This window comes from Nomascus leucogenys, chromosome 22a (genome assembly GCF_006542625.1).
Source record: "Nomascus leucogenys isolate Asia chromosome 22a, Asia_NLE_v1, whole genome shotgun sequence".
Classification (NCBI taxonomy): domain Eukaryota; kingdom Metazoa; phylum Chordata; class Mammalia; order Primates; family Hylobatidae; genus Nomascus; species Nomascus leucogenys.
The window spans coordinates 87,109,897-87,254,075 of record NC_044402.1 but is presented as its reverse complement, the minus strand read 5'-3'; the positions used below and the strand labels follow the sequence as shown (position 1 = coordinate 87,254,075).

The 144,179-nt window shown below is 38.3% G+C and overlaps 1 protein-coding gene across 1 annotated transcript; it reads right to left on the bottom strand.

Annotated features, from left to right (window-relative positions):
* Positions 1-70,780: 70,780 nt before the first annotated feature.
* FAM171B (family with sequence similarity 171 member B) lies at positions 70,781-142,031 on the bottom strand. Its single transcript, XM_003253828.4, has 8 exons — positions 141,596-142,031; positions 96,084-96,317; positions 92,993-93,085; positions 89,326-89,484; positions 85,358-85,528; positions 82,645-82,761; positions 75,473-75,596; positions 70,781-75,229 (listed from the first exon to the last, which is right to left on the bottom strand). Exons 1-8 carry the CDS (start codon positions 141,831-141,833, stop codon positions 73,885-73,887), a joined length of 2,481 nt encoding a protein of 826 aa, XP_003253876.2. The 5' UTR covers positions 141,834-142,031; the 3' UTR covers positions 70,781-73,884.
* Between the last annotated feature and the right edge of the window lie 2,148 nt (positions 142,032-144,179).

Here is a 144,179-nt window from a genome sequence, read left to right as displayed (position 1 = left end):
CTGACTGTCCAACAAACCTTAAATGTTTGGCTGTCCCCCTTTTAATGCATGGCACTAGGGTGACTAACTCAAACCAGTTCACTTGGGAGAGCTCTAATTTTAAGACAAGAGTCTCACGTTCTAAGACACCCCTCAGTTCTGGGCAAATCTGGATGGCCAATTATTCAAAAAATTATCCAAGTAAATTACTTTTGTGGAAGGAGTGGGAAATGCATTTTTAAGTATATTGCTATGGTATTTCAATTTCCTTCCTGCTGGAGTCTTGGCCTCCTCAGTCAGTGGGTTCTGGGTCTGAAAACTACCTCAGGTCCAGCAACTTGGCACTAGATTATGACTCTTAACCAGTGCAGTTGCCCTTGGTCTCCTGGTCATTCATCCTTGATTTCTTCCGACAGCTCAAGCTAGAGTACCTTTATTGTAGTCCCATCTGTTTTGCCCCTAGTGACAATTTGTTTAATAAACTATTTCCATCTCTGTGGGTCAGGCCCCCTGGCTGCTAGTCTGACCCTGCCGCTTATTACAGTAATTGCATTCACTTAGATTTTGGCAGTTAATTGGTACCACCTGGCCTTTATTAGGTGTTCAACCCACTGCTGTCAGTGAACTTAATAGTAAGAGCCTCTCCCACCATCAACCCTGAGTTATAGAAGAGAGCCACCACTGAACTTTTACTGATGTCAGTGCCCCACACCAGCACATTGTTTATGCCCTTGGTAATTGGTGTATTTTATAGGCCTTCCCATAGAACATTACCATCAGGTGGGGCTCCCGGCTTTACAAAATACATTTACTCCAGCATGCCCACTTCCATGGGTTTTTAAATCCTTTTATCTACTGTCTGCAAATATTGTCTATATTGCAACTTCACATAGCATTGGTCATTGCTTTTTCTATGCTTCCAGAAGCCATCTTGTATGTACCATCACCTGGAGTCCTTACCAAACCATTAAATCCTAGGCCACAAGAATGCTCCCATATCGATAAACTCTTACTTGCCTAATTTTATTTTTGGGCCTGCTTGATTAAGTACTCTCAGGAATCAAACCCACAGGTTCCCCGCCAGTACCTGCCAATACACAATGGCTAGATCTTACAGCTTCTTTAAGGTACTAAGCCCTATTAGAACTAGCACATTTTTTGGCTGGGTTATGCGATGAGTTAACCCTAGTGTTAATGCCTAGTGGCCATAACAGGAGGCACATGTTATTTTGTGAGGGAGAGGGCTCTTCATTACCTTCAAGTAAGGTGGGTGGACAGCCCTTATGAAGAAGGGGTGGCCCACTTCTGCATTTTTGGAATTCAGAAGAGTCTGGTGTTCAAAATTTCTAGGGACATTCACAACCAGATATTCTCTTCTCAAGTGTCAGGGTCCCATTTTTCCCAGCCAGGCCTTGATATTGTCATAACTGACCTGCCTCAATGGGGCATTTAACCTTATCTGGAGCTCTACTACACCATTTACTCCTGATCCTCAGCTTCCTCTGCCTTCTTGCAGCACAAGAGTGTTTTCATAAGCTATCATAAAGGTGCATTGGATTTCATGTTTGGTGTTCAATTGCTCATAGGTTTTCATTATTTTTTTCTTGGGTTGTAATGAGCTTAGCAATAGCCATCTGTTCTTGTTATCATGGTAACTATTTCCCCAGTGCTTCTCAAAGGTCTGATACTTCACACCAGCTAGCGTGTACCCTCCCCACCCCCAATGGCATACCTTCATGACTCGCTAATCTAGAGAGTTTTAATAACAGAGCATCCACCCACCTTATGCCCAGAGATGTCTATGTTCCACTTACCAGAGAGAGGGTCCCCACTGCAGCATGCTGAAAGTGGTCTGGCTCCTGAACCCTATGTTATCAGCTACTTTCTCAGACCCTTCGCATTATCAACTTGCATAGGTTGTTTCTTCCAAAAACAGATACTTAAATAGAATTTGTTATGCAGGCTGTGTGTTAAACATTAACACATGTGCAAAGAAGGGGCCTGATCTTATCTGTATTTAAAATGTTGATATTTTGTTAATTTCTCCTCGGCCTAATCCCTTCCCTGAAGAAAGAAAACAAGATTTCACAGAGGGAGGAGAGTCGGATAACACCAGTCAAACTCTGCCACAAATCAATGATGGGGTGCAGGCCATCTCAAGAAGGGTGTGCACTTGGGCTACATAGTGCCCAAGCTGAGGCCATGCAGCTGAGACAGACCCTCAAAAAGCAGACAGCTGCAGGCTGTCTGCTGAAAGCATTTTCAGCAGCTGAGGTAAAAAGCCCTTTCTTGAAGGCTGATCTGGGCAGTGCATCTCTCATCTGCCACAAGTAGAGATAGAGAAAATTAGACATACTAAAGAAACATTTAGCAAGTGATGGTTATGGGAAAAGGGAGAAAAAGAAGTCAAATACAATTCTTTTTGTGATAGATACTACTTGTGCTCACCAATACTATCTAGTTCCTTTCTGGGTGTCTGAGAAACTATACTTCCCAGCACTGCTGGAGTTACGCAGAGCCCTGTGACTCGCTCTGACCAATGAAATGTGGGAGAAAGTGAGAACGTTACTTCCGGCCAGAGATGGTGAGAAGCTGCTGCACAATCCAGCCACTCTTCCCCAGCCATCGTAACTGGGGAGCCACATATCACAGATGGCACATCAACAAAATAATGGAGACTTTATCAGCCTGCATCCTTGAGGTAAGCAGTTATAAATATAAGTTGTGACCTCAGAAGAGAGGTTTAGGTGCAAATATAAATTTATGGGTCACAAGCATGTAGACAAAAGCTGTGTGAATTGCTGATACCAACCAAGAAGTGCATACTGAGTAAATACAAGACATTAGACAGAGCTCTGAAGACTCCAACATTTAAAACTTAGGAGAAGATGCCAGCAAAGGAGGTTGAGAAAGAGAAATGTTTTAATTTGGGAGTGAAGAATGCAGTTTCGCTTTAGCAATAGGAGGGCTTTAGTGATTGTAACTAGGAGAGTTTAAGTGGCAAAGGCCAGATTGGATTGGGTTGAAGAGAGAATGGCAGGTGAGGCAGGGTGTATACATAACTCAAGAAGGGGGATTATGAGTGAGAGGAGAGAGAAAACAATAGCTGTAAGTGGGAATGTCTGTTTCAGATATTTTTTTAAAGCTGCGATAAACATTTTTAAATGTCATTAAGACACAGCTGATATGTGTGATGATTGATATGGTAACATTCCTGAGAGAGGAAGAATCTAGGCAGAGGTACTAAGATATGTTTCTGTTGTTCCCTGAATTTCTCTTAGCCCTTCATCAGAATCACGGGGTTTAAGAGCTGAAAGCAATTTTGGAGATAATTCTGTTATCTTTATGATGAAAATGAGGTTTAAAGTGTTTTACTGTCTCATCTATGGTCACACAACAAGTGAGGAGTCAAAAATACAGAAAAAAATCGTATTTCCTTGCTCCTAGTCTTTCAGCTTTTTAATTGAGGGAATATTGTACCACTCCATTTTAAACTAATCTTTTGCTGATAATTTTGCTAGAGAATGTTTTCTGAAGCTCGTAAAAGCAAAACACTGTTCTTAGTATGAGGTATAGTTAACATTTAATCAATAATATACTTAGCAAATGCTCCATGACTAATACGATTAATTACTACATAGATAATGTTTGTTGCTTATACATATGATAAATTTTATTCAAAGAAACCATTAAATGAAATATTTAGAGGCACATATTAGTAGGAACATTTTTAAAAGCAATCAGAGGATTTAAAGCTGATGGAATTCCTTTTTTTTTAAAAAAAAGTGACTACTGTGAAACAAGTTCTACTTTTATTGTGTTCTTTGAAGAAGTTGACCAGTTTCTCTAAAATTAAAATGTCATTATTGGTGTCTTTCTTGGGTGGAGAGAGCATTTTTCAAGCTAAAAATAGGAAACATTGATTCACATAAAAGACAATTTGGCATGACACAAGTTTAAATCACTAAAGAGGCTCAATGTTTTGAAGTTTAATTTCAGTTTGTAAATAAACTTTTCTGTTTTGTGGCCATCTGTTTTATAATTAAAACACATTTCCAAGATGTATGGTTCAAACACTTAAAATACTGAGAAAGCATAGTAAGATATAACACTAAAGATCAACTTGAGCCTTGGATGCTCTAATAGTAGCTTTATGCTAGTGCATTCTTCTTATAGTATAAGGAACAAAAGGACAAGGAAAATTTAAAAGTTTTGAATAGTTCCTTTTATTTGAAAACTGTCAATAATAGACTAGAGGTATGTTTCAATGATAATTTAGTATCTGGGCCTGACACTGTGGCTCATGCCTGTAATCCAAACATTTTGGGAGGCTGAGACGGGAGGATTGCTTACAGCCAGGAGTTTAAGACCAGTCTGGGCAACATAGCAAGATCCTGTCTCCACAAACAAATAGAAAATATTATCTGGGCATGGTGGCACATGGCTGTAGTCCTAGAGACTGGGGTGGCTGAGGTGAGAGGATCCTTGAGCCCAGGAATTCAAGGCTGCAGTGAACTATGATCATACCACTGGACTCCAGCTTGGGTAACAGAGCAAGATCCTGTCTCTAAAATATATATGAACAAGATAATCAAGGTACAATGACAAAAATTCCTTCCTTACAATGAGTTATAACTTTAGGAGAAACATGTGCAAGCTAGGAATAATAGATTCCTTTTACACATTAAAAAGCCACTAAAATATAATTTCCCCAAAATTTTACATTCCCATGACACTAATTCTTTAAAATAACGACTGGATTCTTTATTATTATTATTATTATACTTTAAGTTCTGGGGTACATGTGCAGAACATACAGGTTTGTTACATCGGTATACACGTGCATAGTGGTTTGCTGCACCCATCAACTCGTCATCTACATTATGTATGTCTCAATGCTATCTCTCCCCTAGCCCCTCACCCCCCAACAGGCCCCAGTGTGTGATGTTCCCCTCCCTGTGTCTGTGTGTTCTCATTGTTCAACTCTCACTTATGAGTGAGAACATGTGGTGTTAGGATTTCTGTTCTTGTTTTAGTTTGCTGAGAATGATGGTTCCCAGATTCATCCATGTCCCTGCAAAGGACATGAACTCGTCCTTTTTTGTGGCTGCATAGTATTCCATGGTGTATATGTGCCATATTTTCTTTATCCAGTCTATCATTAATGGGCATTTGGGTTGGTTCCAAGCCTTTGCTGTTGTGAATAGTGCCTCAATAAACATAGTGTGTATGTGTCTTTATAGTAGAATGATTTATAATCCTTTGGCTATATACCCAGTAATGGGATTGCTGGGTCAAATGGTATTTCTAATTCTAGATCCCTGAGGAATCACCACACTGACTTCCACAATGGTTGAACTAATTTACACTCCCACCAACAGTGTAAAAGTGTTCCTATTTCTCTACGTCCTCTCCAGAATCTGTTGTTTCCTGACTTTTTAATGATCACCATTCTAACTGGCATGAGATGGTATCTCATTGTGGTTTTGATTTGCATTTCTCTAATGACCAGTGATGATGACCTCTTTTTCATATGTTTGTTGGCTGCATAAATGTATTTTTTTTGTTTTTTTGTTTTTTTTGGAGACCGAGTCTTGCTCTGTCACATAGCCTGTAGTGCAGTGGCACAATCTTGGCTCACTGCAACCTCTGCCTCCTGAGTTCAAGCAATTCTCCTGCCTCAGCCTCCCGAGTAGCTGGGGCTACAGGCGCACACCACCATGCCCAGCTAATTTTGGTATTTTTAGTAGAGACGAGGTTTCATCATATTGGCCACACCGGTCTGGAACTCCTGACCTCGTGATCCACCTGCCTCAGCCTCCCAAAGTGCTGGGATTACAGGCATTAGCCACTGCACCTGGCCCATAAATGTATTCTTTTGGGAAGTGCCCATTCATATCCTTTGCCCACTTTTTGATGGGTTGTTTTTCTCTTGTAAATTTGTTTAAGTTCTTTGTAGATTCTGGATATTAGCCCCTTCTCAGATGGATAGATTGCAAAAATTTTCTCCCATTCTGTTCACTCTGATGATAGTATCTTTTGCTGCACAGAAGCTCTTTAGTTTAATGAGATCCCATTTGTCAATTTTGGCTTTTATTGCCATTGCTTTTGGTGTTTTAGTCATGAAGTCTTTGCTCATGCCTATGTCCTGAATGGTATTGCCTAGGATTTCTTCTAGAGTTTGTATGGTTTTATGTCTTAAGTCTTTAATCCATATCGAGTTAGTTTTTGTATAAGGTATTAAGGAAGGGTCCAGTTTCAGTTTTCTGCATATGGCTGCCAGTTTTCCCAACACCATTTATTAAATAGGGGATCCTTTCCCCATTGCTTCTTTTTTTCAGGTTTGTCAAAGATCAGATGGTTGTAGATGTGTGGTGTTATTTCTGAGACCTCTGTTCTGTTCCATTGGTCTATATATCTGTTTTGGTACCAGTACCATACTATTTTGGTTACTGTAGCCTTGTAGTATAGTTTGAAGTCAGTGTGATGCCCCCAGCTTTGTTCTTTTTGCTTAGGATTGTCTTGGCTATGTGGGCTCTTTTTTCATTCCATATGAAATTTAAAGTAGTTTTTTCTAATTCTGTGAAGAAAGTCAATGGTAGCTTGATGGGGATGGCATTGAATCTATAAATTACTTTGGGCAGTATGGCCATTTTCACGTACTGATTCTTCCTGTCCATGAGTATGTAATGTTTTTCCATTTATTTCTGTCCTGCCTTATTTCCTTGAGCAGTGGTTTGTAGTTCTCCTTGAAGAGGTCCTTCACATCACTTGTAAATTGTGTTCCTAGGTATTACATTCTCTTTGTAGTAATTGTGAATGGGAGTTCACTCATGATTTGGCTGTTTGTCTGTTATTGGCGTATAGGAATGCTTGTGATTTTTGAACATTGATTTGGTATCCTGAGACTGCTGAAGTTGCTCATCAGCTTAAGGAGATTTTGGGCTGAGATAATGGGTTTTCTAAATATACAATTATGTCATCTGCAAACAGAGACAATTTGACTTCCTCTCTTCCTATTTGAATACCTTTTATTTCTTTCTCTTGCCTGATTGCCCTGGCCAGAACTTCTAATACTGTGTTGAATAGGAGTGGTGGGAGAGGGCATCCTTGTCTTGTGCCAGTTTTCAAAGGGAATGCTTCCAGTTTTTGTCCATTCAGTATGATATTGGCTGTGGGTTTGTCATAAATAGCTCTTATTATTTTGAGATACATTCCATCAATACCTAGTTTATTGAGAGTTTTTAGCATAAAGGGCTGTTGAATTTTATCAAGGGCCTTTTCTGCATCTATTGAGATAAGCATATGGTTTTTGTCATTGGTTCTGTTTATGTGATGGATTGTGTTTACTGATTTGCATATATTGAACTAGCCTTGCATCCCAGGGATGAAACCATCTTGATCATGGTAGATAAGCTTTTTGATGTGCTGCTAGATTCAATTTGCCAGTATTTTATTGAGTATTATTGCGTCAATGTTCATCAGGGATATTGGCCTGAAATTTTCTTTTTTTGTTTTGTCTCTGCCAGGTTTTGTTATCAGGAGGATGCTGGCCTCATAAAATGAGTTAGGGAGGATTCCCTCTTTTTCTATTGATTGGAATAGTTTCAGAAGGAATGGTACCAGCTCCTCTTTGTACTTCTGGTAGAATTCGGCTGTGAATATGTCTGGTCCTGGACTTTTTTTGGTTGGTAGGCTATTACTGCCTCAATTTCAGAACTTGTCTTCCTGGTTTAGACTTGGGAGGGTGTATGTCTCCAAGAATTTATCAATTTCTTCTAGATTTTCTAGTTTATTTGCATAGAGGTGTTTATAGTATTCTCTGATGGTAATTTGTATTTCTGTGGGGTCAGTGATGATATCCCCTTTAACATTTTTTATTGCATGTATTTGATTCTTCTCTCTTTTCTTCTTTATTAGTCTGGCTAGCGGCCTATGTATTTTGGTGATCTTTAAAAAAAAAAACAGCCCTGGATTCATTGATTTTTAGAAGGGTTTTTCATGTCTCTGTCTCCTTCAGTTCTGCTCTGATCTTAGTTATTTCTTATCTTCTCCTAGCTTTTGAATTTGTTTGCTCTTGCTTCTCTAGTTCTTTTAATTGTGATGTTAGGGTATTGATTTTAGATCTTTTCTGCTTTCTCTTGTGGGCATTTAGTGATATAAATTTCCTCCTAACACTGCTTTAGCTGTGCCCCAGAGATTCTAGTATGTTGTGTCTTTGTTCTCATTGGTTTCAAAGAACTTATTTATTTCTGCCTTATTTTCGTTATTTACTCAGTAAATAACGGAGCAGGTGCAGGTTGTTCAGTTTCCATGTAGTTGTGCGGTTTGGGGTGAGTTTCTTAATTCTGAGTTCTAATTTGATTGCACTGTGGTCTGAGAGACTATTTGTTATGATTACTGCTCTTTTGCATTTGCTCAGGAGTGTTTTACTTCCAATGATGTGGTCAATTTTAGAATGAGTGTGATGTGGTTCTGAGAAGAATGTATATTCCATTGATTTGGGGTGGAGAGTTCTGTAGATGTCTGTCAGGACCACTTGGTCCAGAGCTGAGTTCAATTCCTGAATATCCTTGTTAATTTTCTGTCTCATTGTTCTAATATTGACAGTTGGGTGTTAAAGTCTCCCACTATTATTGTGTGGAAGTCTAAGTCTCTTTGTAGGTCTCTAATAACTTGCATTATGAATTTCAGTGCTCCTGTATTGGGTGCATATATATTTAGGATAATTAGCTCTTCTTGTTGCATTGATCCATTTACCATTATGTAATGCCCTTCTTTGTCTTTTTTGATCTTTGTTGGTTTAAATTCTGTTTTAGCAGAGACTAGGATTGCAACTCCTGCTTTTTTTGCTTTCTATTTGCTTGGTAAATATTCCTGCATCCCTTTATTTTGAGCCTATGTGTGTCTTTGCACATGAGATAGGTCTTTTGAATACAACACACCAATGGGTCTTGACTATCCAATTTGCCTGTCTGTGTCTTTTAATTGGGGCATTTAACCTGTTTACATTTAAAGTTAATATTGTTATGTGTGAATTTCATCCTGACATGATGCTAGCTGGTTATTTTGTCCATTAGTTGATGCAGTTTCTTCATTGTGTCAATGGTCTTCACAATTTGGTATGTTTCTGCAGTGGCTGGTACCAGTTGTTCCTTCCCATGTTTAGTGCTTCCTTCAGGAGCTCTTGTAAGGCAGGTCTGGTAGTGACCAAATCTCTCAGCATTTGCTTATCTGTAAAGGATTTTATTTCTCCTTCACTTTTGAAGCTTAGTTTGGCTGGATATGAAACTCTGAGTTGAAAATTCTTTAAGAATGTACAATATTGGCCCCCACTCTCTTCTGGCTTGTAGGGTTTCTGCAGAGGGTTCTGCTGTTAGTCTGATGGGCTTCCCTTTGTGCATAACCCGACCTTTCTCTCTGGCTGCCCTTAACATTTTTTCCTTCATTTCAACCTTGGTGAATCTGACAATTATGTGTCTTTGGGTTGCTCTTCTCACAGAGTATCTTTGTGGTGTTTTCTGTATTTCCTGAATTTGAATGTTCCCTGTCTTGCTATGTTGGGGAAGTTCTCCTGGATAATATCCTGAAGAGTGTTTTCCAACTTGGTTCCATTCTCCCTGTCACTTTCAGGTACACCAATAAAAGGTAGGTTTGGTCTTTCCACATAGTCCTGTATTTCTTGGAGTCTTTGTTCATTCCTTTTCATTCTTTTTTCTCTAATCTTGTCTTCACACCTTATTTCATTAAGTTGATCTTCAATCTCTGATATCCTTTCTTCTGCTTGATCAATTCAGCTATTGATACTTCTGTATCCTTCACGAAGTTCTCATGCTGTGTTTTTCAGCTCCATCAGGTCATTTATGTTCTTCTCCAAACTTGTTATTCTAGTTAGCAATTCGTCTAACCTTTTTTCAATGTTCTTAGCTTCCTTGCACTAGGTTAGAACATGTTCCTTTAGCTCAGAAGAGTTTGTTATTACCCACCATCTGAAGCCTACTTCTGTCAATTCGTCTAACTCATTCTCTGTCTAGTTTTGTTCCCTTGCTGGTGAGGAGTTGTGATCCTTTGGAGGAGAAAGAGGCATTCTGGTTTTTGGAATTTTCAGCCTTTTTGTGCTGGTTTCTCCCCATCTTCATGGATTTATCTACCTTTGGTCTTTGATGTTGGTGACCTTCAGATGGGGTTCTGTGTGGACGTCCTTTTTGTTGATGTTCATGCTATGGCTATCTGTTTGTTAGTTCTCCTTCTAATAGGTCCCTCTGCTGCAGGTCTGCTGGAGTTTGCCGGAGGTCCACTCCAGACCCTGTTTGCCTGGGTGTCACCAAGGGAGGCTGCAGAACAGCAAAGATTGCTGCCTATTCCTTCCTCTGGAAGTTTTGTCCCAGAGGGGCACCCAACAGATGCCACCCGGAGCTCTCCTGAGTTTTATCTATAAGCCCCTGACCGGTGCTAGTGCCTTTTCTTTTCAGAGATTCCCTGCCCAGCGAGGAGGAACCTAGAGAGGCAGTCTGGCTACAGTGGCTTTGCTAAGTTGTGGAGGGCTCTGCCCAGTTGAGTGGCTTTGTTTTCACTGTGAGGGTAAAACCGCCTACTCAAGCCTCAGTAATGGCAGACGTCCCTCCCCTAACCAAGCTCCAGCATCCCAGGTCAACTTCAGACTGCTGTGCTGGTAGCAAGAATTTCAAGCCAGTGGATATTAGCTTGCTGGGCTCTGTGGGCGTGGGGTCTGCTGAGCTAGACCACTTGGCTCCCTGGCTTTAGACCCCTTTCCAGAGGAGTGAACAGTTCTGTCTCGCTGGCATTCCAGGCACTACTGGGATATGAAAAAAAAAACTGCAGCTAGCTCAGTGTTTGCCCAAATGGCTGCCCAGTTTTGTGCTTGAAACCCAGGGCCCTGGTGGTGTAGGCACCCTAGGGAATCTCCTGGTTTGTGGGTTGTGAAGACCTTGGGAAAAGCGTACCATCTGGGCCTGGGTGCACCGTTCCTCACGGCACTGTCCCTCACGGCTTCCCTTGGCTGGGGGAGGGAGTTTCCCGACCCCTTGCACTTCCCTGGTGAGGCAATGCAACTGTCCTGCTTCAGTTCACCCTCCATGGGCTGCATCCACCGTCTAACCAGTCCCAATGAGATGAACCGGGTACCTCATTTGGAAATGCAGGAATCACCTGCTTTCTGCATTGATCTTTCTGGGAGCTGCAGACCGGAGCTGTTCCTATTTGGACGTCTTCACAGCTTGATTCTTATGAGTTTTTTCTCAATATATGGATAACAAAACTAATGACTTAGAAGATGCTAAAATTTTAAAGGTCCATTACAGAAGAAATAGAATAAGAATCTAACGGTCATGGTTCTCAAATGTGAAATTTCATAAAACTTATTTTTTAAAAATTGTAAATTATTAAAATAGTACTCAAAATGTATTGAAATAATCTGGATCAAGGTAATTATGTAGTTTCTTTCAAATAAAATAATAAAACTATTGTAAATGTGGCATCAATTTTGAAAATATGACACCAACACTGATTTATAATAATTTTTTGCAAGAAAACTCCTTTCAAAATCATAATTAAAAATATTCTACTTCCTGATTTAATTGTAGACTGTAGGGTGCTAAGGAATTGTGAGCAAAAAATATAAGGTGTGTGAATATGATAGTGATAATTCTCAACTGTAATATTTTTTTATCTTCAATTGATTATTTTGACAATAGGAAAATTTAAATTATATTACTTATGTTATAAACAGTGTAAAATTCACCCAAATTTCTTCTGGATAAGTGGTCTTTTATCTGATGTTTAACATGTTTTAAAATTAAATCTGGGCCGGGTATGGTAACTCACGCCTCTAATCCCAATACTTTGGGAAGCTGAAGCAGGTAGATCCTTTGAAGCCAGGAGTTTGAGACCATCCTAGGAAACACAGCAAGATCACATCTCTACAAATTAAAATGTGTGTGTGTATGTGTGTGTATGTATGTGTGTATATGTGTGTGTTTCTACATAGGTGTATATACGAATATGTGTGTATATATGTATGTGTGTATATGTGTATATAAAATCTGAAATTCATCATATCTACATTTATTCTCTAGCTATCCAAATGTCTTCATCATTTTCAAGGATAATATAAAACTGACAGTACCTGATTAACCAGGAGCCAGAGAGTCCTACATTTCAATGACAATTATATAATTTAATTTTTTAAAAGTGTTTTCTGGACGAAAAGTGACCAAAGGAATATAAAGGAACATACCTCTAATGTACTGTATGGTAATTTAGCTGTATGATTCCTAGTAACTTTCCATACAATGCACTAAAGATCAACTTTCCCTTTATACAAGATTTCAAAGGATTATTTTAATTACAAAATGGGTTGTATGAAGATATTTTACTTTAAATTTTACAACATCTTTGTTGTGGATGGAGACCTATTATAAATTTCCAGAAAGTTTACATAGTAGTTCATTTCTATGAATATTATTCCATTGAAGACATGTCCTTTTTTTCTTGGAAAGGTATCTCATATAATAAGAACTATTTCTTTTCTGAAATAATTTTCACTGAGTATATCACACTGAGGTTCCATGCTTCTTACACTTTTAACTCAAGAGACTATGTGTGTATACACATATATTTTGAAACTTCTCCTTGGGCTCTCAGGAAAGTGTTAAAGAAGTAAATAAGTAACTACAGGAATAAGAAGATACAAATGTTCAGGAAACAAATTTGCTATCTACCATATGATTGAACCTCTATACCAAGGGACAGAAAGTATCCTTATCCTCAAGAACCTTACCACTGAGGAAAGGTGAAAAATAGACAAGCTAATTTCAGATAGTGAAAGAAAACAGAAAAAAATAAGGGCATAATATGTTAGGAAGTCCCTAAGGATTGAGGATCAGAAGCCAGTTTAGATGGGGTGAGAGAGGGTCTCAGGAACTCAAAGATCTAAATAACAAAGACTGGAAACAAGAGCATGGCAAGAAAGGGAAGCATACCCAAAAAAAGCAACATCTCAAGGCTAGAAAAGTCTTGGAAGTTTCAAGGAACAGAAAAAACTGTGAGCCTAGGATAATGTTCCAGTGAAGGAAACAGTGGTAGAAAGAAAGGTTTTCTTATGGGCCAAGGAGAGAAAGGACCGTGGAGCTCACGTGGAAAGGCAATCCCTTTTCTAGATAATTAATCGAGTTCCCATAGCATGTAGTTGAGATCCTAAAAGATATTGCTTAGCAGAGATGGACTGTTAGAGTTGTGCTTCTCAAACTGTACTGTGCTTACAAATCACCTAGGGGAACTTGTTAAAATGCAAACATGAATTAAATATGTCTGGCGCAGCAGTTAAGAGTCTATAATTGTAACAAGTTTCTAGGTGATACCCATAAAGCACTTTCTTCACTTACCACCTGGGAAGTGAGGGGAGGTGATAGCTTTCCTCCATCAACACCCCCTCTCCAGAGGACACATCATCTGCTTCCCAGTCCCCCTCTTACATTAATGGGGTTGGGGTGCTGTGAGTGATTAGCACCAATTCTGCTGAAAAGCCACCTCTCCGCAAACTTTTTGAGGAGGTGGCTGTCCTGATAATTGAAGGTTCTCTAGACTTTTCTTCCATGGACTTGAGTCTCCAAGATAACAGGAAAGCTCCTACTCACGTTTTGGTCCACTCTCTTACAAGTTTTTTATTACATCCGAAGTATCAGTGAAGAAATTAAGAAAAGTTTTCTGGAAACATTTTTTTTTCCTAAATAAAATTGTTAATTTTAAAACTTCCAATTTTTAAAACTTGGAGCAAAACTGCTACAGAGGCATGATTTAAGGATAACTCCAGTTCCTTTGATTTATGAGCCATTGATAACAGGGTGTAAAAACCCTCTTCTTTATGCTTCTTATACAGTTGCTGCTAAATCATTAGAAAACCATGCGGTTGTTGTTATATGACATGTAATGTGAGGGTGGGAGACAAACTATGCATGAGAGCAGCTAAGCAACACTTATCTCAATCCTGATAAATCCTCTAAATATTTTTAATAGCTCTCATTTCTGATCAAAAAGCATAACATAAGAGGCTGTGAGGAATGATCTGGCATCTGGAGCCTACACTCTGATAACTCACTGATATAGATGTTTGATATCAATAACGATAATTAGATCTTCATTGAAGATTTCCCCACTGGTTAATAATGTTGAATCATATGAGTGACTCCTTGTAACTTAATCAAGTTTAGTATTATAGAACAATCACTAATATTTATGTAGCCTATGCTTTTTTTTTTTGTACCATCTTATGTATCACATCAGCCATGTAAGGGAGGTGTTACTGTCATGACCAATGTCAAACCCATATAGCAAAGGAGGAAACTGAGGTTTACTAGAGAGATGAAGTACCACAACTTAGACTCAGATCTCCTAACTTGCTCCCCTGTTTGTCAAATATTTATTGAAGTTCTACACTGTGCTAAAGCTGTGAAAATGCAATATAGAAAAAAAATCAAAATTGAGTAACAAATAATGAGGGGAGAAATTAACATAAAAATTATTTACCACTTATTTTTAGATAAGAGTCTACTTTAAAAAATTGAACTTGAGATGTAAGGTGAAATGGTCATATTTACGAAATTTAAAAGGAGACAGTGAAGTCACTGTTTTTTTTCTTCAACTCAAATACATATCAGTTTGTAAAACTCGATACTCTTAAATAGAATTGCTATTTTAGTAATATTTTAAGTTATTAACAAATAATGATATCAACAGAAATATTTTATCACCTTACATACTCTTTACCTGTAACTTCAAGAACTGCCTGGAATTTCCCAAATTTCTATTGCCTGCATCACACATAACATCTAAACCCAAGATTGATTCAGAGATTCAGAGAAAACTTCCTAGAATCCCCACCACTACTTACAACTTGAAATATCCAAAAGAAAGTGAAAGCTCTCCCCCACAGTCAATCAGCTCCTTCCCCATTCACCCAGTTACTCCCAGGGACAAAATGGAAGTCATCTGTGACTCCTGTCTCTACTAACTTCATAAAATACATCCAGTCCTGAAAGTTGGAGCTCCCTGAAGAAATTTTAATTGATATACCTTTGCCATTGTCACTGACATTCCTTTAGGAACCTAGCGTCACTTCTTAGGTTATTTCAGGAGATTCCTAAATGGTCTTGACTTGCCTCCCTGATCCCTTCCCTCCTCAGGGGTGTTTGCTGTGAAGCAAATGATGTATAGGTTCAGGGCCCTCCATTTGCAGAAACCACTTCCAACATTGTGGAGGGCACTGTTCTGTTCGCATAGTGTAATAGATTTTAGAAAATTTGCAAAAATATTTTGAGTGTGATAAGACTACTATTTCCACTCTGACTTTCACTCATCATACTTAATCCAGTGTCACAGGCACTGGATTTGGCTGAAGGTACTTTTGGGATCCAGGTAAGTGGAGGTTGAGTTGTATTGCCAGCCACCCCAGTGCTGACTCACCCAAGTTTGTGACATCAAATTTCATATCCAGAGGTGATAGCATGGTCTGAATCTGTTGTTCTATGCCTCCTCTCAGAAGGGCCTGTTTAGAGGAAGAAACAAAAGAATTTAAACATACTAAGCCAAAAAGCTATTCTGTGGAAAATTTCCCCAATTTTGAGCCATATATGATTGTAAGCAGAGGATTCTGTCCTAAACAATGGCTAGTCAGAAGGTGTCCTCTCAGTAACATATTCAAAAATACATCACATACATTTATAAACACATTACTTTTGGGGGAGAGTGGATTAGCAGGCAGCAATAATGTTTAATAGAATGCATGTGTTGATAGAATGTAACTCAGTATCAGTAATATAAAGTGTGAGAACATGTGTTTGAAATAATGCTTTATGAATCACAATTACCACTAATAAATTTTGAGCAGTCATACTAGAAGAAACACTGGATTATCTTCCTATTCTATCTGTAGAATGTATTACAAAATTTTCATATGAAAAGCACAGCTAAAAATTAAGGAAAAGGCCGGGCGCGGTGGCTCACGCTTGTAATCCCAGCACTTTGGGAGGCCAAGGCAGGCGGATCACGAGGTCAGGAGGTCGAGACCACGGTGAAACCCCGTCTCTACTAAAAATACAAAAAAAATTAGCCAGGCGTGGTGGCGGGCGCCTGTAGTCCCAGCTACTCGGAGAGGCTGAGGCAGGAGAATGGCGTGAACCCGGGAGGCGGAGCTTGCAGTGAGCCAAGATTGCGCCACTGCACTCCAGCCTGGGCGACAGAGCGAGACTCCATCTCAAAAAAAAAAAAAAAAAAAAAAAATTAAGGAAAAAAATATAGAGTGGATTTCCTGGCCAAGATGGCTGCCTAGAAGCAGCTAGTGTGTGCTGCTTTCATGGAGAGGAGAAGGAGTGGTGAGTAAACACTAGCTCTTGAACTAGATTGTCCAGATGAACATAATGGGATTCATCAAGAAAGCAATGCAACCCATGGAGATCAGAGACAAGCAAGACAGGACAGCTGCCCACCTGGGATTGGCGTGGAGCCAGTGGAGGCTCCTCAACATGGGGAAATGATGAATGAATGAGAGCCCCCAGGGACCTACAGTTCTGCCATGGACCTTTGCAACCCTGAGCTCAGGAGATCTTGTGTGAACTCCCCTCCAACCACGACCTCCAGACTGACATGGAGAGCTATGTGGAGTCTGGGCACAACCACCACTCAGGTACACGTGAAATCCCAGGGGCCTTGGACCCCTAGGCACCAGTGACTGCAGCTCCAGTAACAGGGGAGGCCAGACTCCCTCACACATCCCCAGGATAAGGGCTGAAATGACAGGGCTGAGGAGTGGACGGACTGCAGTCTTCACCTCCATTGCATTTCAGTATGAGGCCAGCTGGCCTGCGACCCTAGCATGGCCACCCCAGCCCTACTTGAGCTCTCTAGCTGGTAGCAGTTCTGTACTTCCCTGAGATTGAGCTCCCAGTGGTAGCAGGCAGGCCCGCCATTTTGCTGCCCTGCAGCTTCTGCCCCTCCTTCCTTCAGATTCAGGAGGGAGAAAAGTGATTAAGGACTAACACAGGCCCCCAGCACAGTGCAGCTAGCTGCCCTACAGAAAAGCAGCCAGACTTTTCCACACAGTTACCTGCCCCTGTTACTCCTCATAGGGCAGGGCCTCTTGACTTGGGCCCCCAGCACAACCACTCTGCCCTTGCCTGAACACTTGAGTCCAGAGGCAGCTCTGCATTTCCCTAGGGAGGATATCTCAGAGACAACCCACAGTACCTCTCCCAGTGCAACTGCAGTGGTACCACTGTTACTGCCCTTCAGCTAGGGAAGGAACAAGGGCCTGGTTGCATTTCTGGCACCTCCAGCACACTGCAGCCACCATATAGAGAAGAGCCCAGTCTCATTTTCCTGTGAGCGCCCACCCCCTACCCTTCACCAGATAGGGCCCCTGGCTGGGGACTGCAGGCAGCTGTCCCACCTCCCACTGACCATAGCCACTGGTAGTGGCTCTGTGTTTCCCTAGGATGGAGCTCCCAGAGGCAACTGACAGCCCCTCTGCCATTGTAGTGGTTCTGTACTTGCTGTCCTTAGACTGGGGAAGGAACAAAGACCCTGAGTGCTTTATTCATACCTCTAGCACACTGCAGCCACCCCAAGGAGAAGAGATCAGTCTGTCTTCCCTGCAAACCCCCTACAAACCCCCTGCTCATCACCAGGCAGGGCCCTCCAGCCGGGGTCCACAACACAGCAGCCCCACCCTAGGCTGGTCACTCCATTTGGTAGCGGCTCAGCATTTCTCTGGGGTGGAGTTCCAAGAGACAAGTGAAAGGCCTTCTGCCATTGCCAGTGCTAAGGTCCCTGCCTCTGTGGAGGTAACAAGCCTGAGCTCACCCCAGGGATGCAGTGTGCAGTCCAAGAGTGTAACCAGCACTGAAGTGGGAGAGGAGCCCACAGTCTTGGAGCACTGAGAAGGAGCACAATTGCAAATTCTAGGAAATAGAAAAGAATCGCAGCTGAGCAAGAGCCTGCCTACCAGTGATTACACGTAAGTGCCACATACTGGATCACAGCCCAAACTTCAATACCAAAAATACTTTGCTAATATACAACCCCTTGAAACCAAGGACAAGAATTCAGCTACAAATAAAGACCCTGCACCAAGCCTTGGCTCTCTGAAAACATCCAGAAATGAGCCCAACTGACTTTACTCAAATAACACGACAGTTAAAGGAACATCAGCCCATACAAATGACAAAGAACTAGTGCAAGAATTCTGGCAACTCAAAAAGCAAGAGTGTCATCTTTCCTCCACCCCTACTAGTTCCCCAGGAATGGTTCTTAACCAGGCTGAAATGACATAGAATTCAGAATATGAATAGGAACATAGATCATTGAGATTCAAGAGAAAGTGAAAAGCCAATCCAAAGAATCTAAGCATTGCAATAAACAGTACAGGGACTGAAACACAAAATGGCCATTTTAAGAAGGAACCAAACTGATAGAGCTGAAAAGCATACTACAAGAATTTCATAATACAATCACAAACATTAACAGCAGAATAGACTCTGAGCACAATAGATTCTGAGGAAAGAAACTCAGAACTCAAAAACTGGTGCTCTAAACTAACTCAGACAAAAATAAAGAAAATCAGTAAAACAGAATGAACAAAACCTCTGAGAAACATGGGATTATGTAAAGAGACCATATCTATGACTCATTAGCATCCCTGAAAGAGGAGAGAAAACAAGAAATTTGGAAAACATATTTGAGGTTATCATCCACAAAAACTTCCCCAACCTCCTAGAGGGGTCAACATTCAAATTTAGGAAATGCAGAGAACCCCAGTGAGATACTATACAAGATGACCATGCCCAAGACATACATTCATCAGATTCTCCAAGGTCAATATGAAAGAAAAGAATATTAAAGGCAGTTGTAGAGAAGGGACAGATCACCTACAAAAGGACCCCCATCAGGCTAACACTGGACCTTTCAGCAGAAATCCTACAAACCAGAAGAGATTGGAGGTCTATACTCAGCATTCTTAAAAACCCCAAGAATCTCATATCCAGCCAAACTAAGTTTCATAAGCAAAAGAGAAATAAGATTCTTTTCAGATAAGCAAATGCTTAAGGGAATTCATTACCAACAGACCTGCCTTACAAGAGGTCCTTAAGGGAGTGCTAATTATGGAAAGGAAAAACCTTACCAGCCACTACAAAAACACACTTAAATATGTAGACTAGTGACACCATGAAGCAACTACACAACCAAGTCTGCATAATAACCAGCTAACAACATGACGATAGGATCAAATCTGCACATATCAATATTAACCTTGAATGCAAACAGACTAAATGCCCCAATTAAAAGGCAAAGAGTGCCAGGTTGGATAAAGAAGAATGACCCAACTGTATGCTGTCTTCAGGAGACCCATCTCACATGCAATAATACCAAAGAAAAATCTACCAAGCAAATAGAAGGAAAAAAAACAAAAACAAATACATGGGAACAGGTTGCTGTTCTAATTTCAGACAAGACAGACTTTAAACCAAAAAGCTCAAATAAGACAAGAATATTACATAGCGGTAAACGGTTCAGTTCAGCAAGATAACCTAACTATGCTAAATATATATGCACCAAACACAGAAGCACTGAAGTTCATAAAACAAGTTCTTAGAGACCTATGAAGAGACTTAGATAACCATATGATAATAATGGGAGATTTCCAACACCCCACTGACAATATTAGATCATCGAGGCAGAAAACAAAGATATTTGACATCTGAACTCCACATTTGCCCAAATAGACCTAACAGACATCTACAGAACTCTCTACCCATAAACAATAGAATATACATCCTTCTCATCTGCACATGGCATATACTCTAAAATTGACTATACAATCAGGCATAAAATAATTCTCAGCAAATTGAAAAAAAATCACACCAATCACACTCTCAGACCACAGTGCAATAAAATTAGAAATCAATGACAAGAAGATCACTCAAAACCGTACAACTACAAGGAAATTAACCTGCTCCTGAATGGCTTTTGGGTAAATAATGAAATTAAGGTAGAAATTTAAAAAAAATAGAACTAATGTGAACAAAGATAAAACATACCAGAATGTCTGGGACACAGCTAAAACCATATTGAGAGAAAAGTTTATAGTCGTAAGTGCTCATATCAAAAATTTAGATCTCAAATTAACAGCCTACCATCACACCTTGAGGAACTAGGACAAAACAAGAGAAAATCAACCCCAAAGCTAGAAGAAGACAATAAATAACCAGCTGGACATGGTGGCTCACTCCGGTAATCCCAGCACTTTGGGAGGCCGATGCAGGCAGATCATGAGGTCAGGAGATCAAGACCATCCTGGCTAACATGGTGGAACCCCATCTCTACTAAAATACAAAAAAATTAGCTGGGTGTGGTGGTGGGCACCTGTAGTCCCAGCTACTCAGGAGGCTGAGGCAGGAGAATGGTGTGAACCCAGGAGGTGGAGCTTGCAGTGAGCCGAGATTGTGCCACTGTACTCCAGCCTGGGCAATAGAGACTCCATCACAAAAAGAAAAAAGAAATAACCAAAATCAAAGCCAAAATGAATGAAATTAAGACATGAAAAAAACATAAAAAAGATGAATAAAACCAGAATTTTTTTAAAGAATAAGATATCACTAGCTAGACTAATAAAAAAAGAGAAGATCCAAGTAAACATCAGAAATGAAAAAGGGTACATTACTACCAATGCACATAAATACAAAAAACCCTCAGAGACTATGATGAACACCTCTATGCACACAAACTAGAAAACCTACAAAAAAATGGACACATTTCTGGAAACATACAACCTCCCAAGACTGAAACAGGGAGAAATTTATACCCCAAACATACCAGTAATGAGTTCTGAAATTGAATCAGTAATAAAAAGCCTGCCAACCAGAAAAAAGCCCAGAAGCAGACAGATTCACAGTCAAATTTTACCAGGCATATAAAGAAGAGCTGGTACAATTCCTACTGAAACTATTCCAAAAAATGAAGAAGGAGGAATTCCTTGCTATTTCGTTTTATGAGGCCAGCATCATTCTGATACCAAAACTGGGTAAAGACACACACAGCAAAAACAAAGAAAACTTAAGGCCAATATCCTTGACGAATATAGATACAACAATCCTCAACAAAATACTAGCAAACATACAATAGTGCATCAAAAAGTTAATCCACCACAATCAAGCAGGCTTTATTTCTGGGATGCAATGTTGGTTCAAAGTATATAAATCAATAGATGTGATTCATCACATAAACAAAACTAAAAAAAAAACACATGATTATCTCAATAGATGCAGACCAAGTTTTCAATAAAATTCAGCATCCCTTCATGCTAAAAACCCTCAACAAACCACGAATTGAAGGGAACATACCTCAAAATAAGAGCCATCTATGACAAACCTATAACCAATATCATACTTAATAGACAAAAGCTGGAAGGATTCCTCTTGAAAACTGGCACAAGACAAGAATGCCCACTCTCACCTTTCCTATTTAACATAGTACTAGAAGTCCTAGTCAAGGCAATCAGGAAAGAGAAAGAAATGAATCCAAATAGGAAGAGAGGAAGTCAAATTATTTGTTTGCAGATGATGTGATTTCGTACCTAGAAAAACTCATAATCTCAGCCCAAATGCTCTTAGATCTGATAACTTCAGCAAAGTTTCTGTATACAACATCAGTGTATGAAAATCAGTAGCATTTCTATATACCAATAACACCCAAGCAGAGTGCCAAATAAAGAATACAATAAAATCCAAAATAGCCACACACAAAAAATAAAATACCTAGAAACACAACCAGGCAAGTGAAAGATCTCCACAACAAGAATTACAAAACACTGCTGAAAGAAAGCAGAGATGACACAATTGGAAAAACATTTCATGTTCATGGATAGGAATAACTGACATTAAAATGGCCATGCTGCCCAAAGCAACGTACAGACCCAATGTTATTTCTATCAAACTACCAATGACATTCTTCACAGAATTAGAAAAACACTATTCTAAAATTTCATATGAAACCAGTAAAAGAGCCCAAACAGCCAAAGTAATCCTAAGCAAAAAGAACAAAGCTGGAGGCATTACATTACCTGACTTAACACTATACTACAAGGATGCAGTAACCAAACGGCATGGTACTGGCACAAAAATAGACACATAGACAAATGGAAGAGAATGGAGAGCCCAGAAATAAAGCTACACACCTACAACTTTGTGACTTTTGACAAAGTAGACAAAAACAAACAAACAATTGGGAAAGGACTCCCTATTCAACAAATGGTGCTGGGATAACTGGCTAGCCATATGTACAAGATTGAAACTGGACCCATTCCTTATACCATATACAAAAATCAACTCAAGATGAATTAAAGACTTAAATGTAAAACCTAAAACTATAAAAATCCTTGAAGAAAGCCTAGGAAATATTATTCTAGACATAGGCCCTGGCAAAGATTTTGTCGCAAAAACTCCAAAAGCAATTGCTACAAAAAAAAGTCGACAAATGGAACCTAATTAAGCTAAAGAGCTTCAGCACTGCAAAAGAAACTATCAACAGACTAAACAGACAATCCACAGAATTAGAGAAAATATTTGCAAACCATGCATCTGACAAAAGTCTAACATCCAGAATCTATAAGGAACTTAAGCAAAAATAATTATTAAAATGGGGGCAAAGTATATGAACAGACACTTTTCAAAGAAGACATACATGTGACCTAAAAGCATATGAAAAAAATGTTTATCATCACTAATCATTAGAGAAATGCAAATCAAAACCACAATGACATATCATCTCACACCAGGCAAAATGGCTACTATTAAAAGTCACAAAAAAGAAACCAGATACTGGCAAGTCTACAGATAAAAGGGAATCCTTATACATTGCTGGTGGAAATGTAAATTCGTTCAGCCACTACAGAACACAGTTTAGTGATTTAGCAAAAAACTTAAAACACACCTAACATTAGACTCAGGATTCCCATCATTGGGTATATATTCAAAGGAATCTTAATTGTTCCACTGTGAAGACACATGCATACATATGTTTATTGCAGCACCATTGACATAATAAAGACATGAAATCAACCTAAATGCCCATCAACAGTAGAATGGAGAAAGAAAATGTGGTACATATACACTATGGAATACTATGCATCCATAAAAAGGAATGAGATAATGTTTTTTGCAGCAACATGGATGGAGCTAGAGACCACTCACTTAAGAAAACTAATGCAGAAACAGAAGAACAAGCACCACATGTTCACTTTTAAGTGAGAGGTAAACACTGAGTACACATATGCACAAAGAAGGAAACAATAGACACCAGGGCTTACTTGAGGGTGGAGGATGGGAAAAGGGTGAAGATTGAAAAACTACCTATTGAATACTATGTAATTACCTGAGTGATGAAATAATATGTACACCAAACCCCCATGACACGCAATTTATTGTAGAAAAACTTGTGCATGTACCCTGAAACTAACAGTTAATAAATAAAATAAATTTAATTAGCACTTCTTCCACTTGTCTGTCCCACTGTGAGGGATCTATGTGGCTGCTGGTATATGAAAACACTAGCTGGCTTTTCCTACCTCACTTACTGGAACTTCTAACAAGCAATAAATTAATACATTGCTCTTGCTAACCTGGAGCATACACAGAGAGTTAAACTGGTTAGTACAGTTAGTCACAAAATCCTTACTAAAGCTTTTGTGAAGATTGCCATTATCATCAAGGCCCACCTCTGGGCCCCATTGTACTGAAATCAAGTTTGGTGAGAATCAAGCCAACTGTATTTGTTTTTGTTTGTTTGTTTGCTTGTCTTTTGTTTTTTGTTTTTGTTTTTTTCCTGCCCGGCTCAGGGCCCAGGTTCTCACTGGTGGTGGAACCTGCTCCCAGCCTGTCCTACCTCATTTAGGCAGCTGCTGTGGTTACTTCCTTCCGGGCTAGCTGATGTGTCCCTAGACTCACAATCTGGCCTGACACAGTTCCATTCTCAGACTTAAAGTGTATATATACTTTAAGTTCTGGGGTATATGGGCAGAATGTGCAGGTTTGTTACATAGGTATATATGTGCTATTGTGGCTTGCTGCAACTATCAAACTGTCATTTATGTTAGGTATTTCTCCTAATGCTATCCTTCCCTTAGCCCCCTGCCCCCTGAAAGGCCTTGGTGTGTGATGTTTCCCTCCCTGTGTCCACGTATTCTCACTCTTCAACTGTCATCCATGAGTGAGAACATACAGTGTTTGGTTTTCTGTTATTGTGTTAGTTTGCTGAGAATGATGGTTTCCAGCCCCATCCACATCCCTGAAAAGGACGTGAAATTATCCTTTTTTATGGCTGCATAGTATTCCATGTGCCACATTTTCTTTATCTAGTCTATCATTGATGGGCATTTGCGTTGGTTCCAAGTCTTTGCTATTGTGAATAGTGCCACAGTAAACGTGTGTATGTGTCTTTATAGTAGAATGATTTATAATACTTTGTGTATATACCTCGTAATGGGATAGCTGGTTCAAATGGTATATCTGGTTCTAGATCTTTGAGGAATTGCCACACAGTCTTCCACAATGGTTGAATTAATTTACACTCCCACCAACAGTGTAAAAGCTTTCCTGTCTCCACATCCTCTCCAGCATCTGTTGTTTCCTGACTTTTTAATGATCACCATTCTAACTGGTGTGAGATGGTAAATTTGATTAAGTTCTTTGTAGATTCTGGATATTAGCCCTTTGTCAGATGGATAGATTGCAAAAATTTTCTCCCATTCTGTAGGTTGCCTGTTCACTCTGTTGGTGGTATCTTTTGCTGTGCAGAAGCTCTTTAGTTTAATTAGATTCCATTTGTCAATTTTGGCTTTTGTTGCCATTGCTTTGGTGTTTTAGTCATAAAGTCTTTGCTCATGCCTATGTCCTGAATGGTGTTGCCTAGGTTTTCTTCTAGGGTTTTTATGGTTTTAGGTCTTATGTTTAAGTCTTTAATCCATATTGAGTTAATTTTTGTATAAGGTGTAAGGAAGGGTACAGTTTCAGTTTTCTGCATATGGCTGGCCAGTTTTCCCAACACTATTTATTAAATAGGGGATCCTTTCCACATTGCTTGTTTTTGTCAGATTTATCAAAGATCAGATGGTTGTAGATGTGTGGTTATATTTCTGAGACCTCTGTTCTGTTCCATTGGTCTATATATCTGTTTTGGTACCAGTACCATGCTGTTTTGGTTACTGTAGCCTTGTAGTATAGTTTGAAGTCAGATAGCATGATGCCTCCAACTTTGTTCTTTTTTTGTAGGATTTTCTTGGCTATGTGGGCTCTTTTTTCATTCCATATGAAGTTTAAATTAGTTTTTTCTAATTCTGTGAAGAAAGTCAATGGTAGCTTGATGGGGATATCATTGAATCCGTAAATTACTTTGTGCAGTATGGCCGTTTTCATGTACTGATTCTTCCTGTCCATGAGCATGTAATGTTTTTCCATTTATTTGTGACCTCTCTTATTTCTTTGAGCAGTGGTTTGTAGTTCTGCTTGAAGAGGTCCTTCATATTGCTTGTAAGTTATATTCCTACATATTTAATTCTCTTTGTAGCAGTTGTGAATGGGAGTTCACTCATGATTTGGAGCTCTGTCTGTTATTGGTGTATAGGAATGCTTGTGATTTTTGCACATTGATTTTGTATCCTGAGACTTCACTGAAGTTGCTTATCAGCTTAAGGAGATTTCGGGCTGAGATGATGGGGTTTTCTAAGTAGACAATCATGTCATCCGCAAACAGAGACAATTTGACTTCCTCTCTTCCTATTTAAATACCTTTTATTTCTTTCTCTTGCCTGATTGCCCTGGCCAGAACTTCTAATACTATGTTGAATAGGAGTGGTGAGTGAGGGCATCCTTGTCTTGTGCGGGTTTTCAAAGGGAATGCTTCCAGTTTTTGCCCATTCAGTATAATATTGGCTGTGGGTTTGTCATAAATAACTCTGATTATTTTGAGATACATTCCATCAATACCTAGTTTATTGAGAGTTTTTAGCATGAAGGGCTGTTGAATTTTGTTGGAGGCCTTTTCTGCATCTATTGAGATAATCATGTGGTTTTTGTCATTGGTTCTGTTTATGTGATGGATTACATTTATTGATTAGTATGTGTTGAACCAGCCTTGTATCCCAGGGATGAAGTTGACTTGATGGGGTGGATAAGCTTTGTGATGTGTGGCTGGATTCCGTTTGCCAGTATTTTATTGAGAATTTTTTTTCATTTTTTTTATTTTATTATTATACTTTAGGTTTTAGGGTACATGTGCACAATGTGCAGGTTTGTTACATATGTATCCATGTGCCATGTTGGTTTGCTGTACCCATTAACTCATTATTTAGCATTAGGTATATCTCCTAATGCTGTCCCTCCCCTCTCTCCCCACCCCACAACAGTCCCTGGAGTGTGATGTTCCCCTTCCTGTGTCCATGAGTTCTCATTGTTCAATTCCCACCTATGAGTGAGAACATGAGGTGTTTGGTTCTTTGTCCTTGCGATAGTTTGCTGAGAATGATGTTTTCTAGTTTCATCCATGTCCCTACAAAGGACACAAACTCATCATTTTTTTTGGCTGCATAGTATTCCATGGTATATATGTGCCACATTTTCTTAATCCAGTCTATCGTTGTTGGACATTTGGGTTGGTTCCAACTTTTTGCTATTGTGAATAGTGCCACAATAAACATGTGTGTGCGTGTGTCTTTATAGCAGCATGATTTATAGTCCTTTGGGTATATACTCAGTAATGGGATGGCTGGGTCAAATGGTATTTCTAGTTCTAGATCCCTGAGGAATTGCCACACTGACTTCCACAATGGTTGAACTAGTTTACAGTCCCACCAACAGTGTAAAAGTGTTCCTATTTCTCCACATCCTCTCCAGCACCTGTTGTTTCCTGACTTTTTAATGATGGCCATTCTAACTGGTGTGAGATGGTATCTCACTGTGGTTTTGATTTGCATTTCTCTGATGGCCAGTGATGAGCATTTTTGCATATGTTTTTTGGCTGCATAAATGTCTTCTTTTGAGAAGTGTCTGTTCATGTCCTTCACCCACTTTTTGATGGGGTTGTTTATTTTTTTCTTGTAAATTTGTTTGAGTTCATTGTAGATTCTGGATATTAGCCCTTTGTCAGATGAGTAGGTTGCAAAAATTTTCTCCCATTCTGTAGGTTGCCTGTTCACTCTGATGGTAGTTTCTTTTGCTGTGCACAAGCTCTTTAGTTTAATGAGATCCCATTTGTCAATTTGGGCTTTTGTTGCCATTGCTTTTGGTGTTTTAGACATGAAGTCCTTGCCCATGCCTATGTCCTGAATGGTATTGCCTAGGTTTTCTTCTAGGGTTTTTATGGTTTTAGGTCTAACATGTAAGTCTTTAATCCATCTTGAATTAATTTTTGTATAAGGTGTAAGGAAGGGATCCAGTTTCAGCTTTCTACATATGGCTAGCCAGTTTTCCCAGCACCATTTATTAAATAGGGAATCCTTTCCCCATTTCTTGTTTTTGTCAGGTTTGTCAAAGATCAGATAGTTGTAGATATGAAGCATTATTTCTGAGGGCTCTGTTCTGTTCCATTGGTCTATATCTCTGTTGTGGTACCAGTACCATGCTGTTTTGGTTACTGTAGCCTTGTAGTACAGTTTGAAGTCAGGTAGCGTGATGCCTCCAGCTCTGTTCTTTTGGCTTAGGATTGACTTGGCGATGCGGGCTCTTTTTTGGTTCCATATGAACTTTAAAGTAGTTTTTTCCAATTCTGTGAAGAAAGTCATTGGTAACTTGATGGGGATGGCATTGAATCTATAAATTACCTTGGGCAGTATGGACATTTTCACGATATTGATTATTCCAACCCATGAGCATGGAATGTTCTTCCATTTGTTTGTATCCTCTTTGATTTCATTGAGCAGTGATTTGTAGTTCTCCTTGAAGAGGTCCTTCACATCCCTTGTAAGTTGGATTCCTAGGTATTTTATTCTCTTTGAAACCATTGTGAATGGGAGTTCACTCATGATTTGGCTCTCTGTTTGTCTGTGATTGGTGTACAAGAATGCTTGTGATTTTTGTACATTGATTTTGTATCCTGAGACTTTGCTGAAGTTGCTAATCAGCTTAAGGAGATTTTGGGCTGAGACGATGGGGTTTTCTAGATATACAATCATGTCATCTGCAAACAGGGACAATTTGACTTCCTCTTTTCCTAATTGAATACCCTTTATTTCCTTCTCCTGCCTGATTGCCCTGGCAAGAACTTCCAGCACTATGTTGAATAGGAATGGTGAGAGAGGGCATCCCTGTCTTGTGCCAGTTTTCAAAGGGAATGCTTCCAGTTTTTGCCCATTCAGTATGATATTGGCTGTGGGTTTGTCATAGATAGCTCTTATTATTTTGAGATACGTCCCATCAATACCTATTTTTTTGAGAGTTTTTAGCATGAAGGTTGTTGAATTTTGTCAAAGGCCTTTTCTGCATCTATTGAGATAATCATGTGGTTTTTGTCTTTGGTTCTGTTTATATGCTGGATTACATTTATTGATTTGCATATGTTGAACCAGCCTTGCATCCCAGGGATGAAGCCCACTTGATCACAGTGTATAAGCTTTTTGATGTGCTGCTGGATTCGGTTTGCCAGTATTTTATTGAGGATTTTTGCATCTATGTTCATCAAGGATATTGGTCTGAAATTCTCTTTTTTGGTTTTGTCTCTGCTAGGCTTTGGTGTCAGGATGATGCTGGCCTCATAAAATGTGTTAGGGAGGATTCCCTCTTTTTCTATCGATTGGAATAGTTTCAGAAGGAATGGTACCAGTTCCTCCTTGTACCTCTGGTAGAATTCGGCTGTGAATCCATCAGGTCCTGGACTCTTTTTGGTTGGTAAGCTATTGATTATTGCCACAATTTCAGAGCCTGTTATTGGTCTATTCAGAGATTCAACTTCTTCCTGGTTTAGTCTTGGGAGGGTGTATTTGTCGAGGATTTATCCATTTCTTCTAGATTTTCTAGTTTATTTGTGTAGAGATGTTTGTAGTATTCTCTGATGGTAGATTGTATTTCTGTGGGATTGGTGGTGATATCCCCTTTTTCATTTTTTACTGCATCTATTTGATTCTTCTCTCCTTTCTTCTTTATTAGTCTTGCTAGTGGTCTATCAATTTTGTTGATCTTTTCAAAAACCCAGCTCCTGGACTCATTAATTTTTTGAAGGGTTTTTTGTGTCTCTATTTCCTTCAGTTCTGCTCTGATTTTAGTTAATTCTGGCCTTCTGCTAGCTTTTGAATATGTTTATTCTTGCTTTTCTAGTTCTTTTAATTGTGATGTTAGGGTGTCAACTTTGGATCCTTCCTGCTTTCTCTTGTGGGCATTTAGTGCTATAAATTTCCCTCTACACACTGCTTTGAATGTGTCCCAGAGATTCTGATATGTTGTGTCTTTGTTCTCATTGGTTTCAAAGAACATCTTTATTTCTGCCTTGATTTCATTATGTACCCAGTAGTCATTCAAGAGCAGGTTGTTCAGTTTCCATGTAGTTGAGCGGTTTTGAGGGAGTTTCTTAATCCTGAGTTCTAGTTTGATTGCACTGTGGTCTGAGAGACAGTTTGTTATAATTTCTGTTCTTTTACATTTTCTGAGGAGAGCTTTACTTCCAACTATGTGGTCAATTTTGGAATAGGTGTGGTGTGGTGTGGTGCTGAAAGAAATGTATATTCTGTTGATTTGGGGTGGACAGTTCTGTAGATGTCTATTAGGTCCCCTTTGTGCAGAGCTGAGTTCAATTCCTGGATATCCTTGTTAACTTTCTGTCTCATTGATCTGTCTAATGTTGACAGTGGGGTGTTAAAATGTCCCATTATTATTGTGTGGGAGTTTAAGTCCCTTTGTAGGTCACTCAGGACTTGCTTTACGAATCTGGGTGCTCCTGTGTTGGGTGCATATATATTTAGGATAGTTAGCTCTTCTTGTTGAATTGATCCCTTTACCATTATGTAATGGCCTTCTTTGTCTCTTTTGATCTTTGTTGGTTTAAAGTCTATTTTATCAGAGACTAGGATTGCAACCCCTGCCTTTTTTTGTTTTCCATTTGCTTGATAGATCTTCCTCCATCCCTTTATTTTGAGTCTATGTGTCTCTGCATGTGAGATGGGTTTCCTGAATACAGTACACTGATGGGTCTTGACTCCTTATCCAGTTTGCCAGTCTGTGTCTTTTAATTGGAGCATTTAGCCCATTTACATCTAAAGTTAATATTGTTATGTGTGAATTTGATCCTGTCATTATGATGTTAGTTGGTTATTTTGCTTGTTAGTTGATGCAGTTTCCTCCTAGCCTCGATGGTCTTTACAATTTGGCATATTTTTGCAGTGGCTGGTACTGGTTGTTCCTTTCCATGTTTAGTGCTTCCTTCAGGAGCTCTTTTAGGGCAGGCCTGGTGGTGACAAAATCACTCAGCATTTGCTTGTGTGTAAAGTATTTTATTTCTCCTTCACTTATGAAGCTTAGTTTGGCTTGATATGAAATTCTGGGTTGAAAATTCTTTTCTTTAAGGATGTTGAATAGCGGCCCCCACTCTATTCTGGCCTGTAGAGTTTCTGCCGAGAGATCAGCTCTTAGTCTGATGGGCTTCCCTTTGTGGGTAACCCGACCTTTCTCTCTGGCTGCCCTTAACATTTTTTCCTTCATTTCAACTTTGGTGAATCTGAAAATTATGTGTCTTGGAGTTGCTCTTCTCGAGGAGTATCTTTGTGGCATTCTCTGTGTTTCCTGAATCTGAATGTTGGCCTGCCTTGCTAGATTGGGGAAGTTCTCCTGGATAATATCTTGCAGAGTGTTTTCCAACTTGGTTCCATTCTCCTCATCATTTTCAGGTACACCAATCAGACGTAGGTTTGGTCTTTTCACATAGTCCCAAATTTCTTGGAGGCTTTGTTCGTTTCTTTTTATTCTTTTTTCTCTAAACTTCCCTTCTCGCTTCATTTCATTCATTTCATCTTCCATCACTGATACCCTTTCTTCCAGTTGATGGCATCGGCTACCGAGGCTTCTGCAATCTTCGCGTAGTTCTTGAAACTTGGCTTTCAGCTCCATCAGCTCCTTTAAGCCCTTCTCTTCATTGGTTATTCTAGTTATCCATTTGTCTAAATTTTTTTCAAAGTTTTTAACTTCTTTTTTTTTTTTTTTTTTTTTTTTTTTTTTTTTTTTTTTTTTATTATACTTTAGGGTTTTAGGGTACATGTGCACAATGTGCAGGTTTGTTACATATGTATCATGTGCATGTTGATTTCCTGCACCCATTAACTCGTCATTTAGCATTAGGTGTATCTCCTAATGCTGTCCCTCCCCCTCCCCCCCCCAACAGTCCCCGGAGTGTGATCTTTGCTATTGTTTTGAATTTCCTCCTGTAGCTCAGAGTAATTTGATCGTCTGAAGCCTTCTTCTCTCAACTTGTCAAAGTCATTGTCCGCCCAGCTTTGTTCTGTTGCTGGTGAGGAACTGCGTTCCTTTGGAGGAGAGGTGCTCTCCTTTTTAGAGTTTCCAGTTTTTCTGCTCTGTTTTTTCCCCATCTTTGTGGTTTTATCTACTTTTGGTCTTTGATGATGGTGATGTACGGATGGGTTTTTGGTGTGGATGTCCTTTCTGTTTGTTAGTTTTCCTTCTACCAGACAGGACCCTCAGCTGCCGGTCTGTTGGAGTTTGCTAGAGGTCCACTCCAGACCCTGTTTGGCTGGGTGTCAGCAGCGGTGGCTCAAACAGAAATGCAGAAATCACCCGTCTTCTATGTCGCTCATGCTGGGAGCTGTAGACTGGAGCTGTTCCTATTCGGCCATCTGGGCTCCACCCCCTTTATTGAGAATTTTTGCACCAATGTTCATAGGGATATTGGCCTGAAATTTTCTTCTTGTGTTGAGTCTCTGCCAGGTTTTGTTATCAGGATGATGCTGACCTCATAAAATCAGTTAGAGAGGATTCCCTCTTTTTCTATCGTTTGGAATAATTTCAGAAGGAATGGTACCAGCTTCTCTTTATACCTCTGGTAGAATTTGGCTGTGAATCTGTCTGGTCCTGGACTTTTTTTTGGTTGGTAGACTATTAATTACTGCCTCAATTTCAGAACTTGTTATTGGTCTATTCAGGGATTCGACTTCTTCCTGGTTTAGACTTTGGAGGATGTATGTGTCCAGGAATTTATCCATTTCTTCTAGATTTTGTAGTTTATTTGTGTAGAGGTGTTTATAGTATTCTCTGATGGTAATTTGTATTTCTGTGGGATCAGTGGTAGGATTCCCTTTATCTTTTTTTATTGTGTCTATTTGATTCTTCTCTCTTTTCTTCTTTATTAGTCTAGCTAGTGGTGTATCTATTTTGTTGATCTTTTCAAAAAACCAGCTCCTGTATTCAATAAGTTTTAAAAGGGTTTTTCATGTCTCTATCTCCTTCAGTTCTCCTCTGATCTTAATTATTCCTTGTCTTGTGCTAGGTTTTTAATTTGTTTGCTCTTGCTTCTCTAGTTATTTTAATTGTGATGTTAGGATGTTGATTTTTGATCTTTTCTGCTTTCTCTTATGGGCATTTAGTGGTATAAATTTCCCTCTAAACTCTGCTTCCCAGAGACATTGTGGTATGTTGTGTCTTTGTTCTCATTGGTTTCAAAGAATATCTTTGCTTCTGCTTTAATTTTGTTATTTACCCAGTAGTCATTCAGGAGCAGGTTGTTCAGTTTCCATGTAGTTGTGTGGTTTTGAGTGAGTTTCTTAATTCTGAGTTCTAATTTGATTGCACTGTGGTCTGAGAGGCTGTTTGTTATGATTTCCATTCTTTTGCATTTCCTGAGGAGTGTTTTACTTCCAATTATGTGGTCCATTTTAGAATAAGTGTGATGTGGTGCTGAGAAGAATGAATAGTCTGTTGATTTGGGGTGGAGAGTTCTGTACATTTCTATTAGGTGCACTAGGTCCAGAGCTGAGTTCAAGTCCTGAATATCCTTGTCAATTTTCTCTCTCGTTAATCTGTCTAATATTGACAGTGGAGTGTTAAAGTCTCCCGCTATTGTGTGGGAGTCTAAGTCTCTTTCTAACTCGTAAGAACTTGCTTTATGAATCTGAGTGCTCCTATATTGGGTGCATATATATTTAGGATAATTAGTTCTTGTTTCATTGATCCCTTTACCATTATGTGATTCCCTTGTCTTTTTTGTTCTTTGTTGGTTTAAATTTTGTTTTATCAGAGACTAGAATTGCAACCCCTGCTTTTTTTGCCTTCCATTTCCTTGGTAGATCTTCCTCCATCCCTTTATTTTGAGCCTATGTGTGTCTTTGCACGTGAGATGAGTCTCCTGAATACAGCACACTGATGGGTCTTGACCCTTTATCTAATTTTCCAGTCTGTGTCTTTTTATTGGGGCATTTAGCCTGTTGAAATTTAAGGTTAATATTGTTATGTGTGAATTTGATCCTGTCATTAAGATGCTAGCTGGTTATTTTGCCTGTTACTTGATGCAGTTTCTTCATAGTGTCGATGGCCTTTACAATTTGGTATGTTTTTGCAGTGGGTAGTGCTAGTTATTCCTTTCCATGTTTAGTGCTTTCTTTAGGAGTTCTTGTAAGGCAGGCCTGGTGGTGACAAAATCTCTCCACATTTGCTTATATCTAAAGGATTGTATTTCTCCTTCACTTATGAAGTTTAGTATGGCTGGATATGAAATTCTGGCTTGAAAATTCTTTCCTTTAAGAATGTTGAATATTGGCCCCCACTCTCTTCTGGCATGTAGGTTTCTGCAGAGAGATCTGCTGTTAGTCTGATGGGCTTCTCTTTGTGCGTAACCCAACTTTTCTCTCTGGCTGCCTTTAACATTTGTTTCTTCATTCAAGCCTTGGTGAATCTGATAATTATGTGTCTTGAGGTTGCTCTTCTCAAGGATTATCTTTGTGGTGGTCTCTGTATTTCCCAAATTTGAATGTTGGCCTGTCTTGGTAAGTTGGGGAAGTTATCCTGGATAATCTCCTAAAGAATGTTTTCCAACTTAGTTCTATTCTCCCCATCTCTTTCAGATACACCAATCAAATGTAGATTTGGTGTTTTCACATAGTCTTATATTTCTTAGAGGCTTTGTTCATTCCTTTTTATTTTTTTCTCTAATCTTGTCTTCTTGCTTTATTTAATTAAGTTGACCTTCAATCTCTGATATCCTTTCTTCTGCTTGATCGATTTGGTTATTGATACTTGTGTATCCTTCATGAAGTTCTCATGCTGTGTTTTTCAGCTCCATCTGGTCATTTATGTTCTTTTCTAAACTGGTTAATCTAGTTAGCAATTCATCTCACTTTTTTTCAACGTTCTTAGCTTCCTCGCATTTGGTTAGAACATGCTCCTTTAGCTCGGAGGAGTTTGTTATTACCCACCTTCTGAAGCCTACTTCTGTCAATTCATCAAACTCATTCCCCATGCAGTTTTGTTCCCTTGTTCGTGAGGAGTTGTGATCCTTCGGAGAAGAGGTGTTCTGGTTTTTGGAATTTTGAGCATTTTTGAGCTGGTTTCTCCCCATTTCGTGGATTTTTCTTGGATCTACCTTTGGTGTTTGATGTTGGTGAACTTTGGATAAGGTCTCTGAGTGGATGTCCTTTTTATTGATGTTGATGCTATTCCTTTCTGTTTGTTAGTTTTCCTTCTAACAGTCAGGTCCCCTCTGCTGCAGATCTGCTGGAGTTTGCTGGAGGTCCACACTAGACCCTGTTTCCCTGGATATTACCAGCAGAGGCAGTAGAATAGCAAAAATTGTTGCCTGTTTCTTCCTCTGGAAGTTTCATCCCAGAGGGGCACCTGCCAGATGCCAGCCAAAGCTCTCCTCTATGAGGTGTCCGTCAGCCCCTACTGGGAGGTGTCTCCCAGTCAGGAGACATGGGAGTCAGGGACCCACTTGAGGTAGTCTGACCCTTAGCAGAGCTCAAACACTGTCCTGAGAGATCCGCTGCTCTCTTCATAGCTATCAGGCAGGGACATTTAATTCTCCTGAAGCTGTGCCCACAGCCGTCCCTTCCCCTAGGTGCTCTTTCTCAGGGAGATGGGGGTTTTAGCTATAAGCTCCTGACTGGAGCTGCTGCCTTTTTTTCAGAGATGCCCTGCCCAGAGAGGAGGAATCTAGAGAGGCAGTCTGGCCACAGCAGCTTTGCTGAGCTGTGGTGGGCTCCACCCAGTTCAAACTTCCCAGAGGTTTGTGTACACCGTGAGAGTAAAACCACCTATTCAAGCCTCAGCAATGGCAGATGCTCCTTCCCCCATCAAGCTCAAGTGTCCCAGGTCAACTTCAGACTGCTGTGCTGGCAGCAAGAATTTCAAGCCAGTGGATCTTAGCTTGCTGGGCTCCATGGGGGTGGGACCCACCGAGCCAGACCACTTGGCTTCCTGGCTTCAGCCCCCTTTCCAGGGGACTGAACAGTTCTGTCTCACTGGTGTTCGAGGTGCCACTGAGGTATGAAAAACTCCTGCAGCTAGCTCAGTGTCTGCCCAAATGGCTGCCCAGTTTTTTGGTTGAAACCCAGGGCTCTGGTGGCATAGGCACTGGAGGGAATCTTCTAGTCTGCAGGTTGTGAAGACCATGGGGACAGTACACTATCTGGGCTGGAGTGCAGCATTCACAGTCCCTCACAGCTTCCTTTGGCTAGGGCAGGGAATTCCCTGACCCTTTGCACTTCCCAGGTGAGGCAACACCCCACCCTGCTTCGGCTCACCCTCCATGGGCTGCACCCACTGTCCAGCTAGTCTGTATGAGATGAACTGGGTCCCTCAGTTGGAAATGCAGAAATCACCTGCCTTCTGTGTTGATCTTGCTGAGAGCTGCAGACCAGAGCTCTTCCTATTTGGCCATCTTGCCAGCAATGCATCTTTATTTGTTTTTTATTTGGTTGTCTGCTTTTTTTTTCAGTGGGGGCAATAGAGTAGTTTTTGTGGTTATTGTTGTTCAGCAGTACAGTTTTTAAAACATAAAACACTTGATTATATTTATAGGGAGACCAGCTGGCCCAGTAGGCCATGCTCTGGAGCAGCAATGTGCACTATAAATGTCACTTGCCACCAATGGTTGTTGACCATTTGAAATGTGACCAAGTCAAATTGAGATGAACTATAAGTGTAAAATTCACATCAAGGGTTGAAAACATAGTACACAAGAAAAAAGAATGTAAAATAACTCATAATTGTTATATTGATTGTATGCTGAAGTGGTAATATTTTGAGTCTGTTGGCATAAGTAAAACATTACTACATTTTTTTTAGATGGAATCTCACTCTGTCACCCAGGCTGGAGTGCAGTGGTGCAATCTTGGCTCACTGCAACCTCCACCTCCTGGGTTCAAGCAGTTCTCCTGCCTCAGCCTTCCAAGTAGCTGGGATTGCAGGCATGCGCCACCATGCCTGGCTAATTTTTGTAGTTTTAGTAGAGATGGGGTTTCACCATGTTGGTCAGGCTGGTTTCGAACTCCTGACCTCAGGTAGTCTGCCTGCCTCAGCCTCCCAAAGTGCTGGGATTACAGGCATGAGCCACTGTGCATGGCTTCCTTTTTTTTTTCTTTTTCTTTCTTTTTTTTTTTTTTGAGACGGAGTCTTGCTCTGTCACCAGATTGAGGTGCAGTGGTGTGATCTCGGCTCACTGCAATCTCTGCCTCCCGGGTTCAAGTGATTCTCTTGCCTCAGCCTCCCAAGTAGCTGGGATTACAAGCACGTGCCACCACACCCAGCTAATTTTTGTATTTTTAGTAGAGATGGGGTTTCACCATGTTAGCCAGGATGGTCTGGATCTCCTGACCTTGTGATCCACCCACCTCAGCCTCCCAAAGTGCTGGGATTATAGGCCTGAGCCACCACACCCAGCAATGTTTTAAAAATAGACATGAAAAACATACTTGAAAATTTCTGAAAAAAACAAAACGAAACAAACACAAAAAAAACACTTGCGTGGTGTGGCCAAGGGAAAAAATATAGAGGGATAGAGAGTCTATGTGGTCAGGAATTTAATATTGTTTTTCTGGAACTTGTGATGTTTGTGTTATGTGTTAGATTTTAAATTTTGTAATATATTGTGATTTCCTTTCTCATTCTTTTTTTTTTTCTTCTTCAACATTTGAGTTCCAGGATACAAGTGCAGGATGTGCAGGTTTGTTACATAGGTAAACTTGTGCCATGGTGGTTTGCTGCACAGATCAACCCATCACTTTGATAGTAAGCCCAGCATCCATTAGTTATTCTTCCTGATGCTTTCCCTTCCCCCACTCCTCCCCCTGACAGGTCCCAGCATGTGTTGTTTCCCACCAGGCATTCATGTGTTCTCATCATTCAGCTCCCACTTATAAATGAGAGCATGCAGTGTTTGGTTTTCTGTTCCTGTGTTAGTTTGCTAAGGATAATGCCTTCCAGCTCCATCCACATCCCTGCAAAGGACATGACCCTGCTCCTTTTTATGGCTGCATAATATTCCTTGGTATATATGTGCCATATTTTCTTTATCCAGTCTATCATTGATGGGTGTTTGGGTTGATTCTATGTGTTTGCCATTGTGAACAGTGTTATAATGAACATTTCCATGCATGTATATTTATAATGGAATAATTTATATTCCTTTGCATATATACCCAGTAATGGAATTGCTAGGTCAAATGGTATTTCTGCCTCTAGATACCTGAGGAATCACCACACTATCTTCCCCAATAGTTGAACTAATTTACACTCCCACCAACAGCATAAAAGTGTTAGTTTTTCTCCACAACATCACCAGCATCTATTGTTTCTAGACTTTTTAATAATCACCATTCTGACTGGCATGTGATGGTATCTCATTGTGGTTTTGATTTGCATTTTTTTAATGATCAGTGATGTTTAGCTTTTTTTCATCTGTTTATTGGCCACACGAATGTCTTCTTTTCAGAAGGGTCTGTTTATTCCTTTGCCCACTTTTTAATGGGATTGTTTTTTCTTATAAATTTAAATTTCTTGTAAAACCTGGATATTAGACCTTTGTCAGATGAACAGATTGCAAAATTTTTCTCCCATTCTGTAGAGTTTTTTGTTCGCTCTAATGATAGTTTATTTTGTTGTGCAGTAGCTCTTTAGTTTAACTACAACTTATTTGTCAATTTTGATTTTTGTCACAGTTACTATTGGCATTTTCGTCATAAAATCTTTTCCCATGCCTATGTTCTGAAAGGTACTGCCAGATTTTCTTTTAGGGTTTTTATAGTTTGGGGTTTTACATTTAAGTGTTTAATTCCTCTTCAGTTAATTTTTTTATAAGGCGTAAGGAAGGGGTCCAGTTTCAATTTTCTGCATTTGGCTAGCCAGTTCTCCTAGCACCATTTATTAAATAGAGAATCCTTTTCCCATTGCTATTTTTTGTCAGGTTTATTGAAGATCAGATGGTTGTAGGTGTGTGATCTTATTTCTGAGTTCTCTATTCTGTTCCAATGTCTGTGTGTCTGTTTCTGTACCAGTACCATGCTGTTTTGATAACTGTAGCCTTGTAGTATAGATTGAAGTCAGGTAGTGTAACGCCTTCAGGTTTGTTCTTTTTGCTTAGGATTACCTTAGCTATTTGGGCTCTTTTTTTGTTCCATATGAATTTTAAAATAGCTTTTTCTAATTCTGTGAAGAATTTCAGTGTAGTTTAATCGGAATAGTATTGAATCTATAAATTACTTTGGGCAGTATGGCCATTTTTACAATATTGATTATTTCTATCCATGAGTATATAATGTTTTTTCATTTGTGTCCTCTCTGATTTCCTTGAGCAGTGATTTGTAGTTCTCTTTGAAGAGGTTCTTCACTTCCCTTATTAGCTGTATTCCTAGATGTTTTATTCTTTTTATAGCAATTATAAATGGGAGGTTATTCACAATTTGGCTCTCTGCTTGCCTATTGTTTGCGTATAGGAATGCTAGTGATTTTTGCACATTTAATTTTTTATCCTGAGACTTTGCTGAAGTTGCTTATCAGCTTAAGAAGTTTTTGGGCTGAGATGGTGGGATTTTTTTCTAGATATAGGACCATGCCATCTGCAAACAAAGATAATTTGAATTCCTTTCTCCCTATTTAAATACCCTATAATTCTTTCTTTTGCCTAATTGCCCTGGCCAGAACTTCCAATACTATGTTAAATAGGAGTGGTAGGAGAGTACATCTTTGTCTTGTGCTGGTTTTCAAGGGGAATGCTTCCAGCTTTTGTCTTTAGTATAATATTGGCTATGGGTTTGCCATATATGACTTTATTATTTTGAGGTATGTTCCTTCAATACCTAGTTATTGAGAGTTTTTAACATGAAGGCCTTTTCTGCATCTATTGAGATAATCATGTGGCTTTTGTCTTTAATTCTGTTTATATGATGAATCACATTTATTGATTTGCATATGTTGAACCAACCTTGTGTCCCAGGGATGAAGCCAACTTGATCGTAGTGGATAAGCTTTTTGATGTGCTGCTGGATTTCATTTGCCAGTATGTTATTGAGGTTTTTTGCATAATATTCATCAGGGATATTGGCCTGAAGTTTTTTTGTTGTAACTGTGCCAGGTTTTGATCTTAGGATGATGCTGGCCTCATGAAATGAGTTAGGAAGGAGTCCCTCCTTTTCAATTGTTTGGAATAATTTCAGCAAAAATGGTACTATCACATTCTGCCCTTGTATCCCAGAACTTAAAGTAAAATTTAAAAAAAACAAAAAGAAAGAAATGGTACCACGTCTTCTTTGTACCTGTGGTGGAATTCAGCTGTAAATCCATCTGGTCCTGGACTTTTTTTGGTTGGTAGGCTATTTGTTACTGCCTTAATTTCAGAAATCATTATTGGTCTATTCAGGAATTCAATTTCTTCCTGGTTCAGTCATGGGAGGGTGTATGTGTCCAGGAATTTATCCATTTCTTCTAGATTTTTCAGTTTATGTGCATAGAGGTGTTTTTAGTATTCTTTGATGGTTGGTTGTACCTCTCTGAGGTCAGTGGTGATATCCTCCTTATCATTTCTGATTGTATCTATTTGATTTTTCTCTCTTTATTAATGTAGCTAGTAGTCTATTAATTGATTTTTTTAACCCATCTCCTGGATTCATTGATTTTTTTTAAGCATTTTTGTGTTTCTATCTCCTTCACTTTTGCTCTGATCTTTGTTATTTCTTGCCTTCTAGCTTTGGGGTTTGTTTGATCTTGTTCTCTAGTTCTTTTAGTTGTGATGTTAGGTTGTTAATTTGATATCTTTCCAGCTTTTTGATGTGGGAATTTACTGCCATAAATTTCCCTCTTAACATTACTTTAGCCATATCCAAGAGATTCTGGTTCATTGTTCCTTTGTTCTTGTTAGTTCCAAAGAACTTCTTGATTTCTGCCTTAATTTCATTATTTACCCAGGAGTCATTCAGGAGCAGGTTGTTCAATTTCCATGTAGTTTTGTGGTTTTCAGTGAATTTCATAGTCTTGAGTTCCAGTTTGATTGCACTGTGGTCTGCGAGACTGTTTGTTATGATTTCATTTCCTTTGCATTTGCTGAGGTGTGTTTTATTTTCAATTATGTGATCAAATTTACAGTAAGTGCCATGTGGTGATAAGAATGTATATTCTGTTGCTTTGGTGTGGGGAGTTCTGTAGATATCTGTCAGATCTACTTGATCCAGAGTTGAGTTCACGTCCTGAATATCTTTGTTAATTTTCTGTCTCAATGATCTAATATTGTCAGTGGGTTGTTAAACTCTCCCACTATTATTGTGTGGGAGTCTAAGTCTCTTTGCTTGTCTCTAAGAACTTGCTTTATAAATCTGGGTGCTCCTGTATTGGGTGCATATATTTAGTATAGTTAGGTCTTCTTGTTGAATTAAACCCTTTACTATTATGTATGCTCTTCTTTGTCTTTTTGATCTTTGTTGGTTTAAAGTCTGTTTTGTCAGAAACTAGGCTTGTGACCCCTCTTCTTTTTGTTTTCCATTTGCTTGGTAAGTGTTCCTCCATCCCTTTATTTTGAGCTTGTGTGTCTTTGTGCATGAGATGGGTCTCTTGAAGACAGCATACTGATGAGTCTAGACTCTCCAGCTTGCCATTCGTGTCTTTTAGTTGGGGCATTTAGCTCATTTACATTTAAGGTTAGTATTGATATGTGTGGATTTGGTCCTGTCATCATGATACTAGCTGGTTATTTTGCAGACTTGTTTATGTGCTTGCTTCATGGTGTCACTGGTCTGTGTACTTCAGTGTGCTTTTGTAGTGGCTTGTAAGGTTTCTTTTCATATTTAGTGCTTCCTTCAGGACCTCTTGCAAAGCAGGCCTGGTAGTGATGAATTCTCTCAGCATTTGCTTGTCTGAAAAAGATCTTCTTTCTCCTTCATTTATGAAGCTTAGTTTGGCTAGATATGAAATTTTGGATTAGAAATTATTTTCTTTAAGAATCTTGAATATTCACCATCAGTCTCTTCTGGCTTGCAGGATTTCCACAGAGAGATCCACTGTTAGTCTTATGGGTTTCCCTTTGTAGGTAACTTGGTCTTTCTCTCTGGCTGCCCTAAACATTTTGTCTTTCATTTCAACCTTAGAGAATCTAATGATTATGTGTCTTGGGGTTGAATTTCTTATGGAGTATCTTACTGAGGTTCTCTGGATTTCCTGAATTTGAATGTTGGCCTGTCTTGCTAGGTTGGGGAAATTCTTCTTGATGATATCCTGAAGTATGTTTTTCAACTTGGTTCCATTCTCCCTATCTATTTTAGGTACCCCAATCAGTTGTAGATTCAGACTTTATACATAGTCTCATATTTCTCAGAGACTTTGTTCATTTCTTTTCATTCTTTTTTCTCTATTTTTGTTGGTCTTATTTCAGAAAGATAGTCTTCAAGCTCTGAGATTCTTCCCTCCTGTCAGTCTGTTTTGCTATTGATACTTGTGATTGCATTGTGAAGTTCTTGTATTGTGTTTTACACCTCCATCAGGTTACTTATATTCCTCTTTAAACTGGCTATTCTGGTTATCAGCTCCTGTAATGTTTTACCATGATTCTTAGCTTCTTTGCATTGGGTTAGAACATGCTCCTTTGGCTCAGTGAAGTTCATTATTACCCACTTTCTGAAGCCTACCTCTGTCAATTCAGCCATCTCAGCCTCAGCCAAGTTCTGTGTCCTTGCTGGAGAGGTGTTGTGGTCATTTAGAGGAGAAGAAGCACTCTGGCTTTTTGAGTTTTCAGCATTTTTGCATTGATTCTTTCTCATATTTGTGGGCTTATTTACATTCGATTTTTGAGGTTGCTAACCTTTGAGGGTTTTGTGGGGTCTTTTTTTGTTGATGTTATTGTTGTTGTTGCTTTCTGTTTGTTTTTCTTTTAACAGTCAGGCCCCATTTCTGTAGGGCTGCTGTGATTTGCTGGCAGGTGGATTCAAACCCTACTTGCCTTGGTTTTTCCCTTACTTGGAGGTATCACCAGTGAAGGCTGCAAAACAGCAAAGATGGCAGCCTGCTCCTTTGGGAGCTCCATCCCAGGTGGAGTACTGACCTGTTGCTGGCCCAGATGCTCCTGTGGGAGTTGTCTGGAGACCTCTGTTAGGAATTCTCACCCAGTCAGGAAGAATGGGATCAAAGACCTGCTTAAAGAAGCAGTCTGGCTGTTTTTTGGTAGAGCAGGTGTGCTGCATTGGGAGAACCCTTCCTCATCTGGACCATCTAAATCTTCAGAGCCAGCAAACTGGAAAGGCTGAGTTGACTAAACCATAGAGACATCAGCTGGCCCTCTCCCTGCAGGCTTCATCCAAGGGAGAGAGCAGAGTTCTGTCTATATAACCCTAACTGGAGTTCTAAAATTCCCACAGGGAGGCCCTGCCCAGTGAGGAGAAATCAAATGGGGTCCCACTTAAAAAAAGCAGTCTGGCCACAATCTGGCACAGCAGCTGTGCTGCACTATGGGGGATCCCTTCTCATCCACTGCCTGGACTCCCCAGAGCCAGCAAGCTAGAATGGCTGAGTTGACCTAACCTTAGAAACGACGGCCATCCTTCCCCCGAGAACTCATCCATCTCATGCAGTTTCCATCCTGTTGCACTGGCTGTCTGGAATTCCAGGCCAGTGGGTCATAACTCATGAGGTGCCATGGAAGTGAGGCACACAGAACGTTGCTGCTTGGCTTCTGGATTAAGCCCTCTTCCTAGGGGAGTATATGAATAGATCTCCCACCTTGCCAGGATTCTTGGGGCCAGAGTGTGTAAAACTCCTGGTTTTCTGTATGAGCTTGAGTGGCTGTTCTGCCACAACTCTATACAGCTCTGTGTATCAGACCCAAGGCCCTGGTGGTGTGGGCTCATGAGGGAATCTCCTGATTCATGGGTTGAAAAGATCCATGGGAGAAGCGTGGTTTCTCAGGTGGGGCCACACAATTACTCACCACTTTTCTTGGCTGGCGGTGGGGGTTCCTCCTTGCTGCTCCCAGGTGGGCCATCACTCCACCTTGCTTCTTGCCTGTCTCCATGGGTTGAGCCATCTGCCTCGTCAGTCCCAATGTGAGAACCTGGAAATTTCGGTTGTGGGTGCGGAATTCACTCACTGTTTTCATTTTTCCTCATGAGAGCTGCAGACTGCAGATGCTCCTAGTTGGCCATCTTCTGTCATTCTATATTTTATATCTGCATTGGAATGTTGTTTATTTAAAAAGAATCCCTAAAATTGTATAAGTTGGTTCTCTGCTGGACAAAATCTGGATCTTCCATTCCCTCCCATGCATTCTTGACACTACTTTCAGAGTGATCTAAGTACATTTTATCACCTTAATTATTTTCTTCTTCTTCTTCTTCTTTTTTTTTTTTTTTTTTTTGAGATGGAGTCTTGCTCTGTCACCCAGGCTGGAGTGCAGTGGCGCGATCTTGGCTGACTGCAAGCTCTGCCTCCCAGGTTCACACCATTCTCCTGCCTCAGCCTCCTGAGTAACTGGGACTAGGAGGCACCTGGCTAATTTTTATTTTTATTTTTTGTATTTTTAGTAGAGACGGGGTTTCATTGTGTTAGCCAGGATGGTCTCCATCTCCTGACCTTGTGATCCACCTGCCTTGGTCTTCCAAAGTGCTGGGATTACGGGCGTGATCCACCACACCTGGCCTTTTTCTTCTTTTAATTGACAAATAAAAATTGTATGTATTGTATAAAAAGTGCTTGATGTATGTACCACATTGTATAATATTTGAATCAAATTAACATATCACCTCATATATTTATCAGATTTTTTGTGGTGAGAACATTTAAAGTTAGTCTCTTAGCAATTTTAAAGTATACAATATTATAGCCACCATGCTATTCAATTCATCTCAGGAATTTATTTCTTCTATTAACTGAAACTTCTTATCCTTTTTAATTTTTTACATTTTTAATTGGCACATAATATACATATTTATGGGGTACATAGTGATGTTCTTGAGACATATAATGCATAGTAATCAGGTTAGGGTAATTAACATTCATCATCTCAAACATTTGTTATGTCTTTGTGTTAAGGACATTCAATATCCTAGCCATTTGAAACTATATATGTTATATATATGTTATATTAACTATATATGTTATACATATATGTTATTAACTATAGTCATCTTATAGTGCTATAAAACACTAGAACTTATTCCTCCTATCTAGCTGTAATTTTGCATCTTTTAACAATTCTCTCCCTATTCCCTCCTTCGCCCCATGCTTCCCAGCCTCTAGGGTCCTTTGTTCTATTTTTACTTCTATGAGAACAACCTTTCAGCTTCCATATGTGCATGAGAACATGCCGTGTTTAACTTTCTGTTCCTGGTGTATTTCACTTAACATAATCTCCTCCAGTTCAATCCACGTTGCCATAAATGACAAAATTTCATTCTTTTTTATGGCTACAGACTATTCCATTGTGTTCATAAACCACATATTCTTCATCCATTCATCTGTTATTGAGCACCTAGGCTTATTTCATACTTTGGCTAATGTAAATAGTGCTGCAATAAATCTGAGGGTGCAGATATATTCCTTTCCTTCAATATATTCCTTTCCTTTGGATAAATGTGCAGGAACAAGATTGCTAGATCATAAGGTTTTTCTGTTTGTAGTTTTTGGAGGAACTTCCATGCTCTTCTGTGTAATGCCTGTACTAGTTTACATTCCAACAAACAGTGTATAGAATACCCCTTTCCCTGCATACTCACCAGCATCTGTTATTGTTTGTCTTTCTAATAGCCCTCCTAACTGGGGTGAGATGATACCTCGTGCTTTTGAATTGCATTTTGTGATGATTAGTGATGAACATTTTTTCATATACTTGTTGGCCATGTATGTCATTTTTTGAGAAATATCTGCTCAGATTATTTGCAAGTTTTAATTGAAATTTTTGTTGTTGAGGTGTTTGAGTTACTTCTATATTCTAAATATTAATCTTCTGTTGGATGAATAGTTTGCATATATTTTCTCCCATCATATAGGTTGCCTCTTCACTCTGTTGATTGTTTTTGTTGTTGTTTTGTAGAAGCTATTTAGTGTGATATAATCCCATTTGTTTATTTTTGCTTTAGTTGTCTGTGCTTTTGAAGATCTTACACAAAAAATCTTTGCCCAGACCAATGTCCTGAATTATTTCTGCTATGTTTTCTTCTAGTAGTTTTAAAATTTATAGTTTTACTTCAATCTGTTTTGAGTTGATTTTTGTATAGCATGAGAGATGGGGCTCTAATTTCATTATTTGGATATAAATATCATTTTCCCAGTATCATTTATTGAAGAGACTGTCCTTTCTTTAATGAGTATTCTTAGCACCTTTGTCAAAAATCAGTTGGCTATAAATGTGTGTGTTAATTTCTGGGTTCTCTGTTCTGTTACATTGGTCTGTGTGTCTGTTTTATGCCAGCACCATGCTGTTTTGGTTACTTTAGCTTTGCAGTATATTTTGAAATCAGGTAGTGTGATGTTTCCAGCTTTGTTATTTTTGCTCTTTGGAGTCTTCTGTGGTTCCACACAAACTTTAAGATTATTTTTCTATTTCTGTGAATAACATCTTCGTATTTGATAGGGATTACATTGAATCTGTAGATTGCTTTGAGTAGTATAGTCATCTTAACAATATTCTTCTTATCCATGAGTTTGAGATGCCTTTTCATTTGCTTATGTCTTCTTCAATTTCTTTTATCAATGTTTCATAGTTTTCATTGTATAGATCTTTCACCTCTTTGGTTAAATTTATTTCTAGGTATTTTAGGGGTTTTTTGGTAACTATTGTAAATGGGATTACCTTTTTTATTTCTTTTTCAACTAGTTCATTATTCATGTATTGAAACACTACTGATTTTTGTATGTTGATTTTGTAGCCTGTAACTTCACTGTATTTATTAATTAATTTGAAGACTTTTTTGATAGAGCCTTTAGGTTTTTCTATATATAAGACCATACTATCTTCAAACAGGAACAATCTGACTTCTGTCTTCCCCAGTTTAGATATATTTAGGTTTCTTTCTCCTGCCTAGTTGCTCTGACTAGGACTTCCAGTACTATCTTGAATAAGAGTGGTATGAGTGGGCATCCTTGTGTTCTAGTTTTTAGAGAAAGAGCTTTCAGCATTCCTCCATTCAGTATGCTGTTAGCTGTAGGGTTTTCATATATGGCCTTTATTGTATATCTGGTTTATTGACATTGTATATCTAATTTCCTTGTATATCTAATTTATTGACAACTTATATCATAAATGATATTTGGGTTTTATAAAATGCTTATTCTATTGAGATGATCATATGATTTTTATTCTTCATTCTGCTTATGTAATGAGGACGTTCATTGATTTCTGTATGTTGAACCATCCTTGCATTCCTGAGATAAATCCCACTTTATCATGGTGTATCTTTTTGATATGTTGTTGTATTTAGTTTGCTATATTGTCTTAGGATTTTTGTCTATGTTCATCAGGAATATCAACCTGGGCTGGGCGTGGTGGCTCACGCTTGTAATCCCAGCACTTTGGGAGGCCGAGGCGGGCGGATCATGAGGTCAGGAGATCGAGACCACGGTGAAACCCCGTCTCTACTAAAAATACAAAAAATTAGCTGGGCATGGTGGCGGGCGCCTGTAGTCCCAGCTACTCAGAGAGGCTGAGGCAGGAGAATGGCGTGAACCCGGGAGGCAGAGCTTGCAGTGAGCTGAGATCATGCCACTGCACTCCAGCCTGGGTGCCTGGGTGACAGAGCGAGACTCCGTCTCAAAAAAAAAAAAAAAAAAGAAATATCAACCTGTAGTTTTCTTTTTTGTTGTGTCCTTATCTGTTTTGGTATCAGAGTTATGCTGGCCTCATAGAATGAATTAGAAAGCATTCCCTTTACTTCAATTTTTGGAATAGTTTGAGAAGAATTGGTATTAATTCTTCTTTAAAAGTTTGGTAGAATTCAGTGGTGAAGCCATCTGGTCCTGAACTTTTTATTGTTGGAAGACTTTTAATCACTGATTCAACCTCATTACTCGTTATTCGTCTATTCAACTTTTCTATTTCTTCTTGGTTTAATCTTGGTAGATTGAGTGTGTCAAAGATTTATTCATTTCCTCTAGGCTTTCAAACTTATTGGCATATAGTTTATAATAATCTCTAATGGTCCTTTGTATTTCTGTGGTATCAATTGTGAAATCTGCTTATTCATTTCTAACTTTCTTTATTTGGATCTTCTCTCTGTTTTTTTTTTTTAGTCTAGCTAATGGTTTGTCAATTTTGTTTATCTTTTTCAAAAACTAACTTTTTGTTTCATTGATCATTTGTATTTTTGTATCAATTTTGTTAATTTTTTCTCTGGTCTTAATTTCTTTTATTAATATTTGTCAAATATGTTGATATTTTTTGCTTTTTTAGCTCCTTGAGATGCATTATTAAGTTGTTTATTTGAAATCTTTTTATTTTTCTGATATAGGCATTTATTGCTATAGATTTACCTTTTTTTTGTTGTTTTTTTTGAGTCGGAGTCTTGCTCTGTCACCCAGGCTGGAGTGCAGTGACACAATCTTGGCTCACTGCAAGCTCTGCCTCCCGGCTTCACACCATTCTCCTCCTTCAGCCTCCCAAGTAGCTGGGACTACAGGCGCCTGCCACCATGCCAGGCAAATTTTTTGTATTTTTAGTAGAGACAGGGTTTCACCATGTTAGCCAGGATGGTCTCGATCTCCTGACCTCGTGATCTGCCCACCTCGGCCTCCCAAAGTGCTGGGATTACAGGTGTGAGCCACCACGCCTGGCCTAGACTTACCTCTTAATACTGCTTTTGCTGTATCCCATAGGATTCGGTATGTTGTGTTCTATTTTCATTTCTTTCAAGGAATTTTAAAATTTATTTCTTAATTTCTTCTTACTCATGGATTGTTCAGGAGTGTGTTGTTTAATTTCCATGTATTTGTATGATTTCAAATGTCCCTTTTGGTATTGATTTGTAGTTTTATTCCACTGTGGTCAGATAAGATTTTTGATATGATTTCAGTTTTTTAAAATTTTTTGAGACTTGTTTTGTGTACTCACATGTGGTCAATTCTCTCCTGCTAGGGAATTCAAGATGATGGGGAAGCTGGTTGTCTACCTCAATCTCACTTTTTCCAGTTTAGAAACAATAAGTTGGGGATAATTTTTCTGCATACTTGGATAAAGTGAGAATTAGGTGGATAACCAGCAAAATTGGTGAAGGGGCATGATGGATGTGGAAATCTAATTCTCTTATGAGGTGCCCCATTTTTTCACTTTGCTGTGGTCCAGAAACTGTTTCATCTTCATATCAGTACACCAAACATTTATCTTTGACTTTTTTTTTTTTTTTTTTGAGACGGAGTCTTGCTCTGCTGCCAGGCTGGAGTGCAGTGGCATGATCTCAGCTCACTGAAATCTCCACCTCCCGGGTTCAAGCGATTTTCCTGCATCGGCCTCCCGAGTAGCTGGGACTATAGGCGCATGCCACCACGCCCAGCTAATTTTTGTATTTTTAGTAGAGACAGGGTTTCACCATGTTGGCCAGGATGGTCTCAATCTCTTGCCCTCATGATCTGCTTGCCTCGGCCTCCCACAGTGCTGGGATTACAGGCGTGAGCTACCATGCCCAGCCTATCTTTGACTTTTGACCAGGAGTATTCAGTCTTTTGGCTTCCCTGGCCACATTGGAAGAAGAATTATCTTGGGCCACACATAAAATACACAAACACTAACGATAGCTGATGAGCTTTAAAAAAAAAAAAAATCACAAAAAACAAACTCATCTTGTTAGGGTCAATTACTGGTTCCTTACTTTGTTAATTTGGAACGGTCGTGCTTCCCTGTTTGCTTTTGTTTCTTATGCTTGTATGTCTATGTCTTCACATTGAATGATGCATTATTTATTCCAGTCATCTCTAGTTTGTTTTCATTTTTATTTGATATATTTACTTAGACGTACTTTACCACTAGGTCCCTAACTCCTTTTTGGCTCTAGGTGGCATCTTAGGCTAAGGTTTGCCTCAGGTGGAGCTTTGCCCCTCCTGAATAAAGGAGGTCCCTGATATCCTAGCAGTATGGGAAGGTTGGCTAGGGGTTTGTGCCCAGGGAAGCTGTGGGATGAACTTTCATAGTGCTGCTGAACAGCCACTCTGATTTGACAGCTCCTTTGGCTGAGTTATAGGGCAGAGTTTCCAAGGCTGGGGATGATATTCCTGCCTTCCCCCTTTGTCTCTGTCCTGAGGGGTATTTCTCCCTTGATGCTTCCTGTGAGTTAAGACAAGGCAGGTCTCCTGCCAGGAAACCCAAAATGATGGGGAAGCTGGTTGTCTACCTCAATCTTACTTTTTCCAATTTAGAAACCACAGCTGGGAAAAAATTTTCTGCATACTTGGAAAAACTGAGAATCAGGCAGACAACCAGCAAAATTGCGGGAGGGGCATGATAGATGTGGAAATTCAATTCTCTTAATGAGTTGCTCAGTTTTTTCACTTCATTGTGGTTCCAGAAACTGTCTCATCTTCATATTTGAGTTCCGGGATATTTCTGGTGATAATCTCGGTGCTGTATATATGTATTTTTTGTTTTCTGTTGGTTGGGAGAGAGAGGGGGTAGGCAGTGCTTCAGCTAGCACAGCAATTTGGAACTCAAATTCTCTCTAATTTATTACTTTATTAAATATGTTTTCTTTACCTTTTCCCTTCTCTTCTCCTTCTGGAATGACCACAATGTGAATATTCGTTTGTTTAATGGTGTCCTATACATAAATTTGTAGGCTTTCATCATTCTTTTTTCTTTATCTCTTTTTCTTTGGTCTCTCTGTTATTTCAAAATAACTGTCTTCTAGTTCAGAGACTGTTTTCTTCATTTGATCTAGTCTGTTTTTGAAGCTCTCGATCATATTTTTTATCTCATTGAGTTCTTCAGTTGTGGAATTCATATTTGTATATTTTTTTCCAATATCTACTTTGTTGTTGAATTTCTCATTCAATTCATGAATTGTTTTTCTGATTTTATTGAATTGTCTATCTGTATTATTTTGTATCTTCACTAAATTTCCTTAAGATTATTATTCTGAATTTTTTGTGACATTTTGCATATTTCCTTATGATTGGGGTCTGTTACTGGAGAATTATTGTGGTCCCTCAAAGGTGTCATGTTTCCTTACTTTTTCATGTTTGATATGTCCTTCCACTGATTTCTATGCATCTGGCAGAAGGGTCACCTTTTCCAGTTTTATGAAGTAGATGTAGAAAAGATTTATTCATTTAGATGGTTATTGGGCTGTTGGTTTGGTGAGGTGTGTTGGCTTTGGTTCTAGGTGGACACAGTAGTGTAGGCTGTATATAGTTTCTTCAGCTATAATCTATATTAGTAATGTTTGCAAGTGTGTCTGTGGCTTAAGCTGAGAAACATAGTGGTAGCAGTGCAGCTTTGCCAGAAATAGGCTTGCCGGGCTGTTTCTCAGGTCGGGGCACAGGATGGGTCAGCCAAGGGGTCTGGCTTACTGGGGTTGAGGGTCTGTTACTCTGGCTGGGGCATAAGCATGCAGTTGCTTAACCAGCCTGGGGACATGTCTGTCAGGTGTAGCCTATGTGTTTGTTTCTCAAGCCTGGGACATGACCACCCAGCTGCTTAGCTGGCCTGAAAGGTGTGTGTTTTAGGGGTGGCCCTCAGGACTGTTTCTCAAGCCCAGGATATCAGTGCACAGCTACTCAACTGGCTTGAGTGCATGTCTGTCAGAGGTGGCATGTGGAGCTGTTTTTCAGGCCCAGAACACAGGTGCATAACTCACTGGTCAACTTGAGGACATTTCTGCCAGTGGCTGTTCCTCAGGTGTGAATTGCAGGCAGAGTTTTTGGATAAGCCAGGGCAGGGGCACTTCTATGGGGGTTAGGCATGCCATAGGGCTGTGTCTCAGGCACTGGGCATGAACATGTAGCCACTCTGCCAGCCTAGGGCTATGGCACCTGCTCAGTGGGGGACCTTTGGGGGTATGAGGAGTGAGGCACACAGCAATCTGCTGGCTCAAGAGTAAGTTCACCCTGATTGGGTTTGCAAGACTTTTTTCCAACTGGAAGTGTAGGTGGTGGTGGTTGGTTTGTTTCCCTGCTTTGCAGGACCAGAGTCACATCTGATCCTGGGCCCAAGCTCTACATAGCTGGGTTTGTGGTGGTCAGTGCCCCCCACCCACCACCTCCACCTGGTGTGGGCTTGATGCAATGAAAATGGAGCCCCAGTGCATCAGAAGTGCAGTGGTTACTTGCCCCCAGAGGAAGGCATACTCCAGAGGTGGCCCTGGTCTCAAGATGGCACTGTGCTGCAGCAGCTTGACTGGGTGTAGGGTGGGGAGTATACATCTTGTGCTCCTAATCTGGGGCAATGCACCTATGTGAAGCCCTAACAGCTCTTTCAATTGGGCACAGGGAGAGAACTGTGTGATACTCCTGTACTAAGGACTTCAGGTATTTACGGTGGCAGTAGGGGCTGATGGGATTTTTCTGCTTACCTTCCTCCCTCACCTCCTCTGCCCCTACAAGGGGAAGTCCCTTTTGTCTGGACCAATCTGATCTGGGTGGGGTAGACAGGACTTCGGAGGCCAGCTGCCTCCACACTGCCTTCCTGAGCTTCAATCACCATAGATACATCTCCATTCCCCTGCTGCACTCCAGTGTTCTCCCTTCAACACCCAAGTCAATTTTTAGCTGTATTTCCATTGTCTTGATCTTTTCTTGCAGGGGGAATGAGCACCAAGCATCTCTAGTCAGCCATCTTGCTGATGTCACTCCCATTTTGTACCTTGACCAACATGTCCCAATCCCCACTCCCACTCTCCAGCCCTTAATAACCACCATCTACTCTTTATTTCTATGAGTTTCATTTTAGAGTCCATGTATAAGTGAGGTCTCACAGTATTTGTCTTTCTGTGCCAGACTTTTTTCACTTAGCAAAATGTCCTCCAGATTCATCTATGTTGTCACAAATGGCAGGATTTCCTTCTTTTTTAAGGATGAATAGTGTTTATTTTGTATATATACCATATTTTTTAATCCATTCATCCACGGATGAACACTTAGGATGACTTTATAATTTGGCTACTGTGCATAATGCTGCAATGAACATGGGAGTGCAGATATCTCTTCAATGTACTCATTTCTTTTGATTATAAATTCAGAAGAATACTTGGTGGATTATATGATAGTTCTATTATTAATTTGAGGAACCTCCATACTGGTTTACATAATAGCTTACCAATTTATGTTCCTTCCAACAATGTGCAAGGCATCCTCTCTAACATTTATCTTTCATCTTTCATCTTTCATCTTTTTGATAACAGCCATTCTAACAGGTGTGAGGTAATATCTCAATGTAGTTTTAATTTGCATTTCTCTGATGATTATTTACGTTGAATATTTTTATATACCTTTTGGCAATTGTATGTCTTCTTGAGAAAAACTTCTCTTCAGGTCATTTGCCCAGTTTTCAAATCTGGTTATTTGTTTACTCACTGTTGAGTTCTTTGTATCCCTTATGTATTTAGATATTAACCCCTTGTAAGATGTGTGGTTTGCAAATATTTTCCCCATTCCATAAGTTATTTTTTTTACTGTGTTGATTGCTTACTGTTAGAAGCCTTTTAGTTTGATGTAATCCCATTTGTCTATTTTTGCTATTGATGCCTGTGCTTTTGGAGTCATCCAAAAAATCATTGCCAAGACCAATGTCATAGAGTTTTTCTCCTATGTTTTCTTCTAGTAATTTTACAGTTGCAGATCTTACATTTGTCTTTAATTAATTTTGAGTTAATTTTTTTCTGATATAAAATAGCATCTAATTTTATTCTTCTGCAAGTTTCTATCCAGTAGTCCCAACACAGCTTACTGAAGAAACTGTCTTTCCTCACTGTTTATTCTTGGTGCCTTTGTAAAAAATTAGTTGACTATAAATATTGGATTTATCTCTGAACTCTTTATTTTTTTTCCATTTGTCTGTGTATTTATGTTGGCACCATGCTCTATTGATTACTATAGCTTTGCAGTATATTTTGAAGTTGGGTAGTATGGTGGCTTCAGCTTTGTTTTTGCTCAGAATTGCTTTGGCTATTCGAGGTCTTTTGTGCTTCCTTACAAATTTTAGAATTTTTAAAATTTTGGTAAAAAATGTTATTGGAATTTTGATAAGGATTGTATTGAATTTGTAGATTTCTTTGGGTGATGTAGACATTATAACAATATTTTCCGAATCCCTGTACATAGATATCTTTCCATTCGTGTCTTCTTTTTTCATTATCTTACATAGTTTTCAGTGTACAGATCTTTTACCTCCTTGGTTAAATTTAATTCTAAGCATTTTATTTTCTTTGTAGCTATTGTAATTGGGATTGTTTTCTTGATTTCTTTTTCAGATAATTTATTGTTAGTGTTTAGAAAGGCAACCCATTTTTGTACATTGATTTTGTATCCTGCAACTTTATTGAATTCATTTATTAGTTCTAAAAGTTCTTTGAAGCCTTTAAAGCTTCTAATATATAAGATTATGTCATCTGCAGAGACAATTTACTTCCTTTGTGATTTTAATATTTTTTTTCTCTTGCGTAATTGCTCTAGTTAGGGCTTCCAGTACTACTTGAATAGAAGTTGTGAGAGCGAATATTGTTCCAGATCTTAAAGGAAACACTTTAAACCTTTCATCATTGAGTATGATGTAAGCTGTGGGCTTGTCACATATGGCTTTTATGATGTTGAGGTGCATTCCTTCTGTAACTAATTTATTGGTAGTTTTTATCACGAAAGGATGTTGAATTTTGTTAATTTTTCTTGATGCATTGATAATACAATTTTTGTCCTATATTCTGTTAATGTGGCATATCAATTTATTGATTTGCATATATTGAACCATGCTTCCATCCCATTAATAAATTCCACTTTATCACAGTGAATAATCATTTTAATGTGCTGTTAAGTTTGGTTCACTAGTGTTTTGATAAGGATTTTTGAATCTGTGTTCATCAGAGATATTGGATGGTAATTTTCTTGTAATGGAATTGTCTGGCTTTGGTATCAGGGCATCATATAATTCACTTGAAAGTTATTTCTTTTTCTTTGACTTTTAGAGGACTTTCAGAAGGATTGGTATTAGTTCTTCTTTAAATGTTTCATAGAATTCAGCAGTGAAGACATCGGATCCTGGGCTTTTTTTGGTGGTGATTTTTTTAAATTATTAATTCAATCTCCTTGCTTGTTATTGATCTGCTCAGATTTTCTACTTCATAATTCAGTCTTAGTAGGTTATGTGTATCTAGAAATTTATCCATTCCTTCTAGGTTATCCAATTTGTTGGTGTATAATTGGTAATAGTCTTTTTATTAACCTTTTTATTTCTGTGTGTTTAGTTGTAATAGCTCCCCTTTTATTTCTGATTTTGAGTCTTCTGGTTTTTTTTAGTGAAAGGTATATCAACTTATCTTTTAAAATATAACAACTCTTAGGTTTATTAATCTCTTCCATTGTTTTCCTAATTTCTATTTTTTCCTGGCCTGATCTTTATTATCTTCCTTATACAAACCTTTTCTTGGTTCTTCTTTTTTCAGACCCTTTTGGTGTAATGTTAGTTTGCATATTTGGATTTTTTTCCTTTATAATGTAGGCATTTACTGCTTTTGCTGCATTCCACAAGCTTTCATATGTTTTGTTTCCATTTTCTTTTATATTAATATATTTTTTAATTTCTATTTTAATTTCTTTTTTTCTTTCTTTCTTTCTTTTTTTTTTTTTTTTGAGATGGAGTCTTGCTCTGTCACCCAGGCTGGAGTGCAGTGGTGCGATCTCGGCTCACTGCAAGCTCCGCCTTCCAGGTTAATGTCATTCTCCTGTCTCAGCCTCCGAAGTAGCTGGGACTACAGGTGCCTGCCACCACGCCCAACTAACTCTTTGTATTTTTAGTAGAGATGGAGTTTCCCCATGTTAGCCAGGATGGTCTCGATCTCTTGATCTCGTGATCCACCCCCCTCAGCCTCCCAAAGTTCTGGGATTACAGGCATGAGCCACTGCACCCACTCTTAATTTCCTTTTTGATCCATTAGTTGATCAGAAACCTATTGCTTAATTTCCACATATTTATGAATTTTTCAATCTTCCTATCATTGCTTTTTAGTTTCATATTATTGTGGTCAGAAGAGATATTTGAGATGATTTCAATCTTCTTAAATTTTTTTTTTTATGGCACAACATATGATCAATCCTGGAGAATGTTTCATGTGTATTTGAGAAGGATATGTATTCTGCTGCTGTTAGATGGAATGCTCTCTCTAGTTGTCTGCTAGGTTCCTTTGGTTTATCATTCAAGTCCACTTCATCCTTATTGACTTTTTTCCTTTTTGGTATGGATAATATATCCATTGTTGGAAGTGGAATATTAAAGTCCACCACTGTTACATTGCTGTGTATTTCTCCTTTGTGTTAATATCTGTCTGTTATATTCAGATGATCTGATGGTAGGTGCCTATATATTTACAATTGTAATAACCTCTTGATAAATTGATATCTTTATTATATATGAACAGTTTTGTCTAATGCAGGCATTTACTACTATATTAGAATTTTACATTTTCACGGTTTTTAACTTAGTCTGTTTTTTTCTTTTATAAGTATAGGCACCCCTGCTCTCTTTGGTTATAATTTGCATAGAATATCTCTTTTCATTCATTTACTTTCTATGTGTCCTCAAGCCTAAAGTGAGTATTTTGTACATAGAATATTATTGGATCATATTTTTTGACATTAATTTTTTTATTTCAATAGGTTTTTGGAGAGCAAGTGGTGTTTGGTTACATGAATAACTTCTTTAGTGATGATTTCAGAGATTTTGGTACACCAAAACATCCAAGCAATGTACACTGTACCAATGTGTAGTCTTTTACCCCTCTCCCTGCTCCCATCGTTTCCTTAGGTCCCGAAAGTCCTACTTCCACACCTTTGCATCCTCACAGCTTAGTTCCCACTTACGATTGAGAACATAAAATGTTTCCTTTTCCATTCCTGAGTTACTTCACTTAGAATAATGGTCTCCAGTTCCATCTAGATTTCTGCAAATGCCATTATTTCATTCGTTTTTATGGCTGAGTAGCATTCCATGGTATATATTGATATGATTTGGCTGTGTCTCCACCCAAATTTTATCTTGAATTCCCACATGTTGTGGGAGGGACCTGGTGGGAGGTAACTGAATCATAGAAAATAGGTCTTTCCCATGCCATTCTTGTGATAGTGAATAAGTTTCACAAGATCAGATGATTTTAAAAAATGAGAGGTTTCCTGCACAAGCTCTCTTTCTTTGCCTGCTGCCATCCATGTAAGATATGACTTGCTCCTCTTTGCCTTCCACCATGATTGTGAGGCCTCCCAAGCCACGTGGAACTGTAAGTCCATTAAATCTCTTTCTTTTGTAAATTGTCCCGTCTCGGTGTGTCTTTATCAGCAGTGTGAAAAGGGACTAATGCATATATACACCACAATTTGCCCACTCATTGATGAGCATTTAGGCTGGTTTCATATTTTTGCAATTGTGAATTGTGCTGCTATACACATGCATGTGCAAGTATATGTTTTGTATAATACCTTCTTTTCCTCTGGGTAGACACCCAGGAGTGGGATTGCTGGATCAAATGGTAGTTCTACTTCTAGTTCTTTAAGCAATCTCCACACTCTTTTCCATAGTGGAATGATTGTTCCCTCAAATATGTTTACCAAACTTTTAGATTTCTCTTCCTCAAGGACATCAATTATTCTTAGGTTTGGTCTTTTAACATAATCCCAAACTTCCTGAAGGTTTTGCTCCTGTTTTAATTTTTTTCTTTGTCTTTATTGGGTTGGGTTAATTCAAAAGCCTTGTCTTCAAGCTCTGATGTTCTTTTTTCTGCTTGTTCAATTCTATTGCTGAGACTTTCTAGTGGATTTTGCACTTCTCTAAGTATGTCCTTCATTTCCAGAAGTTGTGATTATTTTTTATTTATGCCGTTTATCTATTTTTCTATTCATATCCTGTGACATTTTTTAAATTTCTTTAAGTTTGTATTCACCTTTCTCTGGTGCCTTCTTGAGTAGCTTAAAAATCAACCTTCTGAATTCTTCTTCTGGCAATTCAGAGATTTCTTTTCAGTTTGAATCCATTGCTGCTGAGTTATTGTGATTTTTTGGGGGATGTTAAATAACCTTGTTTTTTCATATTACCAGAATTTTTTCTGGTTTCTTCTCATTTGGGTAGACTTTGTCAGAAGGAAGATACGGTGCTCAAGAGCTACTGTTTGGATTCTTTTGTCTTATGGGGATGTGGTGCTCTCCCCATTCCCCTGGGGATGGGGCTTTCTGAGAGTTCAACTATAGTAATTGTTGTTTCTCTTCTGGATCCAGCCACATAGCAGAGCTAGTGGGCTCTGGGCTAGTTCTGTGGAGTGTCTGCAAAGAGTCCTGTGATGTGATCCATCTTCAGGTCTCTCAGTCATGGATACCAGAACCTGTTCCAGTGCATGTAGCAGGGGAGTAAAGTGGACTCTGTGAGAGTCCTTGGTTGTATTTTTGCTTAGTGTGCTGGTTTTGTGTTGGTTGGCCTCTGGCCAGGAGGTAGTGCTTTCAAGAGAGTATCAGCTGCAGTATTACAGGGAGTATACAAGCTTGCCCTAAGGTCACCTGGATAAGTATTTGGGTGTTTCAGGTGGTAAGTGGGGCCACAGAGCTTCCAAGAAATTATGTCATTTGTCTTCAGCTACCAGAGCGAGTAGAGAAAGACCATCAGGTGGGGGCAGGGTCTGGTGTGTCTGAGCTCAGACTCTCCTTGGGCAGGGCATGCTTAGGCCATTGTGGGGGATGGGAGTGCGGTTCTCAGGCTGATGAAGTTACATTCCCAGGGAGATTATGGCTGCCTCTGTCGCATCATACAGGTCACCAGAGAAGTGGGGGAAAGCCAGCAGTGACAGGCCTCACCCAGGTCCCATGCAGCTGGAAAGGCTGGTCTCACTCCCACTGTGTCCCCCAACCACTCTGAGTTTATTTCCAGGCAGCCAGTGAGCAGGACTGAGAACTTGCCCCAGGCTACAAGCCTCCCTGCTGAGAAAGTAAACAGGGCTTTCAGGTTTCATGCCTCCCCACCTTCTGCAGCTTCTATGTTCATATCTGTACTCCAGGTCACTCCCTCCCACAGTTTCTGTCCAGGAAACTTCACCTTGAGTTGAAATTGTTACAAAGTTCAGCTGAATGTTTCCTTTCCCCCTCATCTTTCCCCAATTCCACTGCCAGCCCTCCCCAAGGACCCCTATGAGATAAAGTCAGAAATGGCTTCCCTGGGGACTGAGAGTGCCCACAGGACTCTTCCCTGTGCTTCCCCTACCCCCACATTTTTCTCAGCTCTCTAAATTTGTCTCAGCTCCAGGTAGGGTCAAATCCTTCTCCTGTGATCTGAACCTTCAGGTTTCCCAGTAAGGATGTGTGTTCGGGGGTGGATGTTCCCTCTTTTACACTTTGAATACGCACATTCTTTTGGCTGTCTCACAGAACCTGCAACAGCAAGCCGCTTCCTTCAAAGGGCTTGTGGAGTCTCTGGCTTTCTTGGTATGTCACTGCACTAATCCTTGGAGCAATAGTTCACAGTGTGAGCCTCCACACACTGCTCTGAGTGGGAGCTGGAAGTTAGTCCTGTCTCCTGTCTGCCGTTTTTTTCCAACTGAGATCATATTTTTTAATCCATTTAAACAGTGTGTCTTTTGATTGGAAAATATATTCATTTGCATGTAAAGTAATAATCGATATGTAAGAACTTTTGCCATTTTGTTGTTTACTAATTGTTTCATCATTCCTTTTTTCCATTCTTTTCTTCCTCCTTTGTAATTTGTTAGATATTTGGAGTGCATGCTTCGATTTTTTTGTTGTTGTTATCTTTGTGTATTCACTAGAGGTTTATTTTTTCTCTGTGTTCACCACAGGACTTATATGAAACATCTTATTGTTATAACATTCTGTTTTCAACTAAAAGCTTAAGTTCAATAGCATACAAAACCCACACTTCTACTTCTCTCCTCACCACATTTTAGGCTATTGATGTTACATTTTACATCTTTCTATTTTGCTTATTTATCAGCAAATTGTAACTATAGTTATTTTTAATACTTTGATCTTTTAACTTTTGTACTAGAGTTAAAAGTCATTTACACACCATTATTACAGTATTAGAATATACTGGATTTGACTAAATATTTACCTTTACCAGTGAATTTTGTACAGATGGTCCCCAACGTACATTGGTTTGACTTATAATTTTGTGACTTTATGATGGGTTTATCAGGATGTTTCCCCATTATAAGTTGAGAAACTTTTGTACTTTCATATGTTTTCATTTTGCTATTTAGCATCCTTTTGTTTCAACTCTAAGAACTTCGTTATTTCTTGTAAGGCAGGTCTACTGGTGATGATGTCTCTCAGGTTTTCTTTGTCAGGGAATGTCTCTCTGTCCTTCATATTGGAAGGACAGCTTTGCCAGGTATAATATTACTTATTGACAGTTTTTTTCTTTTTGCACTTTGAATATGTTATCTTACTTCCTCCTGGCTTGCAAGGGTTTTGATGAAAAGTCTGCTGATAGTCTTATGAAGTTTCCCTTGTGTGTCATAAGGCACTTTTCTCTTGGTGCTGTCAAGATTCTGTCTTAGATTTTTGACAATTTGATCATAATATGTCTCAGAATATTCTTCTTTGGGTCTGATAGAGTTTGGATATTTGTCCCTGCCTAAATCTCATGTCGAATTGTAATTCTTAGCCTGATGGGAGGTGAATCCCTTTTGGCTTGGTGCTGTTTTCATGAGAGTGAGTGAGTTCTCACAAGGTCTAGTCACTTAAAAGTATGTGGCACCCGTGCCCGCACCCTCCCCCCCACCGCCTCCACTTTCTCTTTCTTTCCTTCTCCTACTTTCACCATGTGACAGGCCTGTTTCCCCTTCACCTTCTGGCATGATTGAAAGTTCCTTGAGGAGCTTCACCAGAAGCTGAGCAGATGCCAGCACGATGCTTCCTGTAAAGCCTGCAAAACCATTAGCCAATTAAGTCTCTTTTCTTTATAAATTACACAGTATCAAGTATTCATAGCAATGTATGAATAGCCTAATACAGGGTCAATCTTGCTTAGGGTTTTCTGAGCTCCATGAATCTGGACCGTCTCAATATTTGGGAAGTTTATAGCTACTATTTCTTTATTTTTTTTTATTATACTTTAGGTTTTAGGGTACATGTGCACAATGTGCAGGTTTGTTACATATGTATCCATGTGCCATGTTGTTTTGCTGCACCCATTAACTCGTCATTTAGCATTAGATATATCTCCTAATGCTGTCCCTCCCGCCTACCCCACCCCACAACAGTCCCCAGAGTGTGATGTTCCCCTTCCTGTGTCCATGAGTTCTCATTGTTCAATTCCCACCTATGAGTGAGAACATGCAGTGTTTGGTTTTTTGTCCTTGCCATAGTTTACTGAGAATGAGGTTTTCCAGTTTCATCCATGTCCCTACAAAGGACATGAACTCATCATTTTTTATGGCTGCATAGTATTCCATGGTGTATATGTGCCACATTTTCTTAATCCAGTCTATCGTTGTTGGACATTCGGGTTGGGTCCAAGTCTTTGCTATTGTGAATAGTGCCGCAATAAACATATGTGTGCATGTGTTTTTATAGCAGCATGATTTATAGTCCTTTGGGTATATACCCAGTAATGGGATGGCTGGGTCAAATGGTATTTCTAGTTCTAGATCCCTGAGGAATCGCCACACTGACTTCCACAGTGGTTGAACTAGTTTACCATCCCACCAACAGTGTAAAAGTGTTCCTATTTCTCCACATCCTCTCCAGCACCTGTTGTTTCCTGACTTTTTAATGATGGCCATTCTAACTGGTGTGAGATGGTATCTCACTGTGGTTTTGATTTGCATTTCTCTGATGGCCAGTGATGATGAGCATTTTTTCATGTGTTTTTTGGCTGCATAAATGTCTTCTTTTGAGAAGTGTCTGTTCATGTCCTTCACCCACTTTTTGATGGGGTTGTTTATTTTTTTCTTGTAAATTTGTTTGAATTCATTGTAGATTCTGGATATTAGCCCTTTGTCAGATGAGTAGGTTGCAAAAATATTCTCCCATTCTGTAGGTTGCCTGTTCACTCTGATGGTAGTTTCTTTTGCTGTGCAGAAGCTCTTTAGTTTAATTAGATCCCATTTGTCAATTTTGGCTTTTGTTGCCATTGCTTTTGGTGTTTTAGACATGAAGTCCTTGCCCACGCCTATGTCCTGAATGGTATTGCCTAGGTTTTCTTGTAGGATTTTAATGGTTTTAGGTCTAACATGTAAGTCTTTAATCCATCTTGAATTAATTTTTGTATAAGGTGTAAGGAAGGGATCCAGTTTCAGCTTTCTACATATGGCTAGCCAGTTTTCCCAGCACCATTTATTAAATAGGGAATCCTTTCCCCATTTCTTGTTTTTGTCAGGTTTGTCAAAGATCAGATAGTTGTAGATATGCGGCATTATTTCTGAGGGCTCTGTTCTGTTCCATTGATCTATGTCTCTGTTGTGGTACCAGTACCATGCTGTTTTGGTTACTGTAGCCTTGTAGTATAGTTTGAAGTCAGGTAGCGTGATGCCTCCAGCTTTCTTCTTTTGGCTTAAGATTGACTTGGCAATGCAGGCTCTTTTTTGGTTCCATATGAACTTTTAAGTAGTTTTTTCCAATTCTGTGAAGAAAGTCATTGGTAGCTTGATGGGGATGGCATTGAATCTATAAATTACCTTGGGCAGTATGGCCATTTTCACAATATTGATTCTTCCAACCCATGAGCATGGAATGTTCTTCCATTTGTTTGTATCCTCTTTTATTTCATTGAGCAGTGGTTTGTAGTTCTCCTTGAAGAGGTCCTTCACATCCCTTGTAAGTTGGGTTCCTAGGTATTTTATTCTCTTTAAAGCAATTGTGAATGGGAGTTCACTCATGATTTGGCTCTCTGTTTGTCTGTGATTGGTGTACAAGAATGCTTGTGATTTTTGTACATTGATTTTATATCCTGAGACTTTGCTGAAGTTGCTAATCAGCTTAAGGAGATTTTGGGCTGAGACAATGGGGTTTTCTAGATATACAATCATGTCATCTGCAAACAGGGATAATTTGACTTCCTCTTTTCCTAATTGAATACCATTTATTTCCTTCTCCTGCCTGATTGCCCTGGCCAGGACTTCCAGCACTATGTTGAATAGGAGTGGTGAGAGAGGGCATCCCTGTCTTGTGCCAGTTTTCAAAGGGAATGCTTCCAGTTTTTGCCCATTGAGTATGATATTGGCTGTGGGTTTGTCATAGATAGCCTCTTATTATTTTGAGATATGTCCCATCAATACCTAATTTATTGAGAGTTTTTAGCATGAAGGGTTGTTGAATTTTGTCATAGGCCTTTTCTGCATCTGTTGAGGTAATCATGTGGTTTTTGTCTTTGGTTCTGTTTATATGCTGGATTACCTTTATTGATTTGCATATGTTGAACCAGCCTTGCATCCCAGGGATGAAGCCCACTTGATCATGGTGTATAAGCTTTTTGATGTGCTGCTGGATTCGGTTTGTCAGTATTTTATTGAGGATTTTTGCATCAGTGTTCATCAAGGATATTGGTCTGAAATTCTCTGTTTTGGTTTTGTCTTTGCCAGGCTTTGGTATCAGGACGATGCTGGCCTCAGAAAATATGTTAGGGAGGATTCCCTCTTTTTCTATCGATTGGAATAGTTTCAGAAGCAATGGTACCAGTTCCTCCTTGTATATCTGGTAGAATTCGGCTGTGAATCCATCAGGTTCTGAACTCTTTGGTTGGTAAGCTATTGATTATTGCCACAATTTCAGAGCCTGTTATTGGTCTATTCGGAGATTCAACTTCTTCCTGGTTTAGTCTTGGGAGGGTGTATTTGTCGAGGAATTTATCCATTTCTTCTAGATTTTCTAGTTTATTTGCATAGAGGTGTTTGTAGTATTCTCTGATGGTAGATTGTATTTCTGTGGGATCGGTGGTGATATCCCCTTTTTCATTTTTTATTGCATCTATTTGATTCTTCTCTCTTTTCTTCTTTATTAGTCTTGCTAGGGGTCTATCAATTTTGTTGATTTTTTCAAAAAACCAGCTCCTGAATTCATTAATTTTTTGAAGGGTTTTTTGTGTCTCCATTTCCTTCAGTTCTGCTCTGATTTTAGTTATTTCTAGCCTTCTGCTAGCTTTTGAATATGTTTGCTCTTGCTTTGCTAGTTCTTTTAATTGTGATGTTAGGGTGTCATTTTTGGATCTTTCCTGCTTTCTCTTGTGGGCATTTAGTGCTATAAATTTCCCTCTACACACTGCTTTGAATGTGTCCCAGAGATTCTGGTATGTTGTGTCTTTGTTCTCGTTGGTTTCAAAGAACATCTTTATTTCTGCCTTCATTTCATTATGTACCCAGTAGTCATTCAGGAGCAGGTTATTCAGTTTCCATGTAGTTGAGCGGTTTTGAGGGAGTTTCTTAATCCTGAGTTCTAGTTTGATTGCACTGTGGTCTGAGAGACAGTTTGTTATAATTTCTGTTCTTTTACATTTGCTGAGGAGAGCTTTACTTCCAACTATGTGGTCAATTTTGGAATAGGTGTGGTGTGGTGCTGAAAAAAATGTATATTCTGTTGATTTGGGGTGGAGAGTTCTGTAGATGTCTATTAGGTCCACTTTGTGCAGAGCTGAGTTCAATTCCTGGATATCCTTGTTAACTTTCTGTCTCGTTGATCTTTCTAATGTTGACAGTGGGGTGTTAAAATCTCCCATTATTATTGTGTGGGAGTTTAAGTCCCTTTGTAGGTCACTCAGGACTTGCTTTACGAATCTGGGTGCTCCTGTGTTGGGTGCATATATATTTAGGATAGTTAGCTCTTCTTGTTGAATTGATCCCTTTGCCATTATGTAATGGCCTTCTTTGTCTCTTTTGATCTTTTTGGTTTAAAGTCTATTTTATCAGAGACTAGGATTGCAACCCCTGCCTTTTTTTGTTTTCCATTTGCTTGATAGATCTTCCTCCATCCCTTTATTTTGAGTCTGTGTGTGTCCCTGCATGTGAGATGGGTTTCCTGAATGCAGCACACTGATGGGTCTTGACTCCTTATCCAGTTTGCCAGTCTGTGTCTTTTAATTTGAGCATTTAGCCCATTTACATTTAAAGTTAATATTGTTATGTGTGAATTTGATCCTGTCATTATGATGTTAGTTGCTTATTTTGCTCGTTAGTTGATGCAGTTTCTTCTTAGCCTCGATGGTCTTTACAATTTGGCATGTTTTTGCAGGGGCTGGTACTGGTTATTCCTTTCCATGTTTAGTGCTTCCTTCAGGAGCTCTTTTAGGGCAGGACTGGTGGTGACAAAATCACTCAACATTTGCTTGTCTGTAAAGTATTTTATTTCTCCTTCACTTATGAAGCTTAGTTTGGCTGGATATGAAATTCTGGGTTGAAAATTCTTTCCTTTAAGAATGTTGACTATCGGCCCCCACTCTCTTCTGGCTTGTAGAGTTTCTGCTGAGAGATCAGCTCTTAGTCTGATGGGCTTCCCTTTGTGGGTAACCCGACCTTTCTCTCTGGCTGCCCTTAACATTTTTTCCTTCATTTCAACTTTGGTGAATCTGACAAGTGTCTTGGAGTTGCTCTTCTCGAGGAGTATCTTTGTGGCGTTCTCTGTATTTCCTGAATCTGAATGTTGGCCTGCCTTGCTAGATTGGGGAAGTTCTCCTGGATAATATCTTGCAGAGTGTTTTCCAACTTGGTTCCATTCTCCCCGTCATTTTCAGGTACACCAATCAGATGTAGGTTTGGTCTTTTCACATAGTCCCAAATTTCTTGGAGGCTTTGTTCATTTCTTTTTATTCTTTTTTCTCTAAACTTCCCTTGTCACTTCATTTCATTCATTTCATCTTCCATCAGCGATACCCTTTCTTCCAGTTGATTGCATAGGCTACTGAGGCTTCTGCAATCTTTGCGTAGTTCTCGATACTTGGCTTTCAGCTCCACCAGCTCCTTTAAGCCCTTCTCTCCATTGGTTATTCTAGTTATCCATTCGTCTAATTTTTTTTCAAAGTTTTTAACTTCTTTGCTATTGTTTTGAATTTCCTCCCGTAGCTCGGTGTAGTCTGATCGTCTGAAGCCTTCTTCTCTCAACTCGTCAAAGTCATTCTCCGTCCAGCTTTGTTCCATTGCTGGTGAGGAACTGCGTTCCTTTGGAGGAGGAGAAGTGCTCTGCTTTTTAGAGTTTCCAGTTTTTCTGCTCTGTTTTTTCCCCATCTTTGTGGTTTTATCTACTTTTGGTCTTTGATGATGGTGATGTACGGATGGGTTTTTGGTGTGGATGTCCTTTCTGTTTGTTAGTTTTCCTTCTACCAGACAGGACCCTCAGCTGCAGGTCTGTTGGAGTTTGCTAGAGGTCCACTCCAGACCCTGTTTGGCTGGGTGTCAGCAGTGGTGGCTGCAAAACAGCGGATTTTCGTGAGACCACAAATTCAGCTGTCTGATAGTTCCTCTGGAAGTTTTGTCTCAGAGGAGTACCCGGCTGAGTGAGGTGTCAGTCTGTCCCTACTGGGGGTGCCTCCCAGTTAGGCTGCTCGGGGGTTAGGGACCCACTTTAAGAGGCCATCTGTCCTTTCTCAGATCTCCAGCTGAGTGCTGGGAGAACCACTACTCTCTTCAAATCTGTCAGTCAGATAGGGACATTTAAGTCTGCAGAGGTTCCTGCTGAATTTTGTTTATCTGTGCCCTGCCCCCAGAGGTGGAGCCTACAGAGGCAGCCAGGCCTCCTTGAGCTGTGGTGGGCTCCACCCAGTTCGAGCTTCCTGGCTGCTTTGTTTACCTAAGCAAGCCTGGGCAATGGCGGGCGCCCATCCCCCAGCCTCGCTGCCGCCTTGCAGTTTGATCTCAGACTGCTGTGCTAGCAATCAGTGAGACTCCGTGGGCATAGGACCCTCCTGGCCAGGTGCGGGAAACAATCTCCTGGTGTGTCTTTTTCCAGGCCCGTTGGAAAAGCGCAGTATTAGGGTGGGACTGACCCGATTTTCCAGGTGCCATCTGTTACCCCTTTCTTTGACTAGGAAAGGGAATTCCCTGACCCCTTGAGCTTCCCGAGTGAGGCAATGCCTCGCCCTGCTTCGGCTCATGCACAGTGCGCTGCACCAACTGTCCTGCACCCACTGTTTGGCACTCCCTAGTGAGATGAACCCGGTACCTCAAGCGGAAATGCAGAAATCACCCATCTTCTGTGTCACTCAGGATGGGAACTGTAGACCGGAGCTGTTCCTATTTGGCCATCTTGGCTCCACACCCCACTCAGCTACTATTTCTTGAAATAAGCTTTCTTTAGCTTTTTCTCTCTTCTTTCAGAAACTCCCATAATTAATAATATATTTGTATTTGATTGTGTCCCATAAGCCCCTTATGCTTCCTTCATTCTTTTTCTTCCTATAATTGGGTAATTTCCACTTACCTGTATTCAAGTTGGCTCAGACAACTAGCCTATTACCAGGTGCACAGACTGGTGTGGCTTCCTGTGGGTTTCTGGGAAGGCTCTCCCTGGGTCACTGGGTAGTTCTCTGGACAGGCAATGTTGTCCCCAGCCCACAGATGAGAGGGACTTAAACAGTTGCAGGGCTGCTTCAGGTTCCACAGCTGAGACTAAGGTTGACAGGCCTGCCTCCAGGAACTCAGACAAGCATGTCTCCCCCTGGGGACCTCATGGGGCGGGACTGCTTGCAGTCTGCAGCTGACAGAGCTGAAGACAAGTCTCTTAGCCATTTCAGGGTCCACAGAAAGAAACAAAGTCAGCAGGCCTGTCACTCAAGGCATAAATGGTGTGACTGTACCTGGGTTCCTTGGTGGGTGATTGTGGTAGCTGGATCAAGGCCAACATGGCTGCAACTGAGTCCTCAGGATGACAGGGCCATTTCCAGGTCTGGAACTGGGACCATAGCCTGTGAGCTTTCTACATGGGCACAGTTCTACCCTCTAGAATGGCCTTACTAGGTCTTGAGCTCCAGTAGGTTTTCACAAACTCTTATCTGAATTCCAGAGCTCCCACAAAGGCACTTTTGCCTTTGTTGCTTGAGAGGATACAAGCAGGGGCGCTCCTATTTTACCATCTTGCTGATGTCACTCTCTCTCCTTCTCAAAACACTTCCAATTATTCCATTGAACAAAATCCATTATCATTCATCTAATTCATAACTCCATTAATCAATATTTATTGAGTACATACTATAACAAAGGTACTGTTAAGAATTGGAGGAATTGTAAAGCATGGTTTCTGTCCATAAGGATCTTATGTTCTAAGAAGACAAACATAAGCAAGATATCAACATAACAATTTAGTACATGCAATCAGGCAGTATTTTCTTTAGAAGTGAAATGAGCTCATCTTGGGGCAGATGGAATTTTCAAAATTTCCTGATTCAGATTAATTTCTTATGCTAATTTTAATAGTATCAAATCTCACCTTGACTTAAAAAAAGAAAAAAGGCAGGAAAGACAGGTCCCAATTTCAAGAAGAGTAAGTACAATTCTCTTCTTACTGATTCATTACTGCTTGCTCTTATGTCTCATTGTGAAAAAAGAAAATAGAACAGTGGCAAGCGTTACTTTTTGAGAAACCAGCGTTTCAGAAAACAGGTATGTGTTAAAGATTGTTAGCATGAAATTCACTTTCAAGATTCTTTTCTTGTCATTTTATTTAAACGTTAAGGAAAAAAACTTATTCAGAGAAATAATTTTTCTCTTCCTTTTATAAGTATAAGCACTCCTTAGAAATAATTGGTAAACTCCTTAATTATAGATCTCATCTACTTGTCATTAATATCCTCTTCAATGGTCAATATTCACATCAATAATGTTTTGTTAAATAATCCATGGAATAATGACAAGCAACTCTTTTAAAAATCAGAAATACTAAATTTTTAAAAGTGACAATGAGAAAATATCTGCACAAGTATATTAATAATTATCCTTTTTTGTATTTTATGGATACAAACCTTTCAGAAATTATCTAAATCAGAAATCAGGGTTTTGAAATAGTCTTTATTATAAAATTTTGGATACTGATAAGCTAATTTTTTAAGCTGAATTTTTTAAAGTATTTTTCCATGAAAAACAAAAGAATCTACATTATTGGACTGAAATATGGAAATATGTTTAAAATAAAAATTCTGAGATATTTACTCTACATTGCTTAATAGCCACTATTACCCTTTCTGTATAGTATTTAGAAAAGTTTTCTAGCTAAGCTGTTGAAGTGTAATAAGTCCAGAGACTCTTGGGAATGTAATTACCTTGTTTGTTTTGAATCAGACTGTCTGCAGTTAGTCTAGTGTTTTAATAAGGTCTACAAGGATTAGAACTAGTCAACATATGAATTATGAAACCCCCAGTCAACCTGAAGAACAGAAAAAAAATCGACTCATGGGAAAAATGTGGTACTCTTGCAAGACTGTGGAATACCATTCAGAACCGCAGCAGGGGTAGGCTTGAAAACCAGGAAATAATAGGTTTCAACTAAGAAAGGTTTGGTTACCTAGGGGGATAAAATAGCATATGCTTCTAAAGATGCGAACTTTCTTTTTTAAAAATAGTCTGTGGGTTTACATCATCATGTAAACTTTCCCAAAAGAAATAGGAAGCTATTCATCTACTATAGCTAACAAAGTGCAGGAATGTGTTATTGCAATATTTTAACAAACATCACAGGTAGTTTTAAAATGTAATCTTTAAGCTTGGCTATTTTGGAAAGAAAATAGTTATTTTTTTCTAACACACGTACCATTATATACTTGATGAAAATGTTTTTCCATAATTTGTCATTATTAGCTTTCAGCATTTAATATGGCAAATTGTGGTTGACTTCTAGACTATTTTCTTCTAGTCAAACTCTGAAGATGTTATGTTTTAAAAATCTTAATAGGCAGAAATCTACAGTCCCCAAATAAACTGAGGCTCAAAATGAAAAGACAAAGATAAGTCAAAGAAAGAAAATTTATTTTGATGGAGCAAACAAATTCAAAACTAAGAAAATAAGGCAGTTTTCCCAGAAGAAATTAGCCCTCTAGTTGATTTAGAGAGAGCTTACCGATATAAGTAAGCTGTCTCACTGTGTATCCATCTATCAAGAAATCCACCTATAAAAAGAGGTCCACAAGGTGATTTCATGGGGTCTAGGTAAACAAACACTGGGGTGTAGTTTAAATATTTTTCCAACATTTACTTCAAGGAAAGGATCCCTGATTATCTGCCAGTTATTAAGTACCAAAAGGTGAACCATTTTTGATAAACTGATTAAAATGTCTCTTAATTAGATCCAACTACTTTTCTTACAGTTCTTACATCTCAGTCTTCCCATATTAGTTTCTCTTCTGAGATGAGAATGTGATGATCAGTTCATGACCATCATGTTTGGCAGCTGTTTCTGATTTATGAGTAGTTTTGTTACAAACCAGTACCATGTGAGTTAGGGTCCCCTATGGCTCCTCCAGGGGCTATATCATTTCTGGTAAGACTAAGACTCTTTTGGATGGAGACCAGGCTCCCTAACAAAGGTAGCCATAGCTTGGCTGGCCCATGCAGGGATTCAAGTGAAAGTATTTATCATAAAGCCAGTGTTGGGAATTACAATCTCTACTGGTGAGTGGATTCAGAGTCCAATTCCCATTAGAACTGACCAAAGCTATTTTTAGTACCTTATTAATTTATAAAAGTTACAGGAAATGTCTAAAAACATGGCAGTCAAGATAATTCTACAAAGTAAAGTCCCCTAATACAAACTGCATGAACTTAAATATTGTTGAATTGATTAAGCAGAAAGGTTCTTGAAGAGCTAACTCTTTAAGTATAAACAGCCTTTGTGTTATCATTTAGGCTCAGGTTTAGAGTTCGAAGAATATTTTAAAAGGGGGTTGAGGTTTTGCTGTATCATTTTCTCACTTAGGTGTTTTGGGATTTGTAATTTAGTTTAGATTCGATCAGATTGTCTTAAGTCTCCTCAGTAGATGGAAAACAATTTGTCTACACTCAGCTCTAATAGTAAAAATGGGAACTTTGGAGACATGAAATATAAAGAAATATCAAGTTCATTATATAAACAAAAGATTTTACTGTAGGAGATGTAATAAGTAAAAAGTAATAATCGAATATTTACTAGATTAAATGGCAATGTAGGGAGGAATGTTTTCTAGTTCACCAAAAATTAAACAATGCACCAAGTACATTTTAGATTTATTTTATTATTTTTATTGAACTATGTTTAACATTTTACAAATCTTCAGGTTGTTACAGTTTTCAGCAGTAAATATAGTAGTAACAGCAATAAATACACCGAAATATGAGATTTCTCTGAAAGAATACAAAAAATAGAAACACCTGGAAACAAGAAGGCAAAATGTCAATTCTAGATCTGAAATAGAAATTAATACAGCTGAATTCCTTTACAATGCTGGTACATGGGAAAATGAGAAACTCATGCGCCTTATAAATGAATGTGTGACTTTGAGCTTCACCTTTCTGGGAAGTTTTGAGGGACATCGTTTGACCCACAGATCTCTAAAACCCTATAATACATATTGATACCAGAGGATTCAAACACATAGTGGTCTGAAAATGATTGCCAAAGCAAAGAAGTGCTTTCATTCCTCAATATTTGTGATCTTTGTGGTATACTATGTATTATAAAAGGGCATAATCCCTATACAACTGCATAAAGTCATAAAAATTGATTTATAAAGTCTCAAGATCATAATATGTATTCAAAAATACATATAGCTGTGTTTTAGTAAATGAATCCATCAGTTAGTCGAGAGAGTTTTGCCTTTAATATATATCCAAAGTATATACAAAGGATCGACAAATGTTAACAATTTGTGACCAAAATCATCTAGATTTATATTTGAAAAAACCTTGGTTTTCAATTTAAAAATTTAAGAAAGTTGTGAATATTGTTTATTATCACTTGGGTTAAGAAAAAGTAGATGGCTTCGGCTTTTTAACAGGAAATTTGTGAACTACTCACAAATGAGAAGTCACACTCTTTTGATCATTAGAAAAGATAAATTGCCTATAATTACCAATTGAGAACAGCATGTGCAGTGTAAAAAATAATAAGGTTTTATTCTGAAACCAAACAGGTAGTTCTAGAAAAGCCCTTGGGATACATCATCTCATTTCCCTTACACAAAAATGAATAAAATAAGTGGCATACCTGAATGGTATACCCTTACATCAATATGTATTTCATTACCAAGCTGAGATGAAACATTATTTAAAGGTGGGAAAAATAAACACTTAAAATATAATGTTTTGCTATCTAGTTTCTAACTTCATTCCAACATTAAACAATTTATCAATATATACTGTATTCAAAAAACAAGAAATACTACTCACATGCAATATTTATTGTTCCAACATGAAACACTAGGTCTATATTTTTAATAAAACTGCACATCTGTTTAATTTGGTTAACTGAAAGAAAATGCACACTTAAAAAAGATGTTATATCCTTCTAATAATGCAAGTCTATATCAAAGGCACTTCAGCAGAGCACTAACTTTAACCTTTTCCAAATCATTTTGAGTCATGCTGCTTTTGATGTATCTTTCTGTGTAAGACCAATAAGAAGCTTTCTCTAATTGTTATGAGCCTTATCACTAAAAAAAAAAAAAAAAAAAAGCCTAGGTATTACCCAAAACATTTATTTCTTCTATGGATTGGGGTAATATATAGCAAATATTTGCCTAGGGTCTTTATGTTCTTTGGGTTAACACAGAACAGTAGTAAGGTTATTTGACACGTCAGAAGTTGGAGGAAAAAATTATTACACATCTAGCTATAATTTTACTGAAGCTAATGTGGCTATTTTGGTTCACTGAACTTGTTAACATGGTTTGGGTCTCTATGTTGCTCCCACGTTGAATAGTAGGGAATGAAAAATAAAGCAATTTAGGATTTTTACCCCCACAAGGGAAAGGTGCTTCAGACATTTGCCTTCAGGGAAATTTTAAGAAAAATGGGATCAGTTGATTTTAATGAATAATGAGCTTTTATTTTTAGGATGTATGAATGGTAATTCAGAGTTAATTAAAAAGTTGCTCACATTGAATGCTTGCTATGATGAAAAAAATATAGATATATTACTTACAAAATTGAAAAAAGTTGCAAAGGCTGTAAGTGACTTAGGGAAAAACTTTTACTTTTCCCCTGAAATTGAAACTGTTTTCCTTAAACATCTTTTAAGAAATCAATATCTGGATATACAATTACGATCCTGAAAGTATTTTTGAGCCTCAGGAAAAGGGAATTTCTTTTTCTTCTCATCAACATTTAAGAAAAATAAATCAATGTTTATTTTATCTCCACATATTTTAGTGTTCAAAAGAAACTTTCACATCGTTGACTTTTTTTTTTTTAATTTCATAGCCTAATTTAAGTGACTGAGTTCAGGTTTTTAGAATAGAAGAAATATATTAAAACCAATTTAGCCTAAAAGTATCAGTGAGCCTTAAACCAAAGTCATAGATTGTTTTTTTCAGATTTATAAAAAGTTTTCCTTGACAGCTAAGCTTGCTTCATTGTTGAGGGGAAGAAAAAATAATTTTTAAATAAAAACTCAGTATTAGAGCATTAATTTCTCAAATTTCTAAATTACAAATGAACATCTTACTTATTTTGTAAAGTTACATCCAAAAACAACCAAAGAGCTGGTGTCTCCCTCTCTAATGACCAAGTAGCTTCTTGCCCATCTTATATAAATGTAGGATTTACGTTTGGGATGATACAATACACATGCTCTTTAAAGACCAAACAACATTTTCTTTGTGATAACTCCAGAGTAACATCAGTCCAAGTCATTTATCAAGTTATTTTTAAGTATAGGCAGAAGACGTAATAGTAACACTTAAAATAATATGATGCCTGAAGTCAGTTTTGTTTCTAAATGTTCCATGGGGTAGTCACCACGGTAGAGGCAACATTTTTGGAGGCAACTTGAGGAGTATGTATTTCACTGTTATTCTTAAGAGAGTCAAGGCCAAACTGGCTGGCTGAGCAACGTTTTCAGATAACTAACATCTTGATGCTATTTTACATTTTGAAAACTTGGATACCGTAAATTCATCACCCAAAAATAAATGAATAGGCCAGAAAAAGCATTCCTTGGTATCTTTCTCTCTGATTACTGAATTACCATTTACTCTGCTTGAGACATGTCCAAGAACCATGAGATTGCTCAGTCTCATTTTCTTAAATTCATACTGCAATTTACAACAAGAAGCAAGTATAAACAGCACGAGACAGCAGACACACAATCCCCGTTGGAGTTAATTTATGGGAATCAGTGGGCGTTCCTCTCGCTTCTTCCAGATGTTAGTCTTGCTATCTCTTTTGGCTAGTGGTGGTCTGCCCCTTCTTTTAGTGGGGGATGTATTAGCTTCAAAATCTTCAACAGTGCTTTTCCTTCCTGGGGACTCTTCTCCAGGGTGCTCCATGATCACTCCACTCCCTCCATCTAGGATGTGCCTTAAAGCTGGGTCCTCAGGGGAACAGACGGTGGTTCCACTCTCACTGCTGCTTAGGTCTAAATCTTCTAAGTAAAGGATCTTGGGCTGATGCATGCTTTTGATGAATGTTTTCTCCCTCTCGAGCTTTCTACTTGAGTGAAGCTCATTCATGTCCACCCCAGAGTCCAGACTGGTGTCATTGCTCTGGGTTCTCTTGCCCTTTTTCAGGTCTATAAAGGAGTGCCTCACTTGCGCAACTGGCTTTCCATCAAGAGACACAAACCAGGCTCTGGGATGGGGGGAGGGCTTTCCTTTGGACAGCTCCAGGAGGGTCTGTTCTGAAATTCCTTGAAGTTCTGATGAAAATGGAGTCATTACAACAGCCTCATTTAGTGTTCCAGGAACAGAGACGGATTCCAGTAAGCTGCTTGAGTATCGGCTCCAATCTGGAGCCTGGGATGGCAGGCTCTGTTGACCTTCAAGTATGATATCCTCTTCCCTGGCATCTGGGGGCTGTGCATGAGAATGAATTGGCATTTTGGGCAAGGTCTGCGTAAAGTTCTCTCGATTTACTGGTTCCATCAATTGGCCATAGACTAACTGTCCCTTTCTTGGCAAAGTAGCTGACTTAGCAGTATGTAATTGTTCCGGTGTGGAAAAAAGGTCAGATGTTTGAAGGATGGCAATGGGTTGGCTGTAAATATGCATAAGCTGTTCAGGAATATGGGAACGCCCATACACCTCCTCATTACCTGTGAGATACCTCTTTTCATCTTGAGCATCACCTAGAGATGAAGATAGATTGTTGTTAATATGTTTAGGTTGTTTGGACCCTACATTGGGCTCCAAAGACTGTGTTGGGTTTCTTGAGTAATTATTTTGATTGACTGATAGAAATGAAACATCTTCATTGTAGATTTTGAAATCGTCCCGAGTTTTTACCATGGAAACTCTTTCTTCCGTTTCTGCCTTTGATGGTTCCTTTTTCTGAGGACTATACGACGAGTTTTTGGCATTGAATAACTGCGACTTGTCCTCAGCTTTTAATGCAACTTTAACTGTACTGATATGATTTATGTGTGTTGTTGAAGTTGTCTGGTCTCTCTTGAGGACCTCAAGTTTAGTGATATTTCTTTCTCTTTTCTGTGGAGTACCACACTTATCCCTAGAGTAGAAGAGAAGGCAAAAAGTATTTAAAAGTTATGACACAAATGGTTCATTTTTAAAAAATCACTCCACAATCTACATATCATATATGCAATGCTATTGTGAGATATGTAGATTAAAAATAAAAAAGGATATATTGTAAGATTAAATTTATTTCTACAAATAAACTTTTCAATGTACAGAATATACTGAAATGATACCATAACCTGATAGTTTTCTGTGTTTATAGCCATTTTCTTACCTGCAATAACAAAGTAGTACAGCAAAAAATCCAATGACAATGACTATTGTTCCTCCTAATATGGCTGTAAGAAACACTGTGTGGTAGGCAGTTATGTCCTTGGAATCTTCATTTATACCTGAACCTACATGGTTCAATATAAACAAAGAGAAAATGTTATTTTAAATCAAATTCTCAACTATGTCACATCCTGGGTGAGGCAAATTGAGTAAGTGTACACACTTTTATTTGTTTGCTCCCCTCCTATGACAGATTTCCCTATGGGTGAAGTATACCTTCCCTACACTTTGGCTTAATTGACTGACTCGCTTTAACCAATGAAATGTGAGCATATTAAATGAGTTTGCATGGTGTGGCTCTGCCGTCTTGCTCAAGACTTCTAATATGTGAATAGCATATCCCAGAGAGTTGTTATTCCTTCAACCTGGGGTCTAGAATGAGAATATCTGTTGAACTGAACGAAGCCAAGTCCAACAGTGCAGCAGACAACCTGATACACTCATGAAATGTAAGTAGCAAATAAGTGTTTGATACTGTTAGCCACCGAGACAGCAGGGTTGTTTGTTACTGCAGCAATGGATATGACAGAAGATGCTGAGATGCAAAAGCCATAAAAAGCTTAAAACATATGACATTGGCTTCTAGGCCAGGCAGTGAGAAAACTGTTTCAAGAGGCAGTAAAACTGGTGACCCAAGTAACAAAAAAATTGTTAAAATGAACTGGGCGAAAATATTTTTAACTAATTTGAGATTTGTACAAAGAGATTTTAAGATAGAATGTTGATGATCAGCTGCATTTATTTTTTATCTAGATATTTAATCTTTAAATATTTTAAAGAAAAATTCAAAAAAAGGATTTACCAAATTAAGCAGGGTCTAAAGAAATAGAATCCAAAAATTGTAAGACTTGAAGGATTAAGAGTTGCAGCTCCTTCTACCTGGGCTATAGAGTAAACTGAGCACAACTGACCCACTATCCTCCTGCTATGAGAACATATGTATACGAATGCCATTGTGATAAGCTTTACTGCAGTAAAAGCTGACTAGGATGATTTCAACATAAAAATGAATGCTACTGGTAAAAACATACATATAGACCAATGGAACAGAACAGAGAACCTATAAATAAATTCATACATCTACAGTGAATTCATTTTCAACAAAGGTGCCAAGAACATATATTGGGGAAAGGACAGTCTCTTCAATACATAGTGCTGGGAAAACTTGATATCCTTATGCAGAAGAATGAAACTACGCTGTTATCTCTCACCATATACAAAAATCAAATCAAAATAGATTAAAGACTTAAATCTAAGACCTCAAACTATGAAATCGCCAAAAGAAAACATTGAGGAAACTCTCCAATAAATCTTGGCAAGGATTTATTGAGTAATACCCTGCAAGCACAGGCAACCAAAGCAAAAATGGGATAACATCAAAAGCTTCTGTAGAGCAAAGAAAACAATCAACAAAGAGACGAGACAACCCACAGAATGGGAGAAAATAATAACCAGAATATATAAGGAACTCAAGAGGAAAAATTCTAATAATCCCATTAAAAAATGAGCAAAAGACTTGAATAGAACATCTCTCAAAAAAAGACAAACAAATGGCAAACAGGAATATGAAAAGAGGCTCAACATATTTGATCAGATAACTGCAAATCAAAACTACTATAAGATCATCTTATCCCAGTTCACATGACTTTTATCCGAAAGACAGTCAATAATGAATGCTGGTGAGGATGTAGAGAAAAGGGAACCCTCATACACTGTTGGTGAGGATGTAAATTAATATAGTCACTATGGAGAACAATTAGGATGTTCCTCAAAAAAACAGAGCTACCATATGACCCATCAACCCCACTGCTAGATATATACTCAAAAGAAAGGAACTCAGTTGCCGAGACCACCTTGGTCGGGAAGACACTAACCCAGAAGCGCTAGAGGAATATCAAAGAGATATCTGCACGCCCATGTTCATTGCAGCACAGTTCACGATAGCCAAGATTTGAAAGTGACCGAAGTGTCTATCAATCAACAGATGAATGGATAAAGGAAATGTGGTATATATACATAATGGAGTATTATTCAACCATAAAAAAGGATGTGATCCTGTCATCTGCAACAACATGAATGGGAGTTGAGGACATTGTGTGAAATGAAATAAGCCAGGCATAGAAAAACAGACTTTGCATGTTCTCATTCCTTTGTGGGAGCTAAACATTAAAACAGCTGCAAATTGAGGGTAGAATGATGGTTTACCAGAGGCTGGGAAGGGTAGTGTGGGGTTGGGGGAGAGTAGGTATGGTTAGTTAGTTAGAATGAATAAGATCTAGTATTTTCATAGTACAACAGAGTGAACACAGACAATGTACTAATTGTACATTTAAAAATAAAGAGTATAATTAAAACGTTTATAACAAATAAATGCTTGAGGTAATACCCCATTTATGTTGATGTGATTATTATGCATTATTATGCACTGTATGCCTGTATCAAAATAGCTCATGTACCCCAGAAATATAAACACCTATCATGTACCCATAAAGATAAAAAATTTAAAAACATGATAAAAATGAATGCTATTGGGCAGCTAATCTTGAGGTAATCTGTTTCAATATCACAAAGACTTCATTGTGCTCAAAAAGGTATATAATAAGTCTACTTATCAGTATCAATTACATTCTAATATGTATTCAGGGAGATAGGGTAAGAGGAGTGAGTGGTGGCGCAACTGGTTTCTGGTCATCTTTACCATGAGAAAACATCCAGCGTGAGGCTCCCACCTGCACTGAGCACACTGAAGAAATTGAGGGACCACCACCTCTTTATCTTTCAAATTTTGCACTAATTTGATAAAAGATTTGGAGAAACAGTATTGCAGTTATGCATGTAGACTTTAGAGCCAAAGTGTCTGAATTGGAACTCTCACCTCACCATTTATTTTTATGTAGTCTTGGTAAAGTTTCATTTCTTTTGTGTCTAGTTCCCTTATCTGCAGAGCAGTAACAGTTATATCTAACCCATGTGAGCTGCTGAGGAATAAATGAGTAAATACTTGTGAAACACTGAGACCAGTGCTTGGCTCATGATAAGCACTCAGTTTTAGCTATACCACACTATTGTTGAATGAAGCTTTAAGGTTATATTAAAACGGGCACTCTAATATTGGCCATGATTTCACAGATGGTGACTGATCTATCTTATTTAATAGACAAACAAGCACAGCACTGTACAATATGAAATTTTGTCAAACAAAAAAGAAATGAGAGTAGCTTTCTGCTGTCTGTAGATTTGTATGAAGGGTTGGTTTGATTATAACTAGGCATAAATGAGTTTGCTTCCAGAATGGAGTAATGCTAACAATGTTCACTCCACAGGAATCCAACAAAACTCACATCTGGAAACAGGATGTTGACATATTGAGTTTGCCCCAAATCCTATATGTATGGCAGTAGCAAGAGAATGTATCTGTATCCGTGTGCATGTGTGTGCATGCATGTCTAGAAGGAGTTAGGTAGAAAACCATTATTTTCATTCAAGTATATTTAAAATGCACATTTAAAACACTTGTTTATTAAACTCTGTACTCAACCACCTACTCTCCTACAGCAATCTGAAAAATTAATCTCTTGCACTTAATTTTTTTCCAAGGAATTCTAGAATTCTATTTAAACTTTAAAAAACAAATTAACCATATTTATAACTAAAGCAGCTCTGCAAACTCTAGCTGATCATAAGACAATTTTGATTTTATAGTAATACATCCTAAAATGTTTAGGGACATTAGGGATTGTGTCATAATCAACATATACATATTTGGTCTCTGTCCCTAGTTACTGGCACAGAGCTTCTAAAACACTCGGAATTTCCTGAGCAACAGGGAGTCTAGGAGTGTCTTTTGTTCTATTATGTGGTCTTTGACCCTGTTTCCTAACATAGAGCTCCTAAATCCCTTGGAATTTTCTGGGTGTTGGGAGTATCTTTTGTTCTAACTTGACTCTGGGCAGGCTCATGCTTGGGGGCTGGTGACCAACAAGCCATGCTTAGAAGCTTGTAGCTTTCAGCACCACCCCTCATACTCCAGGAAGGAGAATGGCTGGAGATTAAGTTAATAATTGATCATGCCTGCACGAGGAAGCCTCCATCAACATTCCTCAAGTATAGGGTTTGTAAAGCCTCCAGGTTGATGAACACATCCCCGGGCCAGAAGGGTGATATACCTCAACTCTATGGGGGAAAAAGCTCCTGTACACAGGACCTTTACAGACCTTGCCCTATGTACCTCTTCATCTGCTCTTTATCCGTATCCTTTATTACAAGCTGGTAAGTGTAAGTAAGTGTTCCCCTGATTTCTGTGAGCCATCATAGCAAATTATCATCAAACCTGAGGAGAGAATTGTGCAAACCCCCCATTTGAAGCCAAATCAGATGGTATGGGTAAACTGAGAACCTGCTGCTTGCAATGAGCACCTGAAATGGGGGCGGTCCTATGGGATTAAACCCTTAACCTGAGGGGTCTGATGCTAACTGTAGGTAGATAATGTCAGGATTGAATTGAATTATAGGATATAATCAACGTCCACTGAAAATTGGAGAATTGGTTGGTGTGTGGAAAGGCCATGTGGAGACATCTTGAGAAAGTGGCCATCTAGAAGCCAGGAAGAGGCCTCACCAACCCTGACAGCACCTTGACCTTGGACAGTACCCTCCAGACTGTGAAAACATAAATTTCTGTTAATAGCCAGTTACTACTCTGCAGTTATTTTGTTATGGCCACCTGAGAAGACTAACACAATATCCAACTCTCCCAATTTAAAAACAAGAAAACTAATGCTCAGTAAGTACCTATTTCAAGCTCACTCAGCTAATTACAAAGTAAGGGCTATCATCAAGTTATCCATACTTCTAATGTAGTATTCCTTTGACTGATAGGCTTGCAGAATAAATTCTTCAAAAGCATCACTAGAAGGTCTCTAATTCAAACTAAACAAGAATCCCATACTTTTTAGTACTCATCCAAACAACATCTTTTCCAACAAATAATCTGGAACAGAACTTCCATGTGGTTTTAGAAAATAATTTTGGCTTTTGTAATTCATAATGCTATCTTATATAATTCAGTTATTTTAGAATATTTTTAGTGTAAGTACATTTCTCTATAAAACTGAAATGCTCGTTATTTTTATTAAAAATGAAATGAGTTGTATGAAATTAAATATTGTTTTTCATCAATATTTCATTATAGTTGCAAATATAGAATGGGATAAGGCCAGACAGCTGGCAAGATTGTATGATATTGTGCATCATGAAAAGCAAAAGTAACCACCCTCTGGTTTCTGAATAAATAATCCTATAAGCACTAAGTTCAAACAGAAATAAAAATAACATTTCTCTTGATTACATATGGCTAATTAGTCCCAGCTTCTTAAGAGGCTGAGGTGGGAGGATCCAGAGTTTGAGCCCAGCCTGAGCAGGCAACATAGCAAGACCCAAACAAAAAAGAAAATTCAAACTTGCCAACACAGAATGAAAATAAAAATCAAACTTGATTTTAAAAACTAGAGAAAACCGATAGCCTTCAAAATAATAGACAGTCATAATAATGTTAGATGACAAAATGCTGCAGATAAACATACGTAAAATGTCATCCATGTTCTGGATCAGGGTAAGTACTAGGACTATTCCTAATCAGTATGAAATACCCAGGTAGCAACTACCCCTCAGCTGTGAGCCAAAACACTTGAAAAACCAAAAGAATTATCTCTGAAAAATGACTGAAGATTATGATATACATGCATTCAACTTTTACTCTAAAATCTTCACTAAAATAACACTAAATGTTTTGCTTTGTTTTTATTCTGTAAAAACACAAACCTACAGGAATAAAGGAAAATAAGCTATCATAATTGACTCACCAAGGCCGGTGGTAGGGAAAGCCAAGAAGCAATTTGATTTATGCCAACACATACTGAAAAGGCCCAGGAAGTGGTAGCAGGCTGACAGTGCAACCAGTCTAGACTACCGCAGGTTAGAGAATTTTTCTTTTTTCAAAATTTAATGGCTAAAATATGCAATGTTTGAATATTTTGAGGAATGTACACAACTTGAGATCAATGTAGGGTTTCCTGAGGTACAAATTATCTAGATAATTTGACAACATGTTAAATATAAGGAAATAAAATGCTCATTTTTCCTAGAATATGAACAGATCTTCCCTAGTGGACAATTCATGGTTTTGCTCCCCAGCCTCCATCTTCCTCCTATTCAAAATGTCAGACCAATTTTCACTTAGTACAGGGGTGTCCAATCTTTTGGCTGCCTTGGGCCACACATAAAATACATTGATAGCTCATGAGCTCAAAAAAAAATCACAAAAAACCTCAATGTTTTTAGGAAATTTACAAATTTGTGTTGGGTCTCATTCAAAGCTGTCTTAGGTTGCATACAGCCTGTGGGCTGGGGGTTGGACAAGCTTGATTTAATACATCCTCAGTCTTTTCTTGAATGATAGTGTCTGCAGACTTCCAAGAGCCCTTCCTCTCCTCCTCAATCCCCACCAAGTAACATGTGTGCTCGAGACCCAAAAGTGGGCCAATGGGATGATCATTCTTCAGCCCTAGAATGATCAGGAACAGTATAAGAAAAATACTGGAAAGGGGTTAGAGCCAGCCACCACACAGCAGCAATGTGGCAAAGGTAGTCAAGCAGGCCTGCTAACTAGGCCATCTGGCACGGCAAGGAGTCCTGCCTTTTAGCATCTGGTTCTTCAGCCTTTCCTAGGATCCTATGAACTCCCTACATCCTTCTAATATAGCGTATTTTTAAATTAGTCAAATTAGTCAAAATCTTTTTCTCTTGCTTGCAACCAAAAGCTCTAACTGATTCGGGCAGAATTTATTCATTAAAAAAAGTAAACTAAGAAAATACTTGATTTGAACAAACTTCATTCTTCACAGATTCATCAGATATAACTATGAGACCTTAGAGTTCATGGAGCTTAATCTTATACACATGAAAAAAAAAAAAGTAAGCTGAGATCAAGTTCCCTTCCCATTGTCATATAGCTGGTAAGCGGCAATGCTTAGAATAAAACTGATGTCTGCTGCTATCCATTCCAGCAAGACTATTTGGATTACATGTTTTAATTACTTTCATTTTTTACAATACCTCTAGTTCCTGGAAGTGGAGCTGCTATCCAGTAGCCCAAATGTGGTGCATCATATGTCCAGATTAAATGATTGTTATGTTCCTTGACCATTCCCCGACCATGATTTACCCAAGCACCTAAAAAGGTATGTAAAAAATACTAGTTACAGTTATATCTTAAGAACTGATGGTCATGCATAGAATATATTATGGGACTTTTTCAAAGATTATGAAAACTGTGGCAATATATTATCATAGGCTAATATATATCATATCATATTATAATATAGTATATACTATAATAGAATAATTAGAATGATTTGTTGTGACCAAAAAACACCGTAAATAAACTAAGGATGGCCAGGAGAGGTGGCTCAAGCTGGTAATCCCAGCACTTTCGGAGGCCAAGGCAGGCAGATCACAAGGTCAGGTGTTCAAGACCAGTCTGGCCAACATGGTGAAACCCTGTCTCTATTAAAAACACAAAAATTATCAATTATGACACCTATTATTGTAATAGGTACTGAAAGAAACTCACCTTAGAATCAGACCTTCAAATAAGTGGATCACAAAGCCTTAATCATGGAATTCATGAAAAACTTATCAATTTTGTGAGTTTTAAAATTAAAAAGTACTAAATTTTCACAGTTCTTGATATTAATACATGTTTTTGGCATACCAATTAAGAATTGTCATTCCAAAAAAGTTGTCATTTTATATTAAAACAAAATAGTTATTAAAAAAAACACAAAAATTAGCCAGGCATGGTGGCACATGCCTGTAATCCCACATACTCAGGAGGCTGAGGCAGGAGAATTGCTTGAGCCTGGGAAATGGAGGTTGCAGTGAGCTGAGAGTGCGCCACTGCACTCCAGCCTGGGTGACACAGCAAGACTCTGTCTCGAAAAAAAAATAATAATAAAATAAACTAAGGACATAGACATACTTAGAAAAATAATGACTCTCCGGATTCTATTTAAACTGTGCATATTAAGATAGCCCTTATCTGATACTCTGATTAAATATACTGTTTTATGGCCTTAATTTTTTACTAAATATTGTTTTGGTCTAGTACTATTGGTATTGTTCTTATAGAACTAGATCTTCTAAACTTTCAATAAATGTTACCTCATCCAGTAAAATTTGCTGTCAAAAGAAAAAAGAATTCAGTAAAACCTGTACATTTTATAAGTTTTATTTATAAATGGCATAACAAAGCTATTTGAGTTTGGTGTATATTTGTATCATGGTTTATTGATTTATTATAGTGAATTATCTACAACATGTAAAAAAGTAATAAGGTAGAGAAACTTGAAAATGAGAATAATTTAATCTATTGCTTTTAAATAGTCCACAAGTGTTAAATCAGTGATAAATCAATTCAAAAAATGTTGTCACTGAAAGGTACATTAGAGATAAATGCCTTGGCCAGAAAGAACAATCAGCAACTAGGACTCAAACAACAGATATTCTTTTTTTAAGTGCCTTAACACAACTTCCTTATTCAACAAATCAGGAAACTGAGGCCCAAATAAGTTAAATGACTTATTCCAAATAGTACTGCTGGTAAACAGACTAGACTCTAAATCTTAGAGTTCTTAATCTAATGATTTGAGTAGTATACTATCGTGGTAATATAGTTTCCACACTTTCTTTAAAACATAGTTATATTACTGCTTATATTCTCTACAGTGAAAACTTATGTTTTGGGGGCCTTATTACCTACAGGAAATCCTGTTTCAAGTTCTGAGGATCTATTGCGTCCTATTCTCAGTCAACATGATTAGTTTAGGGTTCCATCCAGCTTCAACATGTGACCTGAAGTCTAAATAAATCTGTGCATTCAATTTGCAGGTCACAAAGACAGGTTCTAAGATGGGAATGCAGTGAGTCCAAGGGCTTCTGCTATATATAGCTCCTAAGAAAATCTCTCTACTGGCCTTCAACCTGGCAAAGTATAACGTTAGAGCACCTACAGCCTTCTTGTCAGTCTAAAGGGAAATCCTATCCTAGAAAGGTGCTAATACAGAGCAAACAGATGAGAGTGAAGGAGGAGAGACACCAAGCCCAAGCCCTGTGAAACTATCTAGACTGTAGCATGACTCACCCAAGGAAGTCCTACCTCTAAACTTTTCAGTTGTGGGCTGATCATTTTCCTTTTTCTTTCTTTTTTTGGTAACTTACACTCTTACCTTATTTACATGGGAACCCATGAACAAAAACAAAGGGAAGCTGAGGATGAAAATATACATATATTTCCAGCTGCTATTTAGGAGGTGAAACCCAGAAAACAAAACTAGTACCTAAGGGGTTTCTTTGGAAAAACAATTTTTCTATCTCTTAATAACATAATGTTATTTATTTTCATGAAACTAGCATACATTTCCCAATTGCCTTAAACCACGCTTTTAGATAGGTATTACGAGCTTATCAAAACAAAAACAAACTTCTAAGAAGAGAGATAACTTTAAAAAAATATTTCTACTTCAAAATGGTGGTGCTACGAAAAGGTAAGGGAATGAATAAATAATGCTATTTTTTGACATGTGTATTCCCATCATTTCCCCAATGGTTGTATTATATTAATCAAAGTGAAGTCAATTTTGGTCACTAACAAATACATTTGTGATGTTACTAAAAAACTAGAGCTGTATCAAGTTCTAAGATAAAACATCCAGCTAGTCAATTGACAAATATGTAAAATATTCAGAATATTTTAACCTAGCTCACATACCTGTGTTCATATCAAATGTCCAAGCAGGTATGCGATCCCCTGCACTTATATCATTCAGACGTAGAAGAGGAAGAGAAATTTGAATAGGGCCATTGACCTTTAGTTCTTTTCCTCCAGAATATATTTTCACACATATTGCAGCAAGAGGAGACAATTCAATGTTTTCAAAACCTATAAAAGAAGACGGTTTATTAAAATCATATGTAAACAGAGGTGGTAGTTACCTAATTATTATAGGTCTAAAATAGATAACCCTTGGTGAAATAGAGGAACTATTTATTTTAACATCAAATAGATACTGAATACACATTAAGGATTTTTTAAATGTAATTTTAAAATATTGTCTAAATATAGGCTATGCAATGTAACACTGACAAATCAATATGAGCCTAAGTTATCTAAGTCATCTGATGTAAGGGCACTAGAATCCAATTCAATATTTTTATAAATCTAAAAAGCAACAACCAAAAAAACCCCATCTCATTATAGTACCATACTCAGTAAAGGCTCTATCATACACCATCAATGCAGATGTGGATTTGAAATATCTCGCCCTCTCTTTTCCAAGACCATCTGTTTCAAGGAGTGCTAGAACCCACAGATCCAGCTGCACTTCTTACATAAAAAGCATTCAGATTAAAAGTTGTACTTCTTACATAAAAAGCATTCAGATTAAAAGTACAATTTTTAATGGATAGGTTTGTCAATTAAACGTGAAACAAAATCTCTGTAATATTACTTGATAAAAATTGTCTTAATAATATACTTGATTATTCATACAATTGAAAGAATATAAACTTAGATTTTAAATATAATACTGGACTTCAAAGCTTGAAAAGTAGGAGAAAGGGAGATAACAGAATTGGTTATATTGTTTTGCCTAAGGTTTTAAAGATTTAATTATACAATTTACAATACGCTTTCTTAAATATCAGGAACTATCTATAGATGTCTGTTACTCTGGGTGGAGAGAGGGAGCAGAAAGTGCCTTTCTTTTACTTTTGAAATATTAGCAATGCCAAACAAAGTTATAATATATACCAGAATATTTATGAGGAATAAAAATATTATAGATGTTAAAATTACAGTATTTCTACAAATAGATGGAGAAAGTATACTTTTTATCTATTTGCTTTTGGTCTACACTTTTGAATCTTTGGCTTCAAAACTAGAATTTTGTTCATTCATTTAACAAATATTTACAAAGTCCCTACTAGCACCATGCACTCATATGGGCCCCAAAGACACAGTAAATATATAATTTCTGATATTGTCTGCAATACTTTTTTCATAATAATTCCTATCAAATATCCTTTTTTTCCCCCCACCCAAATGTAAGTGCATGATAATCTAGAAAAGGAACATAATTAGGTGGTCAAGAAAGGCCTGCTCTCTGAGGAGGGCACATCTGAGCTGCAGCCAAATGGGAAGAACCTTCAAGAACTTTCCAGGCAGAATAAACAAGTCCAAAGCCTCCAAATTAGAAGTGATCTTGGCAGGTGCAGGAAAGAAAGGTGGCCACAGGGCTAGAGGGCAGCAGGGGAGACAAGCAAGAGTGGAGGGCCTTGGCAGCCACAGAAAGAGTCCTCATTATCATGACTACTTATCATCTGGAATGGCTTCAGCCATCAAACAGGGCAAGTAGTGGCTTACTGAAAATTTTCAATTAAATATAAGAATTAACTGTACTAAATTACCTGAAAGACTAATATTAAATGAGCAAAGCAGTGCCATACATATTTTATAGGCTGGTATTGCTGGTAAGTCATCCACTGCAAGCACAAATCAAATGTTATATAAATTGTTAAGTAACTACATCAAACTACTCAGTAAAACCAGTTGGCTGGCTTTCTGAAGTGCCTGCTTCAACCTCACCCCTCAGCTCCGTGCAGTCAGTGGCTTTACAAACTGTTGGAACTGATACACCAGCATTTAAGATAAAGTCAAGTCAGAGGAGAAAAGAATGGTGCAAGGGAGAAAGACTGAAAAAAACAATGAGAAGGAGAACAGAACTTTTATGAAAGGACATTTTTATCCTCACAGAACTCTAGAACTGTGTAATCTAATAGAGTGACCACTAGCTGCATGTGGCTATTTAAATTAAGTTTCTCAGTGCACTGGTCATGTTTCAAGAGCACAACAGCCACATGTTGGACAGAGAAGAATATTTCCATTTGGCAGCACTGCTCTAGAACTTTTTAAATGATAGCAGCATTCTCAGGATAATCAAAACTTTTAATGAATACTCTCAAAAGCAGGTAATAGAGTGTTGGGGAACAGAGTTCATTCTGACCCTTTCCCACTGAATCTAGTGAGTCTTGTCCATGAACATCCTCCAGCGCCATGAGCTTCATTTGTGATACTGTGTACAGATACTATTCTAGTAAATGCTTTTATTTACAGCATCCTGTAGGTTACATCTGGAAAATCTTGGCAGATGTCTTAGTTTGGCTTCCTCAAGCAGCAGACCCTGAGATAGTAATTTGAGTGCAAATAGTTTATTTGGTAGGTAATCCCAGGAAGCACCTATCACTAACAGCGTAATTCAGCAGGAAGGAAGGGAGCCAATATAGGATGTGTTAACAAGCAGGTTATCACTGTGGTAACTCCAGCTCAGTTCCACTGGGGACACACACTGGCTCAGAGTTGTCCTAACCACACCAACTCTTGTCTGTCATTGGTTGACAGCTTGCCCCATGTGACGGCCAAGTCTGCTTCTTGGAACCAAGGAATGCCCTCAGGCAGTCACAGATGTGTGCAGCAGGAAAAGCAGGTTTGTAACAGAAGAATAAGTGTCATCTGGCTGGGGCACTGATAGCATCAACTCCAACAGGCAAAACAAAACAAAACTCTATCTAACCAAAATACTTATTTCATGTTATCACTCATTGCTGGGTGTTCCTCAAATGAAATGAACAAAATATCTGGAAAAAAAAAAAGAAACTATCAGAATTATAGACTGTTTGAGGTGATTTTTAAACAGTGGATTTTCAGTTAGGTTAGAATGAGTGGTAAAAATGGTAGAACAGGCCTGGCGAGGCGGCTCATGCCTGTAATCCCAGCACCTTGGGAGGCTGAGGCAGGCGGATTGTTGAGCACAGGAGTTAAAGACCAGCCTAGGCAACATGGCGAAACCCCACCCCTACAAAAAATAAAAAAAATTAGCTGGGTGTGGTGGTACATGCCTGTAGTCCCAGCTACTTGGGAGGCTTAGGTAGGAAGATCACTCGAACCTGGGTGGTTAAGGCTGCAGTGAACCAAAATCATGCCATTGCACTCCAACTTGGGAAACAGGGCAAGACCCTGTCTCCAAAGAAAAAAAAAAATGGTAGAACAAGTGTGGATGTACAGAGGGAAATGATGTTTTTAAAGGGTTTATTTATGAATGTATTTTTAAATGTAAAATTCCATTTTTCCACTAACTTTTATATTATGACAGCCTTATAGAAATATATGAGTGCTGTTGACTCTGGAATACATATATTTTCAATATTTATATTTTACGCAGAGAATAGCAGATATTTACAATAGCTTACTCCAATCTATAAACTTTTTTCTATCTCAATTATTGACACTTCTCATCAGTTGGATAAAAATGAATAGGTCATATTATGAAAAAAATACAAAATGAATTTTAATTTTTAAATGTATTAAATTTTCAAAGCTATACAATAATCATAACCATTTTCTATACCTTACCTGCTTTGGATCAAATAAAATTTAATATATTTAAAAGAAATAAAAATTTCCATGCATTTGAAATAATGTATGTTGAATTTTTCTTTCATTGAATAATATATATTTCATTAAAGGGAATTTATTATATACATTTTAATAACTAGATTTATGTCTCAAATGATGTGTATTATCCATAGCTTATATATTATAAGCTATTATAAATAAATATTTGATGAAAGATTTGTGTACTAATGTTTCTTATAACTTATTATGCAAAAAGTAGATAATACCTGGTTTATTGAGAGTAATTCCAGTTGTATGCAGAAAATTGTCCACTTTCAAAAACTGTTGTAGAACTGTAAGATAGCCGGTAACGTTGCTAATATGATGGTTGTCGGGAAGTTTAATTAAGGCTTTTGAAAACTGAACACTTGGTTGAGATTTGGCATCTGGAAAAAAGGAAACCTCATTAACAAAGAGATAAAGGCATGTTAAGCATAGCCGCATTGGTCAGGACGTTTTACTTTAAAAGAGGCAATTATAATTATTGCTAAACATCATTAGCATCTTCTCATGTAATTATTTTAAATGCAGAACTAAGAAATTTTCCTTTCTTTAGATGACACAAGGCACCTTTGTACTGCTTGATTCTGCTGCCCAGAATTTCCTCACCCTTTTCTTTCCACTCTAGGGAACCCCACACTGACCATTTTTAGCCCATGTGTTTCACTTGGGGTCTCATTTCTGTAACAGTAGTGGAGTTGATGGTGCATGCCAGAATGGGCTGAAACCAATTGAAAGCATCTCATTCTCTTGGCCACAGTGATTTATTCAATGATGGGCCCTGTCCCAAGCACAGTTAATGAGATGTAATGTGTGTTTTGCTTGGACTGGATTTTATGTGAGCAGGTACACATCCAGGAGTTGTAACAGCCATCTTGCAATCAAAAATTAAAGCTTGTTTAAAAATCGAGGCAGCATTAAAGAGTGGAGAGTTGAGAAATTGAGAACCAGTTTTCAATTATTTCTACTGAAGTCCTGATCGAGCCATGTCTAAAGTTCGTCCTATTCCTACACTTAACATCTATAAGAGAAATAAACAAATGCTGCTTTTGGGCTTAAGCTAGATTAGGACTGGGTTTTCAGTAACTTGCAACAGAAAAGTGTCTCTGATGATATTCAGTCACATACTTAAGTGGGTAAGTTTATCAGTTAACTAACCATGCATTAAAAGTCCTTCAAATGCCAGGTACTCAATTTGTAAATATCTCAGTAACTGAATTTTTCCTAAGTATAAATATCTCAGTATCTTCTAACATTATTTATCAAGTGAGAATTCAGTGACAATATTGATATTTCTGTAATCAACAGATTTTGAATTTAATAATTCAAAGATCAACTCTTACACCTGAAAATTATCAGAAACATCAGCTTTTGCTTTGAACTTTATAGGAAGGTCACTGATGAAGACAGAAGCAATCAGTTAAATTATTAGCATAGAAAAGACATCAGTTTTTAAAAGAGCTACATGACAATAAAGGATAAATGAAACAATGTAAGACTTCTCAGTTTATAGTTTTTGTGTGTGTGTGAAGCTAGAAAAATAATACCTGGAAAACAGTTAAGAAAAGTAACATAACTATATGCTGTTTGGTTGTTGAGGATACAATCTAAAGCCTTCTGATCACTCACAGGCACTACCTACGACTTGCTCTTTTAAAATATGTGGCTTAATTATTTTGAAGACCACATTTCTTACAACTGAATACATGCACACTAAGCAAAATGTCTAGCTGAGCTTCTGTAAGGTTTTGTACGTTCCTAAATTTTCTAGTTTCTCCTTTTGCCATAAATACATAAACACACAGGCTTAATTTCCACTGTACAAACCTAATGAAACATGTTATGGAAGTTCAGCAGTAAGGATATGTATTTTTTACAGAAAGATTTAACATCATTATGAAACAGTCATACTTTCCTGCCTGGCCTTACAAATGGGTCACCTTTTAGGATAATGAGACAGTAAAAGGAAGTGATCTGAGAATTCAAGAGGACTCACAGTGTTCGCATGGAAACCTGCCAAGGCATGGCCAGTACTTTCCAGACAAATGAGTGCTTACCATTGCTTGGTACAGTGGCAAAGGTTTGGTACGGGACGTGGTCACACAGATCCATTTCATGTATTCCAGCATAAACTATGATTTTTAATTGGGTTTGAAGATGCCAGTAAGGGGTAGAGATGCATCAAAACAAACACTGAAGAGGGACTGTGAAGAAGCTAATTTCATTAAGGCCCCAACAGCATTAAACAGAGCCTCTCTGTATACTTGTGATTCTTATTTACTTTCCATTCTTTCACACACGGCCCCACATCCACCATTCTGCCATACACAGCAAAAAATTACTAGCTCAAAATTCTGGCAAGGCCAGGTATGGTAGCTCCCAGCACTTTGGGAGGCTGAGATGGGTGGATCACTTGAGGTCAGGAGTTTGAGACTAGCCTGGCCAACATGGTGAAACGCCGTCTCTACAAAAAATAAAAAATTAGCCAGGCGTGGTGGTACATGCCTGTGGTCTCAGCTACTTGGGAGGCTGAGGTGGAAGGATCACTTGAGTCCAGGAGGTAGAAGTTGTAGCAGTGCACTCCAGCCTGGGTGACAGAGCCAGACACTGTCTCAAAAAAAAAAAAAAAAAAAAAAAAAAAGTGCTGGTCAGGTGCCTATAATCCTAGCACTTTGGGAGGCTGAGGCGAGTGGATCACCAGAGGTCAGGAGTTCAAGACCATGCTGACCAATATGGAGAAACCCCATCTCTATTAAAAATACAAAATTAGCTGGGTGTGGTGGTGCATGCCTGTAATCCCAGCTACTTGGGAGGCTGAGGCAAGAGAATCACTTGAACCTGGGAGGCAGAGGTTGCAGTGAGCTGAGATCGTGCCATTGTACGCCAGCCTGGGCAACAAGAGCAAAACTCCATCTCAAAGAAAAAAAAAAAATCTGGCAACTGTCTTGGTATTTCAAATGTCTTGGTATTTCATAAGTAAGAGATTCTACAGCCTCACTCAGTAAATTGCTTCAAGATTCATCAAGCCCTAGTTTATTTTTTTCCCAAATAATAGTAAATTTTCTGGTTGAATACTTTAGGAATAGATAAGACAGCATCTAAAAATGAAAAGAACTTTCACAGAGAGTTCTTTTTACCATGACGCTCTTACTGGACTCTACCTTGAGGGCCTTCTCACTTTATCAGTCATTCCTGTTACACTTTAGACCTAAACATTAATTTACCAATACAAAACAAACAAGCAAATTGTTGTCATTTATAGAGGTTTCCTAGAATATGCAATAAAAGAGTCATAGAATTCTGAGGTTTCTAAGGCATGCGGGGAGTTAGGATGAAACGATCATCTTCATAGTTGGTAAAGCAGAATTGGAGGACACAGTTGGAATCAGTACCCAAAACATGATTTCTGCACCCTTCTCCTTAGGATACACAAGTGAGGCAAATCACATCTACAGAGCAGATACTTAACTACCAAGTCTTAGGCATCTGCCAAAAAGCGACAAATTTAATGCTGGAGGCAGGAAGGAGGCAATCTGTAAATTAGCCAGCCCCAAAGGCCTGAACAATATGTGTCCTGCCCTTTCCTCAATTTCTCCCACCATGGAAGCCCCAGTAAGAAATGTGATTTGGAAAGAAGAACAGAAGTTCTCTACAGTGTGCCTATTTGAGGGGCTACAATAGTAAAGGAAAAAACGACTCCTGCTACACAAAAAACCCACACCATTCATTTGACAGTAAAATAAGTATCAGTTCAGATCAACTTACAGTCAGTGCTAATCATACTGATCAATTTAGATTTTTCTCAAGTTATAATTCACACTGATTATTAGTGAAGAAGTACAGTTATACGACAATAACTTTAAGTGTTTACTTAGTAAGAAGCATGGTACTTACCAGCTAATTTTCCAGTAATTAAAACAGTGTCTTCGAATAGCCATATATTTGCTTGGCTTTGCGGGAACAGTGAAAGTGTAACTGATGAATATACTGTGAAATATAGCACAATTAGAATATTTTACTTAATGTGAGGGGGAAAAAACACTAGGACAAATATAGTTCTGTAACAGCAAGTCTCAAAAAGTGTGTGTGGGCAGGGAAACAAATATTTGATGGGAAGAGCAATTCAAAACAAAGGAAGAATGGATGTAAAATATGATGGAGGAAAAGTCACAAAGTGAGAAGAAAACATTGGTTATCACTATTTATTTTACTAATCTTTTCTATTTGATAGTAGTAGTCTATACCAAGGTGATGAATGATGTTCTGTAACCCCAGATATAAATGATCAAGTTAAATGCTTGAATAACCCCCTGATATATTTTCTCTAATTGTTACTTATTCAGATTTTTTTAAATTTTTTTTCTTGGCTCCATGATTCAAGCTTCTCTAGATATAAACTATATCCACTTTTCATTTTTACCACCCCACATAAGAACACAATGCTCTTCTGCACACGGTGTGGTTTGCCAAAAGGATCCCAAGTTGGCAGAGAAGGAAACAATTTAATGCACAAAATGATTCAAAGGCAACCTTTAGTAGTAATGCAGGATGGAGGTGAACCTGCCTACAAACATAGGCAGCTGAACTACCTGTTGGGATGAGTTAAGTGCAGATTACCTGAAAGATATTATTTCAAGATTGGAGCAAGAAGCTGGGACAAAAGACCATTTTATAAGCAAGATCAAATCAAACTTATCAATCCTTCAAAAGAAAAATCAGTTTTGAGGAGTTCTCAATTCTCCAAAAGAAAAATCAGTTTTGAGGAGTTCGCAAAGCACGAGTTCTCATTTGATATCTTTCCTCTATGCTGTGTATTTAAAATTAATAGAAATAGCATGGCATCCTCAGATCTTTTAAGAGAAAACACAGTTGCATGGAAATACTTTTATTTGAGATATTTCAAAGAATTTAAAGAAAATATGGAAAAAAGTAAAACACAAAGTATACAATGATGGGTGGAGTTAAAATGAAATATACTTTTCTTCTTTCATAGGAAAAGAGAACTACCAAATAAAAATGTAATTTCAATTACAGAATACATTAACATTTAGACTGATTAATGCATTAAATTGGAGAGGTGGGAGGGTCACAGTTTGAACCTCAAGGTGATTATTCCATACTTGGATACTTTCTCAGTCACACCTCTATTAAACATGAGGAGAATCTTTCTGAACCTCAAACACAGTCAGATTTCTTTTCACGTGAAAATTGTTTCCTATTATAAATGGGATGTAATACCCACTGTGAAAAACTTGAACACAGAAAATAAGATGAAAGTGATGATCACTGCAATACCACCACAGGAACAATCATTAATAATATTTTATTATAGCTCTTTGTTGGGTATTCCTGTGATTTTTCAAAATAGTTAATTATGATATTGTATACAGAATACTGTTACCCTGCCTTTTTCATTTAAAAACATAAGTATTTCTCTCAAAAGATACTTTTCATAACATTTTTAACCCACATATTTCATTTATTAAGGTATCAGGATTCACTTATTTACTGCATTAATCCCATAGATTTATAATGCTTCCATTCACTATTATTACAAAAATATTGCATCAACTTCCTGGTGCATGAATGCCTGTCCACTGTATTTAATATTTTAACATACTTTTATTTGTGCAGATTCATAAAGTGGAATACTGGGTCAAAGTTTATGAAGATTTTGAAGACTTTGACACATACATTTCAAAAATTGTTATCCAGGTAATTTTGCCAGTTTGTATTTCTACCAAGAATGTTTGAGAATGCTGATCCTATCTTGTTTGACAATATTAAAGATAATCATTTAACAACATTTTTAAGGTAAAAAAATCTAAGTGTGTATTTCTTTGGTGTACTGATGTTAGATTATTAAAGCATGTTGTCATATTTACTAACCATTTGTATTTCCTGTTTTGAAAATTGATAGGCCATGATTTTGTCCATTTACCTTATTTAGTTAGGGTCTTGGCATTTTCTTATTGATTTGTATGAATTCTTTACATATTAAGGACTTTATGCCTTACTGTTTCAAATATTTTTCCAACCTCAGTTGCTTTTTATGTTTATGACATACAGGAGTTTATTAAAATAATATGTTCATATATAGCCTATGGCATCTTTTATTGCTTTTAAGTTTAAACAGACCATCCTAACTGAAAGGTCAGATAGTTTATATTCTTATATTTAATATAATTATTTTCCACATTTGATCTAAGCAATATATTTTTCACATATGGATCCAATTAATTTATTCCAAATAGTTAACCAAAATATATCTATCATTTAATGACTATGAAACCTTTTCTCAATGATTTCTAATGGCATCTTATCATAGATAATATTTTATAAATACTAAATGTCCAATTTGTACCATAATACAACTTATAGCATAATATCACTCACTCTTAATTTTGTAGATATATAATATTTTAGTTGTCTGTAATGGCAAATTGCCCCTAGGAGATGTATTTTTAAAAGATTCCCATGTATCTTTACACATTTATTCTTTAAAGATTATTTTTGCCAATTTTTAAAAATAAATCTATAATAATATGTTAGGGAGGTTTCAGATAGTTTACCTGTTGGGACATAAGACCCTTGCTTGCAAGCAGCTTCTCAGAACTAAAACAGGCCCAAGAGAACTTGTTTGCCCTTTCTACCATGTGAGGACACAGAAGATATCATCTATAAACAAAAATGCCCTCACCAGACACAGAATCTGCTGGCACCTTGATCTTAGACTTCCCAGACTCCAGAACTGCAAGAAATAAATTTCTCTTGTTTACAAGCTACCCGGCTTAGGGTATTTCATTATAGCAGCCTGAAAAGACTAAGACAATGTTTTCTTCAAAGTAGCACTCCCTTCTAACCTCCTTATATTGACTTAAGCATTCTCATTTTCAGCTTACCAGAACAAGATATCCCCTAAACAGAGAAAAAAATTCATTTACATTTAGCAAAAACAAACAAAAAAAACTGTTTAAGTGCTTACTTGGCATTCTTCTGGTTTTCCAAGGCAGAGGGGTCAACACGTAGCCATCTTTGTAAGCAATAATAGTTAAACTAAGTCCTAATTTGTAGGGTACTTTTATAAGCACTGCTCCATTGCTTTTAGTTACTGTGGAATTTGTCTTCGTGTAGTTTACAAACACTTCTACAACTGCTTGGCTCAGGTACTGACGACTGATGATGTCATTCACCTGGACTTTCAACATAAATACAGACACTGGAGAGAAAAAGGTACAAATTGCAGCATGTTGTATCCTAGAATGCATATATCATAGTCTTCAAATGTCATTCAACATATCTAAATAACAGTACAAAACTGTTGTTAAACTTAGGAACTACACACAAATACATATAATAATGAAGAATTCATTATTCTTGGTAAAACGAAATAAATTTCAATACAGTTAAGTGCTCCATAACAACATTTCAGTCAATGATGGACCATATATATAATCTTCCAGAAGATTATGATGGCGCTAAAAAATTCCCATTGCCTAGTGACATCATGGCCATCATAGTGTTGCAGTGCAATGTGTTACTCATGTGCTAATAGTGATACTGGTATAAACAAACCTGTGCTGCCAGTTTTATGAAAGTATAGCATGTATATTTAGGTACAGCATATAAAACTTGATAACAGATTACTACGTTACTGGTTCATGAATTTACTATACTTTTTAATCATTATTTTACAATGCAGTCCTTCCACATACAAAAATAAAAGTTAATTGTAAAAAGACTCAGGCAGGTCCTTCAGGAGGTATTCCAAAAAAAATAAAGGCATTGTTATCTTAGGAGATGACACTTCCATGCATGCTGCTGCCCCTGAAGACCTTCCAGTAGGACAAGATGTGGAGGTGGAAGACAATAATATTGACGATCCTGCCCTGTGTAGGCCTGGGCTAATGTTTATATTTGTGTCTTAGTTTAAAAAAAAAAAGTTTAAAAAGTAAAAAGTAAAACATTTTTTAAATAGAAAAAAGCTTATCAAATAAGGATAGAAAAAAATTGTGTACAGCTGTACAATGTGTTTCTTTTAAGCTAAGTGTTATTACAAAAGAATCAAAAAGTTTAAGTTTATGAACTTATAGTAAGCTAAGGTTAACTCATTGAAGAAAGAAAAATATTTTTTCCTAAATTTAATATAGCCTAAGTATACCACTGTGGAGTGTTTGCAGAGCCTAAGTATACCACTGTGGAGTGTTTGCAGAGTCTACAGTAGTATACAGTAATGTCCTAGGGCTTCACATTCACACACCCATAGCAACTTCCAGTCCTGCAAGCTGTATTCATGGTAAGTACCCTTTACAAGTGTACTATTTTTTAAAAAAATCTTTTGTATGGTCTTTTTGTTGTGCCTTTTCTATGCTTAGATAAGTTTAGATGCACTGACACGTAAAATTGTGTTACAGTTGCCTGCAGTATCCAGCACAGTAACATCCTGTACAGATTTGTAGCTTAGGAGCAATAGGCTATACCATATAACCTAGGTGTGCAGTAGGCTATACCATCTAGGTTTGTATAAGTACATTATGATATTCACAAAACAATAAAATCACCTAACAATGCATTTCTCATAGTGTATTGTCATTGTTAAGTTACACATGGCTGTATTTGTTATTAAGGCACAATATTACTCTATTTTTTCCTATCAATTAAAAAAGAAGAAAGGACAGCAGTGAATAATGGGAAGACTGAGGTTTTCTCTTAAGGAAAATACATTTTTATTGTGTTTCACTAACTCTAGTGCTATCAATAGCAACAGGAGACAGACAAATTCCAAGACAGTCAAAAATAGGTCCCCTTTCAGTGCCAACCTTCAAGCCAAAGAAATCCTGAAACCTGAAAACTGAACTGCCAGTTCTGGACAGAGTCCACGAACAGAGTGAGAACTTCTAACTTTGTCTTACGCTCTGTCTCTTGATTGGTTTCTTTTGGATGATGCCTTTTAACCAACTGAATGTTTCTTTTTCCAAGATGACCCATAGACTATTCTGCATGCACTTCCCCATTCTAAGCCCACAAAAACTCCAGACTCAGCCTCACAGATGGCTACCCTGCTTTCAGTGTCCCCTCTCCACTGAGAACTTTCCTTTTGTTGCTCAATAGAATTCTTCTCTGCCCTACTTATTCTCCAGTGTCTGTGTACCTTATTCTTCTTGGGCATGGGATAAGAACCTGGAACTCACCAAACTGCGGGCAGCAGAAACAAACAAGCTGTAACCCTAACTTCTGCCCAATGGGCTGTGGATGGTGGGAATAAAATAGCTGTAACATGCTCCCACTCTCTAAGCTATGGGAGTGGAAAGCTACAACATTTCTGGAGGCTCAGACCTCAGGACTCCCCAAGCAAGAGCTGTAACATCCCTTGGGGCTCTGTGATCACTGGCATCTCTAAATTTTTGGGTGCCACCATGTTCCCCTAGTCTAGATGCCAGCACCCAACACAGAAGCCGCTTGTAGCATGCCCAGTCCAGCCACAGGCTGAGCGTGGAGCCACAGCAGGTCTGGGATCTGAGCAGGCGCAAGCCGAGCGCAGCCTGATGGGCTGTGCAACACCCAGACAGAGGCAGCTGCAGGGATTTCTGGTTGTCACAGCAGCACTGTAGGAATCTTGTAACACTTTCAAGTTACATAGATTTAACACATTCCAAATGTAGTCCAAGTTCTTAGAATTAAATGCCACTACTGCATGGCTAGCTCTTTTATTTTTTTCTGTTGTCTGGAAAGCAGAAGATGTTTTTCAGTGCCAAATATACAAAATATCAAAAATCCTTCTCTAAAATATCAAAAAGTATTATCCATTAGGTATATAAGAAAACAAGGCTGAGCATGATGGCTCATGTCTGTAATCCCAGCACTTTAGGAGGCTAAGGCAGGAGGATTGCTTGAGGCCAGGAGTTCAAGATCAGCCTAGGCAACATAGACCCTATCTCTACAAAAAACTTGAAATTAGCTGGGTGTACTGGCACATGCCAGCTGCTTGGGAAGGTGAGAAGGAAAGGTGAGTTAGCCCAGGAGGTCAAGGCTGCAGTGAGCCATGATCGCACCACTGCACTCCAGCCTGGGCAACACAGCATGAACCTGTCTCCTAAAAAAAAAGAAAAGAAACTAACATATGTTGAGGAAAATGAAAACTAAAGCCTGTTTTTACTTAAACCTCTGGTCTTACTCCTTAAGTACAGATCTTGATAACGTCTGCCTAAGAAAGAGCTTGTATCACCATGAAAGTGCCCTTGTAAGCATGTATCACATCTCTGTAAAAGATGCTTTCTCTTCCCCTGTAAACGGGTTCTGGAGTCAGTCACCATCCACCTCTGCCATTCCCTAGACATGTGACCTTGGGTAAGTTAGGTCTCAAAGTCCATTTGCTAATATGTAAAATCGGGAAAATAGCTACTTTGAGATAATAAAATGAAATAATGTGTCCAGTACAGAGCTTGTGTATCACTTAATGTGACTGGTAATAAAAATTAGTATTCCATGATTAGAGAGCACTTCAAACATTAGAGTACACTGATAAGAAATATAAAGATTATGCTGCAATACATTTGCATAAGCCTATTTTTACCCAAAATTTGTATCAAGAACAGCACATCAGATAAAAAATTCTAGTCAATGTTGACTGAGCCTCAATATTGCTATCAAAATGTTGTTATACCTTGTCTGTTCTTTGTTAAACTGGGCCTTAAATTGCTTCTGGATCATAACAAAGACATTTCAAATACAAATACAAATATAACCTTTGTAATAATCACCCAGTTCTAGGGAAGGTTCAATCCACCAAACTAAAAAAAAAAACAAAAAAAAAAGCTCTGATCCCTTCCAGAGTCTAAAACGTTAAATGTTATCCAAACACTATTCTTATTCTCTCTCTCTCTCCACACACACACACACACACACACACACAGCCACAAACATATTTCAGTATACCTCCTCATAAAAATTTTAACCATAATAAGAACTAAAATGTGCTGGGGGGTAATGAGCCATGCATTGTGTTAGTTTTTCAGTGCGTTATTCTACTTACTCTTCAAAAAAAACCTCATTGAAGAGATAATGTTGTTTTCTTTATTTTATACATATTGGTAACTGAGAGTTGTGGAGGATTGAAAATGAACCATGGCTAACCCTCAGTAAATGGAGGAAACAGGACATAAACTCAGGACACCTCTCATCAAAGCTTATGCTTGTAAACCATTGCCCTACATCTGCCTCGTTACTCTCTTAAAAGCAATTATCATCTCAGTTTAGAGTGTGGAGATGGGAAGAACTGATTGAGAAAAGCAAAGAGAAGATTATATCAAATCATACCTTAAAAATGAGGTTCCATTAGTCTGTCTGAAACACTGAATTTCCTGAACAACAATCTCATATATATTCAAATGTAAATATGAGGAAGAGATTCCAAGGTGATATAGAGATAAGTAAAGTTTATCCAAACATCTGCTTTGCATCTTTAATGATAATACAAAACCTTGTGAGAGGTCAAATTACTTTGAGTAGTCATTAGTATCATTACTTTTAAGAGATAAATTGAAAAACATTCAGTAATAAAAGGCCAAATAAGCTTTGGATCTTAAGCTGTTCCTCAAACTATTTTTCCACCGTATCATAAATTCAGCCCATTAATAGTATTTAGTTATAAAATAAATATGTAACAATTTAAAATCAAAAGATGAAGGTAAAGAATAAATATATGTGCCTGAGATTGCCTTTACGAAAATTATAACACAATTATAACAGTTAGTGAGATCTGATCTAGCCAACCCCCTTCCTCATGCCTGTTGCCTTCAAGCTGCCTTAATTATTCCTGGGCTAAGGCTGGGCTAGCATTGACAGACATTTAGTTTATAGTTTAAATAATAATAGCCCTTCCTCAAAATGTAACTGCCTTTGTAAAGTAATGAGATCATCAGGTTAGGAGGATGTGAGGAGCCTGAATTCTAAGGCGTAGATTGCCAGCCATTTTTCCGGAGGTCACAAGATATGCAACTTCCCCAATTACTCCTGCAAATAACATCACTATTGTAGAACCTAAGGACTGGCCATTTGAGATGTCTTTTCAGGTTTTTTAATGTCTGAATTGATGGCTCCACCACTCCAGTGGCAGCACCCAGAAGCAACTCAGCTCAAGAGGACAGCTTTGACTCCCTATGATTTCATCTCCAACCCAGCCAATCAGCAGAAAGCACCCACTGCCTAGCCACTGCCACCCTGCCCCTTGCTTCCCCCAAACTGATGGCAGTGACAGCCCGTGTGGAGCAGCCACTGTGAGGATGCCAGCTGCAGCAGGGGAGGCACAGCTAGGGCTGCACAATCCACAAGGCCAGAGGGAGCCCTGCCCCTACCGAGTTGGTGGGGCAGGAGCCCACACCCCTGGGCACAGCTGCAGCCTGTCAGCTGCAGCTGCAGACCCCAGCATCCCTCTGCTCTCAGAGGCCCAGGAAGCTCCCTTCCCTCACAGGCTTGAAAGTGCCTGCTTCCACTGTCTGGCCTCTCCCTGCTCCTGGTGCTGCCCTGGGGCAAAGCAAAGTTGTGGTCAAGAACAGGCACCTTTGCAACCCAGCTCGATGTGCACACACTCAGGGCAGCAATGATAGGCCAGCCCCCTGCCACCTAGGCCCCTTCTGGACATTGGGCACTGATGGCCACAGGAGGGAAACAGCAGAGGCTGAGGGTGGCTCCACACAGGATTGCGGGTACCCCTCAACACCCCTCAGGTATGGCCTGAAGCATGGGGGCCAGGCTGCCAGTTCCACAGACCAGAATGAGAACTTACGGTGCATCTTCCTGGCCCACTCATGGACCAATCAGCATGTACTTCCTCCCATCTGAAGCCCATAAAAACCTTGGACTCAGCCAGACTCAGGCAGAGGACAGGATGACCTGCCTGCGGATAGGAGCTACCCACTCTAGATTGCCTCTCACCTGAGGGCCACAGAGATGTTGGGATGATCTGCTTATGGATAGAAGCTACCCACTCTAGGTATCCTCTCTCCATTGAGGGCTGCACACTCATTGAGACGACCTACCTGCAGATAGAAGCTACCCACTCCAGATCTCCTCTCCACTGAGAGCTGTATTCATCGGGATGACCTGCCTGTGGGTAAGAGCTACCTACATGCTCTGGGTCTCCTCTCTGCTGAGGGCTACAGACATTGAGACAACCTGCCTCTGGATAGGAGCTACCCACTCTAGGTCTCCTTTCTGCTGAGGGCTGTACTCATTGGGATGACCTGCCTGTGGAAAGGAGCTACCCACTTCAGGGTATCATTTATACCTACACTGATAACACCCATCCTACAGTCTCCTGAGAGCTGTGCTTTTGCTAAATAATGTACCTCTTCATCTTGCTCACCCTCCAGTTGTCTGTGTACTTCATTTTTCCCGGACATGGGATAAGAACTCAGGCCCCACTGAATGGTGGGACTGAAAGAGCTGTAACACATACAGGGCTGAAATATGCCTCTCCACTCACCACATTACAGGTGACAAGAAGGAAAGAGAAGAGCTGCAGTCCTTCAGGGAGCCCAGACCTAGGCTGTGCCAAGGCTGAGATACCCTCTTTGAGGTTCTGTGGTTCCTGGAGTCTCCAAGCTCCCAGGGGCCACTGCGTTCCCCGGTGCCTGTAGTGGAAGCCACTTGAGGTACACCTGTTCCAGCCACAGCCTTGCAGGGAGCTAGCACCCATGCCAGCGCCTGGAGCTGCCTGCCCTGTCACAGTTGGTATGTCTGGCTGTGTGCAGTGGCCGTTCATTCATTCACACACCCCTCACTCACCCACACTCACTCGCTCATGCACCTCTCAATGCTCTGTGCCTGGCTCACCCTTGGCAGGCATGGGATCCAGGCCAGTAGTGTGAGCTGAATGCAGCCTCCTGGGCCAAGTGGGAAGAATGAGCCCAGTGGGCCCGAGCAAAACTTGGGCAAAGGAGCCACCAGCCACAAAGGTTTCTGGCTGGCAAAGTGACACCCCAAGGATCCTGTGACAAAATGATCTTTGAAAAACCTCCAAATTCTCGGGGGAGACTGATTTGAGTAATAAATAAACTGATCTTCTATTCAGCTGGCTCTGTGTGAACTAAACTCTTCCTTCATTGCAATTCCCCTGCCTTGATAAATCGGCTCTATCTGGGAAGTAGGCAAAAAGAACCCATTGGTCAGTTATATCCCAAGTCTTGTATGTATAGATCACAAAAATCTCAATACACCTTTGTAAATATGTAACATCAAATCCATTTTATTGGTTTTAAAAAATGAAGATTCAGATAGGTCATGAAAATTGACCAAAGTCTCACAGATGGTAAGAGGCCATGTCAGCCTTCAAATACAACCACAGTTACAGTCAGTAGTCAGACATGAGCAAGGCAGGAGAGGACCCACCCTCACCAGGAATGTCAGGCAAACATCAGGGAATGGTCAGGCAGTTGTTAAACTGTCTCTCTATGATAATAACTGGTCACAACCAGCACCAGGGAAGGGCTGTCTCTCAATAGATAGAAAATCTGAAACTGGTGATCAGCAGCTTCCTGACGAGATCTCAGGAGTTGGGTGAGTGGGCCCAGGCATGTGCATTAAGAGGTAAAATAGCAGAGTTTAACTGAAATATGACCTTCCTCTAGGAACACTTGACTGGTAAGGGAAAATGCCTCAAGTGAGCATGTGTACAACTTCAATAAACACACTGCACATGCAGCCACTCCCAAGTACTAGCAGGCCACTGCACATGCAGACAGCCCACTCTGCAGGAAGAATCAGAGAAGTAAAGCAACCCTGGAAGCTGCCAACACATAAGACCCCAAGTCAAAATCAAACTGTGCATTTGAATCTCAAGTTGCTTGCTTGACCCTCTTCCACATGCACTTTACTTTTGTTCCTGCTCTAAAACCTTTTAATAAACTTTCATGCCTGCTCTAAAACTTGCCTTGGTGTCTCTCTGCCTTACACCCATCAGTTGAATTCTTTCTTCTGAGAAGGCAAGAACTGAGGTGGCTGCAGACCCATACGGATTCACCACTGCCAACACCACGAAGGACTCCAAAGCCATCTTGGAACAATGGAACAGTGGGGCTTGGGGTGACACTACTAAATTAACTCAAGTAATATATGATTGCAATCATCATTGAGAACTTAAATTCTTATAAAACATCAATTAAAAAGAAAAAGCACCCCCTGGCCATATACACACATACTCATGCCAAACCATGTCCTCAAACTTAAATGGAAAATATAATACTTGGGTTTAAAAAAAAAAAAGGTTATAATAGTAAGATATATCAGTGGCTTCCAACCTTTTTGGCACCAGACTCTGGTTTCAGAGAAGACAATTTTTCCATGGACCACATTAGGGGATAGTTTCAGGATGATTCAAATGCATTACATTTATTGTGTACTTTATTATTATTGCATAATGAAATAATATACAACTCCCCTCAGTGGAAGCCCTGAGCTTGTTTTCTTGCACCTAGATGGTCCCATCTCAGGGTGATGGGAGAGAGTGACAGATCATCAGGAATTAGATTTTCATAAGGAGCATGCAACCTAGATCCCTCACATGCTCAGTTCAAAATAGGGTTCATACTTCTATGAGAAACTAGTGCTGCCACCAATCTGACAAGAGGCAGAGCCCAGGCCATAATGTGAGTGATGGGGAATGGCTGTAAACACAGACGAAGCTTCACTGACTCACCCGCCGCTCACCTTCTACTGTGAGGCCCAGTTCCTGATAGGTCTCAGTATCTGTATCTGTCCGTGTCTCAGGGGTTTCCAACCCCTGATATATATGACACGATGGGCTTTCTTGGATAAGTAGTTGGATAGTATAAAAAAACTATAAGTGTAGAGAAAAAGTAGCTGCTGCTCAGTTTGAAATAATTCCCCCAGCCACCCAGCCCCTAATCCTTCAGTCAAAATTTACTGAGCCACTAGCATAAAGCACCCAACTAATATAAGCCAGATAGATTCTATCAGGATCTCAAAATGTGAATACAGTTACACAGATGCTAATGGTTGCTGGAACTGAATTACCTTGGAAAGTCTATGAGGCCTTACCATTGTGCTTTCTAGTGCTTCCCTAGTCCCTCTCCTTCCAGAAGCTGGGTTGTGCAGCCCTTCCAGCTGATCTGTGAACTACATAATAATCTTTCCTAGAAAGCCCTTTCATTTCTTGTAGCCAGAGTTTGTTTCTGTTGCTTGCTCCTTAAGCACATTAAATATGTACAACTTTAAATAAAGGATACTATTTACTAGGCCACTATTTTATAGACATAGATACCTGTTATAGAATGTGAAGGAATTAAGGATAATGTTGAGTACCAAAAACATGATAAACCGCATGAGAGACAAACTGAACATAACTAACTCATAAGGGAATTAGGATCTCTATTCCAGTTCAATAAGAGATCTTGTTCAAACCAAATGTACCTACAATGGCTCCTTCAACAGCATATTCAATAGGGAATTTTTATTAATTCATTTGTTTCAAAGATCAATTTCAGAGATTCTCACAGCCTTTGGATTTACAGACAAATCCCAATGTGTGGTAAGATCTTAAGTTAAATTCGCAAAAGAAAAAAAAACTGCATATTCCATCTGTTTCATCCTTGTAAAAGTACAGTTGCCAAAATAAGACACACTAAAACCCTCCTGACATTCTGAAGCTGGATTTGATTTATAAAATGTTTTCTAAAACGTTTTCTAATCCAGAATGGATGATTTTATTTTTTCACATGCAATAATGTTAATATAAATCTGATGAGAAAATATCATATTTAGAAAAAAATAGATTTGCAAAGGTCAAGTCTTGATGATCCAAATCACAATCCCCCTCTCTGATGAGATCGCCTAGATCTATATCTTAAAGTACTTAGTAGACTTAATGCATAATACAGGCCTGACCAACAGGGTCCTCTCTGGCTCAAAATGGAAACAACTGACTTGCAGTTGTTTCCTCCTTAATCCCACTCAGTTAGAGCTGACGTAATAAATTACAGGTTTTATACATACATACATGTTTACTTGTGTGACACACACACATATCCAGCCCAGTGCTGGAAACTTTACACATATTGTCCAATTTCATCCTAACACACACCTGTAAGACATTTCCCAACTTTAAGGCAAGGAAATTGAGATTAAAACTGCACAGCTGGCCAGGTGCAGTGGCTCACGCCTGTAATCCCAGCACTCTGGGAGGCCAAGGCAGGTGGATCATGAGGTCAAGAGATTGAGACCATCCTGGCCAACATGGTGAAACCCTGTCTCTATTAAAAATACAAAAATTAGCTAGGTGTGGTGGCACGTGCCTGTAGTCCCAGCTACTCAGGAGGCTGAGGCAGGAGAATTGCTTGAACCCAGAGGCGGAGGTTGCAGTGAGCTGAGATCATGCCACTCTAGTCCAGCCTAGCTAGAGAGAGAGACTCTGTCTCAAAAACAAACAAAACAAAACAAAATGAAAAACAAAAAACGAAAAACTGCACAGCTAATAAGGTTATAGCCAGGATTCACAGGCAAGTCCCTCTGACTCCAAGTCCCATGTTCCACATTAACTCTTATTGAAAAGCATTAGGGATTTGTTTTTCATCATATTTACTAACTTATTTTCTCACAATCAATGCTCAGAAGGAAATTCTCATTCACTGACTCTCTGAGCCTCTTCTCCCCATCCTCAAACTTGGTTTGTCTCTCACCCCAGCACAAGCCACAGCAAAAGCAGCATTAAAAATAAAAAAAAAAAAACCCTCAGCTGAAAACCTGATCAAAGTAATTAATGAGGTATGAAAAACTCTTTTCTATTTCAAGTAAAAGTTATAAAGAATTAGCTGCTTATGACTTAAACGGGATGCTTCTGATTTCCATGGTGTCAACAGCTTGATCAAGCAAGCAGCACAGTCAGCCAGAAGCAATATATATCCCTAATAACCCTCTACCAGTTCTCTCCTCCAAAAAAAAAAATTCTGGCATTTAGACAGGGCAGATTCCATGATTAAATGTATGATTTTCAGCCGGAGGTACTTTTGTCTACCTACCCTTCTCCAGTGTATTTTTTTAGCTTTCAGTGAGCATATTTATTTTCTCTGTCACTTAATTATAATCATTATGTCTTGCCCACATAATCATCTTTTCAACATATCACTATTCGTTTTAAAATGGTTCAATATTAAATGATTCAACTGCACCCTTAGAAAACATATAATCTAAATGTTGAGAGAAACAAGTAAAAATAAAATACATATCAGTGAGCTAGGTCCTGAGGTTGCTGGAGAAGATTTAACTATTTAGCAGATGGTTACAAGCATCGTTAAGTAGTGAGAATCACTAAAATTCAAATAATAATAAATAGGTAGAAAGGAATATTCTAGAAAAAAATATTAAAACCAATACTATATTATGGTTTTCCTATGGAATACAAATAGGTAACTAAAGGTCCAAAAGGGCTTTAAAAATACTGCTAACTATATATATATATTTGGGTGACATTTACATCTGTATGTAGGTGGGCTGAAAATATCACAATCCCACTTCTTTTCAAGAGACTCTGACATCATCCTATTATGTTGTCACCATTATGTAGGCTACAACTATACACATGGAGAAGCCACCTCATTTTCAGATTTATCCAGTACAAAAACTCACCTACTTCGTTTCCATTATGTTTCAAAAGCAAGTATCTATAATAATTTCATTTCATATGCTACAACTTTATCTCCTATAGGAATACATTGCTAAAATAAAAAGATTTTATAAACAGATTATAGGTCAAATTTTTAAAACAATATTTTAATGAGATAAATTCAAAATTTTTATTGAGGTTTATGTATCCTGAGAACTAGGAAAAATGAAGAACAAAAAAATATAGTGGAATAAAATAGTTGGGTGGAAACAACAGAAATGTTCATTTACATGAATTCATGCAACAAATGTTTACTGATTACCTACTTTTCCTCAGATCTGCATGAGATGGGGATTGGGGATACAGACAGCAATAGAAAACAGACTTTCCTTAACGTATAATTCTGAGGGGAAACAACACGTGAAAAAAATACAGAATTTCTGATATTACAATAAAGGAGGTAGAAAAGCAATACTGAAACAGACAAGAGAACTTCCTATAGTATCTAACACAATCTTCTAGAAATTAATTTAGAATATATATAAAAATTCCTATAAGTATCAAAAAATAATGACACTGATATCTACTTTGCTATCAGTTTACACTATCATTTTTTTTTAACAGGAAGAATGTCAACATTTTGAATCCAGATCATCTGAGAGCCTGCCCATGAATTCTCACCTATTTTTCATGATCTGACTTTTTGATCTACTTCTGTGGAGATGTTGTGGTAGGAACCCAAAAGATACCAGGCTTCTGCTTATCTCCCAAATCAGCCTTCTTTGGGGTCTGTTCAGAGGCCTAGTTTGCTCTCTACCCACCATTTTCACACAAAATATTCAGCTACCAAGAAATCTTAGTTTAGAGGTAGGTATACCTGTAACCATATCTATATAAATATATATATATATAACTATATCTATATAAATATCTGAAGAAATCTGGTTCCAAATTTAATTCCAAATTTAAATGTCTATGTATTTAAACCATTAGTAGAAACATAACCATCATGGTTTCATTAAACATAATATCAATTGTTTTCTAACTTTTTAGGCTAGCATTCACAATCCTCTGAGATCTGACCACCACCTCCCTTTCCAGTCTTTTTTCCCCACTCATCATACTCATATCAGATATGGGCAAATTATAGCCTGCCTGCCAACTCTGACCCACCCTGATTTTGTAAATAAAGTTTTACTGGAACACAGTCATGCTAATTCCTTTATACATTACCTATGGTTACACTTGCTACAATGGCAAAGTTTGCTACAATTCTATCTGGCACTCTACAGAAAAAATTTGCAGAACCCTGTTCTACACTGTCTCATAGATGGGTCATTGGTCACTAAATAAGACAACCCACTTTCCTGCTACAACATAATTATTCATCTCTTTCTTCCATCTGAAATACCCTTTTAAAAATCTCTACCTGTCAAAATCCTAACCTATCCTTCAAAGTATGGTCAAATGCCCCCTTTTCAAATAAATGTCCCCTTAGCCCAACCAAATGGGATCTCCTCTTCTGTACTGACCAGATTAATGACACATGATATATTCTGGTACGTTTTCCTTTTCTGTGCATCTTCTCTTGGCAAAAGTCAGGTTCTTGACAGCCCCTATTATTTCCAACTCAGCCATGAGTCATACTAAAGCTTGAGCTAAATAAGAGTTAGCATGTGGATACTTACTAAATGAAAGAGGGGTGGGGGGAAAAGAGGGAAGAGGAGGAGTTGCAGAGAGAGAAGGAATGAAGGGAGAGAGGTAGAAAAAGGAGAAAGAGATCAGAAGTGGCCAAGCATCTGAAAAAAGGAATGATAATTGCAGGATTTCGGCAGGGGCCACCAGAAATTACAGCCAGCTCTCCAGCCCCAGTATCGGGTACAAGATTTTAAGCTTAATCCCACAGTTGACAATGAAAAATATTTTACATTGCTATAATAATTACAGCAAGAAGTAAATAATAAGATTCCTCTTCCTTTCAGAAATTAATGCTAATTTTTTTCATAAGAATATTTAACCTGGAAATTTTGACTAGAAAAAACAGTTTGGACTAAAGAATGATACTAGGAAGTAGCAAAACTTCGTAAATAAATATAAGGCAAATGTATCCTGGCAAGGAATAAATTAAAAATTTTATTTTTACTACTATAAAAAAAATCATCAAAGTAGTTTTACGAGTCTTTCTCCCAGGGTACTAGCACAATTTCCCTATTTAATTGGAATGAGGGCTGAAAGTTCAGAAAAGAGTTGAGGACAACGAAGGAGCTTATAAAGAAAAAGGACCATATTATTATGCATTCTGAAAAGTGGGGTGGAAAGGGTTTAATCAGTTTACTCTCTGCAGCATTTCAAATATGGACACACAAGCCTCCTTCTTTTAAAGAAACAAAAGGGTGCTGAATTAAAAAAAAAAATCAGTAAAATAGAAAAGCCTCCCTTTCATTGCTTAAGCCCCAGATTGGATCCAAACTCTTGTTGGCTTTGAGGTTTAAAAGAAAAAGAAAAAAATATGTGTGTGTTTGAATAAAAAACAAATTTACTTGCAGTAAACTAATATTTATTACAGAGAAAATGTCAATTCTAAGAAGAAATTAACGAGGGAGAATAAACGCATGATCTCCAAAGGTATAAAATGTTATGGAGCAAATAAAATACACTTTTTATCCATTAGGACTGAAGGCTTAAATAAGTGTGATTCACCAAAGCTAATGAAATGGATAACATAAAAAGAGCCTTTACAACTTAAGAACCAGCACACAATAGACAACTTGAGAACAAATGAGAGAGCTGAGCCATTACTATTTGGACTCCAGTCCTTCTTGCCTACCTAAAGGACCCTTTTCCTCAATGGAAATCAATCAATCTGACCCAAGCTCCTAAAACAGATTGTCCAAGCTCACTCCACAGGCATTTGTCATCCTGACTTGTTTTTTCTTCCCCATTTTTCATCCTTCCTTAGAATCACAAGCATTTATTCACTCACTCAGACGCTTATACAACATTTATTAAGGATACTTTATGTGATGGCACTAGGTAGAGAGAGACAGAAGAGCCTTCAGCCCAGTGAGGAAAGCTCAAGATAATTTTAAGTGTTTGAAAAACCACTGGTCACCACTGCCATGTAAGTACTGAGCACCTAACTCAGACTAATGTGAGAGCACTCCTTGGTGAAGACAAAATCAGAACTGAGTTTTGAAAATGCAGTGTGAGGGGAAGGAGTGAATAGCACAGCTCCCTGAACCTGGGAATTCAACCACAGATACTTATCCTTAAGACTCAGCTCAGATACCCCTCTGCACTGAGGATGGTATGACTGATTTCCCCTTCCTTTGAATCGAAACAGCACAAACTGAGTTATTACCTAAGATCAGGGTCATGTTTTGGCATAACAGATGAAAAGAAGACAGAGAAAGTAAAATTCCTTTTTTTTTTTTTTTTCAGATGGAGTTTTGCTCTGTCACCCAGGCTGGAGTGCAGTGGCGCGGTCTCGGCTCACTGCAAGCTCCGCCTCCCGGGTTCACACCATTCTCCTGCCTCAGCCTCCCGAGTAGCTGGGACTACAGGCGCCCGCCACCACACCCGGCTAATTTTTTGTGTTTTTAGTAGAGACAGGGTTTCACTGTGTTAGCCAGGATGGTCTCAATCTCCCGACCTCGTGATCTGCCCACCTCGGCCTCCCAAAGTGCTGGGATTACAGGCGTGAGCCACCGCACCCGGCCTACTCAGCAGAAATTCTTAAAAACTGAGGAAAGAATAAAGATGTTAAGAAGAATATGTAAAGGCTCTGCCAAAAATAGAAATACATAAGCTGATGAAACATAAGAAGATATTCCTCCTTAGAGGAAAGATGGGAATTTGGCAATTCATTCAGCAAGCATGTGCTAACTGACATTATCCTTTGCACTCAATGTCCTTTTCTGAGCCCACTGCATCTCTGGGCTATTTCCCACCTTTATCTTCATCCATTCTGATCCACAATGACCTCCTTACCCTTCCTTGAACACTCCAGGCACGCTCTCACTTCCAGGTCTTTGCATTGGTAATTCCTTCTTCCTAGAATTGTCTTCTCCGCTTACTCCCTCACTTTCTGAAAGTCTTTGTCAAAATGACACTTCTCATGACTCCTGTCCTCCCAATCTGACTTTCCTGTGTTTCAGGGGTCCCAAGACCACCTTAACGCTGGTGATTCACCAAAAGGAATCAAACGTCCTTTGACAGGTTATACTCACAACTGTGCTTTATTATAGTAAAGGATGAAGAGTAAAACACCACGAAAAACATATTTCTTCTAGCTGTGAGCTGCAGGGACACAGGCAAAGTGTCTCTGTATAGGGAAGGCCAATTGAGTCTCAGGGTCCAAAGCTGTCAAGGCATTGGTCATGTGGACACATTCCTGTAACATAACTAGCCAGGGCAGCAAAAACACAGGACCCCCAGCATAAATCAAGTGTATATCATGATCCTGCTAAATGATTCTAAGAAGTCTTGACAAGCTGGAACAGCATACCCCGTTGCTCCAGGTATATAAAATATCATCACCAATCAGTAAAATAAAGAACACTCTGAGGGCCACATTCCCAGAAGCCGGCCAAGGACAATCATAGCTCCAGGCTTCAAGACAAGCAAGGATAGAGCAACCAAACCTGCTGTGCTAACCCACTTCTCAACTTTGATCTATTTTTTCCACAATATTTTTCCATACTACCTTCTTAACACATATATAACTTACTCATTAGGTTCATTTTCCGTTTCCCCAACTAGAATGCTAACTCTATAAGGTCATAGACATTCTCATTTTATTTACTGTATCCTCAAATACCAATACTTATTTTTGAATGAATGAATATTTGAATTAATGAATGACCTCCTTACTCTTATACCAGTAGATAGGACTACTGGCTCAAAACCACTTAATAATTGCAAGGAGAGATGCAAATGTGTGAAATGAGGTAGAAGGCCTTGAAGTACAGGGTGGGACAAGAAGATGGGTAAGCAATCATTTCTGGCACAGAACATTTGTAAGTTTTGTACTTTAAGCAAAGTACAAATTCTTTAATTCTTTACCATTCCTTCCTTCAGCAACTTCTTCAATAAATATACTAATTCTTTTGAGGTTAAAAAAGGATTTAAAATTCAAGATTAGGACCACCATTGTTGCTTTGCCTTAGAAAAACAAACATATGAAGATTAAATTCATCATTTATCTGTTACCCAACTTTAAGTAATTAATTGGAAAAATACTAGAACCAAAATTGAAGTTGGCAATAAAAATGAGAATAAATAATACAGTTGAAAATAATAAAAAAAAACAGACATAAGGGGGAAAGTCTCATTTGAGAAAACAAATTTTTGAATATAGAATTACAAAATCTATTTCACACAGACTATTTCTAATAAATTACTATTTAAAAGAGTCATTTGTTGGGAATCTTTCAACAGTATTGTTCGTCCTCTAGGTGTTTCAAATTATTGATAAAACTATGTGAGAGAGACAAAAGGACCTTTGGGGAATCAACAATTACTGAATGTTCCCTCTCATGAATGTAACAATGGAAATCTGGTTAAATCCATTTGCTAGGGTACAATACTCCCTTGGGGATGAATTAAGTGTGAATTACTTGAATTGGATACAGAGTACCCTAGCCTCCTTTGCAACTTAATGACTCAATGCCCCTAAGTATTCCCAATTTAGTATAATTGATGAATGAAGTCTGGAGACGACTATATCATCTCCAAGCCAAAAGGATAATCAAGCTATTACTATTTATACAATTAATACCCTGAAAAGGATTTATTGTCCAAAACTGAAAATGCCCACAAAAAAAAATTCCCCCAAAGTTCCTAAAAAGGATGCAATATCCCCAACACCAAATAATTGTAAAGTGTGATTACTATTTTGAGCTGCACAACTCTGAGCCAGGGGAAATGGGGTACAACTGAACTCATTATTGGAGTCCATGTTAACACTTTTCAATTGAATGAGCTTTAAGATAGGGTTAACTGTCTGTACCAACTGGGATGGCCAGTGGCCTCCACCTCCTGCCAAGAGAACTGTCTAGTACAGCCCAAAGGCCATCATCTCTACCTATGCCCTATGCGACTGGGCAACCCAGTCCTTTCTATCCTGCAGCAGAGAAGTTTTCTTTACTGCATGGTAAACATCCATTTACTACATGAATGCATGGTGTATCATGCATTCAAAACTTGATCACTGTATCATGCATTCAAGTTTCAAAAACATTAAAATGTGAAACAGTTGATCACAGAATAAAAAAAATGGTACTGTAAAGCATATATGAGCACAGTGCCTTGAATCTAGTTAAGTCCCTTTTTTTTTTAAGTACCTATTTTTAGTGGTTCCATATCTTTAATGCCGAAAAGAAACAGTGTGATCAATCTTTTCTTAGAATGTATACAGGCTTCTCAGTTGAACATCTAAAACGAACAACATAATGGACAAAAACTTAGTAAATAAACTCTGTGTCATACCTAGAACAGAAAATCATCAAAAGCCTGAGATTTGGGGCAGGTCCCAAACTATGCTCAAAGCTACCAAAGGTGATATAATGAACTCACAGGGGTGCCAGAAGATATTTTAAATTTTCCATGCAAGCACAATAATACTAACATCTGTTAGACATCATAAACTCCAGGGAGTTTACAATTTCAGCATTAGATCATACTATGTTCAATTAAATGACATTGTTCTTTGTAAAGCTGTGTTTTCAGTAACTGCTCTGATAGAAAGTAAATACTTCATGAAAATAAAGTTGAGCAGAAAATGAAGGTGGAAATGTTCAGTCTTATTCCAATGTTGGCAAAGTTGTGTACACATATCCCATTAAGCAATTAGCAAATATGTTTTTTTTTTTTTTCAAATGACTAAGTTAGACATCAAGTTGTCTGGTTACCAAAATACTACTGAGACACTGAGGGGACTGTGAACCAAGAAAGTTTTAGAGCCTTTGTTTTGTGCAGTCTTAATACTACATACTTTATTAAGCACCTACTATATGCAAGATCTGTACTAGGCACTGAGAGAGACACAAATAAATTAGTTGCCTTTAATACGTTTACAAGTCAGTAGGAGAGAGTGATAGTACCAAGAAAATTACAGGTAAAGTGAGAGTTTAGAGAATTGTATAATTAAATTCTTCTGGCTAACAATGTTAAGCAAGAAATCAGTCATTTACAAACTCTTAGTGTACATCTAAAAGGTGCTTGTTCACTTTGTCTTAGTAAGAACATTCTAGAAAACATGTTTTCTTTGAAAAAAACATTTAGTATTCTAAATATACGTTTATTTTCTGAATGCACGACTGACTGCTTGAATAAATGAAATATTGAATGAGAATCTTATAAAACCTCGAGACTATCAATTTTCGTAATGTGTTACTATTGTTAACCTTCTCTAGAATGCTTAACTCTCTTGGCCCAGAACAGCAATTCTCAACCCTGGCTATACATTAGACTTACCTAGGAGACTAAACTTTTGCCACCTTCCCAGGCCCCACCGCAGTCCCAATTAAGTCAAAATCACTGCAGATGGAGTCCCGAGAAGCATATTTTTGAAAGGTTCCAGATGATTCTAGTGCACAGCCAAGATTGAGAACCACTGACCTAAAATGATAAATAGGTAATATCTTGAAGGGATAGGGATATGACCTAAAGCCATCTTCTTCGGTTCATATTTAATTGTTCTGTTTCTCTTACTAAAACAATAAGAATTGAAATTGCTTATCTTCAATATCATTGATATTTTATGGCTTACTCCCAAATCCTGATGCATACCCCTAGAGGCACAAGCACCCTAGAGAATCAGAGAGGTAAGATACTGACAAAAATGAAAGCTGACCTTCGATGGCTACCAGATCTGCTGATAGTTATTATTATTTTTTTAAACAAATTACTGTTATCTGCAATTTTCTGCTCATTTATTTCTGCGTCCTTCCCGTATTAGAAATGTCTGGTTAACTCAGGGTTTGGGTACGTTTTTTTTGTTGTGGTTTTTTTTTTTTTTTTTTTTTTTTTGGTACATGATCTACACAGAAAATTTGGAAAATACCAAAAACTACAGAGGAAAATAAAAATATTTCCTAATCCCATTTTTCAGAGTTAACTTGATTTCCATCCAGCACTTTTAAAACCACACTGAAAAAAGCAGACCTACAAAATTCAGATCATATTGTGTCCCTGTGATTACTTGTGTCTACATTTGTATAAGCACAGTAATGTATTCAAGAAACTCACCAAATTGTTAATATTGACTATATCAGTAGGAGCCATTCTGGAGAGGGGATACTATGTGACTCACCAAAATGTATGACATGACAACTACAGTGAGCATGTATTAAGTAGGAGGGGGAAAAGAAAATTAGCCAATAGATAATTTTATGGCCAGGTGTGGTGGCTCACGCCTGTAATCCCAGCACTTTGGGAGGCCAAGGTGGGCAGATAACCTGAGGTCAGGAGTTTGAGACCACCCTGGCCAACATGGTGAAACCCTATCTCTACTAAAAATACAAAAATTACCTGGGTATAGTGGCGGGTACCTGTAATCCCAGCTACTTGGGAGGCTGAGGCAGGAGAATTACTTGAACCCAGGAGGTGGAGGTTGCAGTGAGCTGAGATTGCACCATTGCACTCCAGCCTGGGCGACGGAGCGAGACTCCGTCTCAAAAAAAAAAAAAAAAAGAATATTATATGCTGTGTTTTTCAGTTAAGATTATATTGCAAACATACAACCATGGTACTAAATATTTCTAAAATTATCTTGTTTCTTATTTAAGAAAATTCTATGGGTTATTATTAACTATTTTCTTATTACTGTATGTTTAGACCTAATTTTTCACATTTGGAAACAATGCTTTATTCAAAATATATTTTAATATACCTTTGTCTAAATTTACAATTGTTTCCTGGGGAGGAGAAATAATAGGTCAAAGCTGTGAACTGTTCATAGCTTCTTGATGTGCGTTGCTAAAATGCTTTCCAGAATGTGATGCCAATTTATAATGTAAACAGGAAAGTATTCCTATATTATTTTACTGTAGTCAATACATCAATGTGACTGCTCCTGTCTCCGCAGGGAGTTAACAGAGAAATTAATGCTCAGTATGCTTTGAAATAATTATATTTTCCGTTAATTTAGCTTTCATTCCCAAGATTGTTGTTTTGTTTTTTTCTCACGACAGTCTCTTGATAGGTTAAGAGAGCTTCTTATAAAGAAAACTAAACACACAAACAATAGCCTGATAGAGAGCAACAATAGTCCATATACTATTTTGTTGTTTTGGGATTCCATTGGTAAACTCACATAATTTATTTACAGTGAAATAAAGTGGGGAAAACTTAATGAAATATCCATTTTTCCCTTTTACAGAAGCCTTCCTCTCCTTGTTCTATCAATGCGCAAAGTATGTTTAGATCAATGAAGAAAAAAATGGAACTCAGAAACTGCAAGATACAAGCTTCAGCATGTCTTTTAGAAAGGGTTTGAAACCTTCTGTGAGGATTTCATTTAAGCAGATGAGACACACCATGCTGGGAGAGTGGGGAAAGTGGTTAGATTTAAACAGAATTAAATGGAGCATTTTCTCCAATGTTTCTCTGACACCTTTGTAAATTGTAGGGTTTTCCCTGTAATGTAACATCTGAAAGGAATCCTGACCAGTAAATACAAATTCAGGTGCTATGAGAACATTGAGTGCCTTAAAGAATAGCACAGCATGAATAGCACAGCATGAATGAGATGCAGTCTACAGCATTAGCAGATAGCAACTATATTGCCAGGAAGGCCTGGAAATGTTAAGCAAAATAAGAAAAATATTAAATTGAGATATCTTAAAGGAAAAAGCAGATATGACACAACACATGTGCAATACACATTTCATACGAAAGAAAAGTCCGTAGGTAGCATCTCAGTATTTTGTAAAACTTAAGATATCAATTAAATTTGCCTCAGTAAACATGAATACTGACCAGGAATTAAGTAAAATGCCAGGTCCAGTAGGAGTATACGGCATAACAGCTTCTATTTATTCAACACCTTCTTTGAGTTAGTAGCTAGCTATGTTAGATGTGTATGTAAGTATATTTAATATTCCCCAATTTCAAGCCTGAATTAATTCAAAATCTAATGGGAAAAGCATACAAAATTATACAAACAAAGTATTATACAGATAGAGAAGAGGGAAATATGAATTCTAAATGAGGGAATATGGGACATTTTCAAGTAGGAGATAATTGAGACTGAATTTGAAAGAGTAGATTTGAAAACCTACAGTTGAGTCAAGGGCACATCAGAAAGAAGGAATAGCGTGAGAAAAGGCACAAAAGTTTTTAAAAAATAAATGCCATGTTAAGGGAATGACAGTCAGCTGTAGCAACAAAAAAGCCTGGGAACAATGGAGATGACTGGATTTCATTCCACTGCTGATGTAAGGAAGGTTGAGCTGTGTGTGACAAGACCTTTTTGGTATAGAAAGACCTCTCTGGGAGCAATTTGCAAAATGGCCTTAGACAGTCAGAAACTAGATATAGCTATTGAAATAGTTTAGGAGCAAGAAAAGAAAACCAAAATTAGAGCAGAGGCAGTGACAAAGGAGGATCAGAAGCAAAAGCATTTCGGATCTGGCAAATGACACAATATTGAGATGGGGAAAATTTTAAATGATACTGAGATTTTTCCGTTTCAATAACCAGGTAAACAGAAATAATATTCATTTACTTATAATAACATTTATTGAGCACCTAATAATTGTCAATCAAGGTGATAGGCACTGACCATCAGCCAAACAGCAAAATAGCAATAGGCCGTACTCCATAGGACTGGAAAGTCTAGCAGGAGGTTGCAGACAAATCCGTACGTCATTACAACTGAGCATGAAGAAAGCTTGCATTAATAAGTCATGTGCTTTGGAAACACATAGCAAGACACAAAGCCCAGACTGGGAAAGTCCAGAAAGATTCCTGATAGAAGTGAAAGGTAACACCAGAAAGACAGTCTCTCTTCACCTTAGCAAGCAGAAGCTGTCCAGACAGAAGAGACTTCCAGGCAGAGAGACAAAAAATACTGAGGCCTAAGATAGCAGCTGGCAGAAACTGCAGAGAGCAAAGCCTGACTAGAGCATGGAATGCAAGGGAGGAGACAGAAGCGGGAGGGGCATCTGATCAGAAGCATCCGTTACAGTAGACTCATCTACTGTCCTCCTGGAAAGAAACATAAATGAACTTTTAAAGTCAGTCCATCTTGGTGATTCAATGATGTAACTCCATGTAAAAGATCTCTCCTCTTAATACCAGAACACTAATTCTTTAATCCCTTTGAGAATCTTATTTATGTATGGATCTCTCCTCACTCCCATCTCAACTGCGCCCCCAACAAAGAAAAGCATGCACTCATAAACACACAAAAATTTTTCATGCAATTTCTTGGGCTCAGAGATTCCCATAAACTAAGGTTTTAAATATTTATTTTTATTTTATTTTTAATCATGCTCTCTTCTTCACATTTTTTTAAAAGAAGAGTAATTGTTTCAAGTACCACTACTATTTTCAAAAATGTGTTCCGACTTCATGAGTAAGGATGGGCCCTTTTCCCAGAGAGGCTGTATAGTCTATTTTAAGAGCCAAATAGACAGGGTTCTAATCCCAGTTCCATCTCTCACTACCCATGTCATCGTGGCAAGTTATACTACCTGTCTGCCTGAATTTCATTCTATGAAATGAGGACAATGACAGCACCTAACAGATATACCTCACAGGGTTATCAGAGGATTGCATAAAATAATATACTCAATGTGCTTAGAACAGTAACTGGTCCTGCAGTATTATCTCTACAAAACCATTTAAAAATCAGCTGGGTGTGGTGGTGCACACCTATAGTCCCAGCTACTGAGGATGCTGAGGTGGGAAGATCCCTTGACGCCAGGAGTTTGAGGCTGCAGTGGGCCCTCCAGCCTGAGTGACAGATCGAGACTATCTCTAAAAAACAATTTAAATTTAAACTTCTGATTTTAAAAAGAGGGAGAGACAAATGTGAAGCAAACAGAGCAAAAAGCTAACATTTGATTAATCTCAGTGGTGAGCACATGGGTACCCATTACATATGGACTTTGCTTCTATGTTTGAAATCTTCAAGATTTAAAAATAAAAACAAAATAGAAGTGGAAGAATTCATTACTATGCTGAACATGTGAATATAAAAATACAAACCGAATCTTAGTTCCTATTTCCTGCTTAAATTCTAATAGCTACACTTCTATCTAGAGACAAATAGCAAAGAAAACTTCTATTACTTTCCAGCCACCCTCTTTTATGTAGGCGATCAAAGTATGGTAATCAAAAAGCAGGTAATTACATAGTAAATTGTTGGGAAATCAGTCCCTTTATAATTGAAAGTTTGTCTCTCCTTCCCTGAGTTCCCACAGCACTTTTAAATGTTAACAGAGCATATTATGACATCCTACCTTATATTTTTATGTTTATGTCCTCTCTGCCTATAAACAGTACCTTGAAACCAAATCAGTCCCCGCTAGGTGTGGTGGCTCATGCTTGTAATCCTAACATTCTGCGAGGGGGAGGCCTGAGGATTGCTTGAGCCCAGGAGTTCAAGACCAGCCTACGCAACATAATGAGTCCCTGTCTCTACAAAAAATTTAAAAATTAGCCAGGCATGGTGGCGTGTGCCTGTAGTCCCAGCTACTTGGGAGGCTGAGGTGAGAGGATGGCTTGAGTGCAGGAGGTCGAGGCTGCAGTGAGCTGTGATTGTGCCACTTACACTTCAGCCTGGTTGACAGAGCAAAACTCAAGTCTCAAAACAAACAAAACACACACACACACAAAACCCCTCAGTTCCTTCAAAAAGCAAGCCAAAGAGATTCTGGGCGTAGTAAATGTTTACCTGCCCTTGTTGTACTGAATGTGAGAGTTGTAGTCTATGCCCATCTCTCTATTTGACTATTGAATAATTTTCCATTTTGCAGTTCAGCATATCATATTTTTTAAATTATTGGATGTTATAGACTTTAAGGAATTACCACCTCTGAAGTAAATTTTTCTAAATCTTGCTCTTCTGACAAAGCCTGAGAGAATAACACAAACTGCTTTGGGTTAAGAACTGAGCAATCTTCAAATCTTTTATTTAGCTGGCTATCTAGACACGGCTGCCTTATTAGCCTTTGCCACACTTGTCAATCAGTTCCACCTAACTGATCAAGAAGCAAACAGTTATCCATCGGCCTAACTATTCAGGAAGCAATTACTGTGAACTCAATACAAGTCCAGGGGTGATGCCTTCCTGCCATTAGCTAGGCTCTGGAAGCACAGAGAAAAAAGATCATTTTAACGTGACTGAATCCTTTATTTTCAGTTACAACCAAAGTGGACTAAAAATAATTCCTAAATAACACTCTGATTTTTGTCCCACCAATTCTAAACTTTCATTTGATGTATTACTTTAATTTGGACACAATTTATATCATGACTAAGAATTTTTAGTAAACTCCTGATGGATCCTGTTTGGCCTTTATAATTCATGACTTTCTTCTGCTTCCTAATTGTAGACAGAGAATAAATAGTAAATAATTTCCAGACACTTTTCTCTTAATGTGTAGTTTCTTTCATCTCATCTTTTAACAAAAGTCACAAAGTGTTATTTTACTTGTGAATATTGTTAACATTAGAATATTTTTTAACTATTTAGATGGAAATGCCCTACCAATTTGAGAACTCAACCAGCCTCAAATTTCACAGAACACAATCTTCCAGATCTAATCAATATATTAATCAATCTGCTGCCTCCATTAAAATGTTAATGCCCTTCTCTGTTGTGGAGTGGTAACTGCAATACTAGAGACAAACATAATTTACTACTCCTTTGAGGTAAGTATTAAAAAAAAAAAAAACAAGATTTCATCTGCTCTGCAGCAGAATTCTAAAAAGACTGTTGAAAGTCACACTGTCCAACACAATGCCAAGGCTAGCAAAGGAAAAAGAGAGCTGTAAAATATTCTTGTTTTTCGCATAAAGAAGAACATTATCTTTTCAATAAAAAGTTTTCCACGGGACCACAGCCAGTATTTGTTGGCTTATTAGTATGCTGGAAATATTCTAGCTCATGTTAAGATTTTCTGAACAGAAGAATAAAAACTATTGTTTAAATTCAAAACAAAAAGCATCAACAATAGTGAAAAGTCAAAGCTCAGATGAATACTTCACTGATTTTTGGCTTTCAAATATATTTTTCTTGCTTTCTTGCTTTACATAATGTTCCAAAGACAATATTGTTTCTAGGTTGTTTTAAAAGAAAAACAGTAATTTTATTGCACGATATGCTTTAATACTTCTTACTACAGAAACATATGTACTTTTTACACTTGATCTTAGCCAAAAGGCCGAGAAGCGATCATATGTACTTTTTAAAGTGAATTTACAGGAAGCACAATTTGTTTTCATTAAAAAACAAATCTGGCCTCATTTATTAGAAAGTTATAAAATGGGTATATACCTTTTCTCTCTCCCTACCTATTCAACCCTTACTAATAGTATATAAATCAATGAAATAAAAGGTTTGTACTTCTAATTTAATTTACTAAAAGTAATCTCTAATAATTATTGATAAGTATCTTTCGAATTAGGTATTTTACACATATTATCTCTAATACTTACAATAACTCTAAAGGGCGTAATTCTATCCCAGAGGAAGTTTAATGAGTTTCCCCAAGATCACCCCCCAGAAGGGGAAGAATAGATTTTAAACTACAGTTGTCATCACACTAAAGTCCATGCTGTAGCCACCAAACCATGCAGCCCTAGAATGAGTCCTACTGGTTACATGAATGGCAGATGCCCGTGTGAATGCACGGAACCCTGACCATCCCTGAGTCCCACCTCCCTTAACCACCCCTCAGACCACCACCCTCTCACTTCATGCTCTCCAGGGCAGCTGCACAGGCCTTCCTTCAAGTCTCAAACTCACCAAGGTCTTTCTTGTCCAACATCACAACCATGAACTGAGGTTTAGCTGGTCACCCAGTTTTTTTAAGTACCAAAAAGCAGTTGATTGATTGCCCTCATTTGTTATGCTATTTGTGGAAAATAGAACTTTCATTTGATAATTATTGAAGAGTGAATAATTAAATGTACTTGTTTGCAATATAGATTTAGAAATGTGCTTTTATAAGTCAGAGGCCCTTGGGCAGTATTTTGAGGAGAAAAAAAGGGATTCATGTTGGGAAGACAGAATCCAAGGACATTTAAATTAGTACTGTGAAGTGAACAAATAAACAAAAGTGAGAAAAAGAATGTGAGCAGGAGTGAGAAGGCATAAGGTTATCATCACGGCCTAAAAAGTGACAAAACTCAGTGCTAATAAGAGACAAAAATAAAGGAGAAATGGAAAGAAACAAAAGTACAGAACAGGGAAAGAAAGTGACTCTAAAAAGTACCCCAGGTTTAAGAATTGTACTTCAGTATATTAATATGATTGACAGTTCTCCAACTCAAAGCATCTTACGGTATTACTCAAGTCATCATCTTCCCATTCATTTTAACACCATCAGCATTTACCCCAAACTCATATATCTTAAATATTTTTTAATGAAAAAGAATGTTGGAATACCTATTATGTGTCTAGCACTGTGAGAGGCATGAGGATATAGCAGAAGAACAAAGAGATACAGACCATGGAGCTTACTCTCACAAGGAGACAGACAACTATCCATTAGTCCCATTTAAACATATGTTGGGACATACTATGGGCACAAAGAAAAAGGCAGAATGAGAGATTATGTTGCATAGCAATGCACTTAGATAATTAAACATTATAAAACTCTAGGAAAATTAGCAAAAAAAGGAAGATAATAACAAGTCAAGTAAATATTGTTTAAATTATCCTGAACATTTTGGGAGCAAATACATAAACAACAAAAGATACTTAATTCCTCAGATACTTCCCTTAATATATATATTCATAACATATTATGAACCAACATGCTTTTATAGAGCACTTACTGAGCACAAGGCATTCTGGGACATAAAATGGGTGAATATAGTACCTGTGCCTTAAAGAAATTCATAAGCTCAAGAGAAAGACAAGATAAACACACCAGAAACAATTAGAAACTAATTTAAAATGACATATTATCAAATATTGACTCACCAAATACAGATTATAAGTGATACAGTTAGATAAAGATAATCACGGACCAAAAAGCCTCATGGAGAAAGCACAGCTAAGTTGGTTTCTGCTGGAGTTTGGAATATAAAAGAGGTAGGGCAGTGCCAATGAGAGAAAAGTGTCAACAGATTTAAAATTTGCTTGAAGTTAGGGCTTAGTGTAAGAAATAATATATAGAGTTAGTTAAGACTTTTAGTTTAAAGTTATGGAAATCCAACCAGAATTTGCTGAAGCCAAAGAAAAAAAAATTTTATTAAGTCATGGAATACAAGGAAGGGTTATATAAGCAGGCCAGGGGAAGTTAACTATCCATCCAGATCTTGGGAATGACTGGAACCAGGAACTCCATTTCTGTGTACTGGCTTCATCCCTTCCATTAATAGCCTGGCTGGTTTTCTCCTCAGGGTGGGGACTGTGGCAGATGACAACTCCCAGTTTTTACATCTTACCATTTCCATCATCAAATATGGAAGGATGATGGTGGTATAATCAGAATAAAGTTGGGAAGAAGTAGCAGACAGCCAATGCTGTATACATTCACCATAAAAGTTACAGCCAAAGAGCAGAGTTAACCAATGGAAAATGACTCCAGGTTGGTAGGAAATGACCAAAGAACAAAATAAATGGAAAGCCTGGAAGAGAGTATGTAGCTAAATTGTTACCTTCATACAACACTTGGACTTACATATAATATTAATATAAATAAAGTATGGTATTTGCACAGATAAAACAGGCCAAATTAAACCTTCTTTTTGCCACAGACCAGTCTATAAGATTCATTTATTCATTCATTACTTGAAATTCTATACTTTTTCCTCATTTTTACATCACTCATTTAAAAGTTTTTAATAATTGTTTTACCATTACCATTTGTTTTTTAAAAAGTATGACTTGTACACTGAAAATTAACCAGATCTTAAGAAAGGCATCCTGAAGCTTTTAGAGATGAAAACTCCTGGTGTATATAAGTAAGCTTCAGTCGGTTCTGCAATATTGTGTGTGTGTGTGTGTGTGTGTGTGTGTGGAAAGACAGTAATACAGATAAAGCAAATATGAAATTTTAACAACAGTTGTATCTTGGTGGAGGGCATATGGATATTCGTTACCCAATTCCAATGTTTCAGTATATTTCAAAGTATTCATTATAAACAATTGGAGGCAGATAGAAGCCTCATGGAAACTTCAAATTTAAATGACAATGAAAATTTAGGAAAGACAACAATGTTTCAGCAAGATGCATGCAGCAAGGGTATGGTTTGAGTTAGAGGGAAGAAAAAATGAGGAGCCCTAACAGATGTAATCATCCAAGCAGACGGTGTTGGGGCCTAGACAGGGAAAGTGGCCATAAAAATCAAACAGCAGGAACAGATACTAAAAACACTGTCATTGGACACTTAAAAAAGAAGAAAAAGACAGAATCAACGAAGATTCCACGCCCTCCAAATTAGATGAGTATAGAAATGGTGGAAATAAATAAGGTCTAAAGAGGAAGCAAATCTGTTCCGTTAAGACAGTACCTTTCGTTAAACAGATTTATACGTTGCCTCTTCACAATTCACACTCTGAATGGTGATGCAAGTGGCATAATCTCCCGCTTAGTCTCTAAAAGCCCAAAAAGACAACACACCACACAAGTACCCTGAGAACACTGGGCTAGAGCCCGAGGGAGAACAGCCATAGTCAGCCCATATGCTTCTCCTCTTAAGCCACCTGTCTCAGTGTCTCAGTTCCCCCAGCCTGGAACAGTTACAGAATTTCAGGGATTTTGAAAAATGCAAAAACTGCATGACAGGTGCTTTATGTGATAAGAACAAACTTCAATTGTATCCACAAAATACATCAATGCATATAGCTTAAAATAAATGTGATGCCCTTTCTTCTGCTTCAGTAATTTCCAGCTAAGTGGCCTCTTGCTATGAGAGCATCTCTAGGCTAACCTGAAAAAAAGAAAATCTCATGAATATTTAAAATTCTTGATATTTATTAGTTTTCATGAACTTTCCAATTTAACAGAAGCCCAGGCAACTGCTATGTGCAATTACATTTTTTAAAAGTCTCAATTTAGATATTGCAACCACAATAATTAACATAATATATTTTAAATCCCTCACTGCCTTGTGGTGGGGTGTGGAAATGAAATTTGAGGTCACTGAAGGGGAAAGAAGAGAAGTCGTTTCATGATACATTGGGGGAAATGGCCAGGAGCCTGGTGCAGGTGGGAAAGAGAGGTTATAGGAGACATCAACGCACAACTGGTCTGTGTTGTATTCGTGTTGAGGATTGACATGTTCAGAAAACAGCACAATCTGGTCAAGATGGTAGCACTCCCACTGTTTTTGTGGCAGGGGAAAGTATTTCTATTATATATCAATGTAAAGGCAAAAAGTACCAATTGCTAGCTCATAGTAGATCCCAATAAATTGATAGAAATGGGGCCTACGTTTGAATTCTGAATTCAGTTTCCTTAAAGAAAGGAAGATGCGGCTGGGCACGGTGGCTCACGCTTGTAATCCCAGCACTTTGGGAGGCCGAGGCAGGCGGATCACGAGATCAGGAGATGGAGACCACGGTGAAACCCCGTCTCTACTAAAAATACAAAAAAATTAGCCGGGCGTGGTGGCGGGCGCCTGTAGTCCCAGCTACTCGGAGAGGCTGAGGCAGGAGAATGGCGTGAACCCGGGAGGCGGAGCTTGCAGTGAGCCGAGATCGCGCCATGCACTCCAGCCTGGGCGACAGAGAGAGACTGCGTCTCAAAGAAATAAAAAAATAAAGAAAGGAAGATGCATTACCAGTCTGGTTTCTTCAAGAAATGTGGGCACTATGGAAGAAGCTGTATTTATTTTTATTTTCTAATAGGGAATGATAAGCCCTAAAAATAGGAAATAAAATGTAAAATTCTAGAGACTACTTGATGAAGTTTGGATGTGTGTCCCTGCCCAAATGTAATCCTTGTTGAAATGTAATCCTCAGTGTTGGAGATGGGGTTTGGTGGGAGGTGACTGGATCATGGGGGCAGATTTCTCATGAATGGTTTAGCACCATGCCCTTGGTGCTGTCCTTGCAATAGTCAGTACTCACAAGATCTGGTCGTTTAAAAGTGGCACCTCCCACTCACTCTCTTTCAGTCCTTCTTCCTCTATGTGATGAGCCTGCTCCCTCTTTGCCTTCTACTATGATTGGAAGCTCCCTGAAGCCTCCTCAGAAGCAGATGCTGCTATATTTCCTGTACAGCCTGTAGAACGATGAGCCAATTAAACCTCCTTTCTTAAGAATTACCAAGTCTCAGGTACTTATAGCAGTGCAAGAATGGTTTAATATACATGGTGTATCTTTTTCCATCCTTTTACCTTCAACCTAAGTATATCGTGATATTTGAAGTAGTTTCCTTTAGACAACGTATTGTTGGGTTATGTTTCTTTTGGTTGGTTGGTTTTTGTCCAGTCTTCCAATCTGTAATTTAAGTGCTGCATTTGGATCACTGATACTTAATATAATTGTTAATATGTCAGCGCTTAAGTCTGCCACTTTATTATTGTCACAGAAAGATAAAATAGATCTCAGTCAAAAATTAAAATAATTTCCTTTTTCTTCCTTTCTACATAATTTCGAGACTCACTTTAAGTGTGCTTTCTTCTGGGAAACTCAGGCCAAATTACTTTCCCCCAAACCTGTCTCCACAGTAGCCTATACACACCTCAAATATACTTATCACACTATTATTATGTGTGGTCTTTTTATCTATGTCCCAACTGAGTGTTCTCTGCAAGCAGTGACAATGTATTTTATTTCTATATATTTGGCACCATGCATGGTATCTGGCAAATAGACATTCAATGAATTTTGTTCAGAAAGAAAAAAAAAATAGTAAAATCAGTCTTGTAGGAATCTTGTATATTCTCACAAACCCCATGGATAAACTGGCATATGATGTGTTAAATTTGCATAAACGCCAAATTTTGCTTTTCAAAGCAGGTATTGCTCTTCATCCAAAACCTGTATACTTTGACCACTTCAGTCCTAAGGTCCTACAGCCTTTTCTCTACCTAAGATCCTTTTCTTACATACTCTGGAGAAGCCAGCTCAAGCATGTGAATGAAAGAACATATTCAATTACCCAAATAATTATCTATATGGAGACCTTCATTTATTCATTCAATAAATATTTACACAGGGATATAGCCCCAAGCAAAGCAATTATTGCACCTGGCCTGATCTGGCTTCCAAACTAAAGGAAAAGATAAATATGGAAATATGGAACAGATGCCTAGCCACCAATTAATTACAGACCTTTCACAAGTAGGAGGTGCCTCTGAGAGGGCACAACAGAGGAACGTAGCTCAGACAGGAAAGTCAATGAAAAACCTTTTTTTAAAAAAAGTGGTATTTAAGCTAATATCTGAAGTTTGAATGTAATTATCCAGGTGATTGGGGTGGGGGATGGGCACTGCCTGTGTTGGATGTGGGTAGTGTTAAAAACAGAGAAACAAGCTGTGTTAAGGCACTGAGGCACAAAACCTGTCACTCGAGGTACAGAGAACTGGAGCAGTGATGAAGTGGGAAAGAAGCTGGAGTTGAGACTGCAGCAGAGAATCATGCAAAGCCTTACAGGTCACATTACGATTTTTGACTTGGTTCTCAATGTCACTCATGTGTACTTAAAAATAATCAGTATAGTAATCAGCATAGAAGGGCAGGGTGGGGAACGATCCCCAAGGCTTCAATGTGGAGTTTGGATTTCAGAGCATCAAGAATGGACATAAGGAGGCCAGTTGATGTGCTAATATGAGCTAGTGCTAAGAGTAACCTGAGCTAGAGGAGAGGCAGTAAAGATGGGGAAAAATTAACAGATGAGGAATCTATTTAGACAGTAGACTCCTAAATGGAGTTTGCTGATAGATGAAGAGGAGTGTAGAGCTGGTATCAAGCACAGCACCAACTACTCTCACTCACCGGCTGCTGGAGCACTTTATTGGTTTTTAGTAACAATAAGGAAGGAAATATTTATTTTGGCTGGCATGGTAGGAAATCAAAAGTCTAGTTTTATTATTAAACTCTGATACCTGTGATATATCCACATAAAGATATCAAAATAATTGGTAGATATATTCAGGAGTGAGCTCTGGGGAGTCTTAGAATATAGACAATATTTAAAGCAACTGGAGTGGATATGACCACCTCGGGAGAGGAGGCTGAGAAGACAGTCACAGAATGTTAAACAGAAAAATAAATTTTGTTTCTACTTTCATGTTTTGGAATGTAAGGACATTTTAATGACCTGTATATTAGTTTCAAATATTATGATTATAATATTAATATATAATTTTCAATATAATGTAATTATTAGAGAACAAATTATTTGAGTTATAGACTTTCTACTGTACTATTGATAAGGAGTATTGATAAAGAAGAAAGGGGAGTATATTGGGCCAAGGTTGTTAGAGCCATGATGGGCCCATGTACAGTCACTGCATAGCGTCCTGATCTTTAAGCCACTCCTTATAAACAGAAAGCACAATCACCACAACAGGACTGGGATTTGTCAGGGGGGTCTATATCTTTTTCACCTTCATTTCTATGCCTTAGCTTGTTCTCTAAAGCTGCAGCTTTCCAAACTCAACACATGCTATTATTTATCTTTGGAACATCAGAATGTGCTGAGATACAAATTTCTCCTTTTGGATTTCCAAGTGAAAGATAAATTCTGTAAGATACAGCTAGTGCTCAAAGTACAGAAATTCTCTCTGCCATTCACTCTTCATAGTCTCTTACATTTCCAATGTAATCAGTTATTAATGATATCATGAGAAGTGTGAATCAAAAAAAGAAAAATATGGGTTTCACTGAATTTAGAGATGATATTAATTCTAAAAGCCTGGAACAGCATTGGTGATAAAAATAGCAAGTTAAATTACAGATTTAAATCACTCTAGACTGAAATTACTATTTTGACCCCAAAACAGCTTAGAGACCAAAGATTAATACTTATCTCAGGAGAGAGGAAAAGGCTTAGGTTTTTATAAATGCCTTCTTTGGGAATTACTAACAACCAGGGTAAGCCCTCATCTGCTAAAACTGATTGAGGTTTATAATCAGGCCTGGAAGGATTAGATGACTGTAAAATCATCAGAGCCCATATTAAGATTAACTGAATCTCAGTTACTATCTTTCAGTGGAAGAGCCATGAGCCAAAATGCAGAGAGTTTCTGGATTTACTGCCAAGGAATTCTGAATAAAGGGTTTTTTCAGGTATAAGGTATCCCACCTGTTTATTATATAACAAAACCTAGATATGAATCAATACCAAGTCATGCGATTTATCAGAAGATATTTATTACATATTGGCAGCCATTCCACCAACAGAATAGAGAAACTAATGCTGAAAGAAGTGACTGAGATATGTGCATTCTAAGCAATCACATCTTTTAAGGGTTTAGAGCCTTCTGGTTGGATTGGTTATATGGCTGTCATGCTTGCTAATTTTACCCATCATATCTGCACAATAACAACAACAAAAAACCTTCACATGTTAAGAAAACACAATTTTTTTTAGTCTAAATGTTATTTGAGTCTCAATGTTACCTTTGTTCTCTTACTGAGTCCACTTACAAAGGCTTAATTAGCCATGGTAGGTTTTCTGACCCCTTTCAGGGGTCAGAGATGCCTTTGAAAATCTCAAAGCACATTGAACATTAGATAATTGCAGATTGTCTAATTAATTTCAGGGTTCCCAGGAACACCCTACACCCTTCTATTGGCTCCCTAGAACCTCCGTGTTGCCATGAGGTAGGAGGCAGGACTCAGACACCAGACCAAACAGAGGACTAGCTAGAACATGCAGGGCAGAAGCAGCTTTCCATAAGACATGCCCACCAGTGTGCCATGGCAACGACCTGGAGTTACCGCCCCTTTCCATGGCAAAGATCCAATAACCCAAAAGCTACTACCTCTTCCCTAGAAATCTCTGCACAAACCATCCTTTAATGTATATGTAGTTAAAAGTAAGTATAAATATGACTGCAAAACTGCCCAGAGCTGCTACTCTCTGCCTAGGGTAGCCCTGTGCTGCAGGAGCAGTCACGAAGTTATAACACCATAGGAGCTGTAACACTGATGGTTTAATCAAGCTGCTGTCTTCTACTCTACCACTGACTCACCACTGAATTCCTTCCTGGGTGAAGCCAAGAACCTTCACAGGCTAAGCCCCACTTTGGGGCTTGCCTGTTCTGCATCAATAAAGTGTAACGGAATGAGAGTCCTTTACATATACATGGGGGAAAAAAGATTCACTACTTGGGAGGCCCTTCCTCCTCCACAGACTGTTGACTTACCTGACTCCCTCTCTCTTCTCTTGAGCCTCCAAAGTCTTCACTTTCAACATCTTTACATCCTACATTTGCCAAGCTTTATTGGTGCATAGGCTTCTCTCCTATTTGAAATATTATACTACGGTGCAGAAGCAATTTTAAAATACGCATTCTTCTGACTCCTCTGATTCCCAAACTTGAAGCAGTTGGTAGTGAAAGTTTTAGATTATGAACACGCTCAACCTTTGTCAAACTTGCTATGAAGGAAAGCAGCAAATTATCTTTAACTAACAGTTTTATCAGACTTTGTAACTTCCAGTGTTACCACACTGGAATGAAAAATGAAAAACTTCTTTTAAGGGTGTCTACCTTAAAAGAATGTCTTTTAAGAGTTTCTAGCTCATGTCTTACACTTTTCATACACTGCCAGTGCAAAGAACATAAGAGAAAGTCATTTCTACCTCATTCTAGTTCTAAGAGCCTATGATTCCAAGAAAGTTTAATATAAAGCATAGATATTAGTATAACCTGGGAAGGGAATACTCTTTTTAAAAAAATTATTACATATTTTAATCAATATTAGGCATTGCTTTATTGTAAATAGCATTAGATCAGATTAGTTGTTTCATACAATACTATAAAAATAATGTTTATAGTCAAAATCTGATTAATATAAAGAAAGTGAAATTTTTAGAAGTATTAAGTCATAGCTTTTCTGCTAAACCTCCAGAATCAAACAGCACAAATATATTGAAAAATATACTTCAGGAAGTACTTATTTTATGAAGAGAAGTTATTTGTCTTTAAATACAAATACTTTAAAAGTACCAGTTCATTTAAATATAAATAAGTAAATGGGTTTTTTAACTTCAGGTATACCAACTGAATTAACCATAATCCCTTGCATGACACACCCTTATCATTGATCCATGAATGGTTCGTTTTACTTAAATAGTTAAATAAATTCTACTATGCCCATTATTTTGGTGATATTTTTTCCCCTTACACAAAAGCATGTTCTTCATCTATTTCATTCTTACAGTAAATGGATATTTTTCTGGTAATCTTGTTTCAGTCACCCAGACATTTATAAACAAACCCTACTCATGCAAATGTCAAAGAACATTAGCAGCATGTCTCAAGTTTTAAAGAAACATAATTCATTTAATTATACTGAGCCATAATTTGACATCTTAATTTTTACCCTTTCCCAAAACACAAGAGAGGAGGCAAGAGTGGAATGGGTCACAAACTCCAGGACATCTGCTGTCGCTACCTCCTGGTTATAGCTAATCCATTAGGAAAAACAAATCACCTACCTACCCATCCTGTTTCTGTTTGTGTCATGTTCCTATTATTAAAAAGCAGAGGAATAGGTCAGTGGGAATAAAAGCATGAACACTGGTTTTATTTTATTTTAGAAAGGACAAAGGATATGGAATTTTGTAATGTCTTTGGAGCTCAGGGTCCTCACAGCATGAGCTATGAGTTGAAGCTGAACATTTCTACCGGTTGACTGGTCAACTGCTCACGTAAAGCCCAGCTAGCATACGAATTGCTGTTGGTTTAGCCAAGTAAATGTTCTACATTTCAGCAGAGCTAACAAGTGAATTAAAAATACATAATTTGTCCGGGCACAGTGGCTAATGCCTGTAATCCCAGCTACTTTGGAGGCTGAGGCATGAGAATCGCTTGAACCCAGGAGGTGGAGGTTGCAGTGAGCTGAGACTGCACCGCTGCACTCCAGCCTGGGGGACAGAGTGAGATCTTGTGTGTGTATACATATATATATATATACACATATATATTATACAATTTATAAATGATATTTCTTTACTGAACAGGAACAAAACTGAACAAGAAGTGATTATACTGGCAAATATTTACTTAAATTTTAGATTATTCCCTAAATTATTATGATATAGAAATCTGCTTGAGGAAAAAAAAAAGCATATTAAATCAAAATTGAAATGTCACATATAAATGAAATTAATTTTAAATCTTACTTTTGGTGTAAGATATAGAACCTTAATATGGAGAACTTTGGCATTATTAACTCAAGGTTTGAAGAGTAATACATTACTGAGGCATGTTACAGTTCTGGTTCACTAGGTCCCTGAGGCATATTTGACACATTAATAATGACGGAAAGTGATTACCATTTCCCTGACACTCACTGCCCTACCTGAAATGGCACTCTGAATCACTCACTCATTTTAGGCCCAAATAAACTGGCCTTATATTCACAAACATTACTAACAAGTATGTAAAAATACAGCCTAGTCATTGTGACACGGACAATCACAAAATAAAATAAATTAAATGGCACAGAATCTGATATGTCTTGGACATGTGAATTGTGCTGATGCAAATCGCCAATTAAGAGGCATCTCCAAACAGAATCTTCAAAGCAAACAGAGCTGTTTTCTTATGCTCACACAGTTATATAGCAATTAATGTTTTGGTCAACAGACCACATATATGACAACGGTGGTCCCATAAGAGTATACCATTTTTACTTTGCCTTTTCTATGTTTAGATACACAAGTACTTAAAATTGTGTTACAAGTGCCTACAGTATTCAGTATAGTCACATGCTGTACAGATTTGTTGCCTAGGAGTGATAGGCTATACTATACAGAATAGGTGTGTAGTTGGCTGTACCACTTAGGCTTGTGTAAGTACACTCTATGATGTTCACAGAATGACAAAATCACCCAATGACGCATTTCTCAGAAAATGTCCTTGTTGTTCAATAATGCAGGACTGCATTTCACTACCACACATACCTTGCATGGTTTTAGACTCTTCCAGGTAAGTATTTCAAAGCAAACTTTACCAATAGCAAATGGAAAATAGTGTATCCATTTCCTAGCTAAGGCAACTTGGACAAAAGGAAATTAAGAAACATTACACTAAGCCAAGTAAATGAATGACAACAATACCAGAGCTAACCTAGTCAGACAGAACATTGAAAGAGAATCAAGTTCAATATTTATATACTTGGGGGAAGAGCTTTGTTTCAGAAAAATAATTGGTACAGTTTCCACTTACTCACATTAAGAACACTATAAAACTGCTACTAAAACAAACTGGACTCAAATTCAACACAATGGCATATGTTTTTCAACCTGTTATCGACACCAAGAAATAACTCCTTTTGGTTATTAAAATCCTGGAAAGAAATCATAATTACCCCATCTGGGAATATGGCCTCTGAGCCATGATTACTTGGTTAATTTCGAATCCCACTTTTCCTATTGATTTTTCAAATTCCTGGAACAGAAAAAAGTAAGTAAATAAGTGCTTTCATGGATGGGAGATTTAAGTGGCTACCAAGGGCAAGAGAAAATGGTGGGATGTAGGACAAAAAGTACAAAGTAGCAGATATGTAAGATGAGTAAGTCTAAAGACCTGAGGTACAGCATGAGGGCTATAGTTAGAATATTGTACTGTATACTGGAAATTTCGTGAGAGTAGGTTTTGGTGTTGTTACCACACCAAAAAAGGTAACTACGTGAGAGGGTGGATACGTTAATTTGCTTGACTATAGTTAACTATTTCACTATGCATAAGCCTATTAAAATATCATGTTGTTCTAATATAATACATACAATTAAAAAATAAAGTTAGCCAGGTGCGGTAGCTCACATCTGTAATCCTAACATTTTGGGAGGCTGAGGTGGGCAGATCACCTGAGGTCAGGAGTTCGAGAACAGCTTGTTCAACATGGTGAAACCCCGTCTCTACTAAAAAAAATACAAAACTTAGCCAGGCATGGTGGCAGGCACTTGTAATCCAAGCTACTTAGGAGGTTAAGGGAGGAGAATCACTTGAGCCTGGGAGGCGGAGGTTGCAGTGTGCTGAGATTGTGCCACTACACTCCAGCCTGGGCAACAGAGCAAGAATCCGTATGAAAAAAAAAGTTAAAAAGAAGTTTAAATTATTTTAAGAAAAAGTATACAGTAATACTATACATTAAATTTCATTATTTTTAAAGTAATCATCTTAAGAGAGGTAAGTTCCTGCTACATAGAATATTGGGGAACAAAAACATTTTTTACTGCAAAAGTGTATCAGTTGGCCAAGCAATTCCACTCCTAGGCATTTATCCAACAGATATGAAAACATATTCACACAAAGATTTGTATAAGAATATAGCAGCTTCATTTAGAACAGCTAAAACTGGGAACAACCCAAATACCCCTCAACAGAAGAATCAATAAACTAATCTGTGGTAATTCATACAATGAAATACTATTCAGCAATAAAAAGGAATAAACTACTAAATGTGCTACAAAATGAATAAAATCTGTGGGAATTATACTAAGCTGAAGAAGCTGGACACACGCTATAGATTCCATTTTGTGAAGTTCTATACAATGCAAAATTAATCTATGATGAAAATGAAATCAACACATCAGACGTCTCCAGGTGAGGGACAGGAATTGCCTGGGAAGGGGATATGAAGAAACTTTCTAAGGTGATATAAACATCTATATCTCAATAGGGTGATGTTTACATGGGCATATCTATTTGTCAAGAGTGTACACTAAAATATGTACATTTCACATATGTACATTTTACCTCTAAAAGGACCTATTAAGAAAAAAAAAACCCAGTCCATACTACCAGAAGCAGTTTACAGATTCAATGGAATCTCTATCAAAATACCAATGGCATACTTCACAGAAATAGAAAAAAAAACCTAAAATTTACATGGAACCACAAAAGGCTCCAAATAGCCAAAGCCATCCTGAGCTAAAAAAAAATACAAAATTGGAGAAATCAAATGACGTAACTTGAAATTATACTGCGGAGCCATAGTAACCAAAACAGCATTGTAACTGGCATAAAAACAGACAAAGAGACCAATGGAACAGAACAGAGAACCCAAAAATAAATCTATTCATCTACAGTGAACTCATTTTCAACCAAGTTGCCAAAAACATACATTAGGGAAAGGACAGTCTATTCAATAAATAGTGCTGGGAAAAGTGGATATCCTTATGCAGAAGAATAAAACTAGACCCCTATCCCTCACCATATACAAAAATCAAATCAAAATGGATTAAAGATTTAAATCTAAGACCTCAAACTATGAAACTACCACAAAAAAACACTGGGGAAATTTTCCAGGACATTGGTCTGCACAAAGATTTATTGAGTAATACCCTACAAGCACAGGCAACCAAAGCAAAAATGGATAAATGGGATCACATCAAAAGCATCTGCAGAGCCAAGGAAACAATCAACAAAGTGAAGAGATAACCCATAGAATGGGAGAAAGTATCTGCCAACTATCCATCTGACAAGGGATTCATAACCAGAATATATAAGGAACTCAAAACAATTCAATAGGCAAAAAATCCAATAATCCTATTTAAAAGTAGGCAAAAGATCTGCATAGACATTTCTCAAAAGAAAACATACAAATGGCAAACAGGTATATGAAAAGGTGCTCAACATCACTGATCATCAGAGAAATGCAAATCAAAACTACAGTGAGATCTCCTCTCATCCCAGTTAAAATGGCTTTTATCCAAAGACAGGCAATAAGAAATGATGATGAGGATGTGGAGAAAAAGAAACCCTTGTACACTGCTGGTGGGAATGTAAATTAGTACAACCACTATGGAGAACAGTAGGAGGTTCCTCAAAAAACTAAAAATAGAGGTACCATATGACCCAGCAATACAGCTGTTAGGTATATACCCAAAAGAAAGCAGATCAGTATATTGAAGGGATATCTGTACTGCCATGTTTATTGCAGCACTATTCACAATCGCCAAGATTTGGAAGCAACCTAAGTGTCCATTAACAGATAGTGGATAAAGCAAATGTGATACATATACACAATGGAGTACTATTCAACCATTAACAAGGATCAGATCCTCTCATTTGCAGCAACATAAATGGAACAGGAGGACATTAAGTAAAATAAGCCAGGCACAGGCAAACTTTGCATATTCTCACTCATTTGTGGGAACTAAAATGTAAAACCATTAAACTCATGGAGATAGAGATTAGAATGATGGTTACCAGAGTCTGGGAAGGGTATTGGGAGTGGGGAAGAAGTGGGGATGGTTAATGAGTATAAAAATATAGTCAGGTAGAACGAATAAGATCTACTACTTGATAGCACAACAGGGTAAATATAGTAAACAATAACTTATTGTACATTTTAACATAACTGAAAGTATAACTGGAATGTTTGTAACACAAATGATAAATGTTTACCCTGATGTGATAATTATACATTTTATGCCTGTATCAAAATATCTCATGTAGCCCATAAATATATACACCTACTATGTTCCCATAAAAATTGAAAATTAAAAACAAATCCCATGTAGTGGAAACAGGGAGAATTATGGGTGAAAAAACAATGGCAGAATTTTGACCATTGTTAAAGCTGGGTGACAGGTATAGGCTTTTATTACACTATCCTGTTTACTTTCTATATATTTAACATCTTGTAAAATAAAAAGTTTAAAAATAGATATCACTGAAATATGCAATCAAAAATTTTCACACCATGAAAATATGCCTCTCAAGAAGCTTTCTCTGTACTGAAAAGACATTTCTATGATCCCTGGAGATCCCCTGTGCCTCTGCTTCACATGGAGAATTTTAAATGGAGCTCATTATTTTTCCTCAGCTCCTCTCTCCCCCAACCCCAGCATGCCTCCCATCTAATGGGCCATCAGAATGAATATAATATGGTTGTCCCAACTACCACTAGCCCCCAGATTAATTCTTCTCAGGACCCTCAAATATTTATTTCTAACAAATACTGGTACAGATGGAGAAATAAGAGCTGTTGTATACACTGGAGAAAACAATTGATTTGATGGATACCAACCTTAGTCTTTATTTTCACTGCTCTCTGAAGATGGTGTTTTTATAAGTTAATGAGAAAATGGAAATGTACTTTTTTAAATCTGATTTTTAAAAAATTTTCACATTCAAGTTTTTTTTAATCTTGCTTTCTTGTTTCCCAGCAATACAAAGAGACATAAATTTTTAGAATAATAAAATCCAGAGAATACTAAGCAAGGACAATGGTGAGTTTCTCTACTATGGACTGATAAGGCTTAGTCATATATCAGTCATTGAATGTGTCATATTTGTTTTCTAAATTTTGCCTGAGAAAAGTCCTACAGTTTTTCGTATAGTACGTCCAAAGAATCAGAAGCATCATACAGTGGTAAAGAATGAACACAAGCTCAATCACAGCTATTTAAAGGTATATATGTTAAAATCCTCCTAGGTCATAAGAAGATTAAGTATACTCAGGTAAAGAATTACATTACGGTTCATGCTTGTAAACCCAACATTTTGGGAGGCTGAGGTGGGAGGATTGCTTGAGCCCAGACTTCCAGAGTTTGAGGCTAGCCTGGGCAACAAAGCAGGACCCTATCTCTACAAAAAATAAAAAAATTAAAAATTAGCTGGGCGCAGTGGCATGCACCTGTAGTTCAGCTATTCAGGAGGCTGTGCCCAGGAGGTTGACTGAGTTGAGCCATGATCACGCCAATGCACTCAACCCTGTCTCAAAAAAAAACCCCAAAATTCTTGACAGAACCTAATAAGTAGGCCCAAGTACAGCTATCAATCAGTTTTCTGTAGTCAGCATAAGATAAACACTGAAATTAACTAAAATTAAAGATCCAAAATTTACATACTTTATAACTTCTACTTACAAATTTTCCTAGATAACATTTATTTTTATAAGTCCCCTGCTAAACTCCAATGGAGAATTTCTCCAATGAAGAAGAACAAATGCTGAGAAAGTGAATTCATTCATCCATCCATCCATCCATCCACCCATTTAACAAATCGTTGAATGTCTATGGGTACCAACCAGTTGCTCTTCAAGATACTAGAAATATAGCAGTGAACAAAACAAAGTCCATGCTTTCATGGAGCTTATGTTCTATCAAAGGAAAACAGGCTTATTAGAACAGCTGAGAATAATGAGTACCATGGAGGAGAATTAATCTGGGTAAGAGCAAAAAGGATGTGCAGATTTACTATTTTGAACACCTGGCCAGGAAAAGGTCTGTCAGTTACTGAGACACCTGAGCAAACCTGAAAAATGTGAAGTTCCAGAATTCCAGGCAGAGAAAATGGCAAGTGCAAAGGCCAAACACTTGGGTCCACTTGCAAGCTAAAGAAAATAGAGCTAGGGTGGCTACAGTGGAGCGAGTTAGGGTAAGGGCTAAAGGAGACGGGAGGAAAAGGAGGATACAAAGGATCTAGACCTTGGTAGGCCATTTTCACAATCTAGGCATCTACTATGAGAGAGACAGGAAGCCATTGGAGGAGTGTGAGCAGAAATGATCCTATTTAATGTTTTTTTTTAAAAGATCCCTAGCTGTGTGAGAACAGGCAGTAGCGAAACAAAGGTTGAAACAGGAAGACCAGTTCAATGGAGAGATCACAATGCATTCAAAGGAATATTTTAACTTCATTTGTCTATAAGCTGTGTTGCATTATAAGACTCAATATTCCAATAACCAAAACAGCAGTCAATTGAATTACTCCCTTGTTTGCCCCTGGCTTGGGTAATTAGAGTTTTTGAGGAAGAAGAATCATCATAGGTTACTTTTCAGGTTCTAGTTTGATCTATTGAAGAGTGTGGTTCCTTTATCTCAATCTAATAGGTATATAAAACAAAAACTGCTAATTTCCCAGACAATCATCTTTTTCAGAATATTCCCTCACAAATATCAGAAAGCAAACATTTTAATTTGCATGCTGGATTCAGGTTTCATATTATTGCAGTTATTCATAACCCTAATCACAACATATATATATTATAGTAGTCAAAACTCATTTAATATTCCTGAAAGGTACGTTGAAATAAAATATACTGCAAACCATAAAACCCACCAACACTATCCCAGACTTCTGCTTCATAGTGAATTTATGAAATATCTCTATTAATGAGGCCAATCAATCTGATATATCCAATTTCCTTAACTTTAGCGAACAGTATGTCTAACAGCAGCCTCACCCAAACCATATTATCACTTTCAGTTATTAAAAGCTGGGTAGGAAAACCACCATACACTGTATACCTTTCAAGACTTTTAGCCACACTTGAGTGTTATTAATTGGTTTAAGGGGGTGTCAGAAACACATGCTTTCCTGAACACTTTGGTGATTTCATCCTATGCTCAGAGCACTCTGATAAATTAAATCATCCTGGCTGTGTCATGAATCGCAGCTGGCATGCCTGTGTACTGCTTTTTGATGATGAGCAAGCAATACAAAATGTGATGCTGATTCCACCCTTTAAAATCTGATTTTCAGCACTCATATAGTGTTACAAGGCAGGATTTTAAAACAAAAACAAACGTCATAATAAAATTCACTTTGGTTTCACAAAACCTAAGCCCTCGTGCCAGAAAATTGGAGGCTTTTTTTCTTTCCAAATAGCAGACAGAATCTACAGCCAGGAAGCGAAGTGGGTTGCGGGGTAGGAAGATGCAATATACATGGATAATCCAGCTATTTGATTACCGATGGAGCTTTAATGGGGGGAAAGAGGGAGGAACTGCGGAACTGTTATAGCGACCTATACTACAGCCGTATTTCTACACTTTCATTGAACAGTGTCAAGAATCTGCCTCATTTAAGTTCTACTAACAAGTAAGGAGATTTCCCTCTCCAGGGATAGGCTTTTGCTGTACTAATACCACTCCAGACTTCACCTTATGTGTCCCCCTCTCCTTTTCCCTTTCCTTCAATTACAAACTCCTATTTTGTTTTGCTTCATCTTATTGTACTAAATGCATTCTTTGCAATAAGATGAACCCTTAAACCCTTCCTGGGGTAAGGAGAAAGAGAAATAAATAATAAAAAAGATTTCTCTCTTCGTGGTTAAATTTAAATATAGCAGGCATGGAGAAATGGTGAAAAGGGGTGTGTGGGTGTCCATGGCAAGATTTCTCAGTCTCTAGGAGAGAAAAGGATAGAGAACAAAATGCTTAAGGGATTTAAGAACGGGGTGTGTGTGTGTGTGTGTGTGTGTGTGTGTGTGTGTGTGTACAGTCATTCCCAGGGCGGAAGGTAGAATTCAGGAAGAAGGGAGGGAAAAGAAAAAGATCATCAATCCAGGCAGTCACCCACCCCCAGCCTTCCCGACCCCTCTCCAACCCGCCGCAGTGCTCTGAGCTGCCCAGAAAGCTCGTTACCCGAAGGGCAGATTCCCGACACCAGATCAAGGGACCAAAGGCTGGGCAGCAAGTCTGGGGAGAGAGATCGGGAGGGATGGTGACAGGAACGAACAAGGATGGGAATGGCTAGGGAAGGGGCGAGGAAGACGGCGAGGCCCTAAGAGATCGCCGGCCGAGACTGAAAGACCGAGCTGGGCAGCCAGGACCTACCTGGAACCGTCAGGGTGGAGGTTGCCCCAGGCACCTCTGGGCTCTCCTCCTCAGCCTCCTCTAGCTGCTTTTGCTGTTGTTGTTGCTGCTGCTGCTGCTGCTGCTGCTGTTGGATGAGGCTAAGGTCGGAGCGGCTGAGTTCCGCTCTGGCGGCCGCAGGGACCAGCCGCGCCTTCAGCAGCACCGCGGCCAGGCCGAGAAGCAGGGTACAAGGGACACGCCGGCAGAGCCTCGCCATGGCCGAGAGCCAGAGGGCCGCGGCGGCATATTGCGGGGCTCCGGGCGGCGGCGGGCGCCAGGGCTGCGGGCTCCCGGCAGCGCCCGCTCGCTCGCTCCCCCTCGCGCAATCTGCCAAGCACTCCCTCACCGGGAGGAGGAAGAGGCCCGAGAGGCGGAGGGGGCGGAGGAGGAGGGAAGGGGAGTTCGCATCCTCGCGCATGTGACGCGCGGGGAGGGGCGAGCCGGGCCCCGCGGTCCCGCGCCCCGCAGCCACCTGGGGCCAGGCTGCTCCGAGAGGACGCGGATGCTGGGGCTGCAGCCCGGGTGGAGGGCCCTAGGGGAAAGAGAAAGGGGAGGCCTTCTGGGAGCTAGTAGACGCTCACAGCCTCCGCTTCCCACTGAGGCACCGGGAAGATTTGCAGAGAGTGGAATAAAATTCCCTCCACCTGAGCCCAGAGTAGCAGAGAAGGTGGTATATTGATTACCCCCATCCAGCACATAACGTGGGTGGCACCAACGGATCAAAAAGCCAGGATCTCAGCCAAATAGGCTTTGCTGCATCACCGCCATCATTGCTTAGCTAGAAGTTAAACTGCAGCGCGCCAGATTTTGACTAAACTTCTTTTCTCTGCCATAGTGGGAATTTCTTTCCATATCATAAAATATTCTTAATTACATTTTGTCTAATTCTAGCCTATCCTTTTCATTTGTTAAAAAAAAAATCTTACTAAATACTAGTTGCTTACCATGTGCCAGCATTTCTTCAGGTGCTTGGAATAAGTAAAATACAATCCCTGCATTCCAGGAGCTCACCATCTATTAGGGGAGAGGAACACAGAAACAAATTAGAACCCAATGTGGTGGCTACAAACAAAAGCATTACAAGTCCAGAGGTCTCAGAATTGGAAGAAAATATCTTGTGTATGTAGGGGCGATGAAACACCAGGAGAGGTAGAATGTAAAAAAGAGTAAGACTTCCCCACAGGAGAAATCAGGAACATGGAAGTGTGTGTGTGTGTGTGTGTGTGTGTGTGTGTGTGTGTGTGTGAAGCCCACATATGTGTAAGCACAGTGGGCTTGGAAAAGTGTGAGCAATTATTCTAATGAAGGAATGACAGTGTTTTAGATTGAAGAGGAGAGTGGAGACCAGGTCATTAAAAAAAATAATAATAACAAGCATTTCTATAGTACTTACTGTGTGCTCAAGTATTTGTTAACTTCTGTAATAAACTTAGATGCTGTATACAGAAATTGAAATTTACACTGTAGATGATAATGAAAGAAATTAATCAGGGAAGAAACTTGCTACCAGTTGTGCATTTTAGAAGAATCACTTTGCTCTCAGTATGGCAGATGGATGAAAGGGGGATAAATTGGAAGAGAAGATGCCAGTTTAGAGGTCTTTGCCAAAACCCACAGGAGATGCCAAAGGTCATTGAAACTGAAAAGGAAAAGAAAAGAGTAGGAGACACAGTATACAAGACTACAATAAACAGATACGGTTAATTGGAAGAGGAGGAGATATGCCTAGTGTGGCACCTAAATTGACAAATTGAGATCTTAGGTGGCTGCTTATGACCTTATCAACATTAACTGGCCTGGAGTAATGAGCCCTGGCTTGTTCAGTTGTGGTCTCTTTGTATTTGAGTACCTGTGGGACATCTCATAGTGCAATATAAATGTCACCTGCTGTGACATCACCCCATTTACCATCGTAGTTCATTGTCCTTTTCCACCCTCATCATTCTTACCTTGTCCCTCCCAGTGTTTTCAATATGCTGGAAAACAACAAACTTCTCAGTACTGGAAAAGTATTTTTTGGTTAAGCAAATGAAAATAGTGTATATATAACTAATGGTTTAGATGTTTTGTCCCTTCCAAATCTCATATTGAAATGTGACCTCCAGTGTTGGAGGTGGGGCCTAGTGGGAGGTCTTTGGTTCACAGAGGAGAATCTCTCAAGAATGGCTTGGTGCCCTCCTCATGGTAATGACTGAGTCCTTGCTCTGAGCTCACAAGAGATCTGGTTGTTTAAAAGTGTGGCAACTCCCTTCTCTCTCTCGCTTGCTCCCTCTCCTATCATGTGACACGCTGGCTCCCTTTCACCATCCACCATGATTGTAAGCTTTCTAAGGTCTCACCAGAACAGGTGCCAGCACCACACTTGCGTTGTACAGCCAGCAGAACTGACCCAAAGTAAACTGCTTTTCTTTATGTCACCCAAAGTTTACTGCAATGCAAATGGACTGACACAATAACCATAAATAAAATAACAGTAGGTATTTTGCATCTATTATCTCATTATATCTTCAGAGCATCTCTACAAATTAGCTCTCATTATCCTATTTAGCAAACGGAAACACTG

Excerpts from the sequence above, each read along its gene's own strand:
- FAM171B (XM_003253828.4), bottom strand. The coding sequence starts at position 141,833 with ATGGCGAGGCTCTGCCGGCGTGTCCCTTGTACCCTGCTTCTCGGCCTG. Across the intron at positions 82,762-85,357 it reads GACATTTGATATGAACACAG|GTGCTTGGGTAAATCATGGT; the intron begins GTATGTGAGCTA and ends ATACCTTTTTAG. Across the intron at positions 75,597-82,644 it reads TCCACTTCCAGGAACTAGAG|GTTCAGGTATAAATGAAGAT; the intron begins GTATTGTAAAAA and ends TGAACCATGTAG.